The 144,179-nt window shown below is 46.1% G+C and overlaps 1 protein-coding gene across 1 annotated transcript; it reads left to right on the top strand.

Moving 5' to 3' along the window:
- The first annotated feature begins 53,725 nt into the window (after positions 1-53,725).
- On the top strand, positions 53,726-107,191 carry LOC141027160 (uncharacterized). Its single transcript, XM_073504131.1, has 3 exons — positions 53,726-53,885; positions 53,967-54,237; positions 107,140-107,191. Exons 1-3 carry the CDS (start codon positions 53,726-53,728, stop codon positions 107,189-107,191), a joined length of 483 nt encoding a protein of 160 aa, XP_073360232.1.
- The last annotated feature ends 36,988 nt before the right edge of the window (positions 107,192-144,179 follow it).

Raw genomic sequence — 144,179 nt, 5'->3', positions numbered from 1 at the left:
CCAGATTTTTGCATGCCCATGAACTCAATTAAGATGACATCGGATGGAAAAAGTTTAAACATGAAAGTTCGGTATAAAAATCCTCTTAATCCAAGGTCGGATGAGAAAGATCCAGTCAAAATAGTGCAATGCTGCAGAAACTATGGAGATGGCCGGACGCCCAAAGTCTCCAGTTGCGAACGGACTTTCCGTAAATTGAGACCAGACTGTCCAGTGTGGGTTGCGAAAACCTTCTGTTCTGACCGGACAGTCTGGTCCGGTCAAGCGGACAGTCAGATCCGAGCCGAAATACTGCATCTCCATGGATCCGATGATTGCGTGGGAGATTCAGCCCTAGAGAGGCCTCGAATCAAAAATTGTTCAACATGAAAGTTGTTTGCCTTGTCAAAACAATTAAATTTTCTTTTGGTGTCATCTTCATCTGAGGTCATTTGTGGTCTGCGAGACTCAAAAACGGAACTGCTGTCTCAGACTTACCTATATCTGAGTTCGGTTAATTTTGAAAAGATTTGGACATGATTTGAAGTCATTATAATTTACGGGAAGTCCAGCCTCCTCAGAGGTGACGGCCGATTAAACAACAACACAGAATCGCAAAACTCATCTACTTTTTGCCCTACTTTTACATCTCCCCCCTGTTCTTTCTCTCTCGTTCATAGTGCTAAAGGGCAGCGATCTCGAGGCTCTAGGGGCGGGCGAACCGACCTAGGGCGGCACATTGCTGCCGTGCGTCTAGATGGGGTCCTCTCGGGTGTGTGAGGTTTCGGGTCCTCAAAAGTACCCGTAGGATTGCTTGCGTGCCGCGCTTCCGGACGAGTCTGAGCTGCGGTGCATCACCCTCGGAATTGGAGGTACACGGCGACGTGTTCGTGTGGGAATAGCCCCCTTAGTCTTCTTCTTGTTTAGCCTCTCCTCTGGATGGGCAGAGGACTCCGCTCTAGTCCCTGGCCTCCAAACCTCCCGGAGGGCGGGAGCCCCTCCGAGATTCGATCTCCCCTCTCTTTTTCTGTTTGTTCTCCTCTCTGTTTTCACTCCTGTTTCTGAGGCCGAGCGCCATTTCCTAAATATCCGGAGATCCATAACGAGGTGGGTGAGAAAGATGAGACCACGCACGAGGGATGGTGCGAAACATACCCATTCATTGACCTCTACATTGGGCCTGGGCACCATTTCGGCCCAAGCGGAGTCGCCCTTGGTGATGAGCGGCGCATGCACGAAGGCACGCTCTAGCGGCGGCATATATCCTCCCTTGTATAGCCGGTCCAGCTTGTCTTGGGTGACGGTGGATGATCTTCATTTCTCTTTGTTAGGGAAAGCGCCTTCTCATTCAGCTCCATCAACACTGCTTGCTAGTAGTTGATAATCCCCAAGTGCAAGGAATCATCGTAGCAATTTCCAAAGATGGAAGTGATAAGTATGGAGTGTCAAACCCACAAGGAGCTAACGGTAAGATCAATATTCTCTCAAGTCCTATCTGCCACCGATACAACTCTACGTACACAGAGCGTTTGCTTTCATCTAGAAACGAGAAATAAAACTACGTTGTAGGTATAAAGAGGATAGCTTTGCATGATATCGGAGAGCTAAAATATAAAAATAGGTGTTGTTACGATAAAGTTAGAATATATTACAACATAGTATAAATAGCGAGTGTGGAATAATGATGGATCGGTGTGCGGAATTATCCTAGGCAATTGTTAACAAGATCGGTAATCATTATTGCAATTTCATATGAGGGGGAGGCATAAGCTAACACACTTTCTCTACTTGGATCATATGCACCTATGATTGCAACTCTAGCAAGCATCCGCAACTACTAAAGATCATTAAGGTAAAACCCAACCATAGCATTAAAGTAACAAGTCCTCTTTACTCCCATACGCAAACAACCCCCTTACTCGGGTTTAAGCTTCTGTCATTCTAGCAACCCACTATAAGTGAATCATAAACATATTGCAAACCCTACAGCGGGAATCCCTCACGTGTGCGCGGCACGGAGGGCACCATAGGACAACACCAGAATAAAACATGCAACTCAAACCAATCTAGATCATTAATCAACCCAAAAGACAAAAGAAATCTACTCAAAACATCATAGGATGGCAACACATCATTGGACCATAATATGTGACATAAAGCACCATGTTCAAGTAGGGGATTACAGCGGGGTGCGGTATAGTCGACCGCTAAAAAGAGATGAGGAAGGTGATAAAGAAGGTGATGTTGATGAAGATGATCACCGCGGCGATGGATCCCCCGGCGGCACTCCGGCGCCACCGAGAGAGAGTCTCCCCCTTGTGCTTACTCCTCCATGGCCTCCCCCATAGATGGGGAGAGCTTCTCCCTCGAGTCCTTGGCCTCCATGGTGATGATGGCCCCCTCCGGTTCCTCCTCCATGGCCTCCGGTGATGATGCCCCCCCTCCGGAAGGGCGCCGGAGAGGGCCTAGATTGATTTTTCGTGGGTACAGAGGCTTGCGGCGGCGGAACTTCTTATCTAGGGTTCTTTCTGGAGGTTACGGAATATATAGGAATTTTTGGCATCGGTCTCACGTCAAGGGGGTCCACGAGGAAGCGACAAGCCGCCTCTGCGCGCCTGGGGGGTGGGCGCGCCCCCTGGCTTGTGGCTTCCCTGTGAAGCTTCTGGTCCCTCCTCGATGCTTCAGGGGTCTCTTTTGGTCCACAAAAAATCACCGTAAATTTTCAGCCCATTCCGAGAACTTTTATTTCTGCACAAAAAACGACACCACGGTAGTTCTGCTGAAAACAACATCAGTCCGGGTTAGTTCTAATCAAATCATACCAAAACTATATAAAATTGTTGTAAACATAGCATGAATACTTCATGAATTATAGATACGTTGGAGACGTATCAGCATCCCTAATCCTAATTCCTACTCGTCCTCGAGTAGGTAAATGAGAAAACAAATAATTTATGAAGTGTGAATGCTAGCATAGTGCATAAATTTGATCAATGATAGTTCCAAACACTTTTTCTAGCCTCATTATATATCATAAACAGTAGCTCATCTCATGAAACTTCTCATGATCAAGTAACAAGCTATTCACATGTTAAAGTATATACCATAAAGTTTCCTTGAAAACTAACAAACTATGTTCTCAGTCACAAAACAATTGCAATTCATCTTACTTTCGGCAAGGGTCTATGTAAGAGCTTTGATTTAGCAAATTCCACATACTCAACTATCATATAGTCTTCCATGATTGCTAACATTCAAAGCATATTTTTAGACAAGTAGCATCCATCGAACATAGAGAAAGAGAGGGGCTTTAATGTTTCGCCACCCAACTTATTTAACATATAGATAATTGTCAACAATAATAATTCATGATCAAATATATTTGAATGGCCATATGTGCTTAGATCTTTTCCACCACATGATGCTTGCCAACTAAAGAATAATTGAGTTTGAAAGAAGAAGGAATACTATTGACTCTTGAATAAAAGTAAATACATGAAAGTAAAAGATAGGCTCTTCGCAGAGGGAAGCAGAGGTTGTCATGCGCTTTTTAGTTTTGGATGTGCAAACCCTTAATGCAAAGGAACGTCACGTTGTATTGCCCTTTGTGATAGCAACCTTTATTATGCAGTCTGTCGCTTTTATTTCCTTACCATCACAAGTTCGTACAACGCTTATTTTCCCTTACAATAAAAGATCATACATATTTAGGAGCAATATTTATTGCTTTTTGCACCTATGACAACTTACTTGAAGGATCTTATTCAATCCATAGGTAGATATGGTGGACACTCATGGCAAGTAACGAGGTTTTAGGGTTTTTGGATGCACAAGTAGTATCTCAACTTAGTTCAAATTTTTGGCCAGCAAAAGATCCTAAGCAAGCACTACATGTTGGAGGATCCATAACAATATGACTTCTATACTTTATAACTTCTATACAAATATACCCAAACATAACTCATTACGTTGTCTTCCTTGTCCAACTTCAATTAATTTTCTCAAGTTTGAAAATAATTAATGGGGCTCACAATCATAGAAGATGTCCAAGATAGTATCTTTATATGTGAAATCTCTCTTCCTTCAGTATTGTTTCATGAATTGTTCAAGTGACCAATGCGGTGTTTGCTAACTTTCTATAAATTTTACCACCTATACTTCTTATATGTGAAGTCATTAGTCCCCATGGGATAAGCATATAAAACATATATAATTTCAGATTTATGATATTTAATTCATTCAACCATTTAGTCATAAGATATAAGTGAAGCACGAGGGTAAATGACAAAACTACTCCAACAAGATATAACTAAAGATCAATGCGTAGTCATTTAGTTAAATAGCCATGTGAGGACTCTCTCTCATTCAAGATTTCAGATCCAATGATTTTATTCAAATAGATAATAAAATGAAAATACGCTCCAAGCAAAACACATATCATGTGATGAATAAAAATATAGCTTCAGGTAAGGTATACCGATAGTGTTGAAGACGAAAGAGAGGATGCCCCGGAAGGCATCCTCAAGATTAGTTGCTTGTATTTCCTTGAATTTTATCTTGGGGTGCCTTGGGCATCCCCAATCTTAGGGTCTTGTTACTCCTTATTCTCCTCATATCGATATCTCACCCAAAACATGAAAACATCAATCACACAAAACTTAACGGAACTTTGTGAGATGGGTTAGTATAGTGAAAAAAATCTTTCACTTGGGTACTGTCAAAGACAAGATTCATAATTGTTTCCACATAATGCCTACTGTACTCTATAATTTCCACGATTTATAGTGAGCAATATAAGCCATAGAAACTAGAAAACAAGCAAACTATGCATTGAAATCAGAATTTGTCAAGAACAGAACAGTCTGCAATGATCTGAACAACAACCATACTTCTGTTACTCCAAAATTCTGCAAATTTAGGAAAACGTAGGAAATTTGTATATCCATTAACTGTAAAAAATTTAGAATGTTTTGACGCTCCAGTGATTTTTAACAATTTTGCTACTGGGTGCAAAATTTTCTGTTTTTGCACAGAATCAAGTCAACTATCACCCACACTATCCCAATGGCTTTACTTGGCACTTTATTGAAACAGAAACTATAACAACATGATTACTACAGTAGCTTAATCATGTGAACACACAAAAATAGTAAGCATAAATGTTGAGTTGTCTCTAAACGAGAACTTTTCTTCAAAGCTTTTTAGCTAAGCAGTGATATTTTAATGATACTCTTCCAAGCGCAATTTCGATGATAATTTTATTCATACTCTAAAAGATATAAGTGAAGTTCATAGAGCATTCTACAATTAATATAATTTTACCAATCCAATCTCAAAATATATAAGTGAAGCACACGAAGCATTCTATAAAGCCATACTCAAAAGATTTAAGTGGAGCACAAAGAGCATTCTATAAAGCCATACTCAAAAGATTTAAGTGAAGCACAAAGAGCATTCTATAAATCCATGAAGGAATAAATCAAACTAGCATAGTGCATAAAGGAAAATTAAAACACAAAACACGCATATCATGTGAAAACAAAAACCGAGGTATACCGATAATTGTTGAAGAATAAAGATGGGATGCCTTCCGGGGCATCCCCAAGCTTAGATGCTTGAGTCTCCTTGAAATATTTACTTGGGGTGCCTTGGGAATACCCAATCTTGAACTCTTGTCTCTCTGTATTCTTCTTATATCGATTCCTCCTCGATCTTTGAACACTTCATCCACACAAAACTTAACAAAAACCCTTGTGAGATCCGTTAGTATAATAAGGAAAATCACTACCTTTAGGTACTATTGTAAACTCATTCCAACTTCATATTAGCCTTATATCTACTGTATTCCAACTTCACCATGGTTCATACCCCCGATACATCCCATAGATTCATCAAAATAAGCTAACAACACATAGAAAACAGAATCTAGGAAAAACAGGAGAGTCGGTAGCAATATGAAAAATTTACCATAGTTATATAACTCCAAAAATTCTGAAACAATAGGAAAAAATAAACAATTTGCATATAAGTAATTTGTAAAAATTTGAGAAACTTTTGATGTTCCAGTAAAAAAATGTAAATTCACGCACTAGAGCCAAAGTTTCTGTTTTTGCACCGCACATAGCAAACAAGCAATCTAATCATACTAAGGCCAAATCATGGCACATTATTTTTATAATACAATGGATATATACAAGGGGATAATTATTTTTAAGAAAATTCCGTGAAAAATTCTACATTGTTTCCATGACCATGAACACAAGTGTTCAAGGTCGACCCTCACTTCTCCAATTTATAACTTTCCAATCACTTCTCTTTTTGAATAAGTTTTTAGGAAAAAGAGAGAAGTATTTTTTTTGTATTTTGCATTCTTTAAGAAAATTGTCTGTTTCACCCACAACTAAAGAAAACAAAAATAAAGGGAAAACAAAATCTACTTAGTGAAGAAAGCAAACAAGCATACACGAGAATATCAACCCCACGCTATTGCTCCCGGCAACGGTGCCAGAAAAGAGCTTGATAATCCCCAAGTGCAAGGAATCATCGTAGAAATTTCCAAAGATGGAAGTGATAAGTATGGAGTGTCGAACCCAGAAGGAGCTAAAGGTAAGATGAATATTCTCTCAGGTCCTATCTGCCACCGATAAAACTCTACGTACACCGAGCGTTTGCTTTCATCTAGAAACGAGAAATAAAACTACGTTGTAGGTATAAAGAGGATAGCTTTGCATGATATCGGAGAGCTAAAATATAAAAATAGGTGTTGTTAACATAAAGTTAGAATAGATTACAATATATTATAAATAGCGAGTGTTGAATAATGATGGATTGGTGTGCGGAATTAATCTAGGCAATTGTTAATAAGATCGGTAATCATTATTGCATTTTCATATGAGGGAGAGGCATAAGCTAACATGCTTTCTCTACTTGGATCATATGCACTTATGATTGGAACTCTAGCAAGCATCTATAACTACTAAATATCATTAAGGTAAAACCCAACCATAGCATTAAACTATGAAATCCTCTTTACTCCCATACGCAAATGACCCCTTACTCGCGTTTAAGCTTCTGTCACTCTAGCAACCCACTATAAGAAAATGCAATAATGAAAAGATCAATGCGTAGTCATTTAGTTAAATAGCCATGTGAGGACTCTCTCTCATTCAAGATTTCAGATCCAATGATTTTATTCAAATAGATAATAAAATGAAAATACGCTCCAAGCAAAACACATATCATGTGATGAATAAAAATATAGCTTCAGGTAAGGTATACCGATAGTGTTGAAGACGAAAGAGAGGATGCCCCGGAAGGCATCCTCAAGATTAGTTTCTTGTATTTCCTTGAATTTTATCTTGGGGTGCCTTGGGCATCCCCAATCTTAGGGTCTTGTTACTCCTTATTCTCCTCATATCGATATCTCACCCAAAACATGAAAACATCAATCACACAAAACTTAACGGAACTTTGTGAGATGGGTTAGTATAGTAAAAAAAATCTTTCACTTGGGTACTGTCAAAGACAAGATTCATAATTGTTTCCACATAATGCCTACTGTACTCTATAATTTCCACGATTTATAGTGAGCAATATAAGCCATAGAAACTAGAAAACAAGCAAACTATGCATTGAAATCAGAATTTGTCAAGAACAGAACAGTCTGCAATGATCTGAACAACAACCATACTTCTGTTACTCCAAAATTCTGCAAATTTAGGAAAACGTAGGAAATTTGTATATCCATTAACTGTAAAAATTTTAGAATGTTTTGACGCTCCAGTGATTTTTAACAATTTTGCTACTGGGTGCAAAATTTTCTGTTTTTGCACAGAATCAAGTCAACTATCACCCACACTATCCCAATGGCTTTACTTGGCACTTTATTGAAACAGAAACTATAACAACATGATTACTACAGTAGCTTAATCATGTGAACACACAAAAATAGTAAGCATAAATGTTGAGTTGTCTCTAAACGAGAACTTTTCTTCAAAGCTTTTTAGCTAAGCAGTGATATTTTAATGATACTCTTCCAAGCGCAATTTCGATGATAATTTTATTCATACTCTAAAAGATATAAGTGAAGTTCATAGAGCATTCTACAATTAATATACTTTTACCAATCCAATCTCAAAATATATAAGTGAAGCACACGAAGCATTCTATAAAGCCATACTCAAAAGATTTAAGTGGAGCACAAAGAGCATTCTATAAAGCCATACTCAAAAGATTTAAGTGAAGCACAAAGAGCATTCTATAAATCCATGAAGGAATAAATCAAACTAGCATAGTGCATAAAGGAAAATTAAAACACAAAATACGCATATCATGTGAAAACAAAAACCGAGGTATACCGATAATTGTTGAAGAATAAAGATGGGATGCCTTCCGGGGCATCCCCAAGCTTAGATGCTTGAGTCTCCTTGAAATATTTACTTGGGGTGCCTTGGGAATACCCAATCTTGAACTCTTGTCTCTCTGTATTCTTCTTATATCGATTCCTCCTCGATCTTTGAACACTTCATCCACACAAAACTTAACAAAAACCCTTGTGAGATCCGTTAGTATAATAAGGAAAATCACTACCTTTAGGTACTATTGTAAACTCATTCCAACTTCATATTAGCCTTATATCTACTGTATTCCAACTTCACCATGGTTCATACCCCCGATACATCCCATAGATTCATCAAAATAAGCTAACAACACATAGAAAACAGAATCTAGGAAAAACAGGAGAGTCGGTAGCAATATGAAAAATTTACCATAGTTATATAACTCCAAAAATTCTGAAACAATAGGAAAAAATAAACAATTTGCATATAAGTAATTTGTAAAAATTTGAGAAACTTTTGATGTTCCAGTAAAAAAATGTAAATTCACGCACTAGAGCCAAAGTTTCTGTTTTTGCACCGCACATAGCAAACAAGCAATCTAATCATACTAAGGCCAAATCATGGCACATTATTTTTATAATACAATGGATATATACAAGGGGATAATTATTTTTAAGAAAATTCCGTGAAAAATTCTACATTGTTTCCATGACCATGAACACAAGTGTTCAAGGTCGACCCTCACTTCTCCAATTTATAACTTTCCAATCACTTCTCTTTTTGAATAAGTTTTTAGGAAAAAGAGACAAGTATTTTTTTTGTATTTTGCATTCTTTAAGAAAATTGTTTGTTTCACCCACAACTAAAGAAAACAAAAATAAAGGGAAAACAAAATCTACTTAGTGAAGAAAGCAAACAAGCATACACGAGAATATCAACCCCACGCTATTGCTCCCGGCAACGGTGCCAGAAAAGAGCTTGATAATCCCCAAGTGCAAGGAATCATCGTAGAAATTTCCAAAGATGGAAGTGATAAGTATGGAGTGTCGAACCCAGAAGGAGCTAAAGGTAAGATGAATATTCTCTCAGGTCCTATCTGCCACCGATAAAACTCTACGTACACCGAGCGTTTGCTTTCATCTAGAAACGAGAAATAAAACTACGTTGTAGGTATAAAGAGGATAGCTTTGCATGATATCGGAGAGCTAAAATATAAAAATAGGTGTTGTTAACATAAAGTTAGAATAGATTACAATATATTATAAATAGCAAGTGTTGAATAATGATGGATTGGTGTGCGGAATTAATCTAGGCAATTGTTAATAAGATCGGTAATCATTATTGCATTTTCATATGAGGGAGAGGCATAAGCTAACATGCTTTCTCTACTTGGATCATATGCACTTATGATTGGAACTCTAGCAAGCATCTATAACTACTAAATATCATTAAGGTAAAACCCAACCATAGCATTAAACTATCAAATCCTCTTTACTCCCATACGCAAACGACCCCTTACTCGCGTTTAAGCTTCTGTCACTCTAGCAACCCACTATAAGAAAATCATAACATATTGCAAACCCTACAGCATGAATCCCTTACGTCTACGCGGCACGGAGGGCACTGTAGGACATCACCAAAATAAAACATGCAACTCAAACCAATCTAGATCATCAATCAACCCAAAAGACAAAATAAATCTACTCAAAACATCATAGGATGGCAACACATCATTGGATCTTAATACGTGGCATAAAGCACCATGTTCATGTAGGGGATTACAGCGGGGTGCAGGAGAGTGGAACGCTTAAAAGAGATGAGGAATGTGATGAAGAAAGTGATGTTGATGAAGACGATGACCGCAGCGATGGTTCCCCCAACGGCACTCCGGCGCCACCGAGAGAGAGGGGGAGAGAGTCTCCCCATTGTGTTTCCTCCTCCATGGCCTCCCCCTACATGGGGAGAGGTTCTCCCCCTTGTGCTTACTCCTCCATGGCCTCCCCCTAGATGGGGAGAGGTTCTGTCTCTAGTCCTTGGCCTCCATGGTGATGATGGCCCCCTCCGGCTTCCTCCTCCATGGCCTCCGATGATGATGGTGCCCTCCGGCAGGGCGCCGGAGAGGGCCTAGATTGAATTTCGTGTGTACAGAGGCTTGCGGCGGCGGAACTTCTCGTCTAGGGTTCTTTTTGGAGGTTACGGAATATATAGGAATTTTTGGCGTCGGTCTCACGTCAAGGGGGTCCACGAGGAAGCGACAAGTCGCCTCCGTGCGCCCTGGGGAGTGTGCGCGCCCCCCGGCCTGTGGCTTCCTTGATGACCCACAAGTATAGGGGATCTATCGTAGTCCTTTCGATAAGTAAGAGTGTCGAACCCAACGAGGAGTAGAAGGAAATGATAAGCGGTTTTCAGTAAGGTATTCTCTGCAAGCACTCAAATTATCGGTAACAGATAGTTTTGTGATAAGGTAATTTGTGACGGATAACAAGTAATGAAAGTAAACAAGGTGCAGCAAGATGGCCCAATCCTTTTTGTAGCAAAGGACAAGCCTGAACAAACTCTTATATAGAGAAAAGCGCTCCCAAGGACACATGGGAATTATCGTCAAGCTAGTTTTCATCACGCTCATATGATTCACGTTCGTTACTTTGATAATTTGGTATGTGGGTGGACCGGTGTTTGGGTGTTGTCCTTCCTTGGACAAGCATCCCACTTATGATTAACCCTTATTGCAAGCATCCGCAACTACAAAAGAAGTATTAAGGTAAACCTAACCATAGCATGAAACATATGGATCCAAATCAGCCCCTTACGAAGCAACTCATAAACTAGGGTTTAAGCTTCTGTCACTCTAGCAACCCATCATCTACTTATTACTTCCCAATGCCTTCCTCTAGGCCCAAACAATGGTGAAGTGTCATGTAGTCGACGTTCACATAACACCACTAGAGGAAAGACAACATACATCTCATCAAAATATCAAATGAATACCAAATTCACATGACTACTTATAGCAAGACTTCTCCCATGTCCTCAGGAACAAACGTAACTACTCACAAATCATATTCATGTTCATAATCAGAGTGGTATTAATATGCATAAAGGATATGAACATATGATCTTCCACCAAATAAACCAACTAGCATCAACTACAAGGAGTAATCAACCCCACCACAGGAGACTATAAAGATCAACTCTGACGCCACCTTCCTGTCGGCCAATGGATAGTGTTGGGCGGGAGCGATCGCAAGGGACTCCAGAGGACGGGTTTTGATGTCAGTTTGTGAACAGATTGGCACTGCAGCAAGTGTGGAAGAAGCTGAGGCCCGGGCAGCTTTGGTTGGCCTGAAGGCGGTGGCAGAAGCTTACAGAGGGGCAATAGTGCTTGAAATGGACTGTTTGGTGATAGTAAATGATTTAAAAGGTGAAACTCAGAGCCTATCACCATGTTATGGAGTGTTATAGGACATGCTGGACATCTTGGGGTTTTTTTTGCATCCTTCAGCGTCAATCATGTGAGTAGGGATTGCAACACCCTGGCCCATGAGCTAGCTGTGGAGGCAAGACAGCACGACGATCTTCGGCTCTCCGCGACGGTTCCGGCCAGGCTGATGACGAGGATGCGGGATGATTGTACTCCTCCCACTTGTGTATTATGTATACTCGAGTATCTAAAAAAAGAGTAGGCCAATAAAAACCGGATTGCAATACCTTATGTGCAGTTCTGTCTCCAGCGTGGTGTCCTCCATAAGCCTCGGAGTGACACTTGTGTAGGATCTGTTCCTGTTCATGCTCAAGTACACAACGTCTAATAACACCATCTACTTTTTCTTTATAAAGGTGTGGGTCATCCCAAAAGTAATGTCTTAAATCATAGAAAAACTTTTTCTTTTGCTGGTATGTGAAACTAGGTTGTATAAATTTAGCAACAATGTAATTCGCATAATCAGCATACCATGGAGCAGTACGAGAAGCATTTATGACAGCTAGTTGTTCATTAGGAAAGCTATCATCAATAGGTAGTGGGTCATCAAGAACATTCTCTAACCTAGACAAGTTGTCTGCAATGGGGTTCTCAGCTCCCTTTCTATCAATAATATGCAAATCAAATTCTTGTAACAAGAGAACCCATCTAATAAGTCTAGGTTTAGCATCATTCTTTTTCATAAGGTATTTAAGAGCAGCATGATCAGTGTGAAAAGTTACTTTAGAATCAACAATATAAGGTCTGAACTTATCACAAGCAAATACAACTGCTAAAAATTCCTTTTCAGTAGTAGCATAATTTCTCTGTGCACTGTCTAGAGTTTTACTAGCATATGGAATAACATTCAATTTTTTTATCAACTCTTTGTCCTAGAACAACACCTACAGCATAATCACTAGCATCACACATAATTTCAAAGAGTAAATTCCAATCAGGTGGCTAAACAATAGGTGCAGAAATCAAAGTCTTAAGTATTTCAAATGCTTCTACACAAGCATCATCAAAGACAAAAGGAATATCATTTTGTAAGAGATTAGTCAGTGGCCTGGAGATTTTAGAGAAGTCCTTAATGAACCTCCTATAAAATCCGGCATGACCAAGGAAACTTCTTATACCTTTAATGTCCGTGGGACACAACATCTTTTCAATAGCATCAACTTTAGCTTTATCAACTTCAATACCTCTTTCAGAAATTTTATGCCCCAAGACAATGCCTTCATTAACCATAAAGTGGCACTTCTCCCAATTCAAGACAAGGTTAGTCTCTTCACATCTCTGCAAAACTCGATCAAGGTTTCTCAAGCAATCATCAAAAGAACTTCCATCAAAGGAGAAATCATCCATGAAAACCTCAACAATCTTTTCACAAAGATCAGAGAATATAGCCATGATGCATCTTTGGAAGGTAGAGGGTGCATTACATAAACCAAAAGGCATACATCTATAAGCAAAGGTACTGAAAGGGCAAGTAAAAGTGGTATTTTCTTGATCCTCTTTTGACACAGGTATTTGAGAGAAACCAGAATAACCATCTAGAAAGCAAAAATGTGTATGTTTGGATAGTCTTTCTAGCATTTGATCAATAAAAGGTAAATGGTAATGATCCTTTTTAGTAGCTTTATTTAATTTGAGGAAATCAATTACCATCCTATAACCTGTAACAATTCTTTGTGGGATCAATTCATCTTTATCATTAGGAACAACAGTGATACCTCCCTTCTTAGGGACACAATGGACATGACTTACCCACTAACTATCAGCAACGGGATAGATTATACCTGCCTTTAGAAGCTTTAGTATTTCTTCCCTTACCACTTCTTTCATCTTAGGATTTAACCATCGTTGGTGATCAACAACTGGTTTAGCATCTTTCTCCAATTTTATTTTGTGCTGGCATAGAGTGGGACTAATGCCCTTAAGATCATCAAGAGTATATTCAATAGTAGCATGGTGCTTCTTCAGAGTTTTCAATAATTTCTTTTCTTCATGCTCTGAAAGGTTGGCACTAATAATAACAGGATATATCTTCTTTTTCATCAATATAAGCATATTTAAGAGTATCAGGCAATAGTTTAAGCTCAAACACGGGATCACCCTTGGGTCGAGGAGGATACACTGGGATTTCAACAGGCAAGTTGTGTTTCAAAATAGGTCCCTGTTTAAAGAATACTTCATCTGTTTCCCTTCTTTCATTCATAAACATATCATTCTCATGGTCTAGCAAATACTGTTCTAAAGGATCATTACGAGGCAGGGCAATAGAAGCAAGACCAATAATTTCATCTTTACTAGGCAATTCCTCATCACGGGGTTGTCTACGGAATTTAGCAAAATTAAACTTATGAGACATATCACCCAAACCGATAGTAACAACATCCTTTTTGCAGTCTATTCTAGCATTAACAGTATTCAAGAATGGTCTACCAAATATAATGGGACAAAAGCTATCTTGTGGGGAACCAACAACAAGAAAATCAGCAGGATATTTAACTTTCCCACACAAGACTTCAACATCTCTAACAATCCCAACTGGTGAAATAGTATCCCTATTGGCAAGCTTAATTGTAACATCAATTTCTTCTATCTCAGCAGGTGCAATATCATGCATAATTTCTTTGTATAAGGAATGAGGTATTGCACTTGCACTAGCACCCATATCACATAAGCCATGATAACAATGATCTCCTATTTTAACAGAAATAACATGCATGCCTACAACAGGTCTATGTTTATTTTTAGTATCAGGTCTGGCAATTCTAGCAGCTTCATTACAAAAGTAAATAACATGCCCATCAATATTATCCGCCAAGAGATCCTTAACCATAGCAATACTAAGTTCAACTTTAATTTGCTCAGGGGGTTTGGGTGTCCTAATATTACTTTTGTTGACCACATTTGAAGCTTTAGCATGATCCTTTATTCTAACAGGGAAAGGTGGTTTCTCAATATAAGCAGTAGGAACGACAGGATCATTATAAGTGATAGTCTTTTCTTCAACTTTAATAGGTGCAACTACTTTTACTTCAGTGGGAGGATTATATTGAAACCACTTCTCCTTAGGGAGATCAACATGAGTAGCAAAGGATTCACAGAAAGAAGCTACTATCTCAAAGTCAAGTCCGTATTTAGTGCTAAATTCACGGAAAACATCGGTATCCATAAAAGATTTAACACAATCAAACTTAGTTGTTATACCTGACTCCTTACCATTGTTGAGATCCCAATTTTTAGAGTTGCATTTAATTCTTTCCAATAAATCCCATTTGAATTCAATAGTCTTCATCATAAAAGATCCTGTACAAGAAGTATTGAGCATGGAGTGATTATTGAGAGAAAGCCGAGCATAAATTTTTTGAATAATAATTTCTCTTGAGAGCTCATGATTGGGGCATGAATATAACATTGACTTAAGCCTCCCCCAAGATTGATCTATGCTTTCTCCTTTGCGAGGCCAAAAATATATATATAATTACGATCACGATGAACAAGATGCATAGGATAAAACTTCTGATGAAATTCCAATTTCAATGGGTTGTACTTCCATGATCCCATATCATCACATAGCCTAAACCATGTCAATGCCTTTCCCTTCAAAGATAAAGGGAAGACCTTCTTCTTGATAACATCCTCGGGCATACCTGCAAGCTTAAATAATCCACAAACTTCATCCACATAGATTAGGTGCAAATCGGGATGTAATGTTCCATCACCTGTGAAAGGATTAGCTAGCAGTTTCTCTATCATACCTGAAGGAATTTCAAAGTAAACATTTTCAGTAGGTTCAGTAGGTTGAGGAGCAACTCTTTGCTCTACTGGTCGGGGTGAAGATACCCCGAACAAGCCCCTCAAAGGATTATGTTCCATAGTAACAAGTGACAGTAAATTTCAGCACACTATATAAATTTTTTCTCACCAAATTCCACCTACCAAAGGCGCTTCACTCCCCGGAAACAGCGCCAGAAAAGAGTCTTGATGACCCACAAGTATAGGGGATCTATCGTAGTCCTTTCGATAAGTAAGAGTGTCGAACCCAACGAGGAGCAGAAGGAAATGATAAGCGGTTTTCAGTAAGGTATTCTCTGCAAGCACTGAAATTATCGGTAACATATAGTTTTGTGATAAGGTAATTTGTAACGGGTAACAAGTAATGAAAGTAAAAAAGGTGCAGCAAGATGGCCCAATCCTTTTTGTAGCAAAGGACAAGCTTGAACAAACTCTTATATAGAGAAAAGCGCTCCCGAGGACACATGGGAATTATCGTCAAGCTAGTTTTCATCACGCTCATATGATTCGTGTTCATTACTTTGATAATTTGGTATGTGGTTGGACCAGTGTTTGTGTGCTATCCTTCCTTGGACAAGCATCCCACTTATGATTAACCCCTATTGCAAGCATGCGCAACTACAAAAGAAGTATTAAGGTAAACCTAACCATAGCATGAAACATATGGATCCAAATCAGCCCCTTACGAAGCAACTCATGAACTAGGGTTTAAGCTTCTGTCACTCTAGCAACCCATCATCTACTTATTACTTCCGAATGCCTTCCTCTAGGCCCCAACAATGGTGAAGTGTCATGTAGTCGACGTTCACATAACACCACTAGAGGAAAGACAACATACATCTCATCAAAATATCGAACGAATATCAAATTCACATGACTACTTATAGCAATACTTCTCCCATGTCCTCAGGAACAAACGTAACTACTCACAAAGCATATTCATGTTCATAATCAGAGGGGTATTAATATGCATAAAGGATCTGAACATATGATCTTCCACCAAATAAACCAACTAGCATCAACTACAAGGAGTATACAACACAACTAGTAACCCACAGGTACCAATCTGAGGCTTTGGGACAAAGATTGGATACAAGAGATGAATTAGGGTTTCAGAGGAGATGGTGCTGGTGAAGATGTTGATGGAGATTGACCCCCTCCCGATGAGAGGATCGTTGGTGATGACGATGGCGATGATTTCCCCCTCCCGGAGGGAAGTTTCCCTGGCAGAACAGCTCCGCCGGAGCCCTAGATTGCTTCCGCCAAGGTTCCGCCTCGTGGCGGCGGAGTTTCTTCCCGAAAGCCTGCTTATGATTTTTTCCAGGGTAAAAGACTTCATATAGCAGAAGATGGGCACCGGAGGCCTGCCAGGGGGCCCACGAGGTAGGGGGCGCGCCCCCACCCTCGTGGATGGTGGGTGGCCCCCTCTGGTACTTTCTTTGCTCAATATTTTTTATTAATTCCAAAAATAACTGCCGTGGAGTTTCAGGACTTTTGGAATTGTGCAGAATAGGTCTCTAATATTTGCTCCTTTTCCAGCCTAGAATTCCAGCTGCCGGCATTCTCCCTCTTCATGTAAACCTTGTAAAATAAGAGAGAATATGTATAAGTATTGTGACATAACGTGTAAAAACAGCCCATAATGCAATAAATATCGATAAAAAGCATGATGCAAAATGGACGTATCATTCCTCATGAAGCTTCTGGTCCTTCCTCAATGCTTCGGGGGTCTCTTTTGGTCCTTAAAAATTACCGTAATTTTTCACCCCAGTTCGAGAACTTCTATTTCTGCACAAAAGACGACACCATGGTAGTTCTGCTGAAAACAACGTCAGTTCGGGTTAGTTCTAATCAAATCATACAAAAACCATATAAAATTGTTGTAAACCTTGCATGAATACTTCATAACTTATAGATACGTTGGAGACGTATCAGTAGTTACCTCTTTCCCTAACTTTTGTGGTTCTTCTCTTCGGCCATGGGTTCAGTGGTGGTCGTTGTGTGCAAAGTGCACTGCTTGAGGGCAGGGAGAGGTGGAGCACTTGGACGTTGAGAGCTAGGCCATGAGGAAGAAGATGATGGCAGGGGATCAAAAGCATAAGCTTCCACAGCATCAGGTTGCCCTTTTATAGGGTGGTGGGAATACAATGTAGAGACATGTCAATGCCACCATGCGATAGGAAATCTCCCCACATTTCCGTATTTAAGGAATAATTACACAGGGGGTGGAGTGGTAGTTGGTAACCTCTATGCGAGGATCGTGGTGCACGATCCCTCTTGATGGGACGTGAAATTGGTGGGAACTTTACCCATGTCCTCACGTCACATTGAACGCCAGGTGATGGATGCCAGGTGGCATAGTGGGCCTATGGAAAAGACTGGTCTGCGTTGTCACAACCAGATTGGATAATCTTCATAGTGGGACGCAAGAGTTCTTCCCGCAAAAGTAACTAGTGATACATCTCCAACGTATCTATAATTTATGAAGTATTCATGCTGCTATATTATCATTCTTGGATGTTTCACAATCATTTTATAGCAACTTTATATCATTTTTCGGGACTAACCTATTGACCCAGTGCCCAGTGCCAGTTGCTGTTTTTTGCTTGTTTTTTACATCGCAGGAAATCAATATCAAATGGAGTCCAAACACCGCGAAACTTTTTGCAGATTTTTTATGGACCAGAACACTCAGGATGGGCCAGAGCAGCACCTGGGGGTGCCTCGAGTGGGGCACAACCCACCAGGGCGTGCCTGGGGGCCTAGGCGCGCCCAGGTGGGTTGTGCCCACCTCGGTGGCCTCCCGCACCCCCTCTTTACCCCATAAATTCACAAATATTCCAAAACCCTTCGGGGTTAACCCAGATTAGAAGTTCCGCCGCCGCAAGGCTCTGTAGCCACCGAAAACCAATCTCGACCCCGTTCCGGCACACTACCGGAGGGGGAATCATCACCGGTGGCCATCTTCATCATCCCGGCGGCCACCATGATGAGGAGGGAGTAGTCCACCCTCGGGGCTGAGGGTTTGTATTAGTAGCTATGTGTTTAATCTCTCTCTCTCTCTCGTGTTCTTCAGATGTCACGATCTTGATGTATCGCAGGCTCTGTTAATATAGTCGGATCAAATGGTGTTTTCCCCTCTCTATCTTGTGATGAATTGAGTTTTCCCTTTGAGATTTCGTTGCTATCGGATTGAATACTTTTATGGATTCGAGAACAATTGATATATGTCTTGCAATTGAATACTCGTGGTGACAATGGGGTATCGTGTTGATTCACTTCATATTTGTTTTGGAATTCAACTCGCGGATTCTCGAGGTGACATTGGGGTAATCTATGCATAGGGGTTAATGCACGTTCTTGTATTTGTTTCTCCAGTAGAAATCTTGGGGCACTCTTTGAAGTTCTTTGTTTTGGATTGAGTATTATTAATATGAATTTGCTTTGGTGTTATTTTAGTACGAACTTTTGAATAGATCGAACGAAAAGACTAGCTTTGAGGTGGTTTCGTACCCTAAACAATTTATTCTTATGTTCTGCGCTAGATAGGAACTTTGGAGTGATTCTTCATGGCACTTTGAGGGATGGTTATTAATTGCTACCTCTTGAGCATGCGTTGGTTTTACCTTGAAGAGGAAAGGGTGATGCAGCAAAGTAGTGTAAGTATTTCCCTCAGTTTTTGAGAACCAAGGTATCAATCCAGTAGGAGATAACACACAAGTGACCTAGTACTTGCACAAACAATCAAGAACCTTGCAACCAACGCGATAAAGGGGTTTTCAATCCCTTCATGGTCACTCGCAAAAGTGAGATCTAATAAAGATAGTAAGATAAATATTTTTGGTATTTTTGTTGTATAGATTGGAAAATAAAATTGCAAAATAGTAAATGAGATGTGATGTAAATAAAATAGATGCAATATAATAAGAAAGAGACCCAGGGGCCATAGGTTTCACTAGTGGCTTCTCTCAAGATAGCATGTATTACGGTGGGTGAACTAATTACTGCTGAGCAATTGATAGAAAATCGCATAATTATGAGAATATCTAGGCAATGACCATGAATATAGGCATCACGTCTGTGTCAAGTAGACCGAAACGATTCTGCATCTACTACTATTACTCCACACATCGACCGCTATCCAGCATGCATCTAGAGTATTAAGTTCATAAGAAAAGAGTAACGCATTAAGCAAGATGACATGATGTAGAGGGATAAACTCAAGCAATATGATATAAACCACATATTTTTATCCTTGATGGCAATAATACAATACGTGCCTTGCTGCCCCTACTGTCATTGGGAAAGGACACCGCAAGATTGAACCCAAAGCTAAGCACTTCTCCCATTGCAAGAAAGATCAATCTAGTCAGCCAAATTAAACCGATAATTCGAAGAGACTTGAAAAGATATCAAATCATGCATATAAGAATTCAGAGAAGAACCAAATATTATTCATAGATAATCTTGATCATAAATCCTCAATTCATCGGATCTCGGCAAACACACTGTAAAAGAGTATTACATCGAATAGATCTCCAAGAACACCGAGGAGAACTTTGTATTGAAACCAAAGAGAGAGAAGAAGCCATCTAGCTAATAACTATGGACCCAAAGGTCTGTGATAAACTACTCACACATCATCAGAGAGGCTATGGTGTTGACGTAGAAGCCCTCATGATCGATTCCCCCTCTGGCAGAGCGCCGGAAAAGGCCCGAAGATGGGATCTCACGGGTACAGAAGGTTGCGGCGGTGGAAAAGTGGTTTCGTGGCTCCCCTGATGTTTTTAGTGTATAAGGGTATATATAGGCGAAAGAAGTACGTCGGTGGAGCTGCATGGGGCGCACGAGGGTGGGGGCGCGCCTACCCCCTGGGGGCGCCCTCCTGCCTCGTGGCCGCCTCGCGGAGTTCCAGACTTCAACTCCATGTCTTATGGATTGCTTTCGTTCCAAGAAAGATCATCGCGAAGGTTTCATTCCGTTTGGATTCTGTTTGGTATTCCTTTTTTGCAAAACATTGAAATAGGCAAAAAAACAGAAACTGGCACTGGGCCTTTGGTTAATAGGTTAGTCCCAAAAATAATATAAAAGAGCATATTAAAGCCCATTAAACATCCAAAACATATAATATAATAGCATGGAACAATCAAAAATTATAGATACGTTGGAGACGTATCAGTTATATGATCCAATTATATTAGCATTGTTGAGAGGTTGCACTAGTGAAAGTATGGACCCTAGGCCTCATTTCCAAGCATTCCAATACCGTTTTTGTGCCCGTTTACTATTTGCTACCTTGCTGTTTTTATTTATTCAGATTATAAAAATATATTTCTACCATCCATATTACACTTTTATCACCATCTCTTTGCCAAACTAGTGCACCTATACAATTTGCCATTGTATTGGGTGTGTTGGGGAGACAAGAGATTTCTTGTATTTGGTTGCAGGGTTGTTTGAGAGAGACTATCTTCATCCTCCGCCTCCCATGGATTGATAAACCTTAGGTCATCTACTTGAGGGAAAATTGGTACTGTCCTACAAAACTCTGCGCTTGGAGGCCCAACACGTGTCTACAAGAATAAAGTTGCGTAGTAGACATCAAGCTCTTTTCTGGCGCCGTTGCCGGGGAGGTGAGTGCTTCAAGGTATATCTTTAGATCTTGCAATTGAATATTTTAGTTTCTTGTTTTATCACTAGTTTGGTTTATAAAAGAAAACTACAAAAAAATGGAATTAAGGTTGCATCATATTATTCATCTTTATAATGTCTTTCTTGAAAATGATGGATCAGAAAATTGTGCTCAATTGTTAGCAGAAGAAGTCAATAAAATATTTGACATAAACTCCTTGAATGATGGGCATGATTTCAATGTTGTTAGTATGAACTCTTTGAATATCCATGATGCTAATGATATGCAAATCTACAAGCTTGGGGATGCTATATTTGATGAAGATGATATTTTTATCCCCCCAAGATTTGATGTGCAGATTTGTTATAATGATTGCATGCCTCCTATTTATAATGATTATAATGATGAAAGTGGATTCAGAGAGGTCATGACTTTATTTAATGATGAATCCAACATTTTGGATGAGGCTTGAATTGACTATGATAACAAAGTTGCTATCTATGATGATTATGGTGATGACATGTATGCTATAAAGAATAACAATAACCATGAAACTTGTCATCATGATTTTAATTTTCAATCCCATGATAGTTATTTTGTTGAGTTTCCTCCCACTACTATTGATGAGAAGAAATTTTCTTATGTGGAGAGTAACAAAATTACTATGATTATGCATCATGAAAAGAGTGCCTTATGTGATGGTTATATTGTTGAATTTCTTCATGATGCTACTGAAAATTATTGTGAGAGAGGAACTTATACTTGTAGGAATTGCAATAATATCAAGTTTCCTCTCTATGTGTTGAAAGTTTTGAAGTTATGCTTGTTTTGCCTTCCTATGCTAGTTGATTTTTGCTCCCATAAGTTGTTTGCTCACAAAATCCCTATGCATAGGAAGTGGGTTAGACTTAAATGTGGTAGTCATATGCTTCATGATGCTCTCTTCATGTTTCAATTATTATCTTTTAATGCGAGCATCATTGAAATCATCATGCCTAGCTAAAAGGCATTAAAGAAAAGTGCTGTTGGGAGACAACCCAACACGTTTACCTACAGTTTTTGTGTGAACACATGATTATGCTAATGTAGTAATCATGTTTTATTGTTTTTGTTTCAATAAAGTGCCAAGTAAAGCCTTTGGGATCATGTTGGGTGATAGTTGATTTGATCTTGCAGAAAAACAGAAACTTTTGCGAACACGAAAATAATTCTTATTTTTAACAGAAGAGTGCTTTTGAGTTGATTCGTTTTGCAGAAGATTAATATACAAATTTCTCACATGGTCCTAATTTTTTCATAATTTTTGGAGTAGCAGAAGTATGGTTTGAGTACAGATTACTATAGAATGTTTTGTTTTTGACAGATTCTATTTTCAATGCATAGTTTGCTTGTTTTCTAGTTTCCATGGCTTATATTGCTCAATATAAATTGTGGAAATGATATGCAACAGTAGGAATTGTGTGCAAAAAATATGAATCTTGACTTTGACAGTACCTAAATGAAATGGTTTGCTCTTTATCATACTAACACTACTAGGGAAAATCCTAGCAGTAGCGCGGGTTTTAGGCCTACCAGTAGCGCGGGCGGCAGCGCTACTGGTACGGCGCTACAGCTAACGGTTAGAAGTAGCGTGGTTAACCCACGTTGCTGCTATATCCACTTAGTAGTAGCGCTTCCTGGAAAGGGCGCTACTGGTAATTACTAGTAGCGCTTCTCGCAGCCCGCACTACTACTATTATTCCGTATTATATTTCTTTTTAATTCATGTTGTATTCATACACCATTATACAAGTTTTCATATAGCAGCAATTTAGAGATTCTTTTTACATCATAATGAGTTATTACATCATTGGGTGAAAGAACCGTGGACTAGTTTCAAGTGGATGGACATCCACTTGAAACTAATCCGCGGTTCTTTCACCCAAGGATATAATAAATATATCATCATCATCATCATATCATTAACAACTTATCATCATAATACATCATTGTCATATAACACCTCCTCATGATCATTGTTTTCATCAATGAGACATCACATAGGAAGTTGGTCACTAGTCATAATCACAACTCCTCCTCATCATCAACTCTAACACATTGTACCACATAATAAACATTCTACCTAGGACCTACTTCTCTCTCATAGGACCTACCACCTTCTCTTAGGTAAAATAGCATAAAACAAGATAGGCCCTGACTCTCCATTATGGAGAATGGAGATTATCCTGTCTCCAATTCTTGCCTTTCGCACAATGGTGCTTCCAAGAACCTCCCTACGACTGACCATACATTTTTTCCATTTTTTGATTATCATGTCTTCACCGGTTTTAGAAATCCGATATGGACAGGTGTGATTCGTAGGATGACATGGCTGTATGTTCAAGACATCAAGGCGACCATTCTAAAACATCAGATGAGGCACACAATCCTTCGGGATTTTCTATTGAAAAACATAGTAATAACTTCGTAGTTAGCAATGTAGTTCAGTTTTAGAAGAATTTATGCAAAAGATGCACGGATGTCGTAATAGTAAAAAATCGTACCATGGCATCTCCATGGATGTTACCGTAGTTCAACACATGCACTAGTGGCTTGTATTGACCATAATGTGGAGGAGTTTGATAATAGATATTGTAATTCTCAAGATCAGTACAAAATGTGATCAGATGATTTTTCTCCTAATAAGTTAGTTCGGAGCCATCGGTGTAGTAGGTTCTGTCTACCATCTTCCGCACATTGTTTGAAGAATGAAAATAAGTTGTCAATGGAAATAAGCTGTCAACTATTTTGAAATAAACAATATAAATTAGTTAATTACTATGTTTGAGAAACTCACATAGCGGTAGAATTGGAAGCGTATCAACAAGGACCCAAATGTCCATATTGTCTTGGTCGATGTCAGGATCACCAAGATCCATGGTGACAAGCATACCCTCATAAAAACCATACATCTTGCAAAGTGCTTCCCAATTTGTGCAACCAAAATGTGTTACGCTCTCAGAATTGTACAGATTTACTTCAAAATCCATACCATGATGGGTCCTAAGGTGAATTTTCTTTGTTTTGAAACTTTCATGGTGTTCAAAATCCATCCTCTCCAAGACATAGCATTTTGCATGGCATGGGATAAGCTATTCGAATTGTAAAAGATGAAAATTGCACGTCGAAATAGTTGAAGTCGTGCTTAATTACGAAAAAAACACTTGTCGTCATCGCGTACCGTTTCAACATCGAAGGTCTCCCGGAGCTTAATGCTGAAGCGTCGATCTTAGTACAGGTGAGGCCTGTCGCACAGACCTCGGTCGTCGTTGCACCAGTCGCACTCCCCCGGGAGACTTTCACTACTAGGGAAAACCCTAGCAGTAGCGCGGGTATTTTGCCTATCAGTAGCGCGGGCTGCCGCGCTACTAATAAGGCGCTACAGCTAACATGTAGCAGTAGCGCGTGTCATCCAACGCTACTGCTATACATGGCTAGCAGTAGCGAGCTTTAGTGCAACGCACTAGCGCTAATATCTAAAGCGCTTTTTACCAGAAAGCGCTACTAATAACTTTATTCCCCTCGGTACTGCTAGTTTTATTATTATTTTTCTGCGTATTTGTTTTGTATTTGAACAGGCTTTATACAATAATCTTTAGCATATCATACACATACAAATCTAATCATAGAATATACATACAAATAGTTGTTGGGGAACGTAGTAATTTCAAAAAAATTCCTACGCACACGCAAGATCATGGTGATGCATAGCAACGAGAGGGGAGAGTGTTGTCTACATACCCTCGTAGACCGTAAACGGAAGCGTTATGATAACGCGGTTGATGTAGTCGTACGTCTTCACAATCGACCGATCCTAGTACCGAAAGTACGACACCTCCGCGATCTGCACACGTTCGGCTCGGTGACGTCCCACAAACTCACGATCCAGCAGAGTGTCGAGGGAGAGCTTCGTCAGCATGATGGTGTGATGACAGTGATGATGAAGCTACCGCCGCAGGGCTTCGCCTAAGCACTGCAACGATATGACCGAGGTGGATTATGGTGGAGGGGGGCACCGCACACGGCTAAGAAATCAATGATCAACTTGTGTGTCTATGGGGTGCCCCCTCCCTCGTATATAAAGGAGTGGAGGAGGGGGAGAGGGCCGGCCTCCTAGGCGCGGCCAAGGGGGGAGTCCTACTCCCGGTGGGAGTAGGATTCCCCCTTCCCTAGTTGTAGTAGGAGAGGGAAGGAAGGGGGAGAGGAAGAGAAGGAAAGGGGGGCCAAACCGCATAACAACATACGTTGTTCCCTTTGTCATCGGTATGTTACTTGCCCCAGATTCGATCGTCGGTATCTCAGTACCTAGTTCAATCTCGTTACCGGCAAGTCTCTTTACTCGTTCCGTAATGCATCATCCCGCAACTAACTCATTAGTCACATTGCTTGCAAGGCTTATAGTGATGTCCATTACCGAGAGGACCCAGAGATACCTCTCCGACAATCGGAGTGACAAATCCTAGTCTCGATCTATGCCAACTCAACAAGTACCATCGGAGACACCTGTAGAGCACCTTTACAATCACCCAGTTACGTTGTGACGTTTGGTAGCACACAAAGTGTTCCTCCGGTATTCGGGAGTTGCATAATCTCATAGTCATAGGAACATGTATAAGTCATGAAGAAAGCAATAGCAACATACTAAACGATCAAGTGCTAAGCTAACCGAATGGGTCAAGTTAATCACATCATTCTCTAATGATGTGATCCCGTTAATCAAATGACAACTCATGTCTATGGCTAGGAAACTTAACCATCTTTGATTCAACAAGCTAGTCAAGTAGAGGCATACTAGTGACACTCTGTTTGTCTATGTATTCACACATGTACTAAGTTTCCGGTTAATACAATTTTAGCATGAATAATAAACATTTATCATGATATAAGGAAATATAAATAACAACTTTATTATTGCCTCTAGGGAATATTTCCTTCAGTCTCCCACTTGCACTAGAGTCAATAATCTAGATTACACAGTAATGATTCTAACACCCATGGAGTCTTGGTGTTGATCATGTTTTGCTCGTGAGAGAGGCTTAGTCAACGGGCCCGCAACATTTAGATCTGTATGTATCTTGCAAATCTCTATGTATGCCTCCTTGACTTGATCGCGGATGGAATTGAAGCGTCTCTTGATGTGCTTGGTTCTCTTGTGAAACCTGGATTCCCTTCCCAAGGCAATTGCACCAGTATTGTCACAAAAGATTTTCATTGGACCCGATGCACTAGGTATGACACCTAGATCGGATATGAACTCCTCCATCCAGACTCCTTCACTTGCTGCTTCCGAAGCAGCTATGTACTCCGCTTCACACGTAGATCCCGCCACTATGCTTTGCTTAGAACTGCACCAAATGACAGCTCCATTGTTCAATATAAACACGTATCCAGTTTGTGACTTAGAGTCATCGGGATCAGTGTCAAAGCTTGCATCGACGTAACCATTTACGACGAGCTCTTTGTCACCTCCATAAACGAGAAACATATCCTTAGTCCTTTTCAGGTATTTCAGGATGTTCTTGACCGCTGTCCAGTGATCCACTCCTGGATTACTTTGGTACATCCCTGCTAAGCTGATAGCAAGGCTTACATCAGGTCTGGTACACAACATTGCATACATGATAGAGCCTATGGCTAAATCATAGGGAACACCTTTCATTTTCTCTCTATCTTCTGCAGTGGTCGGGCATTGAGTCTGACTCAACCTCACACCTTGTAATACAGGTACGAACCCTTTATTTGCATGATCCATTTTGAACTTTTTCAAAACTTTATTAAGGTATGTGCTTTGTGAAAGTCCAATTAAGCGTCTTGATCTATCTCTATAGATGTTCATGCCCAATATATAAGCAGCTTCTTCGGGGTCTTTCATTGAAAAACTCTTGTTCAAGTATCCTTTTATGCTATCCAGAAATTCTATATCATTTCCAATCAACAATATGTCATCCACATATAATATTAGAAATGCTACAGAGCTCCCACTCACTTTCTTGTAAATACAGGCTTCTTCAAAAGTCTGTATAAAACCATATGCTTTGATCACACTATCAAAACGTTTATTACAACTCCGAGATGCTTGCACCAGTCCATAAATGGATCACTGGAGCTTGCACACTTTGTTAGCATCCTTTGGATCGATAAAACCTTCAGGTTGCATCATATACAACTGTTCTTCCAGAAATCCATTCAGGATTGCAGTCTTTACATCCATTTGCCAAATTTCATAATCATAAAATGCAGTAATTGCTTACATGATTCGGACGGACTTAAGCACCGCTACGGGTGAGAAGGTCTCATCATAGTCAACTCCTTGAAATTGTCGAAAACCTTTCGCAACAAGTCGAGATTTGTCGACAGTAACATTACCGTCAGTGTCAGTCTTCTTCTTGAAGATCCATTTATGCTCGATGGCTTGCCGATCATCGGGCAAGTCAACCAAGGTCCACACTTTGTTCTCAAACATGGATCCCATCTCAGATTTTATGGCCTCAAGCCATTTCGGAATCTGGGCTCATCATTGCTTCCTCGTAGTTCGTAGGTTCGTCATGGTCAAGTAACATGACCTCCAAAACAGGATTACCGTACCACTCTGGTGCGGATCTTACTCTGGTTGACCTACGAGGATCGGTAGTAACTTGATCTGAAGTTACATGATCATCATCATTAGCTTCCTCACTAATTGGTGTAGGATTCACAAGAACTAATTTCTGTGATGAACTACTTTCCAATAAGGGAGCAGGTACAGTTACCTCATCAAGTTCTACTTTCCTCCCACTCACTTCTTTTGAGAGGAACTCCTTCTCTAGAAAGGATCCATTCTTAGCAACGAATGTCTTGCCTTCGGATCTGTGATAGAAGGTGTACCCAACAGTCTCCTTTGGGTATCCTATGAAGACACATTTCTCCGATTTGGGTTCGAGCTTATCAGGTTGAAGCTTTTTCACATAAGCATCGCTACCCCAAACTTTAAGAAACGACAACTTTGGTTTCTTGCCAAACCATAGTTCATATGGTGTCGTCTCAACGGATTTAGATGGTGCCGTATTTAACGTGAATGCAGCCGTCTCTAAAGCATAACCCCAAAACTATTGCGGTAAATCAGTAAGAGACATCATAGATCGCACCATATCTAGTAAAGTACGATTACGACGTTCGGACAGACCATTACGCTGTGGTGTTCCGGGTGGCGTGAGTTGCGAAACTATTCCACATTGTTTCAAATGAAGACCAAACTCATAACTCAAATATTCTCCTCCATGATCAGATCGTTGAAACTTTATTTTCTTGTTACGATGATTTTCCACTTCACTCTGAAATTCTTTGAACTTTTCAAATATTTCAGATTTATGTTTCATCAAGTAGATATACCCATATCTGCTCAAATCATCTGTGAAGGTGAGAAAATAACGATACCCGCCGTGAGCCTCAACATTCATCGGACCACATAAATCAGTAGGTATGATTTCCAACAAATCTGTTGCTTGCTCCATTGTTCCGGAGAACGGAGTTTTAGTCATCTTACCCATGAGGCATGGTTCGCAAGTACCAAGTGATTCATAGTCAAGTGATTCCAAAAGTCCATCAGAATAGAGTTTCTTCATGTGCTTTACACCAATATGACCCAAACGGCAGTGCCACAAATAAGTTGCAGACTACTAGGAAAAAGCCTAGTAGTAGCACGGGTTGAAAGCTAGTAGTAGCGCGGGTGCCTGCGCTACTACTACGACGCTACAACTAACTAGTAGTAGTAGCGCGGTGCATCCCACACTACTAGTACGTGTGTTAGTATTAGCGCGGGTTCGACACGCGCTACTACTAACTATCTGTAGCGCGTGTCTGTGACCCGCGCTACTACTATTAATTTGAAAAACCAAACAAAATTCTCGACCCCGTGCGTGCTGTCAATGGTTCGGTCGACGGCGTCGACGGCCATGGTGACGGGGCAGAGGCGACGCGCACGTTTGCCGGGAGAAGGAGATGTCGGCCATGACGCGCGCCTCGTGGAAGCCGTTGAGGGCGGCCGCGGAGGCCAGCCCGGCATGGGCCGGGAGCTGGAGGACCTGGATCTTGGCATCGTGCGTGGGGAGCAGCACCTCACGGCGGCCGTCGCCGTTGAAGTCGGCGAAGAGCGGCGGCGGGAGGCTGTCCATGTCGTGCATGATCGGGAACCCGTCGTCCGACAGGTGGTACCACGCCTCCCGGAACGAGAAGTTGCCCTCGTGCTGCCGGAGGAGGAGGGGGATGGGTCAGCTAGGGTTCCAGATCGAATCGGGGAGCGGGGGAGGAGGAGGAGGGCTGACCTGGAGCGAGAAGAAGACGGCGAAGGCGGCAAGGAGGAGGATGCCGAGGTCGCGCTTCCGCATGTTGGCGGCGGAGAGGAGCTCCGGTGACCTCCCACCGGAGGGATCTCGGAGAGGGAGGGGGGAAGAAAGCAGAGTGTACTAGCGGCGGCCACCGCTGGAGTACGAGGGAGAGAGGAGGAAAGTGAGAGAGGGGGAAAGTGAGGGAGAGAGGAGGGATTCGGCCGAGGATATGGGGATTTCACCTACCTCTTATTTAGTAGTAGCGAGGGGTATAAAACCGCGCTACTACTATCAACTTAGTAGTAGCGCGGGTTCGTACCCCTCACTACTACTATGGCATGTCTCGGGAGGGCACGGTAGAGACCGCTTAGTAGTAGCGCGGGTTAAAAACCCGCGCTACTAGTATCAACCTAGTAGTAGAGAGGGGTAAAAACCCGCGCTACTAGTAAGTAGCAGTAGCGAGTGTTATAAACCCGCGCTACTAGTAAGCGTCTGCCTATAAGCTTTTCCCTAGTAGTGGCACTATCATTATCAACTCTGCATCTTTGGGCTTCAATATTATGAATATGTGTGTCACTACTATCGAGATTCAACAAAAATAGACCACTCTTCAAGGGTGCATGACCATAAAAGATACTACTCATATAAATAGAACAACCATTATTCTCTGATTTAAATGAATAACCGTCTCTCATCAAACAAGATCCAGATATAATGTTCATGCTTAATGCTGGCACCAAATAACAATTATTCAGGTGTAAAACTAATCCCGAAGGTAGATGTAGAGGTAGCGTGCCGACAGCGATCACATCGACTTTGGAACCATTTCCCACGCGCATCGTCACCTCGTCCTTAGCCAATCTTCTCTTAATCTGTAGTCCCTGTTTCAAGCTGCAAATATTAGCAACAGAACCAATATCAAATACCCAGGTGCTACTGCGAGCATTAGTAAGGTACACATCAATAACATGTATATCACAAATACCTTTGTTCGCCTTGCCATCCTTCTTATCCGCCAAATACTTGGGGCAGTTCCGCTTCCAGTGACCAGTCCCTTTGCAGTAGAAGCACTCAGTCTCAGGCTTAGGTACAGACTTGGGCTTATTCACTTGATCAACAACTTGCTTGCCATTCTTTTTGAAGTTCCCCTTCTTCCCTTTACCCTTTTTCTTGAAACTGGTGGTCTTGTTGACCATCAACACTTGATGCTCCTTCTTGATTTCTACCTCCGCAGCCTTTAGCATTTCGAAGAGCTCGGGAATTGCCTTATCCATCCCTTGCATGTTATAGTTCATCATGAAGCTCTTGTACCTTGGTGGCAGTGATTGAAGAATTCTGTCAATGACACTATCATCAGGAAGATTAACTCCCAGTTGAATCAAGTGATTGTTATACCCATACATTTTGAGTATATGCTCACTGACAGAACTATTCTCCTCCATTTTGCAGCTGTAGAACTTATTGGAGACTTCATATCTCTCACTCCGGGCATTTGCTTGAAATATTAACTTCAACTCCTGGAACATCTCATATGCTCCTTGACGTTCAAAACATCGTTGAAGTCCTGGTTCTAAGCCGTAAAGCATGGCACACTGAACTATCGAGTAGTCATCAACACGCGTCTGCTAGGCATTCACAATATCTGCAGTTGCTGGCGCGGGTGGTACACCTAGCGGTGCTTCCAGGACATAATTCTTCTGTGCAACAATGAGGATAATCCTCAAGTTACGGACCCAGTCCGTGTAGTTGCTACCATCATCTTTCAACTTAGCTTTCTCTAGGAACGCATTAAAAATCAACGGAACAATAGCATGGGCCATCTATCTACAACAACATAGACATGCAAAATACTATAAGGTACTAAGCTCATGATAAATTAAAGTTCTATTAATCATATTACTAAAGAACTCCCACTTGGATAGACATCCCTCTAATCATCTAAGTGATCACGTGATCCATATAATCTAAACCATGTCCGATCATGACGTGAGATGGAGTAGTTTTCAATGGTGAACATCACTATGTTGATCATATATACTATATGATTCATGCTCGACCTTTCGGTCTCAGTGTTCCGAGGCCATATCTGCATATGCTAGGCTCCTCAAGTTTAACCCGAGTATTCTGCGTGTGCAAAACTGGCCTGCACACGTTGTATGTGAACGTAGAGCTTATCACACCCGATCATCACGTGGTGTCTCGGCACGACGAACTTTCTCAATGGTGCATACTCAGGTAGAACACTTGTACCTTGAAATTTAGTGAGAGATCATCTTATAATGCTACCGTCGAACTAAGCAAAATAAGATGCAGAGAGGATAAACATCACATGCAATCAATATAAGTGATATGATATGGCCATCATCATCTTGTGCCTTTGATCTCCACCTCCAAAGCACCGTCATGATCACCATCATCATCGGCGCGACACCTTGATCTCCATCGTAGCATCATTGTTGTCTCGCAAACTATTGCTTCTACGACTATCGCTACCGCTTATTGATAAAGTAAAGCAATTACGTGGCGATTGCATTTCATACAATAAAGGGACAACCATATGGATCCTTCCAGTTGCCGATAACTCTATTACAAAACATGATCATCTCATACAATAAAATTTAGCATCATGTCTTGACATATCACATCACAACATGCCCTGCAAAAACAAGTTAGACGTCCTCTACTTTGTTGTTGCAAGTTTTACGTGGCTGCTACGGGCTGAGTAAGAACCGTTCTTACCAATGCATCAAAACCAGAAAGATTTTTCGTCAAGTATGTGCTGTTTTAACCTTCAAAAAGGACCGGGCGTAGCCACACTAGATTCAACTAAAGTTGGAGAAACTGACACCCGCCAGCCACCTGTGTGCGAAGCAAGTCGGTAAAACCAGTCTCGCGTAAGCGTACGTGTAATGTTGGTCCGGGCCGCTTCATCCAACAATACCGCCAAATCAGAGTATGAAATGATGGTAAGCAGTATGACTATTATCGCCCACAACTCACTTGTGTTCTACTCGTGCATATAACATCTATGCATAAACCTGGCTCGGATGCCACTGTTGGGGAACATAGTAATTTCAAAAAAATTCCTACGCACACGCAAGATCATGGTGATGCATAGCAACAAGAGGGGAGAGTGTTGTCTACGTACCCTCGTAGACCGGAAGCGGAAGCGTTATGATAACGCAGTTCATGTAGTCGTACGTCTTCACGATCGACCGATCCTAGTACTGAAAGTACGACACCTCCGCGATATGCACACGTTCGGCTCGGTGACGTCCCATGAACTCATGATCCAGCAGAGTGTCGAGGGAGAGCTTCGTCAGCACGACGGCGTGATGACGGTGATGATGAAGTTACCGGCGCAGGGCTTCGCCTAAGCACTGCAACGATATGACCGAGGTGGATTATGGTGGAGGGGGGCACCGCACACGGCTAAGAAATCAATGATCAACTTGTGTGTCTATGGGGTGCCCCCTCCCCCGTATATAAAGGAGTGGAGGAGGGTAGAGGGCCGGCCTCCTAGGTGCGCCCAAGGGGGGAGTCCTACTCCCGGTGGGAGTAGGATTCCCTCTTCCCTAGTTGGAGTAGGAGAGGGAAGGAAGGGGGAGAAGAAGAGAAGGAAAGGGGGGCCGGCCCCCTTCCTAATTCGGATTGGGCTTGGGGGGGCCCACCTTGGCTGCCTCCTCCTCCTTTCCACTATGGCCCATTGACCCCCCCGGGGGGTTCCGGTGACCTCCGCGTACTCCGGTAAATGCCCGAACTCACCCGGAACGATTCCGATGTCCAAACATAGCTATCCAATATATCGATCTTTATGTCTCAACCATTTCGAGACTCCTTGTCCTGTCTGTGATCATATCCGGGACTCCGAACTACCTTCGGTACATCAAAACACATAAACTCTTAATACCGATCGTCACCGAACGTTAAGCGTGCGGACCCTACGGGTTCGAGAACTATGTAGACATGACCGAGACACGTCTCCAGTCAATAACCAATAGCGGAACCTGGATGCTCATATTGGCTCCCACATATTCTACAAAGATCTTTATCGGTCAAACCGCATAACAACATACGTTGTTCCCCTTGTCATCGGTATGTTACTTGCCCGAGATTCGATCGTCAGTATCTCAATACCTAGTTCAAACTCTTTACCGGCAAGTCTATTTACTCGTTCCGTAATGCATCATCCCGCAACTAACTCATTATCACATTGCTTGCAAGGCTTATAGTGATGTGCAATACCGAGAGGGCCCAGAGATACCTCTCCGACAATCGGAGTGACAAATCCTAATATCGATCTATGCCAACTCAACAAGTACCATCGGAGACACCTGTAGAGCACCTTTGTAATCATCCAGTGACGTTGTGACGTTTGGTAGCACACAAAGTGTTCCTCCGGTATTCGGGAGTTGCATAATCTCATAGTCATAGGTGAAGAAATATGCCCTAGAGGCAATAATAAAGTTATTATTTATTTCCTTATATCATGACAAATGTTTATTATTCATGCGAGAATTGTATTAACCGGAAACATGATACATGTGTGAATACATAGACAAACAGAGTGTCACTAGTATGCCTCTACTTGAATAGCTCGTTCATCAAAGATGGTTATGTTTCTTAGCCATAGACATGGGTTGTCATTTGATTAACGTGATCACATCATTAGTAGAATGATGTGATTGACTTGACCCATTCCGTTAGCTTAGCACTTGATCGTTTAGTATTCTGCTATTGCTTTCTTCATGACTTATACATGTTCCTATGACTATGAGATTATGCAACTCCCGTTTACCGGAGGAACACTTTGTGTGCTACCAAACATCGCAATGTAACTGGGTGATTATAAAGGTTCTCTACAGGTGTCTCCGAAGGTATTTGTTGGGTTGGTGTATTTTGAGATTAGGATTTGTCACTCCGATTGTCGGAGAGGTATCTGTGGGCCCACTCGGTAATGCACATCACTATAAGCCTTGCAAGCATTGTCCTTCTCTAGAAAGGATCCAAATTTAGCAACAAAAGTCTTGCCTTCGGATCTGTGATAGAAGGTGTACCCAATAGTTACTTTTGGGTATCTTATGAAGACGCACTTCTCCGATTTGGGTTCGAGCTTATCAGGATGAAACTTTTTCACATAAGCATCGCAACCCCAAACTTTAAGAAACGACAGCTTAGGTTTCTTGCTAAACCATAGTTCATATGGTGTCGTCTCAATGGGTTTAGATGGTGCCTTTTTATCGTGAATGCAGCTGTCTCTAATGCATAACCCCGAAACGATATTGGTAAAATCGGTAAGAGACATCATAAATCGCACCTTATCTAATAAAGTACGGTTATGATGTTCGGACACACTATTACGCTGTGGTGTTCCGGATGGCGTGAGTAGTGGAACTATTTCACATTTCTTTTTGTAATTTTTGGTAAGTCGTCTCAAGACTTGATTCGCTACAAAGTAGTTCCTATAAAAAAAGGGTACATCTAGTCTAATTGGTATATGCAGAAGTGACCAACAATAGGTGGTGATAGTGGCTACGGATACAGAACTGTAAAGCTCTAGTTCTCTTCTTAGACCTAAGGTTACCAAATGCGATCATATCGTAGAAACTTTTATTTTCTTGGTACGATGATTCTCCACTTCCCACTGAAATTCTTTGAACTTTTCAAATGTTTCAGACTTGTGTTTCATCAAGTAGATATACCCATATCTGCTCAAATCATCTGTGGAGGTCAGAAAATAACGATACTTGCCGTGAGCCTTCACACTCATCGGACCGCATACATCAGTATGTATTATATCCAATAAGTCAGTTGCTCGCTCCATTGTTCTGGAGAACGGAGTCTTAGTCATCTTGCCCATGAGGCATGGTTCGCAAGCATCAAGTGATTCCAAAAGCCCATCAACATGGAGTTTTTTCATGCGCTTTACACAATATGATCTAAACGGCAGTGCCACAAATAAGTTGCACTATCATTATTAACTTTGCATCTTTTGGCTTCAATATTATGAATATGTGTATCACTACGATCGAGATCCAACAAACTATTTTCATTGGGTGTATGACCATCGAAGGTTTTATTCATGTAAACAGAACAACAAATATTCTCAGACTTTAATTGAATAACCGTATTGCAATAAACATGATCAAATCATATTCATGCTCAACGCAAACACCAAATAAAACTTATTTAGGTTCAACACTAATCTCGAAAGTATAGGGAGTGTGCGATGATGATTACATCAATCTTGGAACCACTTCCAACACACATCGTTGCTTTGACCTTAACTAGTCTCTGTTTATTTTGCAACTCTTGTTTCGAGTTACTACTCTTAGCTACTAAACCAGTATCAAATACCGAGGGTTTGCTATAAACATTAGTAAAATACACATCAATAACATGTATATCAAATACATTTTTTAACTTTGCCATCCTTCTTATCCGCCAAATACTTGGGGCAGTTCCGCTTCCAGTGACCAGTCTCTTTGCAGTAGAAGCACTCAATCTCAGGCTTAGGTCCAGACTTGGGCTTCTTCACTTGAGCAGCAACTTGCTTGCCGTTCTTCTTGAAGTTCCCCTTCTTCCCTTTACCCTTTTTCTTGAAACTGGTGGTCTTTTTGACCATCAACACTTGATGCTCCTTCTTGATTTCTACCTCCGCAGCCTTTAGCATTGCGAATAGCTCGGGAATTGTCTTATCCATCCCTTGCGTATTATAGTTCATCACGAAGCTCTCGTCCTTAGCCAATCTTCGCTTAATCCGTAGTCCCTGTTTCGAGTTGCAAATATTAGCAATAGAACCAGTATCAAATACCTAGGTGCTACTGCGAGCATTAGTAAGGTACACATCAATAACATGTATATAGCATATACCTTTGTTCACCTTGCCATCCTTCTTATCCGCCAAATACTTGGGGCAGTTCCGCTTCCAGTGACCAGTCCCTTTGCAGTAGAAGCACTCAATCTCAGGCTTAGGTCCAGACTTGGGCTTCTTCACTTGAGCAGCAACTTGCTTGCCGTTCTTCTTGAAGTTCCCCTTCTTCCCTTTGCCCTTTTCTTGAAACTAGTGGTCTTTGTCAACCATCAACACTTGATGCTCTTTCTTGATTTCTAGCTTCGCCGATTTCATTATCATGAAGAGCTTGGGAATTGTTTCCGTTATCGCTTGCATATTATAGTTCATCACGAAGTTCTAGTAACTTGGTGATAGTGCCTAGAGAACTCTGTCAATCACTATCTTATCTGGAAGATTAACTCCCACTTGATTCAAGTGATTGTAGTACCCAGACATTCTGAGCACATGCTCACTAGTTGAGCAATTCTCCTCCATCGTTTAGGTAAAGTACCTGTCAGAGGTCTCATACCTCTTGACACGGGCATGAGTCTGAAATACTAATTTCATCTCTTGGAACATCTCATATGCTCCATGACGTTTCAAAACATTTTTGAAGTCCCGGTTCTAAGCCGTAAAGCATGGTGCACTAAACTATCAAGTAGTCATCATACCGAGATTTGTCAAATGTTCATAACGTCTGCATATGCTCCTGCAATAGGTCCGTCACCTAGCGGTGCATTAAGGACATAATTCTTCTGTGCAGCAATGAGGATAATCCTCAGATCACGGATCGAATCCGCATCATTGCTACTAACATCTTTCAACATAGTTTTTCTCTAGGAACATATCAAAATAAACATAGGGAAGCAACAACGCGAGCTATTGATCTACAACATAATTTGCAAAATACTATCAGGACTAAGTTCATGATAAATTAAAGTTCAATTAATCATATTACTTAAGAACTCCCACTTAGATAGACATCCCTCTAATCATCTAAGTGATCACGTGATCCAAATCAACTAAACCATGTCCGATCATCACGTGAGATGGAGTAGTTTTCAATGGTGAACATCACTATGTTGATCATATCTACTATATGATTCATGCTCTACCTTTAGGTCTCAGTGTTCCAAGGCCATATCTGCTTATGCTAGGCTCGTCAAGTTTAACCTGAGTATTCCGCGTGTGCAACTGTTTTGCACACGTTGTATTTGAACGTAGAGCCTATCACACCCGATCATCACGTGGTCTCTCAGCACGAAGAACTTTCGCAATGGTGCATACTCAGGGAGAACACTTATACCTTGAAATTTAGTGAGAGATCATCTTATAATGCTATCGTCAATCAAAGCAAAAGAAGATGTATAAAAGATAAACATCACATGCAATCAAAATATGTGACATGATATGGCCATCATCATCTTGTGCCTTTGATCTCCATCTCCACAGCATCGTCATGATTTCCATCGTCACCGGCATGACACCATGATCTCCATCATCTTGATCTATATCAATGTGTCATCACATGGTCGTCTCGCCAACTATTTGCTCTTGCAACTTTTGCTATTGCATAGCGATAAAGTAAAGCAATTATTTGGTGCTTGCATCTTAAGCAATAAAGAGACAACCATAAAGATTCTGCTAGTTGCCGATAACTTCAACAAAACATGATCATCTCATACAACAACTTATATCTCATCACTTCGTGTCCATATCACATCACAACATGCCCTGCAAAAACAAGTTAGACGTCCTCTACTTTGTTGTTGCAAGTTTTACGTGGCTGCTACGGGCTGAGCAAGAACCGTTCTTAGCTACGCATCAAAACCACAACGATAGTTCGTCAAGTTGGTGTTGTTTTAACCTTCTCAAGGACCGGGCGTAGCCACACTCGGTTCAACTAAAGTTGGAGAAACTGACACCCGCCAGCCACCTATGTGCAAAGCACGTCGGTAGAACCAGTCTCGCGTAAGCGTACGCATAATGTCGGTCCGGGCCGCTTCATCCAACAATACCGCCGAACCAAAGTATGACATGCTGGTAAGCAGTATGACTTGTATCGCCCACAACTCACTTGTGTTCTACTCGTGCATATAACATCTGCGGATAAAACCTGGCTCGGATGCCACTGTTGGGGAACGTGGTAATTTCAAAAAAATTCCTACGCACACACAGGATCAAGGTGATGCATAGCAACGAGAGGGGAGAGTATGTCCATGTACCCTCGTAGACCGAAAGCGGAAGCGTTAGCACAAGGCGGTTGATGTAGTCGTATGTCTTCACGATCCGACCGATCCAAGTACCGAACGTACGGCACCTCCGAGTTCAGCACACGTTCAGCTCGATGACGTCCCGCGAACTCCGATCCAGCAGAGCTTCACGGGAGAGTTCCGTCAGCACGACGGCGTGGTGACGGTGATGATGTTGCTACCGACGCAGGGCTTCGCCTAAGCACCGCTACGATATTACCGAGGTGGAATATGCTGGAGGGGGGCACCGCACACGGCTGGAATAGATCAACAGATCAACTAGTGTGTCCATGGGGTGCCCCCTGCCGCCGTATATAAAGGAGGGAGGGAGAGGCCGGGCCTAGAGGGGGCGCGCCAAGTGTGGGGAGTCCTACTAGGACTCCCAAGTCCTAGTAGGATTCCCCTTTCCATTCCGGAGTAGGAGAGAAGGAAAGAGGGGGAGAGGGAGAAGGAAAAGGGGGCTGCACCCCTTGTCCAATTCGGACCAGAGGGGGGCGCGCGCCTCCTTCCTTTTGGCCTCTCTCCTCTATTCCCGTATGGCCAAATAAGGCCCAATACTTCTCGCGGTGAATTCCCGTAACTCCCCGGTACTGCGAAAATACCCGAATCACTCGGAACCTTTCCGATGTCCGACTATAGTCGTCCAATATATCGATCTTTACGTCTCGACCATTTCGAGACTCCTCGTCATGTCCCGGATCTCATCCTGGACAACGAACTACCTTTGGTACATCAAATTACATAACACATAATACAAAGCGTCACCGAACTTTAAGCGTGCGGACCCTACGGGTTCGAGAACTATGTAGACATGACCGAGACACTTCTCCGGTCAATAACCAATAGCGGAACCTGGATGCTCATATTGGCTCCCACATATTCTACGAAGATCTTTATCGGTCAAATCGCATAACAACATACGTTGTTCCCTTTGTCATCGGTATGTTACTTGCCCGAGGTTCGATCGTCGGTATCTCAATACCTAGTTCAATCTCGTTACCGGCAAGTCTCTTTACTTGTTCCGTAATACATCATCCCGCAACTAACTCATTAGTTACTATGCTTGCAAGGCTTATAGTGATGTGCATTACCGAGTGGGCCTAGAGATACCTCTCCGACAACCGGAGTGACAAATCCTAATCTCGAAATACGCCAACCCAACAAGTACCTTCGGAGACACCTGTAGAGCACCTTTATAATCGCCCAGTTACGTTGTGACGTTTGGTAGCACACAAAGTGTTCCTCCGGTAAACGGGAGTTGCATAATCTCATAGTCATAGGAACATGTAGAAGTCATGAAGAAAGCAATAGCAGAATTCTAAATGGTCAAGTGCTAAGCTAACGGAATGGGTCAAGTCAATCACATCATTCTCTAATGATGTGATCCCGTTAATCAAATGACAACTCATGTCTATGGCTAGGAAACTTAACCATCTTTGATTCAACGAGCTAGTCAAGTAGAGGCATAGTAGTGACACTTTGTTTGTCTATGTATTCACACATGTACTAAGTTTCCGGTTAATACAATTCTAGCATGAATAATAAACATTTATCATGAAATAAGGAAACAAATAATAACTTTATTATTGCCTCTAGAGCATATTTCCTTCAGTATCATCATAGATGTGGTGGGCTCCTATTTCTATGACAAAAAATCATGACAGAAAATGGGCTTTTCGTCCTGGGCGGGCCGGAGACGCAGCTGCATGACGGAAAAAACGATGGTAGAAGCGAGGGCGAGGAAAATTTCGGCGAGTTCCCGGTTACGGTGGGTCGTCGGGGGCCGAGCGATGCGCGTTCTCTCATACACGTATGCACGTGTGTGCGAGGTGTTGGCTCTAAATGAACCCGAGCGAGGCGTTGGGCTCTAACTGAACCCGAGCGATTGCACTGTAGGCTACGCGTTACTGAACCCGAGCGATCGATCGATGGCTGTTAACTGAACCCGATCGAGCGATTCCTTCGCTACTGCTGCTAACTGAAGCCGATTGATGCTGCCTCTGGATGAACAGTGAGCGTTGCGGGGGGGGGGGGGGGGTGTTGGATGAACAGTGAGCGGTGGGGGTGGATGAACAGGACCCCGTGGCGTTGCCTCTGGATGAACAGGACCCCGATCGATCGAGCCGGTTGGGGCTGGATGAACAGGATCCCGTGGAGGGCTGGATGAACAGGATGACTCCGTGGAGGGCTGGATGAACAGTAGACGGTGGAGGGGTGGATGAACAGTAGCCTCGTGGAGGGGTGGTTGAACAGGAGCCCGTGGAGAGGGGTGGTTGAACAGTAGCCGGTGGAGTAGCGCGCGGTGGAGGCTGGATGAACAGGAGCCCGTGGATGAACAGTCGCAGGTGGAGGCTGGAGGAGGACGACGGTGGATGAACAGTAGTCCGTGGAGGCTGGAGGACGTCGACGGTGGAGATGAACAGTATCCCGTGGAGTCCCATTTTGCGGTACGCCACACCCCTCCTGATGAGCAGGACCCCCGTTTCGACCGTAGCGCTCCAACACAAGTCTGTTTCCTCCGTTTTGCGGTACGCCACACCCCTCCCGATCACCAGGACCCGTTTCGACCGTAGGAGGTCCAACACATGTCTGTTTCCTCCGTTTTGCGGTACGCCAGACCCCTGCCGATAAACAGGATCCTGTTTCGAACGTGGCTGGTCGAACACAAGGCCGTTTCCTCCGTTTTGTGGTACGCCAGGCCTTGTTTCCATCGCCTGTTCCGTCCAAGCCGGTTGGCTCCCACATGTTCCGTTGCCTCCCAATGAACACGACGCATTCTGTTGCCTCCCGATGAACACGACGCATTCCGTTGCCTCCCCATGAACACGACGACGATGCAGTTTCTCCGTTCCGACCCAGCCATGTACACGAGCCCTGGCTGTATGTATGCGCGAGTAGGCGTTCGAGACCCCGCCCGTATGTACGTACGTGGCCGTATTTTCGTTCTTGCACCCTGGCCGTTGTACGTCCGTGTACATGCTACGTGTGCGCCTCTACTACGACACGTGCACACCTCTACTAGGGCATGTGCGCGCCTCTACAGCGACCAGTATATATGTACGTACACGTTCGCGACCAGAATGAAAACACTACATACGCTTCGACCAGGTGGGTTCCAACTGTCAGGCACTTCCTTGCGTGCGAAGATGGAGCTGGTGGGTCCCAGCAGTCAGGGGGCGAATCATTTTTTTTGCCCGGACGCACTTCCTTGCGTGCGAAGATGTAGCTGGTGGGTCCCAGCAGTCAGGGGGGAAACTTTTTTTCGCGAAATACGGTGGCCCGTCCGGTGGGTCCCCGTTGTTAGGTGGAGGAATAATTATTTTGCGCGTAATAAGGAGGCACTTCCTTGCTGCTGCCATGGACCCAGCTGTCAGCCTCTCCACGTACAGTACTCTTCCGATGGAAGTCGGTCATTGACCACGCCGCGCCGAGAGCACCACGGCGGTGGACGACGGCGAGGCCTAGGAAGGGGACGACTCGGAGCCGGGGAAGACGCGACAGTGGATGCCCACACAGAGAGGAGTACGAGGGTTCACTAGTTCGGCTGCGGTGTGAGGCTGCCGTCGCCGCAGAATAACAGGGGGAGTGGGTGAGTGGAGGGATGGCCTGGCCAGTGGTGGGAGTAGTATGGGGGCGGTGAGGCCTCCGCGGCAGCACAGCCGACCACGGAAGGCAGGAGCATGCGGCACGACCGGCGCTGCTTTGGGCGGCTAGAGCAAGAAGACCAGAGGTTGAAGAAGCACTACGGCCGTTGGATGGACATCGTACGGTCACTGGAGCTAGAATCATTCATATATTGACTAAGTTGACAAAGCCCTCCATCCCCGTCATCTTAGTAGGCCCACAAGTCAGCCTCCCACTATGGTGGGTCCCAGCTGGCAGGGGGTATTCATTCTTTTGTGCGCAATAAGAAGGCACTTCCTTGCATGCGAAGATATAGTTGGTGGGTCCGACCTGTCAGCGGAGGGAACTTTTTTTCGTGAAATACAGATGCCCTTCCGGCGGGTCCCAGATGTCAGGTGGAGGATTCATTATTTTGTGCGTAATAAGGAGGCATTTCCTTGTGTGCGGCCATGGACCCAGCTGTCAGCCTCTCCACGTACAGTCCACTTCCGATGGATGTCATTCGTTGACCAAGTTGACCACGCCGCGCCGAGAGCACCAGGGCGGTGGACGACGGCGTGGCCTACGAAGGGAATGACACGGAGCCGGGGAAGACACGGCAGTGGCTACCCACGCGATGGAGAGTACGAGGGTTGACTGGTTCGGCTACCGTCGCCGGAAAATAACAGGAGGTGTGGGTTAGTAGAGGGATAGACAGGCCAGGTATGCAAGTATGATGGGGCCGTGAGGCCTGCCCGGCAGCACAGCCGGCCACGGGAGGCGGGAGCAGGCGGTTCCGACGGCACTAGTTTGGGCGGCTGGGGCAGGAAGATCAGAGACTGAAGAAGCACGATTGTCGTTACATTGACATCTAACGGTCTGACGCTGGTAGAGTCGATTGTTGACTAAGTTTCTTTTTTGACAAACCTTGTGTATGCATTAACTTAGTAGGCCCACAAGTCAGCCGCCAAATCTGTGGCACACAACATAGAGCCCATTTGCTATTTTTTTAAAATAATTTGCAGCCCATTTGCTAATTCTTAAGTAATTTATTACAACCCAGTTTCAGCCCAGGACCACGGTCAAAAACTTCAACCTTATTTCGGTGGAGTCCGAACTGTTGTAATCCCGAAATGATAAACATTTTTTTAAGAACTTATTGATTTGCCAAAAAAACGTTTTGTTTTTGTAAGCAAATAAGACGTGGGACGATTGAGTTGGTTTAAGGGAAAACAATAATAAAAATAAGGATGTAAATATGGAAAGGGAATTTTATGTATTTTCAATATAATGATACGTGTATATGAACTAGTCAAACTATAGGTAGAGATTAGAAAACGGATGTAGGACATGCGTTTCAAGAGAAAAATAGAAGTGGGTTGTGTGTTTGGTTCAGTAAAAAAACTGCCGACGGATGTTCTAAGACAAAATATAACTAACGCTGGCGGGCCAGAGGCGAGTAGATACCTGCTGGATCTTTGTGCCCCGTTGTCGTCATTGGCTGGGCCTGCTAAAAACAAAACCAAGCCTGGGCAGTCTACAGCCCAGTTGAAACTTGCTCGACCTGAAAAAACAATATACGTGCTCAATAAACGAGAGGATTCTGCAAGTACAGACTGATAACTGGGATGCAGCAGGGATATTGTTTTTTCATCGTGATAATAAGTGCATGCACTTGTTTCGAAAAAATTGGAGAACTGGGAATTCGAACGGCAGGTGCTTATGCTACCCATCAAATAAAAATCAGGTGCCTGAAAATTCGTTTCGAAACAAATGATTCAGCTTTATATCCACGTCGACTCTCAGCATGATGGTTGGAAGCAAATGCAAGTTCATACCAAAAGATCGTTAACAACAATACAACTTGCGGACGACAAGGTAGTACGTACAACTACCAATACCAAACTAACATATAATCTTTTTACTCCTGGCCCTAGTGTTCGTCTGGTAGAAAATCTTGCAGAGAACCAGCTCCCGGTCCTTCTTTTGCTCCAGGTCCCCGAGGTGGTACTGGTGCATCACCCAGTTGGTCCTCTGCTGGTCGAAGTTCTTGTTGGTGTGCAGCACCAGAACCTTTTTGCTGCCTGTCTACCGGCCGTTGACCATCACCGGCAAGCTATTGCCGGTCTTGTGCTACATCGTGTGCATGCCGCACTCCGACTGTATCTTGCGACGCGTCCACGTGCCCCTTTTGAACGCCCTGGAATTGCGCTGGAAGAAATGCTTCCTTAGGCCACTCAGTGTGATACCTGCAGTATTGTCGAATATAGGTTTTAGTGTACGTAGTTGGCATTTTCGTAACATCTTTGGCATGTTGCAGTCACTTGTTTCACTTTTTATGAACTTTCAAACTGTAATTGCTTCACCAGGTCTGCGTCTAAAAAGAAAAATAGAGCTATGAACAAAGGAATATGTTTGTGCAAGTAGACGGCCGATCGGTGTCTTACCTGGAAGTTTCTCAAGTTCGGTGTAGCATATGCCGTGCTCGCTGTCGATGGTTGGTATGAACAAATCGATGAGAGGGTGAGATCTGGCGCTGTCAGCACTCACTTTGGCCTCAAGGTGCTCGATCATCTCCTGATCCGTGGGATCGAACTTGACGCCAGCCTGCAGCACCGGCCAATCCTTCTTCGACTTGCATCGGTAATTCCAGTTATATGGTACTCAATGTATGATCAATCGACTGTTTTAAGTGAATGATGAAAGATTTCGACAGATAAGTGGTACTCCAAATCTGAAGTCCAGAATACCCGAACACGCTGCCGGGATTCTTGTGTCACCTCACGCGCAGCGTGTTGTCACGTCAATTCAATGTGTGGACATGATAAATAATTTGACCGACGTATACTAGTACTGCTACTGTACTACTTACTAGTCGTATTTAGTGTCACATTTTAACCATAGGTTTAACTAACAAGTACGCACTTGAAACCTAATTGATATATATATATATATATATATATATATATATATATATATATATATATATATATATATATATATGGTTTCTGCACAGCATCTCCATCATCATTATCAGTAGATCCTACGCAGATGAGTTAGGATGCACTTGATCCCAGGACGGTATCTATCCTTCAAACCAGAGGAGTGCTTCGAACTAACAACAGTTCATAATATCCAACAAAAGCGGGTCGTGCTACAGCAGCAGAATACATGGCTCGGTCTAGATATCAGCACGAATCAAGTTGTGCATATTTGTTGTTGGCATGAACCACATCGCCGCATGTCGGGTTTGCAAAACCATCCATCGCATGGAAGCTTGATGCCTTTCACACACTGAAGATTATCTGGCAACAAGCTGTGCCGACGAATCTCTGGATATGGTCATTCATGAAACCCATGGTATGATGTGTAAACACAGTCCCCCCTGGCGAATGGAAGTTGCATAGAACGGTAATCATCGCCGGTGATATGATCGATGATTGGTTGGATGATCGGATAATTGAGCCCGAGGAATAAGGAGTGGTTGCCGAGGCTGTAAACCCGCCTCCAGTTGAATACGCCTGTCCCAGCGGAGCTGGGATCTTTCTCGAACACGAAGAAGCCATAGCCATCAATGTCACGAACGCCCCACGCATTGTACTGCATGTGGTTTGATGTAATGGTTTGGTCAATTTGGTACGTGCGAATGAGCATCAAATGACCGTCGTCAGCTAAACGAGCGATAAACCACCACCCATCGGCTGGTATGATTCTAGGTCCTGGAATCATGAAGGCCAGCACATTTGCATCTGCTGCAACAATTCAAATTGGAGATCAAAAGGACAAAATAAACAATCATGTTCAGAGTATGTGTGGAATTAAGATTATTATAACAGTGACACATATCATAGACAGAGAATTGCAATGCCGTGGTCATAATCATACCCCAAGTTAAAAAAATATACCAATGTCTTTCATATTCTAGCAATATGTCATGGTTCAAACATCATGTAACAATGAGAGAAAAACAGCTATGACAGAGCCTACTCATATTCTACCATAGCACTTACTACTACTGTTCTCATATCAACTCTAAGCAATAATATGCGTTGTTATAAAAATCTTGGAAATGAGAGTAACATATAGCAATCATGATGTTATGCTCATAATATGTATTCTAACAAGCATTAGATGCCAATTGTTCTCATATCAACTCTAACAATAACATGTGTGGTCATAAAAATCTAGGAAATGAGAGGAACATATAGCAATGATGTGGTTATAGACATACTATCTATTCTAAATTTGTAACAATGAACAGGCAGTCATATTCATAAGGTAAAGATGAGATGAGATAGAACAATTACACGACGATATATTCCACCAGTATAGGCAGCCAATCTGTGCGTCGACCGCGTAAACGATGCCATCATGCACTATAGCATCAGACAGAAATGTTGCCTCAACAGGATTGACAATGAGCCATAACCATGTATGGCGACCGGATTCCAGATAGACTAATCCCATGTTGAACAAGGCAATGAGCTTGTAATCCATGTAGTCTTCTGATGGTGTGGGCACTTCGCAGATTACAACTTTCAGCAAATAGAGGTCGAGCCAAAAGCTTGACGCATCTCGTGCGTAGTAGGCAGGAGTGTTCAGCGGGCCGCGAGGCTTGATGGCGGCGGTATCCAACGATGGAAGGATGATCTCTCGCTGGGTGTAGATATCCACGAGATGCCATTGACTACCGGATTGGTGGATGAGGACGATCTAGTTGGCCTTCATGCCCGCCCAGTAGTGGCCGCGCATGAAGGATAGGTGGACGGGTAGTGGTAGCATGTCGAGGGGCACCACGGCAACCTCTGTAGGATCGTCAAGTCGGTGTCTGGGCCACCTGCGAGTATCAGGCATCAGCAAGCAGGGTGTCTTGAAAAGAGCCGGCCGGTTGCAGACGAGTAGACGGTACAAAGACACCGAGCATGCGGCTAGACGGACGGTGCTGAGTAGGTCCATACGATTACAGATCTGCTCCAAGAGAATATCAGGGAGGGAATTCCAATCACGGCTCTGCGTGTCAGTCGGTTCTCCCATTGGGGTTTTCGGTGCCTGCGAGCCAGCGGGGAAGTGGATTCGGGTGGGCGAGCGAAGAAGCTTCTCCTCGTGTGGCCGAGCAGTGAGCGGGGGGATATATGGTACGCGCGAGCTACCAAGGAAGATGGCGCGGGCGGGCGAGCAGTGAGTGGGGGAAATGGTGTGCGGCCGACGATGGGGAAGAGAGGAGGAAGAAGAAGAGAGGAGGAAGAAGAGTGGAAGACGGGGAAGAAAGTGCATTAAACCTCAATTCTACTAGTACTGCTACCAGGATATACCGTCATTCGGAGTGTAAATAGTTACACCGATGACATGTGGGTCTACCACAAGAGGGCCCATATGTCAGTTAATGGAGGACAGAGGTGCGTAGGCGTATTTGCGGAAGCGTGCTCTACTGGCAAACATGATGGCAGTACTGGGTAAGGCTGATTTAGTAACACCAACATGCTGGTTCAGCTTATTAATTACGTGTCCCATCTGCTGCAGCGTGTATTGTCACTTCACTGCGATGACTAGTTGAATAGTTCTCTCTAAGGAATAATGGATCGCGAAGACTTCCTTTCTACAGTATCCCTATGCCTCTACGCTCACTTCACTCATTTTGCTCCGTACCTAGTCACTTGTTGAAATCTGTAGAAAGACAAATACTCCGTATTTGGGAACAGAGGGAGGTTTTTACTCCGTATTTGGGAACAGAGGGAGTATCACCATATGGAGGAAACAGAGGAAGCTTGAAATATGAACATGTCAATGGGAGGGAGTAAGCCCCATGCATGCATGCATGCAACATGCAACACTCACACGTACACATGGACGCACGCAACACTCACGCACCCATGCGGCACACAGCACACGATGCAACACACACGCTCACGCTCAAGTGCTGAACCTACTCCCTACGTCCGTGAAAGACTGTACATTTAGAGATTTACACATTCACCAGGGCATAATTAACGCCCAAAAGTAGCAGACTTATGTGTGCATGCGACCATTGAGAGAAGAAGATTAAATGAAAGTCGTTGCATGCTGTAATTAAGGATGGACATGTAGCCTATACCTAGATCACAAGTTGGTGCTAAATGCATTGGAAGTGTAGATGTACATCATGTACTACACTCTTTGTTTTTTAGCCGATGTACACTGTTTGTTGGAAGACCGAGGGAGTACACGTGCATGCACTCACATACACAACCAGGGTGGTTCGCGCGCAAGGGTTGGACTCCTGTCGCGCCTGCGTAAAGTTTTGTTTAACTGATTTCTTTGCTCTGCCAACTGACAGGTGGGACCCAGAAACCAGGTTTAACCAGTCAACAAAGTGCCACGTCGACTATGTGGCCGGTCAGTAGGGTGCAATACGGTGCTCTACGATGAGCTAGTGATCGTATAATCACCGCAAAACTATATATAGTGACCGTAAAGAGCGTATTGTTACATACGTTGACCGCCAGTGTATTTTTCTCGTTTCAAATTAAGCCATATTAACCGGAAAGGACGCAGTATGGACTAGTAATACTAGTACTGCTTTGATGTGTCCCGTCAACTCGCCGAACGAGGAGAAGCTTGCTTACTACGCCTCTCCCTCGCCCACGCGCGTGGTGGTTCACAGGACGAGGAGAGGGTTTTGACTACAGCGCCCTCTCCCTCTCCCTCGCCCTCGCCCTCGCCCTCTCCCTCGCCCTCGCGGTGGACGTGCAGCAGTTCAATCGGTGTCAGATTGCCAGAAGCATATTGTACTGTAGTATCATCATTGTTGGACCTTCCGAAGAGGCGAAGAGCCAAGTGCAAGGTTCACACGGGTACGAACTGTTGAACCCCCTAAAGAGGCAAAGAGCCAAGCGCAAGGTTTTATAGGAGTTGTCGTCCTAGTAGGAGTGTACTACAACTATAGCGAACGATGCTACTGTATGATGCCGCCACGTCACGTATATCCAAAGTTGTGCCACCTTTTTTTCTCAAAGAGCATGTTGGACGCCCCGTGCAACAACCACACAAGTTGCACGTACACATAACACATTTACTAGTAATAAATTCTAAAGGACAAATGCCAGTATGCCACACAAGTTCATCTCCAATTCATGTGATAAATTTGTGCATGACTAGTCTACATATATTCGCAGCGCTACCGTTCACAATTACCGTACTCCACTTGCACGTTATAGATGGGCTACATGTCCTCCTCCAGGTTCCAGTCCCAGGTGTTCTTCATGGATGGCACGATCCATAGCGGTGGGCAATGGGAATCATTGTCGCAACTTTCTAGTCCGGTTCCACACGAGGGAGACTCATCCAAACTGAAGCGGCATAAATTAGGGATAGCGTGTCCCAGCATGTTGTTCATCCGGCGGTGCGCACTGAAGACACAACCATGCTTCATGAACGGCAGGTCTTCAATGTCGTGCACGGAAGGTGGCATCCTCTTCACAATGGGGTAGCTGTCCCCAATGAAAAGCGAGTACTCTCCAAGAGTGTTCCTTGGCACCCACGTAGCATCACGGGGGTCGAACTCGGCGCCGTTCACCTGGTACACGCGGCATCTCAGATCTGGACACATGGTGACGTACATAGTCAAGGTCCATGCATAATAATGTTGTGCTCAAATATGGCGGTCAGTAATACTGTGCAGCAAATAGGACTACTCTGGTATAGAGGAAGTAAAATAACCGGCTTATTATATATAGCCACTCTTGGCTACATGGATGAGATAGTAAGACATGGAAAAACAAAAATGGTGGCAGCTAGTGGGTTCAAGTCTTCAAGGGCCTAGCTAGCTATACGCGTCCTCCAAGGTAAAAAGTACTCCTACTAGTACTAGTAAGTAATACTAGTACAACAATGAAAGAGAAGGCGAGAGGGTTAAAAAATGGAATATCTGGGTAGATGGTGACGGTCCGATCGTAGTAGATTGTGTGACCATGTTGCACATCAGTGGTACCATGGGTAACGACTGCTAAGGTAGCTGATCCCAGTATGCCAAAGTCAGCTACAAGGTTCCAGGTTAGACCGAATCACGGATGCAAATGCACATCCAGGATCAGCGATCTTATTTTGATCGGGGGATGACTGGTCCCTGCAAAATAATGGAGTACCATTAGGGATGCAAATGATGGTTTGTGCATTCCGTTTGTAATCTCCCGTACCGTAGGATGGCAACCAGATGAAACAAGTCCCCTGGCTTGTCAACGCGAAGATGCGGCCTAGATGGCGCACGGCATCTTTGAACGTCTAGGGGTACAAAGCTGCCGCCGCCAACATGCCCCAGCCTCTGTCGTTACTGTCTCATACATTGATGGCAATCCTTATGTCCAACACCACGATGAGATAGTAATCGTCGTAGCCGCGTTGCTTTGTCGGCGGGTCCGCAATTGCTATCTTCTTCAATCTCATGTAGGCATGACACTACTAGGAAAAGGGCTATAGATGGAATGGCCACTAATGGCGCACCAGATATGTGGTGCGCCATTGCTATGTAGTAGTGGCGCACCATGTGCTGGTGCGCCATTCGTGTGAAATACACTAATGGCGCACCAGACACACGGTGCGCCATTAGTAACAATTTTTTTTATTTTGCCAGACATACTAATGGCGCACCAGGACATAGTGCGCCATTACTAGTTGTAACTAGTAATGGCGCACTAGGAACATAGTGCGCCACTACAATATTTTTTTATTTTTTACTTTTTTGCAAAACTACTAATGGCGCACCTGGGGCAGTTGGTTGATACGTGGGACGCCGCAGAGAAAGAATATTTCCCTATGAGAGCCGCACTGCTCACGACGGTGCACGACTATCTCGGTTTCGGATATCTCGCGGGGCAGGTGGTTTCGGAGAGAAAGAATATTTCCCTCCCCCGCTCCACCGGCCGCCGCGGCCGACCCCCGGCCCACACCCTCCCCCACTCCACCGTCGCCGACGACCCACCGCACCCTCCCCCGCTCCACCGGCCGTCGCCGACGACCCCCCGCACCCTCCTCGGCCCGCTCCACCGTCACAAATGAATGCAACTAAATTTGCAAAAAAAGCAAATTTGATTATATTTTCAAATAACAAATTTGATGATATTTTTTAAAAAATCATTACTGTTTTTATAAAAAAATATTACTGTTATGATTTAAACAAGTTTGAACATATTTAAACACAAATAAATATCAAACAGCATTTTAAATGCATAAAAACAAAAATTGGGGAGCCTGGGAATCGAACCCAGGACCTCCTAGTGTGTGTGCTGCGTGCTAACCAGTCGAGCTAGTGGGCGTGTTCTGATGGAGATAGGGTTAGGTGGAATATAACCTGACCAGACGGGCTAGTAAGTAAAACAAAATTCTAATGGCGCACCAGGGGGAGGTGCGCCATTAGAATCGACGTACTTATGGCGCACCAGGGAGAGGTGCGCCATTAGAATCGCTTGTTCCCCTCGCACTGTCGCCTCCCTCCCTCCCTCACTCGCCAGATCCCCCACTCCTCGACCCCAACCGTACGCCGCCGCCCCTTGCTCCGCCCCTCCGTCCGCCGCGCCTGCACGTCGTCCGCCGCTGTGGTCTTGCGCTGCCTCGACGCCGCCACCCCGACCGCCGCCGGACTCCACCCCCGCCGCCCCCCACCACTGCAGCTCCCTCGCGCCGCCGCACCCGCGCCCGCCGCTCCTTCGCCGCCCCGCCCCAGCACGTACGTCCCCTCCCTCCCTTCCCCCATCCCCCTAGCTTCTCCTCCTCCTCCTCTCACCACCCGTGCCTTCTTCTGCTCGGAAGGTCAAGAAGGCGGCCAAGGACGCCGACGACATCACGGGCCCCTTCCTCCGGATCGCCGCCCGCAGCCTCCTCGACGCCGGCGTCCTCTAGGTGATTCCTCCTCTCTCCTCCCCTCCTTCCCCCTAGGTTTCTCTCCCCGCCGGTGTCCTCTAGGTTTTTCACGATGTACACTCAAAACTAATGACTCTGAATCTCTGCTACTGGAAATCATACATTTCAGATATGACACTGTTTGGACGTTTGTAAAATCCAGTGCTTGTGTATCTGCTGTTTGGATTAACAATTATGAATAGCACATCCTAGGACATGAACTAGAATTATGAACAGGACATCCTAGGAGTAGATGAACATTTTGTGGTTCTGCTAGGACTTGCTCCAGATTTTTTAACCCTAGGATTTCTTTTCTTTTAGTTCTTTTCTTACAGAAAATTTACTGAAAATTCAGAAACTTGGAGTAACTTGTGGACTGTACTTTTGTGATCTCCTACTCCTGAATCTTACTACTACAAGAACAAGCAGTACAAATAAGGCTAGAATTTACTCTGAATTTTGACAGTAAGAAGAAGAATGAAAATTTTGACAGTAAGAAGAAGAAGAATGAAAACGTGTGGACTATCTCTGAATTTACAGCAGTACAAACATTGTGATGACCAACTCATTGATTTGTCATACCCATACTAAACAAAGGTTAGGTTCAGAGATAGTGCTGCATTGTTGAGTTTTACTCCTTTTGATGTAGTAAATTTATTGACTGGTGTTTATCTTACCCTGTTCCATTGAGTAGTAAATCATTATTGGCTTGTATAGATGTCAGCATGCTCCCTTTCTACTCATTTTGGAGAACCTGTAGATGCCAAATCTTGATATGCATGCATGCATTCTTTGCTTGTTTATATTCATTCTTGTAAACTGAACATGCTCATCTATCTATATATGCATTGTATTTTTTTTCCTTTGGAAAGTAAAGTTTATTTCCTGGCTGGCTGGCATGATGGCTCATGGATACCTCAGCTGCAGCTGCAGCTGGAGCTCAATGGATGCAACCTTTGTATCTTCCTGTAGTATGGAGTATTAAATTGCCCCCTAGGGTATAAGGTTTCATTTGGATGTTCTCCCAGAACAAAATCATGACTTGTGACAATCCAAGGAAAAGGGGGATGGCAAAACCCCTAGAGTGTGTTAATTGCAAAGAGATACAAACTGTATATCATTTATTTTTTGAATGTATTGTAGCTAGTAAAATCTGTGAAGATGTTGAAATGCTTTTCTAGGTGCCAATCGTTAACTTTGAATCTATTGCTAAGTTGTGGCTTTGCAATAAAAGATACATTCACTTGAATCTATTGCTAACTTGAATTGGTCTCTTCTGCTGCTTATCAGAGATGGGGGGAAGCAGCCACCGCCGCTCTGCCTCACCGGAGTACGAGTTGGATGCTTTCGAGTTCTTCAGTGTCATACTTGGGACTTCAGTATCAGCCACGAGGCAGGTATATAAAACGGGAGATCTCCCCTTCTCCCATCTCATTATGATAACTCTGTTGTTTGCTACATCACTCCTTGTCCCAAATTGCAGAGGCTGCCTGACACTTTTATGAACATGCTGGGTGAAGATCCGCCACATAATGTGAAGCTCCGACAGGCCGGCGGCGGGGTTCGCAGGCTGTGGGACGTGGAGTTGGTGATCAAGGAGGGCCACATGTACCTGTGCCGTGGCTGGGACAAGTTCTACAGTGCCTACGACCTGCGGACCGGGTACTTTCTTCTCTTCAGGTACGACGATGACGCCACAATGCTCATCGTGAAGGTTTTCAACACGACTATGTGTCGCATGCGCTACGCTGACGACGAAGATGCCAGTGCGTTCTGCCTCTTCTTATTCCTCTACATTTGGCTTTGTCTCACATCGATTGTTAACGGCCATTGTTGCATTTGGACAGGCAATGGGAGCAGCAGCAGCGACACTGGCTACAGCCAAAGCAGCAGCGATTCTGGCTTTAGCGAAAGCAGCAGCGATTCTGGCAGCAGCAAAGACAGCAAGAAGGATGATCCGGACTGGAGTGGGGGAGAAGAGGAGCAGAGTGGGGATGAGGAGCTGCAGGATGACGATGGGCATCAGGCTGAGGATGACCTAGCGCTGGTGGTGGCTGACCAAGGGCAAGAGATGGTGGTGGCTGACCATGGGCAGGAGACGGAGGTGGCTGACCATGGGCAAGAGATGGTGGTGGCTGAGGATGACCTAGCGATGGTCGTGCCCGTCCTGCCTGAAGGTGGCCTCGCGATGGTGGTGGTGCCTGACAATGACCACGCACCGGTGGTGGCGCCGGCGATCCCATAGCTGGGCGACATGACCACGCCAATTGTGGTAGAAGACTACATCCCACAGCTGCCTCCACCGCCTCGCCGCTCTTGGCGCATCAGGCTGAGGAAGGAGAAGGAGAAGAACAATGAGAACTGAACTATGTGAAACTTTTGTAATATGGTGTTGGATGGATAACGGTGTTGGGTGAACAATGTGAAACTTTTGTAATATGTAACGATGGAACTATGTGTTGGCTATGTATGTATATATGATGAAACTTGTGTGTTGGATATGATTGTTATATGGGTGCTTGTTGTATATATATGTGTTGGATATCTCATATGTGAAATAGTGACCTGAGATTAAGAAAAAATGAATTTTTTTAAAAAAATGTTACTAATGGCGCACTTCCGTCTGGTGCGCCATTAGTATACCAGTTACTAATGGCGCACCTTTGGGATACTAATGGCGCACCCGTGGTGCGCCATTAGTATACCAGATACTAATGGCGCACCTGTGGTGCGCCATTACTAAAATATTCTAGTGGCGTGGTGCTAGTGGCGCACCAGTAGTGCGCCATTAGTAGGCAAAACTGGTGCGCCACTAGTAAGCCTTTTTCTAGTAGTGTCATCATACGTATTCAAGCCCAGCCAGTCCGGAAGGCCAATCCCAATGGTGGAGAAGGGGTCTACCGGAATGGCCGCACTGCTGTGGATGTTGTGCAAAATGATGGTGGTATCCGGCCGAAGGTATGCAAGCCAATCTTCATTGGCACCGACCCAGACCTATATATAAGATGGTGGGCAGTGGAGAAATTACGGGATGGAAATGGAATAACTAAGTACTACATGATCAAACTCCATTACTGACCTGCTCATCCGACAAAATCCGACTACCTCTCAACGTCGGCAACTCTAGTGGAGTCAACGTGCAACCATGGCCAGGGAGCGGTGAACTGTTCGAAGGATTGTCCCATAGAAGAACCTTCTCCCCGAGGACGCATGGAAGACCAACAAGCATGGCCTTTTCCCAAGCCTGTTTAAGCACCGTCTTGAAAAAGTTGGTGCAGGAAGCACCGAGTCTTGCGGCGGTGAGGATGTCGGAGCGGCGTGCGATTTCTCCCAGAGGATCGTCGTCCAAGGTCTCCCAGCCCCGACGAGGAGGAGAACCGCCTGGCGAATCCATGGGAGCAGCGACGAACTGCCTTCTCTTCGAGGGGAGGGGAACTCGCGAGGAGGAGATAAGAGCGTAGTAACTGCAGGGCCTAGTCCCTTCCAACTGTAGATCATTCCTTAGCAAAGGGGTGAGGCTATTATTTACTACTAGCACTAGCATTATGGAACGTTATGGGATTGCATTATACTGTAAATAATAGCACTAGTAAGAAATTTTTGGCACTAGGTAGTAATTTTTGGCGTGGATTATGAAATTTTGGGTATTCTTTTGCTATTTTTTGTACACGCCAACTAGTGTCAAAAAACGTCTTACATTATGTGACGGAGGAGTACGTACTCGTACTGTAGCAGTACTAGTACTACTTTTTCTCAACTAGTAGTGCGATGTACTATACTTCTACTCTAGTCTAGTATAGTGCACCAGTTTTGAACTCTTGAATCTCAGGGCCAAGGAGCTACAGTTGGAAGTGGAGGGCACTACTGTTCTCTAGTACCATCGCTGTACTATCAATGCAGGGAAAGTACACCTGCGTAGTGGCCTAGTGGGTACTCTCGGTGCTCTATTTAGCCGCTCCTCTCACGTAGCTGGCCTACTCAGCCGCTCCTCTCACGCACACACTAGCAGCCTGTTTGTCAGCGACGGTTACTGCGGGGGCAGAACATTTGAGTTATCTGATACAGCGAGACTAGGCTTTTTGCTTCCATTTGTGGAGGTGTAATGGATCTCGTCGAACTTTGTTAGTAGTTCCATCTTTCTGAATGAGATGAAGCAAAGCTTTTTCCTCCGTTTAAAAAAACAGGTCAAGAGGAATTTCCTTTATAGTGGAGCCGATAATGGAGTGAAGTCCATGCATGCAACGCCACAAGCTACAGAGTAGTAGTAGAGCACTTTACGTATAGAGCCATATTGCACAGTTCCCAATGCCCCGCCAGGCTTTTCCGGCTCCTCGGGCTTAATTGGGAGGCGCTAGTTGAAATATGCTACTGGCTGATGAGGAAGCTGCAAGCGAGGTGCGGCTAGGGCGAGCAGGCGAGCCACGAGATGCTCGGAAGGAAAACCCATTCACGTGGCTAATACTTCGGGCAGTGAACATGTTACATGTGCTAAATTACATACCAATGCACATATAGTTAATATGCTTTAGTTTTGTCCTAAGTACTCCGTATTACTGTACTTCCTAGATATCATTGCCTACTATTTTACTTCTTGAATGCTATATTTATGATAATGATGTTGTTCTGATGCCACCTGTTGGTTTCATTAGACTACTTAATGTTCTCTATGCTTAATTACACATCAGCAAACTAGCATGTGGTTCCGCTGCTTTTTGTTCGTTTTACCCTACATTTTCTGATGCTAGCTATTACATCACTGCTCCGAGCCTCTGTTCATTACTTGTTTGTGTGTTCTTGATCTTCCCAAGTTGCATGACTAATTTGATGCTTCTATTAATTATGGAGCTGCCAACCCCATCAAGCAAAATATTTGTTCTTTTGGGGCTGGCACCTCGATCAAGCATAAAAATAGAGGGAAGCAGATATATTGTCGTGTATGCACACACCCTTCTTTCATTAGTTTAGATGAACCATTGATGATCAATTCGTACTAGTGCATGTGATTAAAATTAATTTTACCTAAATAGAGGGTGAAGAATAAACTACAACAACTAGATTTGCAACCACGGGATGCTGACGATATCTTCAAAGAACATTGCAACAGCAGCGAGGCTTCACAGCAACATATGGTAAGCCAGTGTGTTTTAGTACATGTGAAATGTAATGCGAGTGGGCTGCTTTCTTGGCTTGTGCCCTCAACCTGTAATCCTACCGAATTACAAATAGTTCAGTTGTCTGCTTTGCTGTATTGCTTGATTCGAATGCTTGTTTGTTGTTACGCTATACCTGAGTTGGCCAATATGTCAGCAGTGCCTGCTGTACTATCGTAAAGAAATGCATGCTTATGTCATTTGAGTCCTTAAACTTTTCCTCTCAACTTCATCACAAGACTGTCTTCGTAGTTTATATGAGGCCACACTGTTAAGTGCTTTCTCAGATTATTTCAACTGCTTAGATGCCTTGGCAACTTAAATATAGCGGTGGTACACTCCCTTTCAACTAGCGATGTCAACTGGGTCCCGTTTGATCCCGATTAAAGTCCACTAGTTGTATGATAGTTCAAAAGAGTTTTTGTTTTTTGTGGAAAATGAACTAGGGAGCTAGCAAAAACTAACTAGATGGGACTGGCGGATGTCGTTTATTTGACACTTACATCCCTAGTTTCATCTTACCATTTTAATTTCCTTTCGGCTGATGCTGCTTCGAACCATTTAAATATAGCTTGCCATGCTCGGCAATAATTCGTCTGTCGTTTACCATGTAAGCTTACTGCCTGGATCATACGATAACTATCTCTTACTTATGTCCAGCGGAAACCTTTCAGGATGCCATTCACACTAGGACACAATGTACAACCCCAGAATCTATTTGTGGAAGCAGTGCGCCATCCATGTTACCAGATGGTAGCAGTTCAGAGGCAACACCGCCGGAGAGCAGTCTGAGCACATATATTATAGTGCTAGAGGCTCTACTAGAGGCAGAAAGAGATGGTGTGGCTGCCATGAATGAGGTAATCTTTATCTTGAGGCTGGAAATTACGGAATTAGCGGCACGCATTATGCAAGCAATCCAAGAATTGGAGGAAGTAAGAATGTTGCATTTGAAGACGGAGGAGGTCCTGCTGTTTCTGCTATCTGAAGCCCAGTGTAATCCCGGTTCTTCTTTAGATACCAGTTGAAATTGTCATTAGATTATTGTACTTGCATGTTGTGTCATGTCTCTGAATGGATTATGTTGCAAGACACCCTATGTTGTCCATGTGTTGTAATGATCCGAATTTTTTAGGCGAGGTAATCTTCAGTACTTGTATGATTGACATTAGGTGAACTGTTTTTCGTGTGAGCATATTGTATTGGATGAAATAACTGTTTGACTCAGAGTGTATCCAACCTACTGAATTCGAAGATCACGACATTTCTAAATCATAATCATATATAAAGGTGGAATAAATATTTGTTGTGGTTTTGAAGAAATAAATAACAAAACATCGAATTATCTGTGGATATTTGTAATCGAATACAAATTGGATTTGAATTTAGTTTGCCTGGGCCCAGGGCAAACGTGAATGCTAATTCTCCCAAGTTTTGAACGAAGCGGCTAAACACCCACTATAATTTGTGGGCTGCCCGAAGCAAGTGTTTGCAAGATGGAAATTACTGTCTACCCCTGACACTTGACATCCTTATCGACCGGATTTACACTGATGTCGATAGGGGTAGACTAGTAACTTCAATCAGACATGACACGACGGCCTCTGAGCCCATTCGGACACTGTGGGCGCCAAACATGGGCGGCAAAACACATTTGATTCAAGCTCGTCCGAAAGACATGTGTCTCTTCCTCCATTTCCCCATTCATACACGGTGGGTGGCAAAACAAACTCTCCTCGTCCGAAATCGATGTAGGCTAATATTTTAAATAGGGGCAGATGTGTAACTTCCCTCAAACGTGACACTACCGCCGTACCTGTCAGCCCCGTTCATACACCGTGGGCGCCAACCGTGGGCGGCAAAACACCACCTCCTCGCCCGAAATAGTTACCGACAAATATTTGGGAGATGCGAGATTACCGTCCTATCCCCAACCGACGCGATGTCCGAAATTTTAAACGGGGGATAAGTTCGTAAATTTCCCACATTTCAGAGAAGCGCGTCCCAAAGTTTGAGATCCCCCTCCCCTCCATTTGCCCATTTATACACCGTCGGAGGCACGCCAACCTCTGCACTGCGGCCAGCCTCCTCCGTCCGCCACCCTATCCTCCACCTTGCCGGAGCCGCTACCCCTACCCCGTCGTCCACTGCAAGAGATGGACGTCTCTCATCCACGGCGCTGGACCAGGATCCTTTCATCGCCTCCTCTCGCTTCATCGGTGCCGTCGTCCACCTTGCCGTTGCCGCTCCTACGACCGCCTCGTCCACGGCAACAGGATTTATCCCCCGACCGAGCGTATGTCGTTTAAATTCTTCTTCCCCGCCGCCGACAGCCATCGCACCCGCAGCACCCTCAACGTATCAACATAGGTCTACACGGCGTCGGAAGAGAGGTGGTACTCTTCCATATGTGCTTAAGTTATTGATCTCACCCGGAAAATAGTTCGTAATTTGTTTACTGTACTTTTCTTGTCCGTACCAAATCGTAGTGTCTAGTTGAAAGCAAACATTGGTTGCGAAATAGCTTTTTCCGGTTTGCACCTTCAGATCCGCCATGGCACGGGCACTATACTCGTAAAGCTTATGGTTTCCCCCCTTTATATTCACTACCATCATCGTAGGTGCTTCGTGTCGTGCTAGCACTACTCCTCAAGACCTCAACCCAAAACTTACGTGTTGAAATACGAATCTGATATGATGCTCATATCACTAAAACAGAGAACGTTTAATTGGTCACCTGTCGGAGTAAATGGCCACGGGTAGCCTAACCGACTACCCCTGGCTCTTAAAAAATTGTCAGTCCATTTGAGCCTTCAAGCATTAAAGGCATTGGGCCGCCTTCCCCCGGCCGGCTACCCCAGGAGCCGACCCTCAGAAGGCGACCCAGCCTCAGAAACATCCCCCAAGATAACTACGAGATGGCCGACTCCAGGAAGCCGGCCATGGAGAACGCCGACTCCCAAGAGACGGCCATGGAGAACGCCGACTCCAAGAAGCCAGCCAAGACCGCACCCACCAAAACTACGCCGGCTACCCCCCTCCCTTGAAACATGCGCCACATTAAGGAGACAAGACAAGGTAAGGCTACAGTGAGAGCCCTCAAGGCGGCACACTGTAGCCACGCTTACCTCGACAAAGCCCTCGTCATCAGGGGCGAGGCTACAGTGAACAGCCGCCGACAAGACCCCCAGGCGGTGGGGCGGGCCTGTCGACCAAGAGGCCGGCAGCCGGCGGGACCCACCAGTCGGCGGGCCCCAATGGCCGGCGGAGAAGCCGGCGAGGGCAGACGCTGACGACTGGGACCCACGCCCAGCCGGATTACAATTGTACCCCCGGGGGGTAGGCCTATATAAACCCCCCGGGGCACCCATGCAAAGGGTTGGCTTCTTAGAGTTACACACACACCATATAGAGAGGGAAGCGAGAGCTAGACTTGCTCCTGTTCTCCCTTGAACCCAACAACTCAAGGAGCACTTGTAGCTACTCTTTCTGATCTAGTGATCATGCGGAGACCCCGCAGAGCAGGACTAGGGGTGTTATCTCCACAGAGAGCCCCGAACCTGGGTAAGATTCGCCGGCGAGCATGTCTTCGCCTCATCCCGTTTCCAGGCACCGGCGACGTCTTACTGGCTCCCACAATGATAAGCCACCCGTTGGCATATGTCGCACCTACCACCTGACATTTGGCGCCCACCGTGGGGCCAGGTGCACCGTCGTCCGGAGACCTGTTCTGGACGGGAACCCTTTTCCTCCCCCACGAGCGCAGCCAGCCTGCTGCGCCCGATGGCGTTTGCCCCGACGCGCTGCAAGGCGTCGACGACGCCTGCGCGACGAGCCGCCTCGCCAATCTGCTCGGCGAAGCTCGCATCTCTGACGAGCCCGCGTCCAACGCGGGCACGGACTACCCCGAGAGCCGCCTCGTCAGCCTCCTCGACCAACTTCACGTCTCCAGCGAGCCTGCTGCAGACTTGGAGTCTGTCGGCTCCACCGACCCGATGCTTGTCGATTCCGACACGGCATCGCTCGACGCCTACCCCTCCGACGTGGTGGTCTTCGACGACCCTCTCCCTCCAGCTGACAGCGGCAGCAGCGCCGTCACCGGAGTGTTGGTCATCAGCCACGTCGCCAACTCGGGCGAGAACGCCCACGACGCCCTGCAAGCAGCGATGCACGACTTATCCGTCCCCATCCCGGCCGACGCCGACGCCGACGCCGAGACCTTGGAGGCACGCCGCCTCGCCCTCATCGCGGAAGGCCGGAAGATAGCCTCCATTAGACGCCTAACCGAGGCTCACCAGCGCGAAGTCGACCGCGCCGCCTTTGGCACGCCGCCTCGCGGCGGGCCGAGCCGAGCCGGCTTCGTCCCGAAGCGCGGCGGGCCTATCGCCAGCATGCTGGGGGCAGACCGCTCCGTCTACGCAACCCCGCTCGAGAATCTGCGAGCCGCCCAGGCGGCCGCCGAAGAGCTAAATGGGCTGGGAGCCGACGAGCTCCCCTATATGACAAGGCGGATCCAACAGCTGATCGACGCGGCCGCAGAACGGCACGAAGCCGGCGCCCGCGCTGATAGTCATCCCCCGCGCCGGGAGCACGCCGCGACGTCCCGGTCGCCGACTACGAGCGGCGGCCGCGTGAGGAAAGACAAGGAGCCGGCTGCTAGCCGCAGCCGGACTCGTATCACCATCGAGCGCGACGCGGAAAGCCGCCCTCGAGCGGTGGAGCGCCAGGGAAACCCGCCTCCTCCCCCGCCTTGAGGGGAGAGATACCCCACCCCGCCGCCTGTCACGCATCCGACTCTTGGTGGCCGACTAGGTCCCCGCGAAGGAGTCGGCGAGACGGACGCCCGCCACCCGATCGACCGCCTAGCTCGGTCCCTGGTGCTAGAAGGAGAAGATGATGTCGGTCCGCCATGCTTTGGCCCCCGCATCCGCGACGAGCCCTTCCCCAAAGGGTTCTCGCTCCCCAGAGACACGCCCAAGTACAACGGCTCTGTGAAGCTGGAAGATTGGCTCATCGACTACTCCACTGCTGGCAGCATAGCCAACGGCAATCGGCGCGTGGTCGTGAACTACGTCCCCCTCATGCTACAGGGCACGGCGCGCACCTGGCTCAACAGCCTCAAGCCCTACAGCATCAACAGCTGGCTGGACTTCACGGAAGTCTTTGTCCGTAACTTCACCAGCACGTACAAGCGGCCTCCCAAGCCTCGCCAGCTCTCCCTATGCGTCCAAGGGCCAAACGAGTCGACCCGCGACTACCTCACGCGGTGGGTCGAGCTCCGTAAGTCATGCGAGGGGGTGCCGAGGCTCAGGCCACCGAGTACTTCACCGCCGGGTGCCGAGAGGGCACCCTCCTCAAGCACCGACTCCTCTGCGACAAGCCGGCTACCCTCGACGAACTGCTGATCATCGCGGACAAGTACGCCACGGCCGACTCCTCGATGAAGACCGAGCTTCGAGTGGACGCCTCTGGGAAGGTGGTCGCTCCGGCTCCCAAGACGCCGGCTGGCGACTCCAATCGGCGCCCTTACCAGAACGACCACAAGCGCAAGGCCCCTATGCCGCCTTCCACCAGTCGGCAGGTGGCCACAGTTGAAGATGAGGAACCCGAAGAACGGCCCGCTCCCAAGAAGAAGGGTTGCAGGCCGGCTTGGCAGCCGGCTTTCTAATACGAGCAGACTCTCGACACCCCCTGCAAGTTCCACAGCGGCGCGAAGCCGTCCAACCACACGACCCGAAAGTGCCACTGGCTCACGCGAATCTCCAAGGGCGAGGGGCTGGTGCCGCCTCCGCCTCCCGGCCCGCCGCCTCCAGCCCCCCAGCAGCCGGCGGCTCGGCCGGCAGTCGGAGCCATTCAAGATGAGTTCCCTGAAGAGCACGCCGCCTACGTCGTCTTCACAAGCCAAGTTGAAGACAAACGTAGTCAGCGCCGTCAACATCAAGAGGTTAACGCAGTCGCCTCTAGCGCTCCCGAGTTCATGCACTGGTCCGAGAAGCCCATCAACTGGAGCCAGGCCGACCACCCAGAGGTGATGCCATCCCCTGGCTCCTATGCACTAGTCTTGGATGTCACCCTCACGACAGAGAGGCGAGCTGCCCGATTCTCCCGCGTCTTGATTGATGGCGGAAGCAGTATCAATATACTGTACCGCGATACCATGGAGAAGCTGAACATCAAGGCGAAGCAGCTCATGCCAAGTCGGACCGTGTTCCATGGCATCGTGCCCGGCTTGTCTTGCTCCCCGATCGGCAGGATCAAGATGGATGTTCTCTTCGGAGACAAGGATCATTTTCGCCGAGAAGCGACCTGGTTTGAGGTAGTGGATCTGGAGAGCCCCTACCATGCCTTGCTTAGCCGACCTGCTCTGGCCAAGTTCATGGCTGTGCCCCACTACGCCTACCTGAAGATGAAGATGCCGAGCTCGAAGGGGATCATCACCGTAGCCGGCGACTACAAGAAGTCCATCGAGTGCGCCATGGCCAGAAGTCGGCTGGCCGAGTCCCTCGTAGTGGCAGAAGAGAAGAAGATGCTAGAACGGGTTGTGGCCATGGCCGGCAAGCAGCCGACTTTGTCCCCCAACCCCAAAGACTATGATGCGCAGGGCTCCTTCCAGTCGGCCAAGGAGACGAAGAAGATACCTCTGGACCTGGAGAATCCGGATAGGTTTGCTGTCATTGGGGCAAACATGGACAGTAAATAGGAAGGCGAGCTCATCGACTTCCTCCGTGAGAATCGAGACATCTTTGCATGGTCCCCAAAGGACATGCCAGGTGTCCCGAAGGATTTCGTCGAGCACAAATTGCACGTCCGAGCCGACGCGAAGCCGGTCAAGCAGCCCCTCCGCCGACTGTCAGAAGAGAAGCGAAGAATCGTAGGAGAAGAGTTAGCCAGGCTCCTCGCCGCTGGCTTTATTATGGATGTATTTTTTCCAGAGTGGCTGGCCAACCCAGTCTTGGTTTTGAAAAAGAATAACAAGTGGCGTATGTGTATAGACTACACCAGCCTGAACAAGGCCTGCCCCAAGGATCCGTTTGCTTTGCCACGGATTGACCAAGTGATAGACTCCACAGCCGGATGCGAGCTATTGAGTTTTTTGGATGCCTACTCAGGTACCATCAAATCAAGTTGGACCCCGCAGACCGACTGAAGACTGCCTTCATCACACCATTCGGAGTTTTCTGTTACCTGACTATGACATTCGGCCTGAGGAATGCTGGTGCCACTTTTCAGCGTTGCATGCAGAAATGCCTCCTCAAGCAACTCGGCAGAAATGCCCACGTCTATGTAGACGACATTGTGGTGAAGACAGAAAAGCGCGGCACCCTGCTGGAGGACCTCAAAGAAACATTCGCCAACTTGCGCCGATTCCAAATCAAGCTCAACCCCGAGAAATGCGTGTTCGGAGTACCAGCCGGCCAACTGTTAGGCTTTCTGGTCTCGGAACGCGGCATCAAGTGCAACCCTTTGAAGATCAAGGCCATCGAGAGGATGGAGATTCCCACCAAATTGCGAGATGTGCAGAAGTTCACCGGGTGCCTGGCCTCCCTAAACCGCTTTATCAGCCGACTAGGAGAGAAGGCTCTCCCCCTGTACCGACTCATGAAGAAGTCCACTCACTTCGAGTGGAATGACCAAGCCGACCAAGCCTTCCATGAGTTGAAGAAGATGCTGACCACTCCACCTGTCCTGGCGGCGCCGACTGAGAAGGAGCCCATGCTCCTCTACATTGCCGTGACTAGCCGAGTGGTCAGTACAGTTGTCGTGGTCCAGCGCCCGGAAGAAGGCCGAGCCCAGCTAGTTCAAAGGCCGATGTATTACCTAAGCGAAGTACTATCCAGCTCAAAGCAAAACTACCCGCACTACCAGAAGATGTGCTATGGGGTGTACTTCGCCGCCAAGAAGCTGAAGCCCTACTTCCAAGAGCATCCCATCACGGTCGTGTGCACCGCCCCGCTTGCTGAGATCATAGGCATCCGGGATGCATCCGGCCGGGTGGCTAAATGGGCCATTGCATTGGCACCATACACGATCTTCTACCAACCCCGCACCGCCATGAAGTCCCAAGCATTGGCCGACTTCCTCATCGACTAGGCTGAGACCCAGTACCTACCGCCGGCTCCCGACTCTACCCATTGGCGGATGCACTTCGACGGGTCCAAGATGTGCACCGGCTTGGGAGCCGGCATCGTCCTCACCTCTCCCAAAGGCGACAAACTCAGATACACGCTGCAAATCCACTTCGCCGCCTCCAACAACGTGGCCGAGTACGAGGCGCTCATACATGGGCTCCGGCTAGCCAAATAGCTCGGCATACGCCGGATCCTGTGTTATGGCGACTCGGACATGGTGGTCCAGCAGTCGTCTGGCGACTGGGATGCCAAGGATGCAAACATGGCGAGCTATCGATTCCTCGTCCAGCAGATCAGTGGGTACTTCGAAGGGTGCGAGTTCCTTCATGTGCCAAGGGCCGACAACGACCAAGCAGATACCCTGGCACGGATCGGCTCCACCCGACAGGCTATACCGACCAGCGTCTCCCTCCAGCGCCTCCTCAAGCCGTCCATCAAGCCGTCTCCAGAGTCGGACTCTATCTTCGTACCGCCTGTGCCAGATGCAGCCGGATCTGACTGGAGGAACCCCACAGGCGGCACGGGGACTTCGACAACTGGCCCGCCGACTGCCGTAGTCGCACCCGGCCCGGGGACTGCAGCAGTCGGCCCGGGGACTGCAGCAACACAAGAAGCGGTGGCCGACTCCAATTCCACGCCACCCGACCAACCCACCCGAGTCATGGTGGCAGTACTAACAGAAGAAGAAGTCACAGCTCCATCATGGGCCCAGCCCATCCTCAAATTCCTAGTCAACAGAGAGCTGCCTGCTGATGAGATCTCAGCAAGACTAGTGCAACGACGAGCCGGAGCATATGCAATAATCAACAGAGAGCTTGTCAAGCGCAGCGTCACTGAAGTCTTCCAGCGCTGTGTCGAGCCAGAAAAAGGAGTGGCAATCCTCAAGGATATCCATCAAGGCGAATGCGGCCACCACGCAGCCTCAAGATCACTTGTGGCCAAAGCTTTCCGCCACGGCTTCTTTTGGCCGACTGCTTTGGAAGATGCCAAAGAGATAGTCAAGAGCTGCAGAGGATGCCAAGTTTTCAGTTCCAAGCAACACCTGCCAGCTTCTGCACTCAAGACCATTCCCCTCACCTGGCCCTTTGCCGTCTGGGGACTGGATATGGTGGGCCCTTTCAAGACAGCCCGCGGCGGCTTGACACATCTGCTTGTCGCCGTGGACAAGTTCACCAAGTGGATCGAAGCGAAGCCGATCAAGAACCTGAACGGGCCGACTGCCGTGACGTTCATCACCGACATCACTACTCGGTACGGCGTACCGCACAGCATCATCACCGACAACGGCACAAACTTTGCCAAAGGAGCACTCGCACGTTTCTGCGCGACGCAGGGTATCCGACTGGACTTAGCGTCCGTTGCCCACCCGCAGTCAAACGGCCAGGTCGAGCGAGCAAATGGACTCATCCTCTCCGGCATCAAGCCCCGACTGGTTGTACCACTGGAGCGATCGGCCGGCTGCTAGCTCGATGAGCTGCCGGCTGTCCTCTGGAGTCTGCGTACTACCCCCAACACGTCAACCGGCTTCACTCCATTCTTCCTTGTATATGGTGTCGAGGCTGTCATCCCAACCGACATCGAGTTCGACTCGCCTCGGATCACCATGTACACGGAGGCGGAGGCCAAGGAAGCAAGAGAAGACGGAGTCGACCTACTGGAAGAAGGCCGGCTGTTAGCACTCAGTCGGTCCGCCATCTACCAGCAGGGGTTGCGCCACTACCACAACCGCAAGGTCAAGCCAAGATCTTTCCAGGAGGGCGACCTTGTGCTTCGGCTGATCCAGCGAACATCCGGTCAGCACAAGCTCTCGGCCCCCTGGGAAGGCCCTTTTGTCATCAGCAAGGCACTAGGCAACGACTCCTACTACTTGATCGACGCACAAAAACCAAGAGCACGCAAGAGGGATGACTCCGGCAAGGAGTCGGAGCGACCATGGAACGCGAACCTCCTGAGAAGATTTTACAGTTGAAAGCAGTATGTATCATGCTAGCCTTTTGTATTAAGTACGAAACAACAGGCCCCCCGAGGAGCACCTCGGGACTGCCTTCTTTTATCTATGAAATGACGAGTGTCATATCCATGAATGTATTATTACATTTGATTTCCTATCTAGCACCGGGTTCGACTAGTCGGCCCGGGGCTGGCCGCCTTAATCTATATTAAAGTTCTACCTGAAGTCAGACAAGTAGTGTGCCGGCTCCCAAGTCCTCTCTTGTTGAAAGTCACAGCCCGAAGAACCGACTGTCCGACTAGCAAGAGCCAACGCAGAAAGGATGCCCACACGAAAAAAGGCTAAGGACTAATGAACTTGTATAACGAAAAGATGGCCTCCGACCACGCTTGCCGGCTATCAGAACAGCCGGCTGGCCGGCTTCCCAAACACTTCGCTATAATCCAACAAAGCTAGAGTACTTGCCCTCCCAATTGCCAAGCACTTCTCCAGCCACAGATTGCAAAGCAACTGCCTGGATGGCGAGGCGGCAACCAAGGGAGGGCGGCAAAGGAAACAGCAGAAGGATGAAACGCAAAGAACAAGGAAAAGCCAAACACTTGCATAGTCATATATACATATAAAGCCCCCAACAGGCCGGCAATCGACATAGTTCGAATACACCCCCAGTGGGTGGAATTGTGTAGACTTAACAGAATATTGTTCCAGAAGTGACAAGACAGGAAAATAAAAGATAGCAGACTAGACTAAGGTGCGATGTGGGAGCCGGGTTGGTCGGCGCAGACGGCGTTGCCGGCTGAAGGAGTGGCCGGCTGGCGGGTCTCGGCTTGATCACCGCAGGTGGCAGGCGACGCACCGGCACGTGACGTGTTGCTAGAGGCACGGTCAGGCTGAGGCTGGCCGGCCGCCCCACCATCCAGCCCGGCGTCTTCACCCTCCTCCTCCTCTTCTTCGCCCTCGTCGCTGGAGTCGATCTCCTCTGCCGAGTCTTCGCCGTCTGCCGGGTTCAGCCTGAACCATTCCTCCGGCTGGGCAACACCGTTGTCATCTACCTCAGGGGCGAAGGCGCTGGTCTCGGTGTAGTCGGCGATCGCCGAAGCCCGCCGGATGATAGCCGGCCGCGCCGACTCCAACTCCGTGTCGGCCTGCTGCCGCCAGGTAGCCAGCTAGTCCAGACTCAGGCCGGGATACCAGGCCTTGACGAACTCCGGTGCCCGTCTGGCGCCGGACCGAGCCGTCGAGGCCTTCCAGACTTCGAAGCGGCCGACCGCCACCTCCAGCCAGTCGGCAGTCCGACTAGGGGTGCGGGGAACCACTTCGCCGGGCCAGAGGGCGGCCAACACCTGCGCCCCGGCACGTTGAAGCCGGCGGAGCAGTCGGTGAGCCAGCTGGAGGCGGGCCTGGATCGCCAAGAGCTGCTCCTCCAGCGACCGGCTAGCGTTTGGTGCAATCTCGGCGCCAGCCTGCCTCCGTGCCTCGCGGCGGGCCTCGATGATCTGGTTGGCGGCGGTAGAGTAGCCAGGGAAGTACTCTGCACAAGAAAGAAAGAGAAGGAAGAGAAAACACCAAGTCAGAAAACGAGCCAAAAGCAGCAGGCGGCAAGAAAGGATGAAGAAGAAGGCGGCTTACCGTCAACCAAATCTTCGATCTGGCCATAGCCGTTGATCAGCGTCTGCCTTGCTTCGGCCCAGCCAGCCGCCTCTGTCTCATACTCGGCCTGGAGGGCGGCTTCGCTGTCCTGCACCGCCTTCAGAGCCGCCTTGTGGCTCTCCTCCTGGTCGGCCAACCTCTTGGCCCGGCGGTCACGTTCCTGCACCAAGGCGGCAAGCTCGGCCTCCTTGGCACGAAGGGCAGCCTGAGACCCTCCCAGCTGCGCCCTTAGACTGGCGTTGGCCGCTGCAGGGACGGCAGAGAAAGAAGAAGCAATAAGAAGAAGTCGTCAAGGAAGATCCGACCCGACTGCTCAGCAGTCGGCCCGAATCTCGGGGACTACACCCAGTGGGTGCGCTGACGCGCCCCCACGTGAGATGAAGGACGAAGCACTTACCCCGGCTCTCAGTTAGGTCGGCGGTCTTCTGGGTCAGCTCCCGAGCCTGGGAGTTGAAGGCAGCCGCGCGAAGATTGTGGTAGTCCTGCAAGACAGGCAGAAGAGCGAAGTAAGAGCAAGAACAGCAAAACTAGATCCACTAAGAAGTTCCAAGCCGCCTGCTCAGCAGCCGACTCGGAACTCGGGGACTACACCCAGTGGGTGCGCTGACGCGCCCCCATGGAAGAAACCAAGATCACAAAGAAGCAAGATAAGAAGACTAACCCGGATGGCCGCCCGCGTCGCAAGGAACTCGTCATTGTACTTCCTCAGCGCCGTAGCCTGGGCTTGGAGCCGGGTCCGAACGTCATGTGCGGCCACGTTCATCACGGCCGTCCCTCCGCCCGGCGTCCACCCCGAGCTGGCGCTGGCCGCCTCCATATCTTGGGCCGACGAGCAGGAGCCCGCAGCCGACTGAGGCTCTGAGGCAGCCTTCTGCGGCTCTGATGCGGCCTTCCCCGCGCGCTGGCGCGACGGCGTCCGGACCACCAGATCAGCCCTCGCGGCCGGCTCGCCCCCTGCTGACTGCGCAGGCGGCAGATTAGGCCGGCCGCCTTGAGCCGCCCCAGTCGGCGGGGTCAGTGCCGCCGCCCTCTCCAGGATGACGACGTCGTCATCCCTCTCCAGCCACGGCTGGTCACCGCCGGTTTCTTCTGGCGGGGGCTCCGGGGCCCCAGGCGCCGCGACGCGCAGTGGGGTGACCAGCAAGGCCCCCTCCGCCATCGCCGCAGCCGCAGCCTCTGCTTGGGCCTTGGCTGCGGCGTCAGTGCGCGCCTTCGCCGCCTCCTCCGCCTGCGCCGCCTTGGCGGCGGCCGCCCTCAACGCCTCCGCCTCCCGCGCCTCCCGCTCCTCTCGCACCTCCCGCGCGTTCCGCTCCGTCGCCGCCTGAAGATCGGCACGGGGGTCCACGCGGCGAGTAGTGCTCCCAGATCCTCCAGGCGACCCAACGACGGAGGCGGCAGCAGCCCGCTCAAGCGACAATGGAGCCCTGGTTTTTTGGAGAAAAAGACAAGGACTCAGTAGCTACCAGAGAAAAGAAAAAAAGAATACACGAAGAAGTATATACTTACGCCGACACCGTCTGCGGCTGCTTCACCGCCTTGCGGAAGCGGGCCGCCTTCGGGGCCGCCTCCTCCCGCCTGGTCGCCGCTGCCCCGCCTCTGGGCTTCTTCGGCCGACTGCCGAACAAGCCCGGCGCGGCACGACGCTTTTGCCCGCCGCCCCGAGCAGGCGGCGCAGCAGAGGAACCCGCGCCGTGGCCAGGCGCCGGCTGGCGGTGTGGGACGACTTCAGCCTCGTCATCGTCCGGCCAGTCGTCAAAGCTGACTCCAAGCCCGGAGCCGCCGGCTTGGCCACCGCCCGCCTCGGTGTTGTCGTCCATAGCGGCCGCCCCCAAGTCGGGGTCCTCCAGATCGTGCTCCGTCCGGTCGGGGACGAACCGGCGCTCCGCGTCCGACCCGCCTGCAGGCCGAAGAAGAGGGCTCTATCGAGACAAGCCGACTAGTCAGAGTCGGCCAAAAGGAACTCGGCGACAAAACTGAGAGAAGAGAAAGAGAAAAAGAGAGCATACCGTGGGCGGCGGATGGGCTCGGCAATATGGCTCCTTGCCGAACTGCCACTCTGCGGAGAGCTTGCAGTTCGCAAGGTAGTTCACCATATAGGCCACCTCGTCGTGCGGCATGTCTTTGGTGCACATCCGGCTCGGATCAAGCTGGCAGCTCATCTGACAGATCAGATGAGGGCGGCTTTGGAGCGGGAGCACCCGGCGCGTGACGAAGGCGGCCAGCAGGTCGGGCCCCGACAAGCCCTCCGACTGGATCATCGCCCGCACTCGGGCGACAGCTGCGGTTCCAGCCGGCGTCAGCGTCACGGCCCGATAGGACCACTAGGGCCGCCTGCCCATCGGTGGGCCGGCTACATAAGCCGGCAGATTGACGTAGTCGCCCTGCGGGGCGATGTTCTTCACGTAGAAGTATGACTTCTGCCATAGCTTCACCGACTGGATCAGCGTGATGACGGGGAAGGGGTTGTCGGCAGCCACCCGCCGCATCGCGACGAAGGCGCCAGTCTGAGCCGGCACGCCCTGCATGCGCGTGCCTAGCTTGGACTAGAAGAACTTCCCCCAGAGCTCGAGTGTGGGGAGGACGCCGAGGTAGCCTTCGCACAGGGTGACGAGCTGACGAAGGCGGACAGCAGCACCACCGTGTTCGGGGTGAGGTGGTGCGGCTGGAGTTGGTAGAACTCGAGAAAGGAGCAGAAGAAGGCGCTCACGGGCAAGCCGATGCCGCGCAAGAAATGCGAGCGAAATACTACCCGCTCGCCTTCCTCCGGCTCCGGCGTAATCTCCTTCACCGGCGCGAGACGGACCTCCACCTTGTCCGCGCCGGGCAGCCGCCATGTCTTGCGGAGGAACTCGACGTGATCCTCATGGACGTTGGAGCCGTCCCAATCGCCGCGCAACTGCATCGTGGCGTGGGGCTGGCGAGAATGAGCGCGGCGGCGGAGGATCGAGTGGTGGAGCGGTGCGGCGGCGAGGCGCTGTCGCAAGAAAGAGCAGAAGGAAGAAGATGGCGGAGAGGGGAGGGGCGTGCGAGCGCCTGCCGCTCTCCCCTTCCCCCTACTTATAGCTTCGCACGGTGAAGCCGGGGAGGCAGGGCGCGGGGTGAGACGTGGGATTAACTGCACCCACTCCCCCACGCCTCGCGATTATTACGCCCTAAAGGCGTGCCGAAACCGCCGCAGGAAGACGTGCGGGCGGCTTCGGGCCGCAGAGAATCCGCGCCTGGGCCCGGTAGTAGGCATGGCGGGCCCCCGACCTGCGGGGACGTCCCGTCGCGCGCGTGGGCTGGCAGGCTTTTTAGCCAAGGGATGCCACGTGGTTCGCAGGCGGCAAGTGGCCGGCCCGTGGCCCGGTGCGCGCGCTGGAAGGCTCCCGCCCTCCGACTCCAAAATTTCTCGCCGAGACGGCGCACCCAACCGAAGTCGGCTCCCAGCTGCCGGCTCGTCAAGATAGGAAGCTGACCGAGCTTCTCGACTGCCACCCAACCTCGAAGCTCAATCAGCTTCGGGGACTACTGTCGGAGTAAATGGCCACGGGTAGCCTAACCGACTACCCCTGGCTCTTCAAAAATTGTCAGGCCATTTGAACCTTCAAGCATTAAAGGCATTGGGCCGCCTCCCCCGGCCGGCTACCCTAGGAGCCGACCCTCAAAAGGCGACCCAGCCTCAGAAACCTCCCCCAAGATAACTACGAGATGGCCGACTCCAGGAGGCCGGCCATGGAGAATGCCGACTCCCAAGAGCCGGCCATGGAGAACGCCGACTCCAAGAAGCCGGCCAAGACCGCACCCACCAAAACTACGCCCGAATAACGGTGAAAAGACGGGGTGTGGAAACAGTGCGGCCCACTACCCCCGAATCCCGAGGCAGGCATGGCCACAGGACGCCGTACGGGTCAGCCATCTCCCGTCCGGCTCGGCCCTGTAGCCATGCTGGCCTCGACGTCATCCGCGACAGATGCCAGTATGGCCCGCGGGCGGCGGGCCCCTTTAGCCAGAGAGAGGCACGAAGGCGGCCCGGCCTCCCCCAGTCGGCCAGGGGCGTAGCCGGCCCCCAGAAGCCGGCTACCCCCCTCCCTTGAAACATGCGCCACATTAAGGAGACAAGACGAGGTAAGGCTACAGTGAGAGCCCTCAAGGCGGCACAGTGTAGGCACGCTTACCTCGACAAAGCCCTCGTCATCAGGGGCGAGGCTACAGTGAACAGCCGCCGACAAGACCCCCAGGCGGTGGGGCCGGCCTGTCGACCAAGAGGCCGGCAGCCGGCGGGACCCACCAGTCGGCGGGCCCCAATGGCCGGCGGAGAAGCCGGCGAGCGCAGACGCTGACGACTGGGACCCATGCCCAGCCGGATTACAATTGTACCCCCGGGGGGTAGGCCTATATAAACCCCCCGGGGCACCCATGCAAAGGGTTGGCTTTTTAGAGTTACACACACACCATATAGAGAGGGAAGCGAGAGCTAGACTTGCTCCTCTTCTCCCTTGAACCCAACAGCTCAAGGAGCACTTGTAGCTACCCTTTGTGATCTAGTGATCATGCGGAGACCCCGCAGAGCAGGACTAGGGGTGTTATCTCCACGAAGAGCCCCGAACCTGGGTAAGATTCGCCGGCGAGCATGTCTTCGCCTCATCCCGTTTCCAGGCACCGGCGACGTCTTACTGGCTCCCACAATGATAAGCCACCCGTTGGCATATGTCGCACCTACCACCCGACATCACCTAATGTTCCTATATTGGTTTCAAAAAGCATGTGCGCCACCCACTGGTCCAGCTAGTTCCACTTTCCTGATTTTTCTCTTAATGCTTAGGGTTTTCCCCTTTTATCTACTCTACTATGATCTGCGTAGGTGCTTTCTGTCGTACTAGCATTACTCCACCCTTCAAGCTAAACAACACAACACTCAGAATTCGAAAGCTTAGTTGTTCAAATATGATTGTGATATGATACTGATATTAGTTAACCGACACATTTAATTGGTTAGCTAAAGGTCCCACTTGAGTTTCCAAATGCATGTCGCGACATATAGAGAGACAGCATAATTGCATTTCTTTGTCACTTGTTGACTGTACTTTCTTGTCCATACCAAATCTTAGTTGTTATTTCAAAGCAAACATCGGTTGCTAACTACCCTTTGTGCGGTTTGCAGCTTCAGATCTACCATCCCACTGCCACGGTCACCACTGTACTCATCATGCTTATGGTTTCCCCATTTTATGATGACCACAATCAGCCTACGTGGTTCGTGTCGTAATAGCACCGCTCCACCCATCGAGCTAAACAAGCTTAGTTGTACAAATTCATATGATATTATGCTGATATTAGTAAAACTGAGAGATGTTTAATTGGTTAGCTAAATGTTCCTACTTTAGTTTTGAAATGCACGTGAGCCACATATGGAGAGACCGAAAAGAATAGTATTTCTCTGTGCGCTCTGGTTCACCATGGGTGGCCAACCGACATTGTATTGAAAGACTTGTAATATCTTCAATCTGCTTGCTCTTCTGCTCTTCTTTAAGATGATCCTCTTCTCTTGCGGTCGACTGGTCAGGTCGAGTTGTTCTCCCATAGTATATTTTGAATATGTCAGGTCAGGTCGACTTGTTCTTCTTTACTATATGTTGAAGCTGTCATCTGCGAAATGTCATCACTTCTGGAGCTCTCATATTTTGGGTAGTAGGCACATTATATTAATGCACACACCAAATTACAGCATGCATGACATCTCTTAAAAGAATTGTAGAGATAGCACAAAGGGGTTTACAGGGAGGCAGTATTGGATTAGAATCACTTCTGCATTACAAAGAAAATCTCACTTGTTTTTATGTTTTCATGCATGTCAGATATTAAACATTATCAAAATGAATATGAGAATGGGCGCACGAGAGGAATATTGCGGAACAATCCACTGGCTAACAAACTTGGCATGGTGGAGGATGGCCAATCTTATTCACCCATCAAGGTGCTTGCTATAACTTTGCAAAGTTGTATTGGTCGCACATATTTTGCATCTGACCTCTTGCATTACTTCTACTTTGCTACACCATCTGCTTAGTTTAAGCATCATATATGAGTATATGCCATACCTATCCATTTTCTGTACCTATTCCATGTGTCGTCACACTATGTTTTTCCAGCCAAATGTAGTTATTTCGTAATAGATGTCCAAAAGGAAGAGGGTGAGTGCAGATCCTCAAGGAGTACAAACTAGGTATTTGGAAAAGGTAGTGATACCTGTTAAATCAGATAGATCAGCAGCCATAGAAAACACAGGCCCAATTGTACCACACTTTACCCCTACTCCAGTGGCCAAACCCCAATTAGAACTGCCGAGAGCCCAGCGTCAGGTACTGTCTATGATATCAATTCAAAATTTGAACTCCTAAATTTCTGCATGTGCCTTATCTTCTCTCTTGTATGAAAACTAATTTCAGATGAATCTACTTGCTCAAAGGATCATACGATCTCACAGCAATACTGGGTTCTGCATTGCTCTTGTCAGTACCTCTCTCCCTTTTGCCTTGTAACGCTGTACTTAATTAATTGCTATTTGATTATGTATCATCAGTCTGCACCTGAGCTTCATTGTCCTCTGTTTCTTCCAATATTATGTGATCTATATTTACTCTTTGCAAAATGTAGAATAATGGCAACGCTTATAAAGAATTTTCTTTGTGGAATTTATTGAATTATCCTTCCATCAACATGGAGAAGGGCTTTGTCCAGCCCATGTTAACATGTAATGTAAGTTCATCCTTCTCAAGCCTTCAAACTTTGTTCTAGTATAGATTTGGATAGGCATCATTTCCTCCACTGCTGTTTGCTTTGCTGTTTACATCTGATTGGATGTTTGCAAGAACTACCAGTTTCAAATTGTAGTTGTAAAAACATGTTCCTTATGCTTATATTTTTGTGAAACCTGTTACATGTCTCCTTATGCTTATATTTATAAACAAGGAGACACGTAACAGATCCATTTATTTGCTTATATTTTTGTGAAACCTATTACGTGTCTCCTTGTTTCTCTTTCAGAGTCGTATCTCTTATGCCAGGCAGAACTTTAGGGAAGATAGTGAGCCAAACCATCTTGAGGACAGCGAGATGACCCCAAGGTCCTACTATGTGTAGCCTATCGGCTTAGTAGTTGGAATTTTAGTTGTAGTGCTTTTACCATGAGACGCGCTACTGGTACATATGTATCTGTAGCACCGTTATTCTGCACGCGCTACTGCTATGTAGCAGTAGCGCGCTTTTCTAACAAGCTCTGCTGCTAAAGTTCTGTGTATAAAGTTTTCCCTAGTAGTGTTTCTCGTCCGATGACGGCATTTTCTATGTTCATAATTCAAAGATTAAACTTCTACAATTAAATATATGTACTACAAAAACTAAATTAGATCATTATTATTTATCACGGGTTGATATCGGGCTACCGAGTCTTTTCTTGAAATCCAGGCCACTCGATATTTTCTACATATTCTAGCACAAGTCATGCCAAAATTCACGGAAAAATCCAGGATGACCTTTGCTAAAAAAGGACATATCGAGCGCCTGAAATTTGCCGGAACGGAAATTAATCAACACTCCGGCAAAACATAGGCCACTCGGAGGTGTAACATGCAAACATGACCGACCACTTGGGAAAGCACATATCCTATTTGAGCAACACAAGATATAAATGTTTTTATCTACATCATATGAGCATTCAAACTTGATGGTCATTGCATTTCAATGGTTGAAAACATGAACAAAAACATTTAAAAATATCTTATAGGACTCATATTGACATGGAGATTTGGCTGGTCTCACCTCGAGGTCGGAGGGGGTCGGTGACGGGGACGACGATGGGGATGATGGAGGGGCTCCTTGATTTCTGCAAAAACAAAAACCCTATAAGCTATCAACTAATCAAATTCATACGCCTTGCATAATGGTGTCCAATTTGAGCATTCAATAAGCAAAACCAAATCGTAAAATAAATAAGTATTCAAATTAGCAAGCATTCAATAAGCAAAACTAAATCATCTCTTGCATCCGTACATCGTCGAATATTATCACTAATACATCTCGAATAGTACCATACATATAACATCACTAATACAACTAAAAGCCTAGCGAACGACGGGTACCGGCACGGGCGGTGGACACCCAAAGAGAAGGAACCGTCACAGGATCATAGCTCTAGTGAGATCCCTGAAGAACCTACCAGGTATTGGAGAACCTGCCCTCCAACGTAACCGTGTAGCGACGGACGTGCTCGTCCTCCTCGCTGACACGGTGGCGTACCACCTCCGCGGGGTCCTCAAGCCTCTGCACCGTCACTGGCCCACGTGACCGCCACCAAAGAAGGTTCGGGTCAACGACAGGCTGGCTCTTCACCAAGCTACGCCCTCGGTAGGTAGCACTTCCCAGTACCGGACCGGCGGAGCCCAGTCCCAGACATGGCCCCTCTGATCAAGCAGGTGTCCTCCGCCGAGTCGACGACGAGGATGCGGGATAGGCATCGTCGACGTTGATGCGAGCATAATTGCTTTAACTAAAAATATAACAACAAATGTGACATGTTCAAAATATGACATGTCCACTTCAATACGAATCAACCTAGAATAATGTTAAATACACCGAAAAATAAACTAGTTCTATTAATTTTCTTACTATAATTAAACTAGTTCTATAGTAAAATTTTAATTAGATCATCAAATCTCATATACCTAAATTTTCTTACTAAAAATAAACTAGTTCTATTTATTCAACTAAACACTTACTATAAAAAAATAAACTAGTTCTTACTAAAAGTAAACTAGTTCTATTAATTTTCTTACTAAAAATACACTAGTTCTATTAATTCAACTAGTTCTTAGTAAAAATAAACTAGTTGAACTAGTTCTATTAATTTTCTTACTTATTCTATTAAACAATACAGCCCTAGTTCTTAAGCATCTACAAGTACTAACTAATTACATGAACCCTACCTAGGAACTACTGCCCTAATTAGCATCTAATTTGATGAACCCTAACTAATTTGATGCTCTCTACAATTTGATGAACCCTAGGAACCCTAGCTAGGCAGATGTAGGGGAGGAGGAGGTGTAGGCGTGCTCACCTCGGGTGCCGGCGGAGTTAGGGAGCGGCCGAGGGAGGGGTAGGAGGCGTCGAGGTCGGGGCTCGGGCGCGCGGCGGTGGGCGGCGATGTAGGGCGGCATGGAGGTCGGGGTCGGGGGCGGCGTCGAGGTCGGGGTCGGAGGCGTCGTCGAGGGCGTGCGGATGGTGACGGGAGAGCGCGCGGTGACCGACGGCGATTCCGGGCGACGACGGCGGCGACAACAGGCGAGTTTGATTTGGGGGAAGTGGCCGTGGGGAAGAAGAACCGCGCGGTTAAGTCAAAAATAGCAGTAGCGCGTTCCAGGAAAAGCGGTACTGCTACATTAGCTATAGCTAACTTAGCTATAGAGCTGGCTGACAAAATGCGCTACTACTAAGTTAGCTATAGCGCCTGTCCTAAAAGCACGCTGCTGCTACACCTTTCTCCTTTATTCTTCTTTTTCATTTGTTTTCCTTCACATTTTATTTTTTTCCTTCCCGCTTTTCTATTTCTTCCATTTTCATTTACTTTTCTATACGTTTTTCATTTTATTTTCCTTTCATTAGCAGTAGCGCTTTCTACATAAAACACGCTGCTACAACAACCTTAGCAGCAGCGCGCTTTGCTTAAGCTCGCTACTACTATTGGTAGCCTGGCGAGAACAGTAGGGGAATTGTAGTTGTAGCGCTTCTTCCCTAAGACGCGCTACTGCTATAAACTTAGCTGCAGTGCGTTTGTTTGCCGCGCGCTAGTGGTAAGTAGTAGGAGTGCTTGTTTTTGTCCCACTCTACTGGTAAGATTCTGTGTATAAGGTTTCCCCTAGTAGTGAACCTATCTCACGAAGTTCCGTTAAGTTTTGTGTGATTGAAGTTTTCAAGTTCTTGGTGAGATGTCGATATGAGGAGAATAAGGAGTGACAAGACCCTAAGCTTGGGGATGCCCAAGGCACCCCAAGGTAATATCCAAGGAAGATCCAAGCAACTAAGCTTGGGGATGCCCTGGAAGGCATCCCGTCTTTCGTCTTCAACATTATCGGTAACCTTACTTGGAACTATGTTTTCATTCGTCACATGATATGTGTTTTTCTTGGAGCGTCAATTTGTTTTGTTAGGATTTTCTTGCTGTTATTTAGAATATTTTTTTGCATCTTTTATTTCAATAAAAGTGGCATTGATATCCTTTACTATGCTTATTTTACAAGTCTACATGTTGCTGTTTGAAAATAGAAAGTTTACCGCTCTTGCAAAAATTCCCTAGAAAAGTCAGAATGTGATAAAATGTTGAAACTTTTTGCAAAATAATCTCTGATACATTTTGTAAAGTGTGATACTTTTTTCAGAATTTTTGTAGTTAGCGAAGTATGATGAATCTTGCATTCTTTACAGACTGTACTGTTATGTTTGCATTGTTTGCATATGTTTGCTTGTTTCATGATTCTTTTTGGGGATAGGAGTATTAAATATGCAGAGGCATTTAGTATGCAATGTTGAATAATAATTTTAGTGATTTGCTACAGTAGAGGATGATAAGTTTTTGCATTGGTTTATACTAACTTATATCACGAGTTCTTGTTGAGTTTTGTGTGGATGAAGCTTTTGAGGTTTAGGAAAACCGTGATATGAGAGGAATTAAGGAGACACAAAAGCTCAAGCTTGGGGATGCCCAAGGCATCCCAAGATAATATTTCAAGAATTCTCAAGCATCTAAGCTTGGGGATGCCCCGATAGGCATCCCACCCTTTTTTCTTCAACAATTATCGGTTAGTATCGGTTGAGCCTAAGATTTTGCTTCTTCACATGAGTTGTGATATTCTTAGAATGTCATTTTATTTTCATTTTGCTTGCTGTTTTAATAAAATACTTAGATCTAAAAGTTTTTAAATAAAATAGAGTCCTCAAATAGTTGCCAGGGAGGCTCGGTAAGGGGCACTCACATCCCGTCAACGAAGCTCTTTTCTATGGAATTGCTCTAGTGCTTCACTTATATCTTTTTGGGCACGGTGTGCTTTAGTATTTTTGAAGAAATTCTCTCTTGCTTCACTTAAATTAATTTGAGAGAAATAAATAATATGCTCATGATCTTCACTTATATTTGTTTGAGCTTATCAAAAGCAACATATGAAAATTAGTTCCAAAGTGATAGATATCCAAGAAGGATATAATAAAAAAATTCATGAAGATAATTGGACAAAATAAACTTGACTCCTAGTAATAGTTTTGAGATATGATGATGTGATATGTGAGTCATGTTGATGAGTAATTATGCTTTAGTAAGAATATTTGTGTTAAGGTTTGTGATTCCCTATGCAAGCACGAAAGTCAATAGTTGTGCAATGTAATTACATCCTACTTGTGGTGCATTATTCGGTTTTAATTATGCTCAATGCTCTCTTATGAGATTATTCGTTTATTGGTTGCTCGCTTCCCAATCTTTTGCTAGCCATCATTTTGCACTAAGTATGATCACTACTTGTGCATCCAAAATCCTTTAAACCAGTTTTGCCTCATGAGTCCTCTATGCCTACCTATATGCGGTATTCTTTTGCTGTTCTAAGAAAATTTGTATGTCCCATCTCTAATTTTCAAAATAAATTTCACTTTTGTGTGCTTATACCGCTCGCAACGCGGTGAGGGGTGGCCAATATTTTCCATGCTAGATGTGTTATTCTCAAGATGAGTGTTTATTCACTTGTCATTGCATGAGAGTAAGGCAAATATATTAGGGATGCCCAGTCCCGATGAAAAATGAATTTACTTTATGTTGTCAAATAATAAATTCCTTGGAAAGTGTTGGTATGGAGGGCTCACGTGGATACGGTTAGCCATGGAAAGTGAAAGTTTGGTGGAAAAAGGAATAAACTTTATTTTCTGTTTGGGAACCGCCTATGATATATCTAGCATGGAAAGTGTTGGGAGCTCTAAGTCGCTTTTGTTGGTGGGTAAAGTATGCATCTCAAAATGTTTTTATCTCTCAATTTTCGCTTTGAGCTCTGGCACCTCTGCAAATCCCTACTTCCCACTGTGAAGGGCCTTTCTTTTACTTTATGCAATTTTTATTTTTAATTTGAGTCTCCACCTTCTCTTATAAAGCACCAACTAGGAGGCACTATGATCGTACTTGAGCATTAGGTGTAGCTAATATGCGAGTGTGTTTCATGAATGGATCAATGATTGAGCATGACGGGCTAGGGATAACTTATGTTAGCATTGATATTTTGAAAGACATGGTTGGTTGTTGATATGCTTGAGTATTTAAGTCCTCATGTCAAAACTAGACTATTGCTTTGAACTATATAAAAGTCCAAATATCCATTCTATAAAGAAAAGAATATGAGATGACATGTTAGGCAGCATTCCACATCAAAAATTCTGTTTTTATCATTTACCTACTCGAGGACGAGCAAGAATTAAGCTTGGGGATGCTGATACGTCTCCAACGTATCTATAATTTTTTATTGTTCCATGTTGTTATATTATCATTCTTGGATGTTTTAAAATCATTTATAGTCATTTTATATCATTTTTGTGTACTAACCTATTGACATAGTGCCAAGTGCCAGTTGCTATTTTTTGCTTGTTTTTTACATTGCAGGAAATCAATATCAAACGGAGTCCAAACACCGCGAAACTTTTTGTGGATTTTTTATGGACCAGAAGACCACCAATAGGCCAGAGCAGCACCTGGGGGTGCCCCAAGGGGGGCACAACCCACCATGGAACGCCTGGGTGCCCAGGCACGCCCAGGTGGGTTGTGCCCACCTCGGTGGCCTCCCACACCCCCTCTTTACCGTATAAATTCACAAATATTCTAAAAACCCTCGGGGTTTACCTAGATCATAAGTTCCGCCGCCGCAAGGCTCTGTAGCCACTTAAAACAAATCTAGACCCTTTCCGGCACCCTGCCGGAGGGGGGAATCATCACCGGTGGCCATCTTCATCATCCCAGCGGCCACCACGATGAGGAGGGAGTAGTCCATCCTCGGAGCTGAGGGTTTGTACCAGTAGCTCTGTGTTTAATCTCTCTCTCCCGTGTTATTGAGATGTGACAATCTTGATGTATCACGGGCTTTGTTAATATAGTCGGATCATATGGTGTTTTCCCCTCTCTATCTTGTTGTGATGAATTGAGTTTTTACCTTCGAGATTTCGTTGCTATCGGATTGAATACTTTTATGGATTTGAGAACAGTTTATATATGTCTTCCAATTGAATACTCATGGTGACAATGGGGTATCGTATTGATTCACTTGATATATGTTTTGGCACTCAACTCGCGGATTCCCGAGGTGACATTGGGGTAATCTTGGGGCAGTCTTTGAAGTTCTTTGTGTTGGATCGAGTATTATGAATATGAATTTGCTTTGGTGTTATTTTAGTACGAACTCTAGGATAGATCGAACAGAAAGAATAGCTTTGTGTTATTTTAGTACAAACTCTTGAATAGACCGAACAGAAAGAATTACTTTGAGGTGGTTTCGTACCCTACAAACAATTTATTCTTATGTTCTCCGCTAGATAGGAACTTTGGAGTGATTCTTCATCGCACTTCGAGGGGTGGTTATATGATCCAATTATATTAGCACTGTTGGGAGATTGCACTAGCGAATGTACGGACCCTAGGCCTCATTTTCAAGCATTGCAATACCGTTTTTGTGCCCTTTTACTATTTGCTACCTTGATGTTTTTATTTATTCAGATTATAAAAATATATTTCTACCATACATATTACACTTTTATCCCCATCTCTTTGCCGAACTAGTGCACCTATACAAATTAACATTGTATTGGGTGTGTTGGGGACACAAGAGATTTCTTGTATTTGGTTGCATGGTCGTTTGAGAGAGACCATCTCCATCCTACACCTCTCACGGATTGATAAACCTTAGGTCATCCACTTGAGGGAAAATTGCTACTGTCCTTCAAAACTCTGCGCTTGGAGGCCCAACACGTGTCTACAAGAATAAAGTTGCGTAGTGGACATCAATGCTCTTCCTTGACTTTCACCATGAGGGACTCTCGATTGGTAGTCTTAACTTCTCTCATGTACCTGATGACCCACAAGTATAGGGGATCTATCATAGTCCTTTCGATAAGTAAGAGTGTTGAACCCAATGAGGAGCAGAAGGAAATGACAAGCGGTTTTCAGTAAGGTATTCTCTGCAAGCACTGAAATTATCGATAACAGATAGTTTTGTGATAAGCTAATTTGTAACGGGCAACAAGTAATGAAAGTAAATAAGGTGCAGCAAGATGGCCCAATCCTTTTTGTAGCAAAGGACAAGCCTGGACAAACTCTTATATAGAGAAAAGTGCTCCCGAGGACACATGGGAATTATCGTCAAGCTAGTTTTCATCACGCTCATATGATTCGCGTTTGTTACTTTGATAATTTGGTATGTGGGTGGACCAGTGCTTGGGTGCTGCCCTTTCTTGGACAAGCATCCCACTTATGATTAACCCCTATTGCAAGCATCCGCAACTACAAAAGAATTATTAAGGTAAACCTAACCATAGCATGAAACATATGGATCCAAATCAGCCCCTTACGAAGCAACTTATAAACTAGGGTTTAAGCTTCTGTCACTCTAGCAACCCATCATCTACTTATTACTTCCCAATGCCTTCCTCTAGGCCCAAACAATGGTGAAGTGTCATGTAGTCGACATTCACATAACACCACTAGAGGAGAGACAACATACATATCATCAAAATATCGAACAAATACCAAATTCACATGACTACTTATAGCAAGACTTCTCCCATGTCCTCAGGAACAAACGTAACTACTTACAAATCATATTCATGTTCATAATCAGAGGGGTATTAATATGCATAAAGGATCTGAACATATGATCTTCCACCAAATAAACCAACTAGCATCAACTACAAGGAGTAATCAACACTACTAGCAACCCACAGGTACCAATCTGAGGTTTTGGGACAAAGATTTGATACAAGAGATGAACTAGGGTTTGAGAGGAGATGGTGCTGGTGAAGATGTTGATGGAGATTGACCCCCTCCCGATGAGAAGATCGTTGGTGATGACGATGGCGATGATTTCCCCCTCCGGGAGGGAAGTTTCCCCGGCAGAACAGCTTCGCCGGAGCCCTAGATTGGTTCCGCCAAGGTTCCGCCTCGTGGCGGTGGTGTTTCTTCCCGAAAGCTTGCTTATAATTTTTTTCAGGGTAAAAGACCTCATATAGCAGAAGATGGGCATCGGAGGCCTAGCAGGGGCCCACGAGGCAGGGGGGCGCGCCCCCACCCTCATGGCCAGGGTGTGGGCCCCCTCTGGTTAATACTTTCTCTAGTATTTTTTATTAATTCCAAAAACTGCCTCCGTGAAGTTTCAGGACTTTTGGAGCTGTGCAGAATAGGTCTCTAATATTTGCTCCTTTTCCAGCCCAGAACTCCAGCTGCCGGCATTCTCCCTCTTCATATAAACCTTGTAAAATGGACGTATCAACTCCCCCAAGAAATGTGACATAACGTGTAATAACAGCCCATAATGCACATAAATATCGATATAAAAGCATGATGCAAAATGGACTTATCAACTCCCCCAAGCTTAGACCTCGCTTGTCCTCAAGCGAAAGCCGATAACCAAAAATATCTCCACATGTTTAGAGATAGAGGTGTCGATCAAATAAAATACGGACATGAGGGCATCATGATCATTCTTATAACAGAAACATATATATAAATTGTCATATGATTTCTGATGCTCAAGTAATAATTGATTCACAATGTCAAGTATGAATCAGAAACTTCATTGAGAACCAACAAACTATAATCTCGGTCATTGGAGCAATTGTTATCATAACATCGGAAAGAGTCATTATAAGAGCTTTTCAGCAAGTCCACATACTCAACTGTCATTTAGTCTTTCACAATTACTAACACTCACACAATACTTGTGGTTATAGAGTTTTAATCGGACACAGAGAAAGATAGGGGCTTATAGTGTTGCCTCCCAACCTTTTACCTCAAGGGCAATGTCAAAAATAATAGTTCATGCTAACTTACATCCAATTGGATATATATATATATCAGGATCTTTCCAACACACTGTGCTTGCCAAAGGATAAAGTGTAAAAAGGAAAGGTGAAGATCACCATGACTCTTGCATAAGGTATAAGACAAGAATAAAGGATAGGCCCTTCACAGAGGGAAGCAGAGGTTTTCATGTGCTTTTATGGTGGGATGCACGAAATCTTAATGCAAAAGACCGTCACTTTATATTGCCACTTGCGATATGGACCTTTATTATGCAGTCCGTCGCTTTTATTGCTTCCACATCACAAGATCGTATAAAGCTTATTTTCTCCACACTAATAAATCTACTTGGTGCAAAGAATTTGGCTAGCATGAGGGGGAAAGGCAAGCTCAACATGTTGGATGATCCATGACAATATACTTTATTTCAGATATAAGAAAACATAACCCATTACATTGTCTTCCTTGTCCAACATCAACTCTTTAGCATGTCATATTTTAATGAGTGCTCACAATCATAAAAGATGTCCAAGATAGTATATTTATATGTGAAAACCTCTCTTTCTTTATTACTTCCTATTAATTGCAACGATGACCAAAACTGTGTTTGTCAGCTCTCAACAACTTTTATTCATCATACTCTTTATATGTGAAGTCATTACTCTCCATAAGATCAATATGATCTTTTTTTATTTCTTTATATTCTTTCGCTTTTCTTTTATTCCCTCGCGATCATAGCAAGATAATCAAGCCCTTGTCTCAACACTAATCTTTATTATATATAGCTCACGAACTCGATTACAAAGAAGGATCATAAAGCAAAACTCAAAACTAAATCATACTAAAACTTTATTCTACTAGATCAAGATATTACCAAAAGGATCGAACCAAGAAAAACGGTAAAGATAGGAGTGTGATGGTGATACGATACCGGGGCACCTCCCCCAAGCTTGGCAGTTGCCAAGGGGAGTGCCCATACCCATGTGATTATATCTCTTTCCTCGGAGGTGGTGATGATGGAGTTGTTGATGATGTAGGCTTGTCGTCCATCTTCCAAGGCATAGGCTCACCATCATAGAAAGATGATCGAGTCTCCGGAATCCTCAAATCTGCATCCAAACTCATCCTCTTGAATCTATATTCATACTCACAGTTTTGGTTTTGTAGGTCATAGATCTGGGCTTGGAGGTGCTCGATTTTCTCGTGAAGCTTGAAGATGGCCTCCCCAATGTCCTTGGCGTCCAGCTTGTGGTTGTTGGTGAACTCCGTGATCATTATGTCATTGGTGTCGAGTCCACCCTCTACCATCTCCTGACAATTGAAGACTTGTTGTTCCATTGCTTCAAGCCTTGTCTCCATGCTTTCGGTCCTCCTTGGTCCCTCAACATCGCGGATGTGCAGCACCCCCTCATGCATCTCAATGGTTTGAGGATGTTGCAGCACTTCCGCGAGGTAGGGGTTGATGACCTTCTCGAAGAACTTGTCCTTGGGGGCACTTGGAGACGTCATGGTGATCTAGATCTGTCAGAAAAACAGCTCGAAACAAAAACAGAGGATATTTGCGTGATACCATGGTCAAAACCTTCAGGAGATTATATAATGAATTTTTACCGACCAAAAGAAGTATCGTGCAAGAAGACGGAGTCCGGAGAGCACACGAGGTGCCCATGAGGCAGGGGCCGCGCCCAGGGGGGTAGGGCGCGCCCTCCACCCTGGTGGACGCCTCGTGTCCTTCCCGGACTACTTCTTGTTTTCCTATTTTCTTAAATATTCCATTAAAACCTCAACAATCTTTTCACAAAAGTCAGAGAATATAGCCTCATGCATCTTTCAAAGGTAGCAGGAGCATTACATAAACCAAAAAGGCATACGTCTATAAGCAAAGGTACTGAAAGGGCAAGTAAAAGTGGTCTTTTCTTTATCCTCTTTTGACACAGGTATTTGAGAGAAACCAGAATAACCATCTAGAAAGCAAAAATGTGTATGTTTGTATAATCTTTCTAGCATTTGAACGATAAAAGGTAAAGGGTAATGATCCTTTTTAGTAGCTTTATTTAATTTGCGGAAATCAATTACCATTCTATAACCTGTTATAATTCTTTGTCGGATCAATTCATCTTTATCATTAGGAACAACAGTAATACCTCCCTTCTTAGGGACACAATGGACAGGACTTACCCACTGACTATCAGCAACGGGATAAATTATACCTGCCTCCAAAAGCTTTAGTATTTCTTTTCTTACCACTTCTTTCATCTTAGGATTTAACCTTCGTTGGTGATCAACAACCGGTTTAGCGTCTTTCTCCAATTTTATTTTGTGCTGGCATAAAGTGGGACTAATGCCCTTAAGATCATCAAGAGTATATCCAATAGCAGCACGGTGCTTCTTCAGAGTTTTCAATAATTTCTTTTCTTCATGCTCTGAAAGGTTAGCACTATAATAATAACAGAATATATCTTTTTCTCATCAAGATAAGCATATTTAAGAGTATCAGGTAATGGTTTAAGCTCAAACACGGGATCACCCTTGGGTGGAGGAGGATCCCCTAGGATTTCAACAAGCAAGTTGTGTTTCAAAATAGGTCCCTGTTTAAAGAATACTTCATCTATTTCCCTTCTTTCATTCATAAACATATCATTTTCATGGTCGAGCAAATATTGTTCTAAAGGATCATTAGGAGGCACGACAATAGAAGCCAGACCAATAATTTCATCTTTACTAGGCAATTCTTTATCATGGGGTTGTCTACGAAATTTAGCAAAATTAAACTCATGAGACATTCCCCCAAAACCAATAGTAACAACATCCTTTTTGTAGTCTATTCTAGCATTAACAGTATTCAAGAAGGGTCTACAAAATATAATGGGACAAGAGTTATCTTGTGTGGAACCAAGAACAAGAAAATCAGCACGATATTTAACTTTCCCACACAAGACTTCAACATCTCTAACAATCCCAACTGGTGAAATAGTGTCTCTATTGGCAAGCTTAGTCGTAACATCGATTTTCTTCTATCTCAGCAGGTGCAATATCATGCATAATTTCTTTGTATAAGGAATGAGGTATTGCACTGGCACCCATATCACATAAGCCATGATAACAATGATGCATCAAAGCGGACACCACTGTTTTGGTTGGTGCTCTTTTTATCTTGGGCGATCGTGTCAAATGTATTCACATTTATCTTGTACCCTTTGAAAGTCAATATATTCGAAACTGGTAACTTGGACAACAAGTACAGCTCATCTTCAACAGCGTCGTCATGCATGAGACGTGTCTGTAACCAACCGACAAAAGTCCCCGTTTGTTCACATGTAATCCAATCGTCAGACTGCTCCAGGTGTTTGGAGCATAGAATATTCTTGTGTTCCTCGATATATGGAGCCACCAAGGAGGAATTTTGTAGAATTGCGTAGCGTGCCTTTTCCACCTAGTCTGCCCTCATGCCGCTGTTCAGGAACACCAATCGGCATAAGGTCAGGAATAAAGTCAACACAAAACTCAATTACCTCCTCATTTTCATGGCCCTTGGAGATGCTTCCTTCTGTCCTAGCACCGTTATGAACATATTTCTTTAGGACTCCCATGAACCTCTCAAAGGGGAACATATTGTGTAGAAATACAGGACCCATAATGGCAATCTCTTCAACTAGGTGAACTAGGACGTGTGTCATGATATTGAAGAAGGATGGTGAGAACACCAACTCAAAACTGACAAGACATTGCACCAAATCATTCTCTAACCTTGGTACGATTTCTGGATCCACTGGTGCGCGTTGGTCCTAAATAAACGTTTTTAACCCCTTTCCGCAGCGGCATTTGGAACCGTCGCAGAGTGAGTATGGGCGATAGGCGGGTCCTTCCCACACGACCCAGAAACCGTCGGGGATAGGGAGCCTTGATGCATACAGTTGTCCCTATATAACCGTTTCTGATATCTTGAATATCCCAAACGCTTCATCCTTGCTACTCGTTTGTGCTCGCATTGCCATCGCAGTTGGAGTTTTGTGGTTCTACCTAAAACCAGGCAGATTCCAGGCATGGGAGTTTTCCAGGCAGATTCTAGGCACGGGAGTTTTACGATGCCTGGCACATCACAAATAGTTCATGATTATAAACCGTGTACGATGGGTAGACAATCACACACATTTAGTTTTCCCGCACCGTATGTGATAGTTTCTGACATCACACACGCTTTGCAAGCGGCAATTGTGTGCATGCTTACACACATTTCCTCTCTGTGAACCGTCTCGGATTATGGTGTATATCGCAAACGTTTGTGTTTTACCAACCGTGTGTGCCGTAATGACCTGCACAACATAATTTCGCCCTAATTTAATTGCTGCTATTTAAAATTGTACCTAATTTAAACTTGAAAGTAGGCTATAGCTTTATTCATATCCATCAGGTTCAAACAACCAATGCCTTATTCGATTCACAGGTACATATGTTTAAGAATTACATAAGCACCAAATAAAGAATGATGTACCAGGGTTCTATACTTGTACTATTACAGATGGTAAAGAAAGAGGCGAGAGACATTCCAGTTGCTGAACAAGGTGAAGCGGAATGGCCCTATTGTGCTCTACTGGATGCAGAAGGCATGCAGGACTCTTGTCATGTAGTTTGAGAGGTAATCTTGAGTAAACTGCTTCAGGATCCACTGCAAAAGAAAAAAGATTCAGATATTGTCATGTAAAACAACTCATTACGGGCAGTAAAAAGAAGGCTACATGGTTCTTACTTACCATCCTGCAATTCACTGTTGTCTTGCATAAAGTGTAAACAAATAGTTCGATTGACATCTTTTGACCCATTTTAATAACAATCTTTATCAGTTTCCTCACTTGATGCTCGTTCATGAATATCTCATTGCCCCATACGCAGAAAGGGTCAAAGTCTGGATCTTTGGCAATGATATATGTACCTAAAAGTACCAAGTTAATATTAGAAGCTAAACAACAATTGAAAAATGATGTAGTACAACACTCCATCCATCCCATTATATAAGATTTATTACATGTATATCTAGACATCATCAGAACATTAAGGTAACACTCTTCCTTAGTGCTATGTAGCCTGGGATTGCATATTTAGTCATTCAATACAATGCATGTTGCTAAACAACAATTGAAAAACGAAAAGGCATGTTAACTGCAATATCCTTAACATCAACCAAATATCGTAATTCATAGTGGTATTGTTGAAACTGTTATTGATGAAATTGAACTGCACGGCAAATAGTTGCACATATAGAGCATCACGTTGTGAAGAACTGAAATAAACAAGTCATAAGGACATCTCTAGGCGATCCTTAAAAAGTTGAAGGACTAAAACCCTTAGTGGATATATATATATATATACTCCAGCAATTTTTGGCCTTTTCTAGTCGATCCTCTAAACTTAAGGTTGTAAACTTCAATTTGATCAAGTTCAAAGCATCTTCAACCGAAACTAGCATGCATTCAAACATAAACATAGATAGTTTTGCATAACCGAACAAAAAACATAAATTTAAACTAAGCTAAACTACTTTCGGTCGAAGTAGAGGTCGAGCCAATCCTTCCTCATCATGTACGGTGTGCCGCGAGCCGGGTTCGGGCCAGTACCATCGTCGGGGTCGTTGGGGAAGGCACTCCTCCACTCGTCGACGTCGATCTCCTCGTCCTCAGGGCCTAGCTCGACGCCCTCCGCACCGCCGTCGCCGCCGCCTTCGACCTCATCATCTAAGGAAAGCGCGATAACCTCGCCGCACTTCGCGCCGCCGTCCTCGCCGCCTTCGACCTCATCATCGGAGGAGAGCGCGGTAATCTCGCCGCCCTCCGCGCCGGCAAGGATCGCCCGCTCCGCCTCCATGAGCTCTGGGTGCTGCCGGCGGAGCTCTTGCATGTAGGCCTCGAGGGACTCCCACGCCTCGCGGTCCTCCCGCGCCATAGCCGAGCTCACAACCCTGGCTCCGGCGGAACGAGGTGGACCGGACATGTGTCGAAGGGGAAATTGAGCCTAGCCGCCTTGCCGTGGTAGCAGATCTGCCAGTGGTCGTACTCCATGGCCGCGAGCTCGGCCGTGTGGAAGCTACCGAGCCACCGGCGGGTGTGGGTCTCTCGATCTGTAATCTCGGCGACCCACGTCCCCCACCGCCACTGCCGGACCCCAAGGTAGGACTTTGTTGGCTACCGGGTCCGAGGGAGGACGAGGAAGTCCTCGAACCGGCGTAGGGGCACGACGGCGGGCGGATTGGGCCCGCGGAGGACGATGGGGACACCTCAGCGGCCACCTCGCCGGCGTCGGGCGAAAAGGCCGCGATAAACCTCTTTTTGGCCATTGGCTCCTCGAGCTCCCCGGCACATGGGCAGAGGTTGAGGATGGAGGCGCCGGCGATGGCGACGACCTACCAATGGTTTCGAGGGTTGTGTGTGTCTGTGTGAGCGGAGGTTTTGGGGTGTGTGTGGAGGGGGGCAAGGTTGTTTTTGAGGAAATACTGCTGCAACTGAAAATTTTACTAGGCGGGAGTAACAAGGCGGGGCTACTGAAAATTTGGATCAACGGCAAGCAGATATTTTTGAGATTGCGAGGGATGCAGAGGCGGGAGTAAAATGCCAGGGCTACTGAAATTTTGATTCAAGGGACTGAAGCAGAGCGGGAGTAACAGACATCGCACACGGTCCGCACATACTAATCGGGTGCTATCAAACATTAAAACCTTCCAGCTGATAGATATTTTTGAGATTGTGAGGGATGCAGAGGCAGGAGTTCTTGGGGAGTGAGCTAGTGTGCTAGACACGCTGCTGTGGACTATAGCCGATGCACCTTCTCGCGTAAGCCATAGGCGTACTATACACCGATGGTGCTCCAAGATATTTTGTACTACATCTCACACGGTTCGTGATAATAAATTGTGTGGGATCTACTTGATTTGAAATACAAAATGGGGTCGCAGCGGCTATGGACGCTGTTTGAATTGCTAGACCTTTTATCTGAAGTGAACATGCAACTATATGTGTGTCGTAAAAGAATTGGAATTATTCAGGGTTCGTTTGGGCATTTTATATAATAAACTGGTTTTCTAGCTATTTCACGTGCACAATTCAAAATTAAACTACGTGCACATGCTGTGGTGCATACAAATTGGTTGAAAAATCAAATATGTGTCCTTTAGTGCATGCTTAGGTCCCATGCAAGAAATGGGAATGAATTTTTCGGGGTTCGTTTGGCCTTTTTTATACATTAACTGGGTTTTCTAGGCATTTTATGTGCATAATTCAAATTTGAACTACAAGCACATGCTCCAATGCACCAAAGTTGTTTGAAAAATCACATGTGTGTTCTTGGGTGAATTTCTAGGTCCCATGCAAGAGATGGGAATGAATTTCAAACACCAAGGCACTGTTGATTGCCGGCAAAACGTTGAGATACCTGGTTTTTCAATTCTAGTAAATCCAAAAATTGTCTGAAATTCATGAAACTTGGCATGCTATCATGGAGCGGCATCAACATGCCGTAGTGAAAATTTTGTCCCATTTGGGGCAGGTTTGGGTATAAGCTTCTCACAAACCAAAGCTTCTCACAACAAGCATGATGGCTTCGATACGGAACGTACCACCTTTGGGGACGGGACGATATCCGTTGCCTCTTATTGCTTTCAAAAAATTTCTAGTGTCAACATAGAACAACAGGAGTGTTGTGTCAATTTATGTGATTTTTTGGGGTTCGTTTGGACATTTTTATGCATTAACTGGATTTTCTAGGCATTTTATGTGCATAATTCAAATTTGAACTACAAGCACATGCTCCAATGCACTAAAGTTGGTTGAAAAATCAAAACTGTGTCCTTGGGTGAATTTCTAGGTCCCATGGAAGAGATGAGAATGAAATTCAAACACCAGGGCACTGTTGATTGCCGGCAAAACGTTGAGATGCCTGGTTTTTAAATTCTAGTAAATCCAAAACTCGTCTGAAATTCATGAAACTTGGCATGCTATCATGGAGCGGCATCAACATGCAATGTTAAAAAAATTGTCCCATTCGGGGCAGGTTCGGGTATACGCTTCTCACAAACCAGAGCTCCTCACAACAAGCATGATGGTTTCGGTAGGGAACGTCCCACCTTTGGGTACGAAACGATATCCATTGCCTCTTATTGCTTTCAAAAAAATTCTCGTGTCAAGACAAAACAACAGGAGTGTTGTGTCAATTTTTAGGATTTTTCAGGGTTCGTTTGGACATTATGCATTAACTGAGTTTTCAATGCATTTATGTGCATAACTAAAATTTGAACTACATGCACATGCTCCAGTGCATATAAATTGGTTGAAAAATCAAATCTGTGTCCTTGGGTGCATGCTTAGGTCCCATGCAAGAAATGGGAATGAATTTCAAACACCAGGGCACCGTTGATTGCTGGCAAAGCATTGAGATGCCTAGTTTTTAAATTCTAGTAAATCCAAAACTCGTCTAAATTCATGAAACTTGGCATGCTATCATTAATATCTCAAACGTTTGTAGAATTCAAATCGCGTGCATTTTGTTAGCCATTCACGTGACGCCACGTGTCTTGGTTTTACTGGCTGTAGGAGGTGTCGTGCGGACATCTGCTTGACCTTGACTGAACGGGAGGCGTCCGAGCGCAGTCCGGTGCGCAGGCTGACCGAGAGGCGTGCAAGCTGTCCTCCAATGCGCAGGCTCACCGGGAAGCGTGCTAGCTATACGCTATGCAGGATCACTGAGAAGCGAGCCCTTTGACTTCCATGGTCGCCTGCCTTCCTCTCAATTAATGGCACCCTAGCCGCTGTTAAATACGGGCGGCCTTACTATTCGCCTCCCATTCCCCTCCCTCCCGCAGACCTCCACCAACGCCATGGAGCAGAACGATCATCTGCCACTAGTCTTCAAGTTTGTTGAAGTCGACTCTGAGCCGGAGGAGATAGAAAATAAGGAGGAATGGGGCCTCATGGACATGGCCCAAAACGAGCTGGCCACGGCGGTTGCTGCCCCCGCTCCGGTCCCAGCTTCCATCCCCGCGCCCGCGCCAGCGACCATCCCCATAGCATTGACGGGCTGGTCGCCGAGCACTATCGCACAGCTGGAAGCCGCGGGCGTCAGGGAGCTCTCCACAGACCCGCGAGCTCGTGTACATGCCAGCGCCAGCGCCCGTGCCCGTGCCCGTGCGCGCCCCTCCACCCACCGTGGCGCCGGCCCCCGTGCGTTTGGCTGCACCCGCCTCGCCCGTGCCCGTGCCCGTGCGCGTGCCCCCCTCAGCGACATGGGACGTTGCCGTCGACCGCTACCTCTCAGCGGCGCCAGTTGCCGTCCTCCCGCACCCCGTCCGTCGTTCGCGCGATGACATGATGTTTGATTTACAAGTGAAGAACATTTTGTGCTGCCTTGAAGACTTCAACAACGGCGTCCCGAAGGATGACAACGACAACGAGGGCGCGGCACGCCGCCGCCGGAAATAGTTTTTTTAGGGCTTAATACTGTATCTCAAATTCTTGATCGTATGAATATAAATTCGCGTGGTGACTGAATCAAAGATATTGTTTGAACGAACTTGCGTTTTTCTCTCTTAATGTACAGACTTATCAAACGATTTTCTTTTGAAAAAAATGTCAATGGTTTTTCAATATAAAACACTCATCGCAAATGTTTTAGTTAGAACACCCGGATGCAAACCGACAGCTTCCCCAGGAAGCCAAGGGAAATGTGCCGAGCAGGATTTCTGCATCCCTTCAACGCAAACGGTTGTTTTGCATGACCCGTGTGCAACCACGTACAAAGAATTGCGTAAGATTTGCATATCTGTCATTTTGGGTATGTTGCCATTTTTCAAACTGGAAAGATTGACATTTGTTTATCTAGTAACATTGCCATTTGTCAACCTTGTAACACTGCGATTTGTCAAAATATGCAGCTAAAAATCACCAGCACTATCTAATTTTTGCAACTAAAATCACTAGCACTGTTCATATGGACACCACTAGCAGGCGTGAGTTGATGGAAGCATATACAAATGTACCATTGATTACATACAACAAGTCATCAACCCACAAGGACAACTGGGATACACGTTGGATTATAGATCATTTCCAACAAAACATTCTAGTAAAGTTTTTCTCACACAACAAATAACAAAGCGATGAAATGAACTTCAGCTCAACCACTCGTCGGCGTTGGAAATGCTTGCTTTGAACCAAAAGTGATTCTCTAGGAAGGGCCAGCTACTGTCAATCTCGAGACCAACGCAGGACTAATCATCCAGGCTGAAGCGGCCGATGTCAGGACCCATATTGGGACGGTAGGGAAGCATAGAAATGTCTGAGGTATAGATACAGTTGCTTCTCATAAATGGTAGTAATGTTGTGTCAAGAGCAGCTGGATCGCCTTCCACCATCATTGGATAGTTTTGTCCAAGGAAGAGCGAGTTAACTCCAAGACTTTCAATACTGAACCAGGGAGAAGGTGTTGGTGCTAGCACACTAGTATCCATCCCGAATACCCTGCAACGGATGTTGGAATAGGTCCGGATAGTGCGACCATGCGAGACAACACCTGCTTCCTTAGTAACATCAGCAGTGCCCTGTATACAGACAAGAAGAGGTGATCCATCAGAATAAGTTGCCAGGCGCCACTAATTATATGGGTCCTGCTCGTCCTCATGCTCGTGATCATCAGCATCGTCATCTCCCCCTTGGTTATAAAAAATTTCAAGTATAGGTGGTGGAATGTTCATAGGACTTTGGAAACACAAGAAGGTTAATTAATTAGTAAAGGGAAACTAGCTAACCCACATGCATGTGGATGAAACAATTATAATTACAGTGGAAGACAAACGTAACGAAAGCATGATGATTCCACGCAAAAATAGTGCCACGAGTGGTGGCAGCAAACACAAGACCCTCGTATTGAATTGCATCACAGTACTCATCCGGGTACAGAAACTGATTTTTGAGCAATATCCATCGAGGCTGGAAGTAAGGAAGGCAACAATCTTGTCGAAGATAGCAACAGCTTCATAGTTGGAGTAATCCTAAGAGCGGTTGGGAACTCGACAAATTGCTATCTTCCATAGACGACAGTCACCATGATCGTATTTGAACTCACGTAGAATACCGGTGTACTCAACCTCTTGGCAGTCATCTGAGATTTTTGGAAGTGGAACCCGGTGACGATTGTACACATTCACAAGTTCCCACTCGCAGTTGTACCCAATATAAACAACCCAATCTCCATTTGCCCTCAAGCGATGGCATCTTAACATCATACGTATCATTATCAAGCGGCATCAACTTGCACAAGGCGAGGCTTCCCTCGTCCCCGCGCCAGTCAGCAGGGTCACGGCGAAGAAGATAGGGGAGATCAAACCGCTCCTGGACCCTTGGGTTCCTTGTAATGATGTTATTAGTTGAATCGAGAATGGTGTTGAACAAACCTTCCATGCTAGCCTAGGTGATGACGTCGCACAGATCAATGAGTTCCTCCACCATGTCATCTTTCAGATCAGGGCAAGAATAACGGGGTCATTTCCGCCCTGTTCCCTCCATGGAGAAGATGATCGAACAATGGCAGAAGGAAGGGTGAAGGCAAATGGACGGAGGAAGAGCATGCGACAGCAGTTCCAAATCAAGAGGGAACGGCGAAGAGGCGGTGGACGGTTGCCACGGTACACGAAGAGGCGCCTGGGGAGCGAACGGTTGCCACAGAGGTCACATATTGACGACAACGGCCGAGTGAACCGCATGCATATATCGCACACACCTTGATCTGGCTGACCGTTTCTTTTGTGTCGCCTAATCACAAAAAGTTCATCCGAGTGAACTGTATGCTGTATATCGCACACACCTTCATCTGGCTGCCCGTTTCTTTTGTGTTGCCTAATCACAAATAGTTCATTTGAGTGAACCTTATGCTGTCTATCACACACGCCTTCATCTGGCTGCCTGTTTCTTTTGTTCCTCCTCATTGCAAACAGTTAATTGAACTGAATTGTATGCCCTTCATCGCACACGCAACTAAAACCTGAACCGTGTTTGACGCATTCGTCATCGCAAACGTTTTATACATTTCTGACAGTTTTCATACAACACCGTTTGCGATTATTGCATCGCACACAGTTTCTCAAAGGGTCTCTGATAATAGTTTGCGTTAGCAGAATCCTGCAGTAGTAATCGATTACCTTTTGAGAGATTGCATTGAGGAATGCACATAGCTTCACAATGGCTAATAGAACGTTTTCCGGTAGAAGCCAACCGGAAGCAGTTGCGTCATAATCACGTGGCAATCATGAGACTTTAGGTTCTGGAACTTTTTCTCTGCCATATTTATTCTTCCCTTTATATTCTATGAGAAGCCAGATGGGACCTTCATACTGAGCAGGCATTCAAAGAAGATTTCATGCTCTTCTTTGGTAAGAGTGTAGGTGGCATGACCCTGATGTATGCCGTCTTTTCTGTGCATACGTTGCTGGTCCTCCCGTGCCTCCGGTGTATCTTTTGTCTTACCATACACACCCAAGAAGCCTAGCAGGTTCACACAAAGATTCTTCGTCACATGCATCACGTCGATTGCAGAGCGGACTTCTAGGTCTTTCCAATAGGGTAGGTCCCAAAATATAGATTTCCTCTTCCACATGGGTGCGCGTTCGTTAGCGTCATTCGGAACAGATTGTCCGCCAGGACCCTTTCCAAAGATTACTTTTAAATCCTTGACCATATGAAGTACATTATCACCAGTACGGTAGCGAGGCTTCTTCCGGTGATCTGCCCCACATTTGAAATGCTTTCCTTTCTTTCTTACGGGATGCCTTCTCGGAAGAAATCGACGATGTCCCAGGTACACATTCTTAGTACAATTATCCAAATATATACTGTTGGTATCATCTAAACAATGCGTGCATGTGCGGTATCCCTTGTTTGTCTGTCCTGAAAGGTTACAGAGAGTAGGCCAATCATTAATGGTCACAAACAGCAACGCATGTAGGTCAAATTCCTCCTGATTGTGCTCATCCCATGCACGTACACCTTTTTCATTCCCCAGCTGTAAGAGTTCATGAACTAATGGCCTTAGGTACACATCAATGTCATTGTCGGGGTGCTTAGGTCCTTGGATGAGCACTGGCATCATAATGAACTTCCGCTTCATGCACAACCAATGAGGAAGGTTATACATGCATAGAGTCACAGGCTAGGTGCTATGATTGCTACTCTGCTCCCCAAAAGGATTTATGCCGTCTGCGCTTAGACGAAACCATATGTTCCTTGTGTCATATGCAAAATCCCCCCACTTTCTCTCAATTTTTCTCCACTGCGATCCGCCAGCGGGTACTCTCAACTTCTCGGCTTTCTTATAGTCTTCTTTGTGCCATCGCATCAATTTGGCATGCTCTTTGTTTTGGAACAAATGTTTCAATCGTGGTATTATAGGAGCATACCACATCACCTTGGTAGGAATCTTCTTCCTGGCGCGCTCGTCCTCAACATCACCAGGGTCATCGCGTCTGATCTTATAGCGCAGCGCACCGCATGCCGGGCATGCATTCAAATCCTCATACTCACCACGTAGAGGATCCAAGCATTAGGGCATGCATGTATCTTCTACACCTCTAATCCTAGAGGGCAGGCAACCTTCTTTGCTTCATACGTACTGTCGGGCAATTCGTTGTCCTTTGGAAGCATCTTCTTTAACATTATCAACAACTTTTCAGATCCCTTGTCAGATATACCATTCTCTGCCTTCCATTGCAGCAATTCCGGTGCGGTGCCCATCTTTTTCTTGTCAGCTTTGCAATTTGGGTAGAACAATTTCTTGTGATCCTCTAACATGCACTGCAACTTCAGCCTCTCCTTTTCACTTGCACAGTTTTTCTTTGCATCAACAATGGCCCGACCAAGATCATCAGCGGGTTCATTGATACGTCTCCAATGTATCTATAATTTTTTATTGTTCCATGCTATTATATTATCTGTTTTGGGTGTTTTATAGGCATTAATATGTTATTTTATATTATTGTTGGGACTAACTTATTAACGTAGAGCCCAGTGCCAGTTTTTGTTTTTTTCCTTGTTTTTGAGCTTCGCAGAAAAGGAATACCAAATGGAGTCCAAAAGGAATAAAAACTTCGTGATGAGTTTTCTATGACCAGCAGACACCCAAGAGACTTGGAGTGGAAGTCAGAAGAGCCACGAGGCAGCCACAAGGGTGGAGGGTGCACCCGGGGGGTAGGGCACGCCCCCTACCTTGTGGGCCCCTTGGTGGCCTCCTAACCTAGATCTTCCTCCTATATCTTCACATATATTTCCAAACCACTAGAAGTATCCACGAAAACACTTTTTCACCGCCGCAACCTTCTGTTCCCATGAGATCCCATCTTGGGGCCTTTTCCGGCATCCTGCCGGACGGGAATTCCATCACGAAGGGCTGCTACATCAACTCTATTGCCCTTCCGATGAAGCGTGAGTAGTTTACCAGACGTACGGGTCCATAGCTAGATGGCTTCTTCTCTCTCTTTGATTCTCAATACCATGTTCTCCTCGATGTTCTTGGAGATCTATCCGATGTAATCTTCTTTTGCGGTGTGTTTATGATAAGCTTATTTATGAATATTATTTGAATCTTCTCTTAACTCTTTTATGCATGATTTGATATCTTTGTAATTCTCTTCGAACTATCGATTTAGTTTGGCCAACTAGATTGGTTTTTCTTGCAATGGGAGAAGTGCTTAGCTTTGGGTTCAATCTTGCGGTGTCCTCTCCCAGTGCCAGTAGGGGGTGCGAGGCACGTATTTTATTGTTGCCATCGAGGATAAAAAGATAGGGTTTACACCATATTGCTTGCGTTTATTCCTCTACATCATGTCATCTTACTTAAAGCGTTACTCTGTACTTCATGAACTTAGTACTCTAGATGCAGGCAAGAGTCTGTCGATATGTGGAGTAATAGTAGTAGATGCAGGAAGGAGTCGGTCTACTTGACACGGACGTGATGCCTATATTTCATAATTATTGCCTTAGATATCATCATAACTTTGCGCTTTTCTATCAATTGCTCGACAGTAATTTGTTCACCCACCGTATTATTTAACATTTTGAGAGAAGCCTCTAGTGAAACCTATGGCCCCCGGGTCTATTTTCCATCATATAAGTTTCCGATCTACTATTTTGCAATCTTTTACTTTCCGATCTATAAACCAAAAACCCAAATATTTGCTTTATCTTTTGTTTAGTTTTATCTATCTCTATCAGATCTCACTTTTTGCAAGTGACCGCGAAGGGACTGACAACCCCTTTATCGCGTTGGGTGCAAGTGTTTGATTGTTTGTGCAGTTATTGGTGATTTGTGCGTTGTCTCCTACTGGATTGATACCTTGGTTCTCTAACTGAGGGAAGTACTTAATATCTACTTTGCTGCATCACCCTTTCCTCTTCAAGGGAAAAAGCAATGCAAGCTCAAGAAGTAGCAGGAAGAATTTCTGGCGCCATTGCCGGGGAGATCTATGCCAAGTCAATACATACCAAGTACCCATCATAAACTCTCATCTGTTGCATTACATTATTCGCCATTTTCCTCTTGTTTTCCTCTCCCCCACTTCTAAAATGATTTTCAAAAAGGTTTGCCTTTTTCTTCGCCCCTCTTCCGTTCGTCTTTTCGTTTGCTTTTTCACTACAAAAAAATACACTTCCGTGATGATACGTGTTTGTCACAGTAGGTCACGTTTTCTGTCATGCATGTACATCCATGACGATTTTATGACAGAATCAAGATAGTCATACATGTGCTGTCGTAGAAGTGTTCCATGACATTACCAAATTTATCATCACGGAAGTTGTCCACTTCCAGGACGATAAATCCACCGTAACGGAACGCCGTTAAGCTATCGGGTCCGGTTTTGGATCCGATAACCCGTTAAGAGCACCGACCAATGGGGATTTTCCACGTGTAAAATCATCACTGGCTGGAGGAAACACGTGTCGGCTCACCGTTGGGGACAGATGTCATCCACTCATTGGACCCAAAGCGCCTATGATACGTCAACACGTGGCACGGTCCAACAGAGGCCCCTTCCTGTGAAAAGGCCGGCCCGTTTGACTTTGTCAAAAGGTGGCGGGCCGGCCCACGGCATGCCTGTTAATGGCCTGTTCGTATATAGCCCATTTACAGCCCGCTAACCCAGGGGCCGTTTACAGCGTACCTGTAACATCCCCCGCATCACACTACAGTAATCCCTTATGATCAGTGCCAAGTCATCTTGACTTATGAAGCTTAATCATGTTGGGATAATATCTCATTTCAAATTCCTTCTCTGAATTCCATTCAAATTAAACAGTGCAAAATGAAGTTGATCAAAACTTGTTGAAAAAATGTTCACCTTTTAGAAAATAATCTAAAACTATTTACTGTTAAGGAACACAACATCATCATCAACTCTAAATGGGCCTAATGCATTTTAACAGAGCAAAAACAGCCTTCAAAATGCCCTTTTCATTATCGAGGAAATTCAAATGAACTCCAAAAATGCCCAAACTTTTTGTGGCAGTGCTGGATATTGCAAAGTAATTATGTGACCAAGTTTCACATTTTTGCAAAATCTTATGGAAGCTGAAAATATTACTAAACCCCTTTCGGTAAAAAGAAAATAAAAAAGGCCACTGTGCACTGGCCTAAGTGCACAGTGCCTAGAGCCCAGCCCACCACGGCCTCCTCCTTCTCCCCCGTTCTCTGTTCAAGCGACCGAGGCGCACCCACCATCGCCGCCAAGCCAGCTCGCCGACAGCGCTACTCGGTGGATAAGGCCTCCACCGAGGCCCCCCCCCCCCCGCCCCAGATATTCCCCCCCCCCCCCAACTACCTCCACCCACTCCACTCTTCATCTCGGCCGCTCTCTCTACTTCCCCCCTCGCCCGAGCGAGATCGCCGCCGAAGCCTCGCCGTAGGCATGGCCCCGACCACCGTTCGTCGAGCCGCCGAGTCCCCGAGCTCCCTCTACGTCGTCCTCGTCGACCCCGCGCTTCAGGATGAGCTGGAGTGCCCTGCAACGGCTGGCTCAAGCTTTTCCCCAACCTCGCTCGCCGCCGTGCGCCGTGATCGATTCCGCCTCCACTCTGCGCTCCCGTTCACTCGAGGGCCTCCGTGTGCCGCGCCGTAAGGCTCCGCACCCTCCTCCTTCCTCTGGTTCCTCCTCATGCACCGTAGATGGCTCGCGGTGCCGCCGTCGCCATTGCCGCATGCAGCCTCGACCGCAAGCTCGTTGCGCTCACCCCGTCCTTCTCCGAGCCAAGCCGTGGCCTCCGTCGAGTTGCCGGAGGTCCGTAGAGCCCGCTAGCGCTGTTTCTTAGCTAGAACGAAGCCCATAGCGTAGTTTTCGGAGATGCCCGTATTCCGGCGCCGCCCGCAGTCGTCGTTGAGCTCCACTCCGGTCGTTGAGCTCCACTCCGGCATGCAGCCTCGACGCGAGATGATCTAATCGTTCGAACGCAACCGAAAACGCGCGAAATGGTGCACTGTGCAGGAAATCCAAGCAACTCCGGCGAACTTCCGTCGCGGGAATGGTCACCGGCATGATTCCGGCGACGTCACCGACGTGGCACCTGCGTGGCACCGCCTGGGCCACTGACTAGTGGGCCCAGGGGCCCCACTTTGACAAGTTGACCGAGGTCAAGGCTGACTGGGCCGGCTTCTGTCACAGACATGTGGGCCCCCACTTTGATAATTAGTTTAATAAACGTATTTATAAAAAAAAGTAATTATACTAGCCGAAACACTCATTGACATATGGGGCCCACACCCCTAATTTGCTTAGTTAGATTAGTTTAATCCACTGTTAAACTAACAGAGGCTGACATGTGGGTCCCACTGGACCCACTGGTCAGTTTGACCTGGTCAGCCGTCCTGTTGACTGTTGACGTCACACATACGTCATGCTGAGGTCTTTTTTTATTTTCTATTAATTTGTTAATTTAAATAATTTCATTATATGCTTTAATCTTTGAAAATTCATAGAAAATAAACCGTAGCTCGGATGAAAATGCTTTATACATGAAAGTTGCTCACAAAAATCCAACAAATCCGAATACGTGGTCCGTTCATCTGTCACATGCCCCTAGCATGAGGAACTTGGAACTTTCCCCCTCTTTTCCTTTTTCCGGAATCCACCTAACGTCGGGAATTCATCCTCGGATGTTTATCCCCTCCGTCTGCAACGTGTATTACTACGTTAGGTCGACCCTAGTTCTGCTTATTGTCATGTCATGCTTAGCGTTTCTATGTTTACTTTATATTTACTGTTTCTTCCCCCTTTTCTCTCCGGTAGACCCCGAGACCGATGCTGCCCGTGTGATCGACTACGTCGACGACGAACTCTCCTTGCCAGAGCAACCTGGCAAGCCCCCCCTTTGATCATCCCGATATCGCCCATTCCATTCTCTCATGCTTGCATTAGATTTTGCTACTGTTATTGTTTGCTCCTATTCTGATGCATAGCCTGCTTTTGTAACCTGCTCATTGTACCTTACCTGCTTATCCTAAACTGCTTACTATAGGTTGGTCAGTGATTCATTAGTGACCCCCATGTTGTCCTTGTTGCCCCTGCTTCATCATCGAAGACCCGATCAACGGGATCGAAGGCCAGGCCCCGGCACCGCACATCACTTCCCCTTAGTTGCTCGACACTACTGGGTTACTATCGAGTACCGGGGGTGAGACCTCATCAGCACTTCTGATGTTAACCCTGTAGTGTAGCTATTCGGTCGTGGTCATCGGGGGTGATTTGCTCTTTAACCACTTCCGATACGACTCTGTCGTGCAACCCCTCAAGTGTGAACCTCAAGGGTGATCCCTCTTACGTTCACCTTGATTGATTACATCGAGTGGAATTCACCGGGGGTGATTCCTCGGGTTTTCCCCTTGATGTTTGGACACACGGTTACTATGGTTACTATGAATTTACATTGAACCCTGTTACTAAAGACGGGTCGGCCCTGAGGGGTACCCGCGCGAGCATATTTGCGAGTGATGTGGAGACGGGTTGACCTGGAGGGTGCCCGCGAGATAATTACGAGGCATGGCCGGGCATTCTTAGCCCTTGCCGCAAGTCCTCGAGACGGGGCAACGGGGTCACATCTTTCGTGAGTCTCTTCTTGTTACCGCGCATTCCTAATTCAGTACGATTTGGATATTTGATCCGAGGGGCCTCTGGCCTGATAGCACTAACCATCACGTGGGCATAGTATGGGCGTTCTGCGTCGTATGCATTAGCCGAAGCTTAATAGACGTTAGCGACTGAGCGGCGCGCGCCGGGTTGGACTGGTAAGCAGCTGCCTTTGTAAGGAGGTAGCTAGGTCAGCTCACCGGCTGCCCTCGCAACATGCAGGAGTTCCCGGGGAGATGGCCCATGACCCCTGGGGGCATAGGTTTAGTCCGGCGTGCTGGCCTCTCTATTAAGCCTAGGTCGGGTTGCGGCGTATTGTTTGGCCGAGGCCGGGCATGACCCAGGAGAGTGTGTCCGGACAGAGTTAATCGAGCGTGGTGGGTAAGTTGGTGCACCCCTACAGGGAAGAAAACATCTATCAATAGGCTGTCCTACGGTAACGGACACTTGGAGTTGTATCCCGATCGATACAACTAGAACTGGATACTTGAGATGAGACATGGATATGAGAAATGGATAGTATGTCTCTGGGATTGCTTTCTCGCAGGGAGTCGAGAAAGGATCTCTGGCCGAGGTCGATAACACCACTACTACACTACTAGGAAAAGGCCTGCTAGTGGCGCACCTGTTTTGCTTACTGATGGCGCACTACAGGTGTGCCACTAGCATCACGCCATTAATTTTTTTTACTAATGGCGCACCAGGTAGTGCGCCATTAGTATACCATACGATGCGCCATTAGTATGCCTCCCAGGGGGGCATATTTAACCATGTGCTCTGGCTTACTAATGGCACACTTGTTGATGATGCGCCACTAGTGTGCATTTTGCAGTGCGCCAATAAAGTGCTGGGTGGTGCGCCACTAGTATGAATATTAGGGATTTTTTTCTTTTCTGATATTTGCACAGGTTAGAAAACATATTACTGCAGAGAATATAGACAGCACAACATATAAACAGCAGAGTTATCGAATACAATAGAAGATTAGTCTCTGAATACAATTCATCATATTAGTCTCCGAATTCAAAAGACCGAACAAAGTTAGAACATTACAAGTCTCGAAACCGCGAGTAGCGAGTTTGTCTTCACATTACAAGTCGATATCGATCATCTAAACTACCATCACATAGAAGAGAGCTGCGGTCATCACGATTAGCATCATCGCGATGAAACTGGTCTTCATCCGGTTCCTCCTCCGCTCCCTCCTCTCTCCCGCTAGATAGCGCGCATATCTAGCTTCCGCCTCCGCCCTAGTGGTGTACCCTTTATAACTGTTACCGCTGAAATGGTTAACCTGTCTCCGACACTCCTCCCAGTCGTCGTAGACTCCGGGAACCTTACCCTTGTACACGACATACGATGGCATCTCTATGCACTAGCCAAACAAAACGTTAGTAGCAATTCACAGACAATACATAAGCAATATATAAGTATGCAACAAAAGGATCGGAAGAGAAAAGCAACACATTAATAGCACGATTCATGGTCCGACTAATAAATAGCATCGATTACATATAAGTTGAACGACTGTCCAAACCAAAGAGACATACAAGTTCATTAAAGTTTAATATTACACTATTTTCGACTCGACTCAGGGACCGGAGAGTGGATGAAGCCGCCGTCTTTCGTGATGGTCATGAAACCGCGGGCGTTGTCAGCCTGCATTTGTAGCGTTGTTTCTATCTCACTGTTGGACGGTTGAGATCTGAGGTAGAACTGCCCCGAGGTACGAAGGACATCTTGATGGATGATTTCCGCAAACTCCGACTGGATGCGAAAGAATTATTGTCTGATGTCTGCGTCCTGGATTGCCGACAAGCGTGTGGCCCAATCTTTGAGATTATTTGGTAGCAGAAGGTGATTATGGTCCCGTACGATGGCCCGCATGTGATGGCGGGCGTAGTAGGCATCCTTCTGACCGCCAGGCGGCTGCTTGACGCAGGGGAACGTCATATTGTGGGTGAACACATGCTTGCCGTACGTACGAATTGGCCTCTTGAAGGTGCCTCCAGATCTGGCGTAGCCGGGGAGAGCATCATCAAGAACTTTCTTGATATTTGTGTAGTCTATCTTCGACTCATGGTCCGGGTCGAAATACGTGGCCATGGAAAATTTTGGGCTTAAGAGGATGAGTGTGCAATGTGTGTCACTACACAAAACACGGAGTGTTAGAACAAAAAAGAAAGATCGAAATCTAAGAAATCATATGTTACGGGGCGATGAGGGGATGACTTACTCGGGAAAGTAAGGCACGAGGAAGTTATCCTTATCTGGGTTTGCCAGAATGACGCCTTCGAGGTTGATCACTTGGCTCTATTGCCACCTATGGTTTAATGCAGCAAGAATAAAGGGGCAGTTGATCCTACTTAATTAAGTACTAAGATACCCCGGCCCATGCATTAGTCGCAAGTACCCCATATGTCCTATTTTTAACAAAGTCATGCTAAAATTCACGGAAAATTTCAGCATGACCTTTGCTGAAAATAGGACATATGGAGTACCCAAATTTGCCGGAACAGAGGTTAATCGACATTCCGGCAAACTCAAGGGCCTCTGCAACCCCACAACACCCCACAATATCATCACGACATGATGGTCGGAGACAAAACCAATGCTATGTAGCCTTAATGCTACAGAACATATGAAATACATGCCAGCAATATATATGATATAAACTCCAATAATTTTTGAATAAAAACAGTAGCAAGCAAGCAATTCATAATATTATTGTGTAGTCTCAGTTTTTTGTTTGAAAAATTCACAACAAAGCCTGGTTTTCTTCTGTTTATTCATTAGTATGTAGTTTGAAAAATTCACAATATAGTTCTTCCCAGGATTAAGTACTACTACACAGACAGCACTACATCACACTGCCATAGCATTATGTTTCACTATAGATAATCTGCATACTTACAAGTGGTACCTCTCTGCAGATGGTACCCCGGCGCGCTCCCGTCCAAGCACACTGCATCACCGCAAGCATGAAATTTCAGAAATCACACTCAAATGAAGGTAGGTGCTCCTAGACCGTAGCAGAGCCCATGTTAACAAGGTTGTTAATAGTACTTGCCTGAAATGCTACAGTTTCTACTCCTATTGTCAAATTCTAGCATTTGCAAGTTCAGGTCTCCTTTCCTCTTAAAGCGGAGTATGATGCAAATTGTTTGTTTGCAGTAATCATCAGTGTGTTTTTTGGCCTAGTCGATCCTACTAGCAGAATTGCACTGTTTCTCGGCCCAATCATCAAATACTCCATGAAATAATCCTAGTAGCAGCAGTCAAATACTGGGGACAAGAGTATGAATGGCATGTCATCTAAGGCTGCACACAGCACAGTATAGAAATTCTTAAGCCAAAAGCAAAGACAGTCTCTTGATTTTGTTTTCGTACTGATGCATACTGAACACTAATCCCAAAGATTTGGTGCACAGCATAGAATATCATCTTGACAGGAGTATTTTACAGACCCTTTTCTTGTTTCTCTAAATGCAACTACTGTTCCAGCAAACCACAAAGGAAAGAATCCTAATCCTACACTAATGTTCCAGCAAACCACAAAGGAAAGAATCCTAATCCCAAAGATTTGCTGCATCCCAAGGAATACTAGACTATCAGTTTCAGATTTGCTGCATCCAGAGCCAGAGCAGGCAGAGCCAGGTCCAGGCCGGCGAGAAGAGGACGGCGAGGAAGAGGAGGGCACGTTCCTGTGGCCAAGCAACAATGACACGGACATGAGCGGGAGAGGGGGAGGCAGCAGTGGCATCAGCATGGACCACCACCACCAGCTCCCCCCCAAATCAAAGGCAGCGCGCAGGCTGATGCGTGCCCAAGGGCAGGAGCAGCAGAGGAGCCCAGGGCATGGCAGAGGAGCCCGGGGGCAAGAAGAGTCGGCCCTAGGGTTTGCAGGGGAGGAGATGGAGAAGTGGAGAAGAGGGTAGGAATCACCTCGAACCGGCGGAGGAGGACGTCGACGTTCTCGCGGCGGTGGGGCGTTGAAGACCTGGCGGCGATGTTCCTCCTCTCCGTGGCGGCGGGGCTCGTCCCCTCGGTGGCGGCGGTGGCCTCTTGCCCTCGGTGGCGGCGGCGGGGCTCCTCCTCTCCTTGTGGAGGCGGGGCGTTGATCCGGCGGCGGCGCTGGAACCCTAGCGCTGGCCCTGCTCGTCGAAGCGGGCGCGGTGGTCGTTGGAGTGGGGGAGGCGGTGGGGGCACGGGGGCGCAGGGGCGGCGGCGGTGCAGTACGGGTCGGGGCAGTAGGTGGGTGAGAGATGGGGAAGATAGAAAGGGGATTGGGGATTTTTGTGGGGGGGGGGAAGGGTTAGCAATGGCGCACCCCCGAGCGGAGTGCCATAAGTAAATTTTTTTGATAGCAATGGCGCACCCCCTGGCGGTGCGCCATTAGTAATCTTTTTTTGCACAGTAATGGCGCATCCCATAGAGGTGCGCCATTAGTAATGTTTTTTTTTGTATAGCAATGGCGCACCCCCTAGCGGTGCGCCATTAGTAATTTTTTTAGGATTTTTTGTTGCCTAATTCACCCCCTCGGCGATGGGTGGTGCGCTCGGCCGATTCCGTTCGGGGGAACCGATCGAGGAGACAGGGGAGGGTGCGGGGGGTCGGCGGCGGCGGTGGAGTGGGAGAGGGTGCGGGGGTGCTCGGCGGCGGTGGAGCGGGGGAGGGTGCGCGGGGGTCGGCGGCGGCGGTGGAGCGGGGGAGGGTGCGGGGGGTGCTCGGCAGCGAGGGGGATCTAGCGAGGGGGGATAGCGATCGAGATGGAGGGGGATCGAGATCGAGTGTCCTCATGAATATTCAATATTAACAAATTCAATACTTTTTCTGAGTTAGAAATTCAATACCATAATAAACATAAATACATATTCATGAGGACAATAGAACAGAAGAAATATCATTTCAATATGTCGAAATACAATCGAGAAATGAAGGCTACAATTTAAATACAATCGATCTTAGCTAGCTATCTGTTCACAATATTCTTGCCCTTATTTTTCGTAAATGGAGTTCTTCTCTTGAACGGACGTCCTTTAGGTAGGGTGGTCCTGCTTCTTCTTGCTGTGTATGCTGGTACTTCATCGTCGTCGTCATGTTCCATCTTCGGGTCGCCGTACTTGTCGAAGTCTTGCTCGTTGGCGACTCCATCCATTCCGATGATCTTCCTTTTGCCTCTCCTCACGACAACACGACTGGGCTTTGACGGGTCGGTAATGAAGAAGCATTGGTCCACTTGGGAAGCCAGTACCCATGGCTCATTTTCCGCAGTGACGTTTGCGCCCGCGGTCTTGGATTTGGCTTCGGGTATAACCATGGTGGTGAAATACCGGTCTTCTTTTAGGACGCTCTTGGCCCATCTAACACGGAACATCGGGACCTTCTCTCCAGTGTAGCTCAGCTCCCAGATCTTCTCGATCCTTCCGTAGTATCTGTCCTTGTCGTTACCGGTGTAGGATTCCATCGTTACCCCGGAGTTCTGATAACCATCGCTCTTCATATCCTTTCCCTCGGTGTAGAATGTGTAGCCGTTTATATCGTACGCCTCATACGTCATCAGGTTGTGCTCGGTGCCCTGTGACAAGGCGAATATGAGGTGTTCTTCCGCGGAAGAATCCTCATGTAAAGGGTACGACAAAAGCTTCTGCTTGAACCAACGCGTGAAACATGAGTTGTGCTCTTTGATTATATCTCCGTCCGTCCTCTGTTGGCCTCGGTCATTATACGTCTTCTCAATAAAGGTTTTGTGCTCTACCACCCAAGGATCGACCATGTCTATGCATTGTAGCGCGACTAGGTTTGTTTCAAAGTCGGCGAGTCGAACCTCGAAGTCGACATGCATTTCGTGGCGACCCTCACGGGGACCCCATCCAGCGAGCCTGCCGAGGTGCCTGTTGACGGGCAGACCAACGGGGTTCTCGATTCCCAGATAATTCGTGCAGTAGGAGATGCACTCTTCGGTTAGAAAGCCCCTGGCTATGCTTCCCTCTGTACGTGACATGTTGCGAATGTATCCTTTGATGACACCATTCATCCTTTCGAAAGGCATCATGCTGTGCAGGAACGTCGGCCCGAGTTGGATGATATCCTCCACGATATGGACCAGCAGATGCACCATAACGTCGAAGAATGCGGGCGGGAAGTACATCTCAAGCTCGCATAGTATCACCACGATCTCTTCCTGTAGCCTTCTGAGTTGCCTCACACCAACCGACTTTCGAGAGATGATGTCGAAAAAGTTGCATAGGCCAAATAGCGTTTCACGGACGTGCGCGTCCATGATCCCACGGATTGCAACTGGAAGTATCTGCGTCATCAGCACGTGACAGTCGTGAGACTTCATCCCGCTGTACTTCTCCTTCGCTGAGTCTAGGTATCTGCTTATCTTCCCCGCGTAACCGTAAGGAAGTTTTACTCCTACGGCAGGTGAAAAACTGATCGATCTCCTCCTGACTTAGAGTGAAGCACGCGGGAGGGAAGTCATTTCCGGTCTTCTTGGCCTTTTTGCCTTTGCGACGACTTTCCGTGTCCTGCTTCGCCTCATCATCATCATCATTAGCGTGAAGCTCCTCCCTGATGCCCATTGATTTCAAGTCTGCCCTTGCTTTCGGCCCATCTTTGGTCCTCTCTGGCATGTTGAGCAGGGTACCAAGCAGACTCTCACACACGTTCTTCGTGATATGCATGACATCAAGGCTGTGAGGCACACGGTGGATCTTCCAGTACGGCAAGTCCCAGAAAACAGACCTCGTTTGCCATACCTTCAGCAGCGGCTCTTGCGCCTTTCACTTCTTTCCCGGCTCTGGCGCCTTTTGCTTCTTTCCCGGCAGTGGGCAATCTTTTCAATTTTTCAATAGCTCGTCTATTTCCTCGCCGCTCCTCGTACGCGGGCGTCTTCGGGTTTCGATTTCACCATCAAACAAATCCTTGCGTTTCCTCCATGAGTCATCGTCACGAAGCCACCTTCGATGTCCCATGAACACGGTTTTCGAAGACCCCGGATCTCTATCTAGCTGGCAATACGTTGTGTCATCCATGCACCTGATGCATCCAGAAAATCCGTGGACCACCTGCCCCGCGACATATCCGTACCCAAGATAGTCGTGCACCGTCGTGAGCAGTGCGGCTCTGATAGAGAAATATTCTTTCTCTGCGGCGTCCCACGTATTGGCCGGCGTTTTCCACAGCGTGTCTAGCTCCTCTTTCACCAGCCCTAGATACAGATTGATGTTGTTCCCTGGTTGTTTCGGCCCTTCAATTAGCATACTCATGTGAATGTACTTCCTCTTCATGCACAACCAGGGGGGAAGGTTGTACATCCACACAAACACAGGCCAGGTGCTATGTGTGATTCTCTGGCTGCCAAACGGATTGACTCCATCGGTGCTCGCACCCAGCACGATGTTCCTTGGATCATTCCCAAATTCTGGGTGTTCGAAGTTCAACGCTTGCCACTGGCTCCCATCCTTTGGGTGACTCAGCATCTTGTCTTTTTTATTTATCTCCGGATCATTTGTGTCATCTTCTCGTTCTTCTCCTCCCTATCCGCGTGCCAATGCAAGAGCTTTGCTACCTTAGGGTCCGTGAAATACCGCTGCAGACGAGGAGTGATCGGAAAGTACCACACCACTTTTCGAGGAGCTTTCATCCTCTTCTTGTATCGAGTGACGCCGCACACCGAACATATGGTAGACTCCGCGTGCTCGTCCCGATAAATGATGCAATTGTTCATGCACACATGGTATTTCACGTGCGGTAAATTCGGAGGACACATCATTTTCTTCGCCTCCTCGAAACTGGTCGGGCACCTGTTCCCCTTGGGAAGACGTTCATGCCAGAATAACATGTTCTCGTCGAAGCATGCGTCGGTCATTTTGTGTTTTACCTTCATCTCCAGAGCCATGAGCGTTACTTTCAGGCGGGTATCCTCGGGTCTGCATCCTTCATACAATGGAGTAACCGCGTCTATCTCCAGTTGATCCAGCTTGGCTTTCTCTCGGGCGGCAGCTCTTGCGTTATCCGTCTGCTTGAGAAGCAGCTCTTGAATATGAGGGTCCTGCACCCAGCCCATCGATGGTCCATCATCGTCTGCTCTGGCATCTTCATCTTCATGATCATGCCCTTCATCTGCTCCGGCATCTTCCTCATCATCATGTCTGGCATCTTCTACATGATGACTGTGTACTGCATCTACTTCGTGATCATGTCCTGGAGATTCTTCATCTTCTCGCCCGCCCTCGCCGCGGTTGTCTTGCTGCCCTTCCTCATTTCCTGCCCGGCCCCCATGGACGACTTCATAATCATCTTCATCACCTTGCCACCGATAGCCATCCATGAAACCACGCAAGAGCAGGTGGTCCCGCACCTGTATGGAATCCGGGTGCATAAGGCTCCTCAGCTTGCACCTTCGACACGGACATCTTATCTCCATCTCGTTCTTTTGAAGCATCTCGGCCTTCGCAGAGGACAAAAACCTATTCACGATGCCTTCTGTCATCGTGCGGACCATGTTCGCCTGCGGGGTAGAGAAAAACGATATTTTAGAACCAAGTAAAAATTTGGCATGACTTTGCCTAAAAATTTGACCAAAAAGAATGCATAGTGCCAAAATTCTCGCCGAAACGGAAATGAATCAACTTTCCGGCAAAATATTGGCAACTATCGCATTTCAAATACCGGTACCTGCAAACACAAACATATATGCAACACCACAAACATATGCAACACCACAAACATACATAGATCTAGCTAGGCCATAAAAAGTGCATTAGCACGTTGTTGGAGGGAGAAAAAAATAGATCTACAACATAAAGAAAGCTTTCCCCTTACTTACCTATCAAAAAAGGTAATTTAACCACTTAATTTGGATGAATCTATGGTGCAAATGAGGTGAGGAGGAGGAGGCAGCCGAGACAAGCTTGGAGGAGGAGGTGAAGAGAATGAAGTGGGGAAAGTGAGTGTGTACGTGGCTGTCCAAAATATCTAGCTGGTCCCAGGTTACTAATTGCGCACCACTCACAAATGCGCCATTAGTAACCCTGGTTACTAATGGCGCACCAGCTGGCGGTGCGCCATTAGTAGTTTTGCAACAAAAAATGATAGTAGTGGTGCACGGGGTGACTGGTGCGCCATTACTAGTTAAAACTAGCAATGGCGCACTGTGCCCCGGTGCGCCATTTGTACTTTTGGAAAAAAGAAAAAAATTGTTAGTAGTGGCGCACCATGGTTGTGGTGCACCATTAGTGTCTATCACACTAATGACGCACCAACACACGGTGCGCCACTGCTATATAGTAGTGGCGCACCGCATGTCTGGTGCGCCATTAGTGTCCATATTATCTATAGCCCTTTTCCTAGTAGTGCTACTACTTTACCTATGCTACTCTTATCTCTCTTCTGATGCTGCAAGATGCTTGGAGCTGCTTGAAGATGCTAGTCTTCGATAGGCTAGGCTTTCCCCTTCTCTTCTGGCATTCTGCAGTCCAGTCCACAGATACAGCCCATTTTATTGATACCTATGCATAACTAGTGTAGATCCTTGCTTGCGAGTACTTTGGATGAGTACTCACGGTTGCTTTGCTCCCCCTTTCCCCCCTTTTTCCTTTCTTCTCGGACGTCGCAACCCGATGGTGGAGCCCAGGATCCAGACGCCACCTTTGACGACGACTGCTACTACACTGAGGGTGCCTACTACTACGTGGAGGCCGCCGACGACCAGGAGTAGTTAGGAGGCTCCCAGGCAGGAGGCCTTGCCTTTTCGGTCGATGTTGCTTTTGTGCTAGCCTTATTAAGGCAAACTTGTCTAACTTATGTCTGTACTTAGATATTGTTGCTTCCGTTGACTCTTGTGTATTCGAGCCCTCGTATTATTTTATTTTGTGTCTAGAGTTCTATTGTGATATCTTCCAATGAGTCCTTGATCTTGATCGTACACATTTGCGTGTATGATTAGTGTAAGATTGAATCGAGGGTGTCACACTACCCGAATTAGGCCCAGTAGCTTCATCTGGGACGTCCAATATAATTCCAGCCCGTTTTAACTTCCGACCCATGTATGGCCCATGACGTTTTTCGGCCCATATGAGGCCCTTAGTAACTCTCGGCCCATTAACGGCCCGTTGTAAAACTGGCCCGTAATGAATAGTGTATCACTTTATACCCATTAACGGCACGTGGTGAAATTGGCCTGTAATGAATAGTGTATCACTTTATACCCATTAATGGCCCATTATTCCGTTGGGCTGTTTCCAGCCCATGTTATCTTTCGGCCTTCTCAGGGCCCATTTATTCTTGGGCTCATTTCCAGCATTCGTTTACTTACGGCACGTTACAGTCGGCCTGTTTGTGGACCATTAATACGTTGGGCCGTTTTCATAATATCATCAAATACGGCCGGTTAACGACGGCCCGTTATGGTCGGCCCATGAACGGACGATTTCAACTCTAGCCCATTTACGGCCATAATGTGGTCTGTTATTGGCCCATGTTTGGCCAACCGATCATACGACCCGTAGAAGGCCCATTGATGATAGGCCCGTAGAAGGCCCATTGTGTCTATGGCCCATATAAGGCCCATTGTTTCTATGCCCCGTAGAAGGCCCATTGATGATACGGCCCGTAGAAGGCCCATGTTAACTACAGTAAATATGTAGCCCATGGTTATTGTGTCCTATTTTAAAAAACAGGTTATTGTGGCCACTAGCAAACCGCGGAAAAAGAACTGCATTGACTACAAGAAAACAAATAAACAAGACAATAAGGAAATAAATTAGCAAGCAACTTACGCTAGGCTATCACGGCTATTACACATATTACATCCACTGGGCATCAAAGTTCGCCACCAGTGCAAATATAGGGAACAAAGCAGCATATAAACGCCGCAGCAAAACAAGTCCAGAACTGAAACCACTTCAGAAGACCTCAAGAAACGATATCCTGGGTACCCATAATGCTGGCAAGATGCTTAGCAAGCTTATTAACTTTCTCTTGTTTGGCGCTTAAATCCTCCAGCACTTGCTGTTGCACCAGAAAGTATGCATCTGAATTCTGCAGGGACTTCCTCAGTCCTTCGGCTTCCTGTCGCATAACATCTGATCGATGTCTTTCTACTTGATGTTGAGACTCAAGAAGCTAAACTGATTCAGGCAGCGAGTTCGAAGAGCTGGTGCCAGCAGTAGTAGCCAGTTACTCGAACACTACATCAAGACAAAACTTTGGGGTTGTCTCAGTGTCTTCAATATAGTTTTTATCAGCTTTCTTGGAGACCAACAGGGATGTCTCACTATCTTGAACCTTATCTGCATTACTTCCTTTACCATTGCATAACGGGGTACTCTTCTCCAATATTTTATCCGCGTTCTAAAAGAGAAACAAACAAACACATCACAGGTTTACAATGTAGTATATGAAACTCATTTTGGTAAACCAGTTCAGTAGTAAGGTGGACAGGATAACAGCATGAAACAAACATATATCTATGTAGTATGGTCACTGTATGGTCTATATCATTCTAGTTTATGTTGCCAAATGAAGATAGATACAATTTGAATCATATCTATTTAAGACAAAGCAGCATAGACAGAATATAATTGTGGGAAACTAGACAGGAATAACAACACTTGTAATGTGCATGGCATGAGAATATAACTGTTTATGCAATTGAAACTGAAATCAACATAGAGCAAGTTACAATAGCAAACACGTTAAAAAACATCTTTAAAACATACCTGTTGCGCCATTGGAGTTTCAATTGCATCCTTCAAATTTGAAATTAGTTGGTATGAGTAAATACAGTGATGCAAGAGCAAAGTAGTATGCACCATAGCTATGGAACCTGACATAAGAACAATTCTTCTTCTACTTTAAGCGTTGACTTGGGGTTCGGAGTGGTGGTCCTCGTGCTTTGGGCACTGCAGTTGCCTTACTAACTGCTCGTGTTTGGGTGCTCTGTGGTGGAGACGGTGCTGTGTTCAACTGGGTAGGGGTACAATCTGCGTGAGTCTGGGTTATGTGTGGTGGGGCTAGTTCTTGGGCAAGTACAACCGTGGTTCTATCTCCATCGACAGGTATCGCGATCTTTTCTGAAGACCATGTTTTTACTCCCACAGATACTACCATCACCCCCTCCAATTGAAATGGCCGATAAACAAGAAAAGTAATTGAATGTACAGACATTGTAAGATAGACAGGTGCAATGGATAGTAGGGAAGAAAACAGGGCACGAAATAATTCACATTTATGTTGTCTAACCAAACAGAATAGCAGGACATAATTTCGCATATATGATGGCTAATTAAACAGCATAGCATGACACAATTTCACATGTATGATGGCTAACTAAACAGGATAGAATGACATACTTCAAAATATGATGACTATGTAAACAGGATGACATGATACAACTATACGATGTGTCTATTAAAGTGGTTGGCATGCCATAAATCACAAACATGTCGTCGATGGAAACATGATGGCATGATATAATTCACGGATAGAATGACATAATTCAAAATATGATGACTATGCAAACAGGATGAGATGATATAACTATATTATGTCTTTAGAAAATGGGTTGGCATGCCATAATTCAGATACATGCTGTCTATGTAAACATCATGGCATGATATAATTCAAATATATGATTTATATACTAAGGAAGTGAGAAGAGGGCAATCGCATATTTGATGTGTCAACTAAGGAGATGGCATTCAATATCGTGTATATGATGTAAAAACTAAGCATTGCAATACAACATATGCATGATATGAGTAATATAACCCTGCCAAGTTTGAGCATACACCTCAGGGGGATAATAGGACTGGTCATCTGCCTCTGAATCGTCCTCTGAAGAGCTATCTGTAACCAGCAAGATATCTGCTTCAGCAGGTAGCATTGTCTGCTCTGAAGACCTTGTTTTCACTCCAGATTTCTCGATCACCAATTCAAATGGCTGATGCACAGGAAGATAAGTTGAATATACAAACATTCTCGACAAAAGCAATGGGAAATACAAAAAAAGGACGGCATGATATAATTCACATATATGACGCTTGGCTAAACAGCATGGCATTGCATAATTCACATATATAATGCCTTGCAACAAGATAGCATTGCATAATTCACATATATAATGTCTTGCAACAAGATGGCATTCCATAATTCACATATATGGTAATTAGACACTAAACAGGTGGCATTCACACAAAGCATGTCTAAACTAAGCAAATGACATAGCAATGCAAGATACCATACGCACGATATGAGCAACATAACCCTGCCAAGTTAGAGCATGCACCTCGGGGGGGGGGGGGAATAGGACTGGTCATCTGTCTCTGAATCCTCCTTTGAGGAGCTATCTGTAACCAGCAAGACATGCGCTTCGTCAGATAGCATTGTCTGCTTTGAAGACCTTGTTTCCACTCCAGATTTTTCCATGACCGTGCCGAATGGCTGATGCATAGGAAGAGTAATTGAATGTACTAAAATTGTTGACAAATTTAACACGTAATAAAAAAATGATGTCATGATATAATTCACATATAAGATGACTGGCTAACCAGGGTGGCATTCCAAATTCACATATATGATGCCTGGCTAAACAAGATGGCATTGCATGATTCACATATACGATAAAGAAACTAAACAGATGGCATTGACACAAAGCATGTCTAAACTAAGCAGATGACATCTTTGATGTATACAGTAAGCAATGCAAGGCACCATATGCATGATATTACCAACATCAGCATGCCAAGTTAGAGCGAAGACCTCATGGGGTAAATAGGAGTGGTCTTCTGCTTCTGAATCCCCCTCAGAACAGTTATCTTCCTCTTGATTATGATCCAAAATGGGTGGAGGGGGCTGCCTTTGCACCCACCATGGAGCGACGTCTGCATGAAATTTTATTGCCACGCAAGGCTCGTCTCTTTTGCTCTACATGTTCAGTTCCATTGTGTACAATAACTGACATGCATAGGAATAAAACATAGTGAGATTATGTAAGGAGTGCATGCACAAATCCAGAGTGATGGTTGCAAATTGTGGATAGACCCAAAACCAATGATAGCAGGCAGATAATAGCTTTAGTTAAAAAATACAGATAATGGCTCCTTTAATGTTTGTTTGCACCCAACATGAAACTCATAGTAGACACCCGAGATTAACCAAATAGTAGACAGATAGTACTGATTGCTGCCCTAATATGTACCCCACAACCATTTAACAACTCAAATTTCAGCAGAAGTTTGGACCTGACTCGGAGTCTAATAGGTGAACACGACAATAAAGTAGCATGTCATCATATTAAGCGATGCATAATGTAAGCAGACACGGAAGAGTGCGACCTCTCCTGCGGACCCGTGTAGTCCTCAAGGTCATCTGCTCAGTTGATGATGGTAATGCAGTTGTTGTGGCTGCCGGCGGCGGGGAAGAAGATCTGGGGCGGCGAAAGACAGTCTGGAGAGCGGATCTCTGCTGTGGTGAACCCTTCCGTCATTGGAGCAGCTGAGCTGGGGTGGAACACAGCACCATAGTAGCAGGACAAACCACACAAGGTTTTCTTTGACACATATCTGTAACAGAAGTAATTGTGTAAGGGCTTGTTTGAATTTGAGGATTCTAACAATGCAGGGATAGGAAATAGACAGGAATAGGATAGGAATGCACGTGCAAAACAGAGAATTTAAAAACACAGGATTTCTGCCAATCTGGGTGTTTGGTTCACAAGAATTGGAAGATCAAAGGATGCAAAGAAGCAAGGTGAGATTAAGTCAAACCACAAGAAAATGTACAGTTATAATGCTATTATGCTACTATCTCTTAGTCTTGTGCTTCATGAATAGGAATTTGAAAATGAGGACAAGTGGAAATTAAAATTCCTACAGTTTTTCTTTCAAGGAGACACTAATGGAACAAATCCTACAGTTTTCCTTTGCTCCATTCCTTTGCACCAAATTCATAAAAAGTAGTACCATACAAAACTTAGCAATTCCTATGTTTTCATTCACTTTTCCTTTCAAGCACTGGCGATTCTAGTAGGCAGGCTTGAGCAAGGAAAAGCCTACACACAAAAAAAAATTGTGCTACTTCTATTACTTTGGACCCAGGCCACTGCCCTACTAGCTCAACTCCCAGGGCCATCGACAAATGCACAGCTCAAACGCGCAGAGATAAATAATGATGGCATTCAAGAGAGTCCATCACGGATAGCTAAGTTGCCTGGTACCTCACTGCTTGTCATATAGTAGGATAAAATAATCGTATTTCCCGTTACTCCGTGTGCTCAGTGGACAATATATAAAACATGTAGAGTAAAAAAGAGATGCAACAAGTGTACAACCTCTTTGGCGAAGCCATGTCGATCTCAGCGTGATTGGGTTGGCCGGTGAGGATGCTCCGGCTGACTTGGCTGTCGGAGGAGGGGAAGAAGATATTAGGCGTCTGGAGATTGAGCCCGAGGTACTGCTCCGCTGTGATGGAGGGTTTCGTCGTTGGAGCAGCTCCGGTGAGTTGTACGACGCCGAGACTGAAGCAAGACAAGAGAGACAATGTTAACCTGAGTGGAATTCTAATAGCATCTCCAATAGATGACGTAAAATACATAACACAAAGTGCTAGATGTAAAATCCATCAGCCGCTCATCTCTGAACTTAAATGTCGAAACTGAACATAACTGTCGAAACTGAATTTTGCTGTCGAAACTGAATTTTACTATCGAAACTCAACGCACTAGAGGTGAGGCTACACGTCAGTCGACTGACTTTTTCATCTCTGGTCAGTCGATTTTGCAGTTGTTGGATACGAGATCAAGGGCATGCAGTTCATCTTTAACCTCCACCCCCCTTGAGCCGCCAGCCACCACCGACCAAATAGCCGCCCCCCGCCGGCCGCGGCCGGCGGTGCGCCGCCCCGCCCGCCCGGAAAACACTCCCAACCGCCGGTCCGCCGCCGCTCCGGCCATCCCTCTAGGCCCCCCCGTGCTGAGCTTTTTCTCCGGCGATCCCCACGCCACCGCGCCACCACCGCCGGCGACAACCGCCCCCACCCTGAACCCTAAGATAGATAGTGCGGTACCTCTCTGGTGAGCCCCCCTCCCCGCTGCGGCTGGTTCTTCCTTAACTCTGGCGAGCCTCCCCACCCCCTGAAAATCGACTGAACCAAAAGTCGATTCAGTCGACTGAAGTGTAGCTATATCGGAGCAGCATCGCAAGCAAGAGCAAGAGCGAGAGCAGCAACGCGAGCAAGAGCAAGAGCAGACCAGGCAGGGGACCGAGAGCAAGAGCAGAGCAGCAGCGCGAGCGAGAGCTAAAGCAGCAGCAGTTCCTACAGATGTGGACGTCGCCGCCGAGGGAGCGACGCCGTGGAGTAAGTGGCCGGCGACGCCGCCGTGGATGGAGCGGCGCCGTGTCGGCTCGGGACCGAGCGCCAGCAGCACCGTGAGATCGAATCAAGAAGAAAATGCGGCAACTAGTGTACAACCTCTTTCGTGGCATCGATTAGGCCGCAGCTTCACCCGAGGAAACGGTGATGATGCTGCTCTTCCGGTGGTGCAGGTGAAGACGGTGGTGTGGGAATGGAGGTGGCGCGAAAGACTAGGGGAACATCGGGGCAGCTCCTTGGAGGTAGAGGACGGGGTGGCTGAACCAGCGGGACGACCAGATCGACAATGGATCCTCATCCGGTATGGTGGATGAGGGACGTCGAGGTGTTGCTGTGGACGACGTCGTCGGGGAAGAGGCTCCGACTGGGTGGCGGATGGAGGAGGGTGTGGGGCTTCGCGGGTTTTCGCGGCCTCGGTGTACGAATTGGTGGGCGGATGGGATGGGAGTGGGAACCATGGCTTAGGGACGTGCTTGTCCGAAATGTGGGGTAAGTTAGGAAAGTACCCCCACCGATTTGAGGCGGTTCTTTCGGTTCAGGGGTATCACGGGCACTTCGCGTGTCGGGATTTCACAGGAGGCGGGAGTTTTCGCGCGCGTTGTAATTTTGGAATAGCAAGGCGCGGATTGAGATGGAGGGAGTTGTCGGAGCACAACGAGACAAAGATTTATCTTAAATATTTCGGGGTAACAAGGCGCGGGTTGAAGAGGCGGGAGTTTCGCAGCACGATAGACAGAGACGCTGGCTTGAAATTTCGGCATAACAAGGCGCGGCTTGAAATTTTGGGAGAGCAAGATTAACGTGTACCCAAATAAAAAAGACAATTTAGACTAGTATGATATACTATGTACAATGTGTTTAACACGCACAACACACACACAGACACCATTTAGACTAGTAAGGTACACGTGCATTGCACGCATGAGATTTGGCAACCAAATTATGAATAAATACCACATTATAGAATGTAAGCTTGGAGTCATATATGCATGATGTAGATGTTCATTTAATTCTTATAGTTCATTTCATTCAAAATCATCTAGTTTTTATAAGAAAGCTAATCTATTTTAAGATTCATGGAATTGTGCGTTGTAAGGCATAAAGTAAAAACAAATCATGTAGGGCAATTCTGATACGGAAGATTCTAGAACAAAGAAGAAGTTCTTGTGTTTTGAGGTTTGTGCATTATGCTTAAGTTCAATCATACAGTCTTCTAGATGGTACATGTGGCAAAATCTGGTGGAATCTGGATGATATCCAACGGCCAGTAGTGCTCAAATTTCCCAGCTCTGCACCATCGGATTGGCCTCATCCAACGACCATCTTTCAAAGTTAAAGTTATCCGCACACTATATAAAAAATATATAATATAATATATATATAGGAGTATAGATATAGATATGTGATGCGAAAGCCACCCATCATCTCCAATTAGAATAGTGTGTCCATGCACGGATGCAATGTGGCTAAATGATGTCTGCCATCGGTATCTCAAATTCAAACCAGGCTGACCTTGTTCAATGTGTATATATTACAACATGCTCGTTTCCAAACCACACCGCGCAGAGCTCCGTTATATTCATGCATACATGGGTTTCAAACATCATGATCTCTTATTCAAATATTTGAATTCAACTTTACATTGATTATGACCTCACCTAGTCTTTTACACCCACACATTGGTCTTCTCTTTATAATTGTACCACTAACTTTCTCTCGTGCATGCATGCACACACACCACGAGTCGGCATTATCCATCGCACACATGCAATCTTTTTCTTCAGGTCGGTCTCCCATGAAAGCACACACACACATCCCCCTCTCCATCATATCGGGCATTCTTTATCTCTCACGTGCATGCGCAACGATCGAGGTTCCTCTATGTGTGTGTGTATATAGCTAGGTCTTTCATAGTTTTCCACATAAACCGATCAATCTATATATCTAGTGAGGTCTCATCCTCTTTCCCACGTCCACATCGATCAATCTATACATCTCTATATAGGATTACATATATAGCTAATACACCCACATTAATTATATATCCAACGCCCCCCTCTCATCATCCATGCCTTCCGCTTCATCTCTCAGACACGCGCACAACGGCGAAGATAGGGGGCAGCAAGGGCCCTCCCCCCCCCCCAACATCACTATATATCGAGGCTAATATGAATGTGATCATTAGACAATTGCTGGTAAAAATGGTTTAAGTTGATGAATTGGCCCTCCTCATAAATGATTAGCAATGCTTGGCCCCCTGGCTCATGGGACATTTTTCATGGCTCCGCCACTGCGAGCAACAACGCACGTTCTCGCCCCCTCTCTCTAAATATCGATCTCGCAGTTGTGCACTCCTTCATAGTCTCCCTCCACTCGGCCCCTCGCACCATCTTCTAGCCCCCCACCGGATTTTGCCACCTGTAAAATCTACCAGACTCCATGGTTGAACTGAAGCATAATGCACAAATCTCAAAACAACAGTGGTTCTCCTTTGTTCTAGAATCTTCCGTATCATACCTGCCCAAACTTTTTTTCTAATTGAATTGCCATTATTTGTTTTTACTTTATGCTTTACAACGCACAATTCCATGAATCATAAAATATATTAAGGGCTTCTTTGATTCAAAGGATTCTCAAAGGAATTTTGGAGGATTCTAATCCTTATGAATTTTTCCTATCTTGGTTGTTTGATTCGTAGGATTGTAAACCATAGGAATTTTTCCATATGATTCATTTGCACTAGATTTCATAGGAAACATCCCATCCACTCAAACCTCTTTGAAAGAATTTTGTGTTTTTTCTATGCACAATCAAACACTCGTACAATCCTGTAGGATTCAAGACGACATTCCACTCTAATCCCATGTTTTTCCTATCCCCGTGTTTTGGAAATCCTACGAATCAAAGAGGCCCTTGGTTTTTTATAAAAACTAATTGATTTTGAATGAGATGAACTATAAGAATTAAACGAAGGTCTACATCAGGCATATATGACTCAGAGCTTACATGCTATAGTGTGGTATTTATTCATAATTTGGTTGCAAAATCTGACGCGTGCAATGCACGTGTACCTTACTAGTAATTCGAGTATGTGCAAAACACAATGGCACGCTACACAGTTTCTCTCTTACAGTTCATGAAGCCACGTGGCACATGTGGAGGCGTTGTCGCGACATCCTTGTGTGGATTGATCATAGTGATGTGCTGCTGGTTCCAGAAGAATGTACTCATCCTCCCTGAGCCACACAGGTGGTACATGCACGAAGCGAAGATGTGCACGCACGCCACGCACACACTCATTCCCTCGCACGCACACGCGGGTACATGGGCGGACGCAATTTTGTACCAAGATCCACCCCATATGATAATTTGACGCGTGTAAAGTCCTTCACTTCATTGCTGGTCAATCAATACAGCGCATGCAAATTGAGTGGACGTGAGGGCGGAAGAAAGACATTACTACTCCACTGCGCGCATCCGAGTAGTTAAATCATGGGTTGCTAGTAGTACTTCCATTGGTCTCCTTCGTATTTTGTGCCAATTTTTGACAGTAACATAATATTTACGCATCTGAGCAGTGTAGTCTACATGAAATTTATGTTCCACTAAACTCATCGGGAGCCGTTTCGGGCCTCGAAACCAAAACCCATCAATTTATCTTTACCTTGTTCCCATCACATTCTAAAGTACTAGTGCTACAATTAAGTGCAAGCCTGCTCACACCTACTAGTATGTACCAAACCTGAATGTGTTCCCACTATGCAGGTATTAGTACTAGTGCTAGTACTTGGGTATAAAAAGGGGAACTACCTAACCAAAAATTAGTCTACCTTTCCTCCTCATAAGTGCTTCTTCTTCGTCCGTCCTTGCCATGTCCGGTGCATAGAGCTCTAGGTCGAGACCTACTCGTAACAAGGGAGCGGCAACCAAGGCTGCGGAAAAAAAAGAGGGCTCGCCGCCATGCAGAGACCTCGAAAGATCTCTCACGGGCTGGCGATGGCTCCCAGGAGCGCCCTAGCCACGAAGGCGAACATGCCGAGCTGGCGGCGCTGGAGTCGTTATCCCTCGACGGCATGCCCGATCAGCTCAATAAGCACCTCAATAAGCAGAAGGAGTTCATCCATGGCTTGGTGGAGCTGCTGAAGGAGAGCCTCAACGGCGTGCCCGCTGAGCTCAATAAGCAGGGGGAGTTGACCGCCGACTTGGTGATGCTGCTGAAGAAGAGCATTGCCTCGGAGAAGAAGACGACCGGCAAAATCCTGCAACTTCAGGAGGACAAGGCGAAGCTCTGCCACGAGCTCGACCTGCTGAAGGAGAAGAATGCCGGCTGGAAGAAGCTACATGAGAGTAGTTGTTCCTCGATGAATATGCTGCAGGCCCTCGTCATGGAACAGAAGGAGGAGTTGGCGAAGCTCCGCATCGAGAACCCGGCTGCTGTCAAGCTACGTAATGCGACCGTGGAACAGATGATGAAGGCTCGCGTCGAGAAATCCCGCGTCGTGGACAAAATGAATAAAAATGGCGGAGGAGTCGTAACTACTTCTTCATCACCTCCACGGTGAATTAGATCATTTGGGGTGATAATCTTCCTTCTTCTTTTTCTCCTGTGTTTCTTCTTTTGCTTCGGGTGTTTCGCCGCACGTGTCATGTTCTCTGCGAGGCATGAATAGAACAATGCTAACAATGAGATGACTAGCAAATTAGATCATTTTTTATCGCCATATGGCACTGGGCTGCCGTGTTTCGTGCTCCTCCATCGTAGTACTACTCCAGTGGAAAACTTGAGTGTACCGCACGGTTCTTTGCTCCTCCTCAGGTTGTCGGCACATTTATACGAGCAGTCAAATCACAAGGCCCCGCCTTCCAGCAGTACTGAGCCGTCAAATCACAAAGGCCCTCGCCTCTCGTGAAAAGGACCAAGCTAGACTGCCCCGCCCTCTAGCCTTTTAAAAAATATATACATTTGTACAGTAGTAGCATCGATGGATTGCGCCATGGAGCAAAACTAACAAGATGAAATTAAATAAAAAAGATGGTACATATAGAGAGCGCTGGTCGCCAAATTATGCATATACTATATGACACTACCCACTATGAAGGTACTAGTAACATAGACTAGTAACTAGTCTATGTTACTCTCCACTATGACACGCCAAAGTCGAGGCGCGGATACCAACGAGGGCCCGGTTGTGTCTATACTTGGACAACTCACCCGATTGCATGCGCACCAGGCAGACGAAGCTCGTCTCGTGTTGGTGCCATGTGCGGCCTGCACATTAACCAAAACCTCGCGCCCCCATGTTAGCCTCCATGTTTTAAACTTCTCAACCTCAAGGCCAAGGAGCAACGTGAAACCTATGATAGAGCCAATTGGATGGTTGAGAACACTACAATTCGTAGCTACAGATGCGTGTGTGAGACAGGACGAGTGCGTGCGTGCACCTCTTCTCAGAGTACTAGTGTATGTGGGTGGCATCGACCTAGGGAGCAGTGATGGTGCATGCGAGAAGTCCCGAGAGATAGGTGTAATGCGTCTGAAAAAAAGACTAGTCTATAGCTCGCCACGAGGCTATTCCTGTCGAACGCCAAGCGTAAGATATGTATCCGACGGTGCCAGTTTTTGCACGTACACAGCAGTAGAAAAAGAACTAGTACCATGGCATACGCTACACCACGGCCGAGAAAACGTGCCGACGTTATGCCATCCGGGAATAGTGCCGCACTTCGAAACTTGAACCGTCAATAAATTTTGAGCGCGTCTCGTCACATTCCAAATTACTACTTCTACCACGCTATATTTAATTGCAAACCTGTTCACACCGATCACAACCTAAACGGTTTCCCACTTAGGAGTGTATTAGTAGTACTCGGTTATAAATACTACTATGCTAAGATGACTGCACATTCCTCCTCAACTTCTCATCCACAAAAAACAATCAAGTCAATCAAGCCATGGCCAGCGTGAGTTCTGGGTCGAGAGATTTCCACCAGGAGAGGTGAGCATGGAAGAGGAAACACGAGAGATGTCCCACCTCGCCGCGAAAGCAGCCGACATGTCCAGCCGCGCAGCAGTTGCAGCACAGAGGTCCCGCCACGCTGCTGAAGCAGCACGGAGGTCCCGCCGCACTGTCGATGTAGCAGACTGGTCCGGCCACGCCACGGAAGCAGCTGAGATGTCCCGCCGCGCCGCCGAAGCAGCACGGAGGTCCCACCACACCGCGGCGGCCTGGGAAAATTTCTCGCGAGCAGGCGAGGACTCTTACAGGCGCATGCATGCGATGGTCCATACCTAGATGGATCAGATCTCTGGCTGGGCAAGGTTTCAGGACGAGGCTACCGGCGTCATCCGGCAACTAGGGGAGGGCAATGCGAAGCTCCGGGGCGAGCGTGACCTGTTGAGGGCGAAGATCGCCGGAAGGGCGAAGCAGGAGGAGGAGACTGCTGCCTTGTTGCAGAGGACAGGCATCATCATCAAGAATCTTATGGACGAGAATGCCATGCTCCGCATCGAGCGCAACAGGCTGGTGGAGGAATCCATGGATGCTGCCAAGCAGCGTATTAAGGACATGAAACTGATGAAAGATATCATCACCCACCGCGAGAAGTAGTCTCCGCGACCTGCAGCGCATAAAGAAAGTAGAGATCAGCGAGCCAGATCGTTCTATGCGTCTTCCTTCTTCTTTTCCCCTTGTGTATTTCGGGCGTAGCCGCATGTGGCTTTTTCAATTATCTTCCTAATTATGTAAGACAATTATTATCCACTCTCGTCATCCTTATATATATTCATCAGTCTTGCTATAAGTCGCAGTAGATGCTATATAGGTCCGTCGGATCTTGGATCAAGATCCGTGCAAAATTTTCTTTTCAGATTTTCTTTTTTCTCTCTTAAATCTCAGTCAAGTGAGACATTGCCACACCATTAAACAAAGGCTCGGGCGCCATTAATAGAGACCTTGGGAGAGAGGTGGACAGCAGATGGAGGTCAAAGGGCTCTCCTCCCGATAAGCACGCGCAGGGGTCTGATCGCATGCCTCCCGTACTCAAATAGCTACCCTGCATGGCGCCTCCTAGCTAATAAAAAAGGGGACGCGTGGCGGCACGTAAATGGTAAATAGAACACGCACGGTTTCACTAATACTTGTGTTTCCGATTGTAACGTGACAGCACTTGTTCCAAAATGACTTTGTTGATTGTTAATGTGTGCGCCTTCGCAAATCGGACAACAAAATTACTACACCATGTTGGTGCCATGTCATGACACCAAGCCAAGTTTCATGATTTTCATGCGTGTTTCGGATTTACAGGAATTAAAAAACCAAGTTTCTCAATGTTTCCAGCCGAGCCATGACGCCTAGATGTTTGAATTTCATTCCCATTTTTGGCATGGGACCTAGAAATTTACCCGAGGACACACATGTGATTTACCAGCTTTGGTGCACTGGAGCATGTGCTTGTATTTAAAATTTGAATTATGCACACAAAGGTGACACGTTCCCTCTCAGAACCACGAGCCTTCTTAAGAGAAGCTCCGGTTTGCAAGAAACTTATACCAAAACTTGTTCCTATTCTGCAAATTTTTTACCACAGCATGGTAGTACCATGACATGACACCATGCCAAGTTTCATGATTTTCAGGCGTGTTTTGGATTTACAATAATTTTAAAACCAAGCGTCTCAATGTTCTCGGCCGAGCCACGATGCCCAGATGTTTGAATTTCATTCCCATTTCTTGCATGGAACCTAGAAATTAATCCGAGGAGACACATGTGATTTTTCAATCAACTTTGGTGCACGGGAGCATGTGCTTGTAGTTCAAATTTGAATTATGCACATTAAATGACCAGAACCTAAATTAATGTATAAAAAAGGCCAAACGAACCCGGAATAATTCCAAAAATTAACAGGGCACTCATAGAGTTCTATGTTGCCTCTGTAAAGAAAATCTGGGGGAGGCAGCGTATATTGTTTCGCACACAAAGGTATAAAGAAATAAAGAAATAAAGAAATTAGCATACCTATTTAATTCTTGGGTTCTTATTATTTATGCCACTAGTTGTGTATCACTACTCAGTTTTGCCATTAGAAGTTACAACTACTCAAAAATGCCATCGATCCGTGAGATGCCTGCTCAAAAATGCAATTAGTTATCTAAAAAATGCCATCGTTAGGTTAGATGTGTGCTCAGAAATACCATTAGACATTGTTATTTTCACGTCAAACCCGTTGACCATGTTACATGACAAAAATAAGCCGATTCTCACAATGATAAGTTAATGGTGTCCAGCACAACACACCCCTCAAATAAAACTAAGCACCCTGGAATTCTTTGACAAAACTAAGCACCCTGAAATTCTTTCACAACTAGCTGGCTATATGATGTTGGCCATATATATTGTACGTATATAATGTGAAGAAACGAGTGGTAGTACTATACCAACTAAAAGATGAAATGTACGAAATATAACAAGAAGAAACATAACATAGTTCTGCTGGGGCTCAGCACAACACACCCCTCAAATTAAACTAAGCACACCTGAAATTAAACTATGCAACTAATCCGGTAGACACTGCATTAGAACCACCATGAGCAACGACACTGCCACCTTACACGGAGTCCTCGTCCACGTCCTCGACTTCGACTTCGTCCTTGTCCCTCTTCCTCTTGGCCAATACTTCTTTGCTTGAACCGCACACTTGGCTCTTGCTCTTCATCCAACCCTTGTAGATATTGAAACAAAGGTAGCCATCCATTACAGCATAGTGGATGTGGTCTATATCTAGTACATTCCACTGCCATGCATAACGATCAAACGTGTACGGAGGTTTCTCTAGTTTACCGTACGAAGGATGAACCATGGCTCCTGCCAGGGTCAGCATTGAAGGCTGACCACGGGAGGGCAGCAGCCGATTCTTCTGGAGGTCGAAGGGGTTGCCTACAATGAGGCCTATCCGACCCAGAACTCTTTTGTCGTTCGTGAAGTCTACAATAACGAATTTGACTAGGCCACCCTTGAGGAAGTTCTTAAATTCCTCGCACTCAACGTCGCAATGGCATATGTGGTAAACCAAGCATAAGTCATACACGCAAACCTGGATCACGGCGGGCTTCTTCTTCTCTTCCTCCTTTGGATCCTTCTCTTGTCCCAGGACTGTGGTGTACTCAACATCTAGCCCAGCGACCCCCTCATCATTTGAGTTTTCGAACATGCGACTGAAGCGAGCAAGGCATCCTTTCATCGTCACGGATGAACGGGTGTAGATGACGTCGAACTCATCGCCGGTGATGGTTCTAACCTTGTACTCACCGCCGATCATGGAGATTTGGGACGCCATGAATTTGGGAGGAGGGTTAGGATTAGTGGAACTGTCGTAATGTGAAAGGATGGGACAACTAGGAGCGAACTGCCGTAATGTTAAAGGACGTCCGGGGATGAGTAGGAGCGAACTGTCAGCGGTTTTTCGATTGTAAAAATGCTGAGTGGGGCGTGCGAACGGCAGGGTAGTGGCTTGCCTGCTGGATAAATGGATTCATGCACAGTGCTATGGGGGCCCAATTAGATATCATGTCTACCCGATGCCCAATTAAATGGCTTTCGATGTCATGTCAAGCATCGGGAAAATTACAGGTGATACGAAGCTTTCCATTCTCCCATGATACGGGCTTCCGAGAGCCCTTGGATCTGAGATCGAATGGTTGCATGGCGTGATTCTAGACCTATGGATGAATATCCTATCCTGGAGGGTTATTCTTCAAATTTTCAGCAACTTAGCATGCGACCGTTCGATCTCAGATCCAAGGGCTGCCAGCAGCCTGTATCATGGTCGCGCCGCCTACCACGACCGTCGCCTCACTCGCGCGGTCGCGCCCTTGGAGATTTAACATGGTGCGTTAGGCTATTTGATGTTGCCATGTCATACATAGTCATCACTTAGTCACTCGTACTACAACAAGGTTAGCTATAAGGTTGGCTATAAGAGTATTTTTTTTTACTTCTCTCTATCCCCTTCTTCGTAGTATTTATTGCATTTGCCAAGGAGTGACCTCTTTCAATGAAATGGTGCTTAGATGAGGTGCTAAGGGCATTAAATGGCTTAGCAATCAAGACCCCAATGCATAGGTGCTTAGTTTTTTGTTGCTAAGTTTGCTTCATTTAATTAACTATAGACTCAAACTTGTCTTTTCACCTAGGTACACGCGCTTAGCACCATTTCTTCCTTGGGTCACCAAACTAGTTTCTCTCTTCTTAATTAACTTACCACATTAGACTTTATGCCTATGTGGCAAGCTTAGCACCTGTAGGAGCAAGTAAGTTGGGTCATCTATTTTGGAAGGCAGGGAGTACAAAGTTGGGTCATCTATTTTGGAATGGAGGGAGTACAATAGTGGGCGATAAGCCCGCTTTACATGGCATTTTTGCATATGTGGAGGAAACAGGCGAGGAAAAAGTGGAAGAGTGGGCTCTCATGCAAGAGCCAGCCTCTACATGGTGGAGCATTGGGAGAGGTACCTGTATAGAGGTGGTCAGGAATCGGGAGACTCACGCCGGTCGTAGTGCCGCAGTTAAAATGATAATGGCAAGTCAAATCACGGGGCCCCACCTGTCCAGCAGTAACTCACTGTCAAATCACACAGCCCTACGTTTGCAGCAGCCTACTCCCTCATCGTCTCGCATCTCTGTCGAACCGACTAGCCGGAACTGCCCCGCCTACCACGCAGGAAAAGCCCCGCCCTCGACTTTTAAATAGTACAGTATACTAATTTTGTATCCATGGATTGCGCCATGGATCAAAGCCTCAAGAAAACTGCGGTACACATGTACGGAGTATACAGCATGCCCGTCGCGTTCACGTCGCACCCCAGCCGGTCGGTCGGTCTGCCACGCCGCTCTCCGAATGGAATGCGCGTCATATTGCGTTTGCACACACATGTGGGACCGCAATTGAGAACCGACCATAGGCACACTCCCCGACCCCGCAAGCGGGTGAGTTAATAGAAGAGAGAGACAAGCGATAGTACTACTAGAGAAGTGTTGTAGGAGTACATACGTTGGTACCTGGATGATCCCCGCAAGACACGGAAGATCAGTTCGTCCATGCATGTGACCAGACTCCAGCAGACACGCCTGGATTGGCTATCGTCTACATATCGTGCAGGCTGTGTTGTACAGGGTTGTAGTTCTGGTGAGAAATCTAAAAAAAGGTTTCTTGTCATCTCACAAAATTAGGTGTCATGTGCTTCGGATCACCGCGAGGGTTAAATAGCGACAACTGAGTTGGGCTAGTCATTGGGGGCACATGCACGAAGACTACTCGGCTGCCATCTTGGTCAAGTCGGCTATGTTAATTAGGTCATCTATCGACGGACCCCTTTTCTATGAGTTTATCTTTAATTTGAGCTTTGATCCTCGTCTAGTTTGTCCATCGGGATTCATCTTGTCTCCTTTGGGTAGTGAGGTTATGATTTCTTGTCATGTGGCATTTTTTCGTGTTATATGTTATAATCCGGTGCTTCATATCAAAATGACGACAACTGCGCCTACGGGGCATGTGCATGAAGACTTCTCGACAATCATTCCCGAGGTCAAGCCGGCTCCGGTAGACAAAAGAAAACTAGTGCTCCACTATATAGGCAGGAGCCTCCGCGCTTGCTTGCTAGTGTTGCTCTCTTCACACCGTCTCGTCCTCTCCAGATCTAAACACGACAGCGGTGGCCACTCTCTCTCTCTCTCTCTGCTCTTTGCTGGTCACAGATCCAGCCGGATCCTGTCCGCCGGGGAAGGTGAGAAGGTGCAACGTTCACGTGGTCATCCTCGGCGACGGCTCTTACCCACTGCCGGCGCGTCCCGATTAGCGTGCCATGCCGTTCTCTCCCAAGCATCGCTGGCGAGGGAGGGCCTCCCACCCCTTCTTCCTCGCTGCCGTAGTGTGGGCAGATCCGGCCTCCCGCCGCCCACCTAGCGACATCCCGGCGACCCTCAGGTATAACTTCCTTCGAAACCGGCCTTGCTCTACTACCCGAGCTCCTGACGTCGCTGCATTTGTATCTTTTACTATTTCTCAGGCCCCCTCGTAGATAGGATCGAAAACCACCTAATTTTTTACTGTTAAGAGGTAAAACTAGTTCATGCACTCGAATCTAGTACTACTTGGTTCAAACAAGGAAGAAAGGGGTGGGGTGGGGGAAGATTTGTTACCTGAATCTAGGACTTGGTCGAAAGAGGAAATAATGGGGGCAAAAAGTAGTAGAGACTAGCTATCCAACTGGTCTCTAGGTCTAATAGGGAAATAAAGGGAACGCAGTACAAACTCAATATAAACCCAATCTATTGGATGAAAAAGGAAAGAAAGTGGGGACTGGGGGACAAGTCAACAGAGTAAGTCCAGCACTAGATTTCCTAGCCTCACACAGTATAAGGTGGCTATATACCGAACAAAAACGGGACCAACCCAAATATCCTCTTCTGATGTTTGTTGCCCCGAGCTGCTCTCATGTAATGCCATTGGTAAAATGTAGGAGTCGCACAGTTAAAAGTAAGGACACGTTAAACCAATGTTGTTTTCAATGTAATGCCTCCAATAATATGAATCAATGGCACTTTTTTTCATGTCCTGCTAAATTTCCCATTAAGTTAAGTTGCTTCTTTTCGTTAGAGATGCAACTGTCCTGGTCCGCCTACTCTCCCATGCCCAAATACTGACTCTGTAGCAGCTGTTAATGTAATGTTGCTGGTAAAATGAAGCAATGGCACCATTAAAGTAATGTCGTATTTAACGGTTGTCATAGTTAATCTAATGCCCACACTAATATCTAGCAATGCTGCTAGAAATTGCTATTGTCCTTGTACGATTGCCATTCAGATAAGGAACATGCTTTTTTCATTTGATGCATGTTTCATCACTTGTTAGTCACCCTCCTTTCCACCTTTTTTTGTGCAAACAGAGATATACATTTCACGCTTGATCTTAGTTGAACTGCACAAATGATATCCAAATTAGAGTTGAACATTCCAGGAGCTTCACAACCAACCTTGATGTTGCTCAATTTTATTGCAACTAATGAAGAAGAAGCTCTGTGGGTTTCGTTTTCTGATGGAAATGGAACTGGGGCTGGAGCCCTTTTCTTAAAAAAAAGAAGCTGCTAGCTCATGGGACATTGCTTCATTTTAGGTGAACTGCACCAAAAGGTCCAATGAATTGAATCATCCATGTTGGTGACTGATGTCATCCCTTCTACGATGGTGTTGACTTCAGATATGGTTCCCATCAGGAGGTATGTTCCTTTTTGGTCTAACCGTTTGCCGAAGATCCTGCATGTTGATCCTGCTCTTGTGCTACTGTTTTGGCACTGCCATGATAAAGCAGTAATGTCATTATTTTGCACCTTAATCTAATGGCACTATTAATTTGAGGCAATGTTTTGGCACCGCTACTGCCACTATTTTTTTTATATATCGAAAGAGGGTGTTCCCTCCGATTTCATTAAAGAAACCCAACCATAGAGAACCATTATCCGACAACATCTCAGTGTAAACGGGAAGTTATGCAACTACTACTAGAACGGACTGAGTACTAGCAGGAGACAAGTTTGCCACATAAGCTAGGCAGGTAGGGGGACGCAGCACCAGCTCGACCAAGTTTGGATTGCAACCCAAATGCTACCACAAAAACATCAGGGGGAAGATAGGGACTGAAAGAGCCAGCTTCAGCATCCCAGCTAAGCACCCCCAGCATTCATCCTTGCGACGCACGGTACACCTCGTTTGACACCTGCTCGACCCTAGTGTCATTGCTAAAATGAAGTAATAATATAGTTAAAATAGTGCGAGTGTCCTCTCTATCATTTCATTTCCAATGTAGATAAAGAAAGTGCTTCTCTTTGTTAATGTATGTTTCATCAACTAGTCCCATTGTTAATGTTTAAGCGTTTCTGCAAACCGGGGTGCTTCATTTTAGTTGATCTGCACAAAAATAGAGATTTGAATGTCTCAAGGCCCCTCCTTGTACTACCATTGTACACTGATGTTCATCACTGGCAGAAGGTGTATCGGGGAGACTTGGGACGATTTCCAGTATGAGGTGTGGTGTACCGTATGAGGCATCGCAGGGCCCATCTCGCCCTCGCAGCATGGCATACTATGATACTATCGCAACATTTCCTTCTATTTATTTTGCGTGTTTCATCAACTAGTGCCACTATAATGTAATCACGATTTTTCATTATCTGTGCAAACTGGGTTATTCAGCTGCATTTTGGTGGAACTGCACAAATGTACGGATGGAACCGGCATATATGCAGAGTGCGAGGTGTGCCAAGTAAAAATTACCGACACCAACCATGCTCCATGCACGCATTGGAATCCACCACCACCAGTGGGATGTGTGGCGATCTCTATGGACGGATCTTTCTCGGCAGCAAATCCTCTAACCAAATACTAGTAGCTTATATTGGCAGTTTTCTAGGGAGTACTCTTTTCTGAAAGAAGCACCAATCTATTTTTCTTTATTTGTACACAGTGTCACAACTTTGACCCAAAGGTCCAGAGCTATTTAAGGGTGATTGGCGTAGTACTCGGAGACTGATTGTAAGCATGATTTGCGAAGCTTACCTTAAACCCTACCGCCGCCGTTGAAACAAGGCTAGCATCGAGGGAACCGTGGAGAACGGCGGGGAAGCGACGTCGCGCCATCCGGCCTCCTCTTGCGGTGGGAGAACGAATATTCCTGTGGCTCCGGCTGGCTCTGCACCCTCACGAACGGCACACCGTACTCGATCGATTCGTTATCCACTGGGTGCTCGACCTTCGACCTGTACGCCCACCACCTCCACCTGACTTTCGCCTCGGGCGAATCTATCTGCTCCATCACCCAGAGGAGATACTCGATGAACTCGAAGGACTGCGGCGCGACTGCCGCCGAGGAGTACATGTACATCGCCGCCCTCATCGCCGCCGTCTCGCTCTTTCGCATGCATTGCCACATGGCCCTCACCGTCCTCAAAATCTCCCACTCATTGTCAAACCAAGTAAGGATCTGCTTCAACCTGGCTAACTTTGCCTGGTCGCCGCCGGCGATCTGCCTGATTCGCTGCTGCATCCTCTCCATAAATGTCCTTCTGAGTGGCCCGGTGCTAGCTTTGGAAGATGGGAGGAGAGACGGTGGTCTTGCAATAGAGAAGAGGAAGAGGCGATACGGTGGTTTTGGAATGGAGATGATGGAGAGGAGAGGAGGTGGTTTTGCAATGGAGAAGAGGGAGAGGCGACACGGTGGTTTTGGAATGGAGATGATGGAGAGGAGAGGAGGTGGTTTTGCAATGGAGAAGAGGGAGAGGCGAGACGGTGGTTTTTGAATGGAGATGACGGAGAGGAGAGGAGGTGGTTTTGCAATGGAGAAGAGGGAGAGGAGCGTGCGGCAGCAATTTAGGATTGGACGAGAGGGCCGGCGCGCTGTGACTGGATCAAAATCAAAATCAATTTGCACTTCAATTAAGAAAGCGACCCCACATTAACTAGCCTCCCTTTTATTCTGGGTCATAATTGACCATGATTTTTGCAAATAAAATATATGTTATACGTTGAAAAAATAATATAATTCGAAAGTACATTCAGATACAAACCAAACGATACAATTTTTGGTGACATGCATTCACATTTTGCTTGTCAAATACAGTACATGGTCAAACTTTGACCCAAAATACGCAAAACAAAAAAATACTTCCAAGACCAGCGCCGCTCTTCCGCTCTTCTCCTCTTAAACCACCGCCACTCCTCGCCTGTTCCAATCTAAATCCAGCGTCGCTCCTCTCCTCTTCCATTTCAAAACCACCACCCCTCCTCTCCTGTTCCAATCCAAAAGCAGCGTCGCTCCTCTCCCGTTCTAATCCAAAACCAGCGCTGCTCCTCTCCTCTTCCATTCAAAAACCACCGTCGGCGAGTGAATGTGCTGTGGAGAAGTAGATCGATGGAGGAGTACAACCGATACGTGAGGATCACAGACGGCGACCCTGTGAAGCTAACTAGGATGTTGGAGATACAGTCTTGGTTTGACAACAAGGACCAACTAGCGGCGACGGCGACGGCGACATCCATGGCCAAATATCTGCGACAGAGCGAAAAGGCGGCGATACTCCCGGAGGGAGTCGCGCGGGAGTACATAGAGCTGCTCCTCTGGGCCATGGAGCAAACAGATTCACCGAATCCGATCGTGAGGGAGCGGTGGTGGGAGTATCAATCCCAGATGGAGCATCCACCAGAGATTGAAGGATCGAGCATCTACAGGGTGCCGTTTGTGAGGGTGTCATGCCAGAGCGAGCCGGTGGAGTCTTCGTCGACCGAACCCAACTGCAAGAGGAGAAAAACAGTTGGCCCGACGATGCTTCCCCGCCATCCTCTCCCTCATCGTTCACATCGTCTCACGGGGCGGCTGTCTGCCGCCGAGGAATAGGAGGGACTGCGCCCCCCCCCCAGCCCAATAGTCGGGCAGGTTGTGAATTGTCAGGAGGAGCTTAGGGTTGTCAGTATTTGCAAGTTGTGAATTGTGTTTTGTGTTGTGTATTTTGAGAGTACTTTCAGATATGAATGTCTTTTGAATTTCATATTTGCAGTATTGAGCATATGAAGTATTTTATGAATTCTATAGATCTATTTTTAGCACTTCAAAAATGTAGTTTCATAGGAGTATAAAAGTGCAGACAATGTGATTCTCACAGAATAAACTGCAAGTTTCAGTTGATAAGAAACTCCAAGTTCAGTTTCAGATAAGAAACTGCAACTTTCAGAGGCAGAGCATTTATATTAACACGGCCTTTTCAAACAGTGTTAACATCATGTTGGAAGTTTTATTCATGGTCGAAACTGGAACTACCAGCCAGTTAACATCATGCTGATCAACATTCATGCATAGCACATCTTCATATGATGCACAGACAAAAAGACATGCTATTTTCAAAATGCCCACACAATGTCGAGTGTGCGAAAAACAGAGAAAACGAGGGACGAAGTTTTGGCAAGTGTTGGACGTGGTGTGCGTAGATGACAATTGGGACCCACATGTCAATAAAGGCAGAGGCAAAAAAATTGGAGATATTTTCTCTGCACAGGTGGAATCGAACCCGGATGGAACAGCTATCGGGTAGTGTCACTCGACCACTAGGCTAGTTCAGTTGTTTCGTTACTAATAAGGCACTTCCTCAGGTGGTCGGATCTCCTCCTGCGCCTTTGTGCGCTCACCGCGACGCCGCTGTCTGCCGTTGTGAACATGCTGAACAAACGAGAGGAATCTGGAGAGGACTATACGTGGAGAGGCGGACAGTCGGGACCCACCAGGTCTATGGCCGTACGCAAGCAAGTGCCTCATCGAAAAAATACTTCCTCCTAATGCTATACAGACGTTAGGGCCCACGGGTTTGTCAACATAGTTATATTTTTTAGGTGCTTCAACGTAGTTACTATAGGAGATAAATTCACAACGAATCCGGGGAGCTGGCAGGTATCATTTATGATCACTGGGGCAGCAAGTATCAGCTGGGTTTTGGACTGCCCCGTCTAGGCTTTCTTTTTTAACATGTGTAGCCCACGACCTCGGATGGGAGGTCCATAGGCCTGTTTGTATTTTCTTAAGGGTCGTCATGTATCGACCGGCCTATTGACCTCCCATCTGAGGTTTTATTTTACATGAAACATCGGCAGCCCAATTTATGTATTTTTTTGAAGAAAACGCAGAGGTCTGTTCTATTTTTCTATATAAGAATAGGAACGCCTGGTCCAACTTATGTTTCCCTTCTAACTATATTATATATATTTAAATTATTTTATATGTTATTATATATTATTGTTATTGTCATCATATATTTAACAGATACTTACATATGTAAGAAAGCAATATCCACATCTTATTAACTTATAAAAATAATTTCTTAACAAGAAAATCCTGGATTTTCTTGGCAACGAAAATCCTCGTGATTGTGTACAAAAGCTTGGTAAGATTTAAGGAACAATGTAATAATAAATCACTTCTTATTTAAATATATATATAACAAAATGCTCAGCCCCTGTTTATTTTTTGATAACATTGCTGCACCCAGCCCAACATTATAACTAGAATCAGCCCAGCAAAATCGTGTATTTCGAGAAAGTGCAAATGGCCTATAATTTTTTAGGAAAAACATAAATGGGCCGCATGGACGCTAAATTATTTGTTCACCCAGCCCAGCTAATGGACTGTAATTCAAAAAAAAAATAGATCAAATTGACCATAAATTCTACCCCGCAAAAAAATACTGCAAATTCTGAAAAAATGGGTTGAATACGTGCCACATTTTTGGAGGCTGAAATGTGGGCCAATAGGTCGAAGCCAACGCAAGTCGTTGTCAACTTTGTTAACAAATGATTCTGACATCGTTAGCCGTTGGATTTACATCCAACGACCGGCATCCATCTTCAATCTCTCGTCTTCTTCCTCCAGCACCGCCGGGACCACCTGCTCCTGCCTCCTACTGCTAGCAGCTCTGCGTAGCACGCTTCACTGTGAAGCGCTACTCCACCGTTGGCCAGGCCATCCCTCCACCCCTCCACACCTCCTGTTCTTCTCCATCGACTGCCGAACCACACCGCACCAGAACCAGTTAACCCTCATACACCTCTCCGTCTGCGACTCTACTCCCGCGTCTTCCCATCTCCGGCTCGTTGCTGTCCGGGGCCTCGCGGTCCTCCACCACCTTGGATGCGCTCGGCGTGGAGTGGTCAATGTGGTCAACGAACAACACCATCGGAAGTAGACTGTGCGTGGAGAGGCTGACAGCTGGGTCCATGGCCGCACGCAAGGAAATGCCTCCTTATTACGCGTAAAATAATGATTCCTCCACCTGACAGCTGGGACCCACCGGAAGGGCTTCTGTATTTCGTGAAAAAAAACGTTCCCACCACTGACAGGTCGGACCCACCAACTATATCTTCGCACGCAAGGAAGTGCCTCCTTATTACGCACAAAAAAAGAATACCCCCTGCTAGCTGGGACCCACAATAGTGGGACGCTGACTTGTGGGCCAACTAAGTTGACGGGGACGGAGGGCTTTGTCAACTTAGTCAATATGAACGATTCTAGCTCCAGTGACCATACAATGTCCATCCAACGGCCGTAGTGTTTCTTCAACCTCTGGTCTTCTTGCTCCAGCCGCCGAAACCAGCGCCGGTCGTGCCTCGTCCTCCTGCCTCCCTTGGCCGGCTGCGATGCCGCGGAGGCCTCACCACCCCTACTACTCCCACCACTGGCCAAGCCATCCCTCTACTCACCCACACCCCCTGTTATTCTACGGCGACGGCAGCTTCACACCGCAGCAAACCAGTGAACCCTCATACTCCTCTACGCGTGGGCATCCACTTCCGCGTCTTCCCCGGCTCCGCATCGTCCCCTTCCTTGGCCTCGCCATCGTCCACCGCCCTGGTGCTCTCGGCGCGGCGTGCTCAACGTGGTCAAGGAACGGCTTCCATCGGACATGGACTTTACGTGGAGAGGCTGACAGCTGGGTCCACGGCCGCAGCAAGGAAGTGCCTCCTTATTACGCGGAAAATAATGATTCCTCCACCTGACAGCAGGGACCCACCGGACGGGCAACCGTATTTCGCGGAAAAAACGTTTCCCCCTGACTGCTGGGACCTACCAGCTACATCTTCGCACGCAAGGAAGTGCGTCCGGGCAAAAAAATGATTCGCCCCCCTGACTCCTGGGACCCACCAGCTACATCTTCGCACGCAAGGAAGTGCCTGACAGTCGGGACCCACCTGGTCGAAGCATATGTAGCGTTGTTATTCTGGTCGCGAACGTCTACGTACATACTGGTTGATGTAGAGGCGCACAAGTGTCGTAGTAGAGGCGCACACATAGCATGTACACGTACGTACAGCGGCAGTGTGCAAGAAAGAAAATACGGCCACGTACGTACATACGAGCTCGGTCACGAATGCCTACTCGCGCATACATACGGCCTGGGTTCGTGTACATGGCTGGGCCGGAACGGAGAAACTGCATCGTCATCGTGTTCATGGGGAGCCAACCGGCTGGGTCAGAACGGAATGCGCCGTCGTGTTCATCCGGAGGGCTTGGATAGAACAGCCGATTGAAACGATGGCTGGCGTACCGCAGAATGGAGGAAAGGGCCTTGTGTTCGACTGGCCACGTTCGAAACGGCATCCTGTTCATCGGGAGGGGTCTGGCATACCGCAAAATGGAGGAAACGGACTTGCGTTGGACCTCCTACGGTTGAAACGGGGTCCTGTTAATCGGGAGGGGCGTGGCGTACCGCAAAACGGAGGAAACGGACTTGTGTTGGAGCGCTACGGTCGAAACGGGGGTCCTATTCATCGGAAGGGGTGTGGCGTACCGCAAAACGGGACTCCATGGGATACTGTTCATCTCCACCGTCGACCCCCTCCAGCCTCCACGGGCTACTGTTCATCCACCGTCGACCTCCTCCAGCCTCCACCTGCGATTGTTCATCCACGGGCTCCTGTTCATCTAGCCTCCACCGCGCGCTACTCCACCGGCTACTGTTCAACCAGCCCTCTCCACGGGCTCCTGTTCAACCACCCCTCCACGGGCTACTGTTCATCCATCCCTCCACCATCAACTGTTCATCCAGCCGTCCACGGGGTGGTTCTGTTCATCCAGCCCTCCACGGGGTCCTGTTCATCCAGCCCCAAACGACTCGATCGATCGGGGTCCTGTTCATCCAGAGGCAACACCACGGGGTCCTGTTCATCCACCCCCACCGGGAACTGCTCATCCAAACCCACCCAGCAACGCTCACTGTTCATCCAGAGGCAGCATCGATCGGCTTCAGTTAGCAGCAGCAGCGAAGGAATCGGTCGATCAGGTTCAGTTAACAGCCATCGATCGATCGCTCGGGTTCAGTAATGCATAGCCTGCAGTGCAATCGCTCGGGTTCAGTAGGCGAACGCCTCGCTCGGGTTCAGTTAGAGCCCAACGCCTCGCACCCACGCGCATGCGTGTACGAGAGAAACGTGCAAACCTCCGTGCATCACTCGGCCCCGACCACCCACCGTAACCGGGAACACCCCGATATTTTCCTCGCCCTTGCTTCTACTGTGGTTTTTTCTATCATGGACGGCCCAAAGAATGTCATGCAGCTGCGTCTCCGGCCCGCCCAGGACGAAAAGCCCATTTTCTATCATGATTTTTTGTCATAAAAGTAGGAGCCCAACACATCTATGATGATACCGGGTTTTGTCACAATTATCGTCATAGAAGTGTCATAAGTATGACAGGAAAAAAATTCGTTCGGCCCAAACTGTCACGGATGTGTCTTTTTTTGTAGTGTTTGTATGCTCATGTGTTCGGTTTCTTGCTTTCTCACGATGGATCAAGAGAATAACAAATTGTGTGACTTTTCCAGCACCAATAACAATTATTTTATTAGTACTCCGATTGCTCTGCCACTAGTGCGGAATCTTATGAAATTAATGCCGCTTTGCTAAATCTTGTTATGAAAGATCAGTTTTCCGGCCTTCCTAGTGAAAATGCCGCATTCCATCTGAATAATTTTGTTGAGTTGTGTGATATGCAAAATAAGAAAGATGTGGATAATGATATTGTTAAATTGAAGTTATTTCCGTTCTAACTTCGAGATCGTGCTAAAACTTGGCTTTCATCTTTGCCTAAAAATAGTATTGATTCATGGAATAAGTGTAAAGATGCTTTTATTTACAAGTATTTTCCTCCTGCTAAGATCATCTCCCTTCGAAACGATATTATGAATTTCAAGCAACTTGATCAAGAACATGTTGCACAATCTTGGGAGAGGATGAAATTGATGATACGAAATTGCCCTACTCATGGTTTGAATTTGTGGATGATTATACAAAAAATTTATGCCGGATTGAATTTTGCTTCTAGAAATCTTTTGGTTAATTATTTTAGGAGAAGCTACTAAACTCCTAGATAATATTATGGTTAATTATTCTCGATGGCATACCGAAAGATCTTCCACTAGTAAAAAAGTGCATGCGATTGTAGAGATTAATGTTTTGAGTGGAAAGATGGTGAACTTGTGAAATTATTTGCTAGAAAGAGTGCTTCTATTGATCCTAATGATATGCCTTTGTCTACTTTGATTGAGAACAATAATGAATCTATGGATGTGAATTTTGTTGCTAGGAACAATTTTGGTAATAATGCGTATAGAGGTAATTTTAATCCTAGGCCCTTTCCTAGTAATTCCTCTAATAATTATGGTAATTGCTACAACAATTCTTCTAGAAATTATAGTAAGATGCCCTCTGATTTTGAGAATAGTGTTAAAAAATTTATGAGCTCTCAAAAGAATTTTAATGCTTTGGTTGAAGAAAAATTGCTTAAGATTGATGATTTGGCTAGGAACGTGGATAGAATTTCTCTTGATGTTGATTCTTTGAAAATTAGATCTATTCCACCCAAGCATGATATCAATGAATCTCTAAAGGCTATGAGAATCTCCATTGATGAGTGCAAAGAAAGAACCGCTAAGATGCGTGCTAAACGAGATTGGTTTGTAAAAGCGTGTTCTTCTAGTTTTGTGAAAATAAAGATGAAGATCTTAAAGTGATTGATGTGACTGCTATTTAATATTTGTTTTACAATATAAATATTGATAAAGATGGGACTGGAGATGAGTCAACTTTAGTTAAAAAGTGTCCCAATGATGCGGAGTTTTTAGATCTTGATGCAAAAATTGATAAAAGTGGGATTGGAGAGGTCAAAACTTTAAGTAGCGATGAACCCACTCTTTTGGATTTCAAGGAATTAAATTATGATAATTGTTCTTTAATATATTATATTTCCTTGATGCAATCCATGTTGAATTCTCCTCATGCTTATAATCAAAACAAATCTTTTACTAAACATATCGTTGATGCTATGATGCAATCTTTTGAAGAAAAGCTTGAATTGGAAGTTTATGTCCCTAGAAAACTATATGATGAGTGGGAACCTACTATTACGATTAAGATTAAAGATTATGAGTGCCATGCTTTGTGTGATTTGGGTGCTAGCGTTTCCACGATTCCAAAAACTTTATGCGATGTGTTAGGTTTCCGTGAATTTGATGATTGTTCTTTAAATTTCCATCTTGCGGATTCCACTATTAAGAAACCTATGGGAAGGATTAATGATGTTCTTATTGTTGCAAATAGGAATTATGTGCCCGTGGATTTCATTGTTCTTGATATAGATTGCAATCCTACATGTCCTATTATTCTTGGTAGACCTTTCCTTAGAACGATTGGTGCAATTATTAATATGAAAGAAGGAAACTTTAGATTTCAATTTGCATCAAGGAAGGGCATGGAACACTTTCCTAGAAATAAAATTAAATTGTCTTATGAATCTATTATGAGATCTACTTATGGATTGCATACCAAAGATGACAATAACTAAATCTATGTTTTTATGCCTAGCTAATAAGGGCGTTAAACAATAACGCTTGTTGGGAAGCAACCCAATTTTATTTTTGTTCTTTGCTTTTTGGTTATGTTTTCCAATAAATAATTCATCTAGCCTTTGGTTAGATGTGTTTTTGTGTTTTAATTAGTGTTTGTGCCAAGTA

The sequence above is a fragment of the Aegilops tauschii genome, chromosome 1 (assembly GCF_002575655.3).
Source record: "Aegilops tauschii subsp. strangulata cultivar AL8/78 chromosome 1, Aet v6.0, whole genome shotgun sequence".
NCBI lineage: Eukaryota > Viridiplantae > Streptophyta > Magnoliopsida > Poales > Poaceae > Aegilops > Aegilops tauschii.
Note: the sequence above shows the minus strand (reverse complement) of the source record. Positions and strands in the feature narration are given on the sequence as shown.

What these genes read in the sequence shown, in the direction of transcription:
- LOC141027160 (XM_073504131.1), top strand. Translation starts at nt 53,726, where the DNA reads ATGTACCTGTGCCGTGGCTGGGACAAGTTCTACAGTGCCTACGACCTG. An exon ending in CGCTGACGACGAAGATGCCA is followed by an intron (nt 53,886 to 53,966) that starts GTGCGTTCTGCC and finishes GCATTTGGACAG; the next exon opens with GCAATGGGAGCAGCAGCAGC. An exon ending in ACGGAGGTGGCTGACCATGG is followed by an intron (nt 54,238 to 107,139) that starts GCAAGAGATGGT and finishes ACCTCTCTGCAG; the next exon opens with ATGGTACCCCGGCGCGCTCC.